At 52.2% G+C, this 137,396-nt stretch overlaps 7 protein-coding genes and 4 long non-coding RNA genes across 18 annotated transcripts; 7 read left to right on the forward strand and 4 right to left on the reverse strand.

Moving 5' to 3' along the window:
* The first annotated feature begins 14,478 nt into the window (after positions 1-14,478).
* Positions 14,479-16,644, forward strand: HOXC11 (homeobox C11). The gene is made up of 2 exons (XM_059404877.1): positions 14,479-15,160; positions 16,404-16,644. Exons 1-2 carry the CDS (start codon positions 14,479-14,481, stop codon positions 16,634-16,636), a joined length of 915 nt encoding a protein of 304 aa, XP_059260860.1. The 3' UTR covers positions 16,637-16,644.
* A 9,818-nt stretch (positions 16,645-26,462) lies between these two features.
* On the forward strand, positions 26,463-31,662 carry HOXC10 (homeobox C10). The gene is made up of 2 exons (XM_059404878.1): positions 26,463-27,304; positions 30,539-31,662. Exons 1-2 carry the CDS (start codon positions 26,554-26,556, stop codon positions 30,814-30,816), a joined length of 1,029 nt encoding a protein of 342 aa, XP_059260861.1. The 5' UTR covers positions 26,463-26,553; the 3' UTR covers positions 30,817-31,662.
* Positions 31,663-36,356: 4,694 nt separating this feature from the next.
* Positions 36,357-41,215, reverse strand: LOC132019748 (uncharacterized). Its single transcript, XR_009404841.1, has 3 exons — positions 41,125-41,215; positions 37,262-40,684; positions 36,357-36,442 (listed from the first exon to the last, which is right to left on the reverse strand). It is a non-coding gene; the product is annotated as an uncharacterized LOC132019748 (long non-coding RNA).
* Positions 36,371-96,972, forward strand: HOXC4 (homeobox C4). 3 transcript variants are annotated; one of them, XM_059403293.1, is made up of 5 exons: positions 36,371-36,458; positions 93,799-93,925; positions 94,095-94,211; positions 94,360-95,300; positions 95,794-96,972. In XM_059403293.1, the coding sequence occupies exons 4-5, from the start codon at positions 94,862-94,864 to the stop codon at positions 96,147-96,149; spliced, it is 795 nt and encodes a 264-aa protein (XP_059259276.1). In that variant the 5' UTR covers positions 36,371-36,458; positions 93,799-93,925; positions 94,095-94,211; positions 94,360-94,861; the 3' UTR covers positions 96,150-96,972. The 3 variants fall into 3 exon arrangements, with proteins under 3 accessions (XP_059259276.1, XP_059259275.1, XP_059259277.1); XM_059403292.1 differs by lacking the exon at positions 36,371-36,458 and adding an exon at positions 58,793-58,876; XM_059403294.1 differs by lacking the exon at positions 36,371-36,458 and adding an exon at positions 58,793-58,876 and having other exon boundaries at positions 94,856-95,300.
* On the forward strand, positions 36,375-72,119 carry HOXC6 (homeobox C6). 5 transcript variants are annotated; one of them, XM_059403299.1, is made up of 3 exons: positions 36,375-36,458; positions 69,986-70,211; positions 70,943-72,119. In XM_059403299.1, exons 2-3 carry the CDS (start codon positions 70,058-70,060, stop codon positions 71,248-71,250), a joined length of 462 nt encoding a protein of 153 aa, XP_059259282.1. In that variant the 5' UTR covers positions 36,375-36,458; positions 69,986-70,057; the 3' UTR covers positions 71,251-72,119. The 5 variants fall into 5 exon arrangements, with proteins under 5 accessions (XP_059259282.1, XP_059259285.1, XP_059259284.1 ...); XM_059403302.1 differs by lacking the exon at positions 36,375-36,458 and adding an exon at positions 58,789-58,876 and having other exon boundaries at positions 70,049-70,211; XM_059403301.1 differs by lacking the exon at positions 36,375-36,458 and adding an exon at positions 58,817-58,876.
* Positions 41,143-44,817, forward strand: HOXC9 (homeobox C9). Its single transcript, XM_059403295.1, has 2 exons — positions 41,143-42,169; positions 43,911-44,817. The coding sequence occupies exons 1-2, from the start codon at positions 41,632-41,634 to the stop codon at positions 44,153-44,155; spliced, it is 783 nt and encodes a 260-aa protein (XP_059259278.1). The 5' UTR covers positions 41,143-41,631; the 3' UTR covers positions 44,156-44,817.
* LOC132020725 (uncharacterized) lies at positions 46,761-50,623 on the reverse strand. The gene is made up of 3 exons (XR_009405073.1): positions 50,573-50,623; positions 47,625-48,129; positions 46,761-47,461 (listed from the first exon to the last, which is right to left on the reverse strand). It is a non-coding gene; the product is annotated as an uncharacterized LOC132020725 (long non-coding RNA).
* On the forward strand, positions 50,734-53,772 carry HOXC8 (homeobox C8). The gene is made up of 2 exons (XM_059403296.1): positions 50,734-51,255; positions 52,632-53,772. Exons 1-2 carry the CDS (start codon positions 50,820-50,822, stop codon positions 52,922-52,924), a joined length of 729 nt encoding a protein of 242 aa, XP_059259279.1. The 5' UTR covers positions 50,734-50,819; the 3' UTR covers positions 52,925-53,772.
* On the reverse strand, positions 65,401-79,156 carry LOC132019749 (uncharacterized). The gene is made up of 2 exons (XR_009404842.1): positions 78,857-79,156; positions 65,401-65,837 (listed from the first exon to the last, which is right to left on the reverse strand). It is a non-coding gene; the product is annotated as an uncharacterized LOC132019749 (long non-coding RNA).
* HOXC5 (homeobox C5) lies at positions 74,473-76,692 on the forward strand. Its single transcript, XM_059404879.1, has 2 exons — positions 74,473-74,926; positions 75,643-76,692. Exons 1-2 carry the CDS (start codon positions 74,473-74,475, stop codon positions 75,855-75,857), a joined length of 669 nt encoding a protein of 222 aa, XP_059260862.1. The 3' UTR covers positions 75,858-76,692.
* Positions 96,973-119,355: 22,383 nt separating the features above from the next.
* Positions 119,356-122,944, reverse strand: LOC132020727 (uncharacterized). Of its 2 annotated transcripts, XR_009405075.1 has the most exons (3): positions 120,622-121,690; positions 120,076-120,288; positions 119,356-119,810 (listed from the first exon to the last, which is right to left on the reverse strand). It is a non-coding gene; the product is annotated as an uncharacterized LOC132020727 (long non-coding RNA). The 2 variants fall into 2 exon arrangements; XR_009405074.1 differs by lacking the exon at positions 120,076-120,288 and having other exon boundaries at positions 120,622-122,944.
* Between the last annotated feature and the right edge of the window lie 14,452 nt (positions 122,945-137,396).

Here is a 137,396-nt window from a genome sequence, read left to right on the forward strand (position 1 = left end):
CAGCTCTCTGTTGTGTGCCCTCCTATTCAAACGTCTGTCTTTAGCACGTTTTCCCTTTATATAGTCCTTGTACAGAGTTGCTTCATCATATTAATATTAATAATAATAATTAAAACATGACCGAATGATGATGTGATTTTTTTGAGAAACAATTTTAAACTGAGTCCCCACACATGGTCTCCTCTGCCCAGAAAGAAAAGAATGGGATCCCCATTCCTAGCCGCTCTCCCCACTTGATTGTCTCCAGCTCAGGTGAATAATAAAAATAATAAATGTATAATGATAAAGGAAGAACGGTGCAGGGGCAACAAAAATATACGAGCAACAAAGATCTGTTGATGAGCTGCCATCTCTGGTCCCAAGCAATTACTAGCAGAGAGAAAATTGGGGGATAGAAGATTAGGGGGGAGGAGAGGGATATCTGAGGAGTCATGGGGCCATAAAAATAACGTAGACAGCCCAGAGGAGGCTGAAACCACCTTCAGGGCCTGAAAGAGGATGTCTGAGCTGCAGGATCTCCAGGAAGTGAAACCAGGGTAGGGGCTCAAGCAGGTTGGGGCAAGGATGGCAAGAATGCCCTGGGATATGGGGCAGGGGCTGGTGAAACCACACTTCAACCCCAGGGTCTAAGCCCATGGCTTAACCCCAAGAGCACATTCTGTGCACAGCAAAATGACTAGATAGGGGACTAAAGGCCCCTTGGAGCTGGTGAAATAGACGTCCTCTCCCTCGGCCAGCAACTGCCTCTGGGCCTACCTTGCCAGAGAGAGGCCCAGGTGGAAGCCAGAGTCTGGGTTCCAGCAAAGCCCATGGCCCCTCTGCACCTCCACTTCACCCTTTCCTTCTGGGTGTGACATCTTCCCTCTGCCTCTACCCTTGTGTCTCTGGCCCTTGAACTTCCCTTTCTCACAGCCTGGTTCCAACCAGGGAGTCTCCACCAGATTCCCTCTCCACCCTCCTGGGTCTGCTTTGGAAAAGCAGAGGCCCCCATCGAGCCCAGAGTCCAAGTCACAACTCCTGGCTGGAAATCTTTCTCTCTCTCCCTTTCTTTCCTTACTCCTGCAACTAGAAAAACTAACAAATTTAAATTGAATCCCACTCTCCTTTTGCTCCTAACACACAGCTTATCTGGTGAAGTTGAAGGATTTGGGCAAGAAGGAAGATCCCAAGCTTTGGGAGGTCACCATACAAAGGTCCTCACAGAGTACAGGCAAAGCTGGGAACAGAATAGCTTCTGGCAGCTGAGCTGCCAGAATAGCTTCTGAGCTGGGGAGGGACTGGGTGGCTGGCTGTGCCTAGGTCTGAATTAATTTGGTGGGGGGGCAGGAGTTGAATCCCAGTGAACCCAGGCATGGGTTCTCTTCTTAGGACACAACTATATAGGAAGAATTAACAGTGAAGGCATTTCTGGCTAAAAAGAAAGGAGGGAATTTTAGGAGGTCGGAAATAACTGGCCTTTAATTTGTTCCCTTGATTTGACACTGCGGATCTGAGAGAGGAGGTACTTTGCTGGGTGGTGTCTACACAGGTCCCCAAACTCAATAACTGGGGAGACTGTCAGAGAAGGAACGACACTATAACTTCCTCCTAAGGGTTGAAAAACTTATTGTTGGGTATCTGGGCCAAAGAAAATGTCATGTTTGAGCCTCGATCCAAATACTCAGGGCAAGGCTGTATTCAACATCTGGGCAAGGGTTGCATGTATTTTGCAACTATTTTTCTGGCTTAAACCCTCAAACTACAATTTGACTTTAAGACAAAGAATCTCGTGTCTCTAACTGGGTCTTGAGGAGCAAGAAACGGAGACAATTATCTGGATAATTCAGGTAGAAAATATTTCTGCTGTTGTGTATTTGTAAGCTTCTATCATCTCTGGCCCCTGTTGTCCACCAAGTTCTACTCCACTCTGACCTGCATAGACACAGCTACGGTATTTAAAGCCGCTATCGAGCGGGCGGGAGATGGGTCCGGCAGCCGGGGTTCTGTGGATGCTAATGCAGCCGGAAACCCGGCGCGCGATCGATGGCTCAGACCCAGAGCCGAGCAGGGACTGCCAGCCCCGTCTACGAACAAAGCAAACCCCTCGGGGCCTTGGGTTCCGGACTGGCCGGAGCTCCTGCCCATCATCCTCCCCGCCATTACCAGGAAAGTAGGAGCGGTTTTTAGGCCCCGGGCCGGCGCGGGAAACGCATCCCAGATCCCCCAACCCTCTCTGCATGGCTGGCACATGGAGGCGCCGGAAGGTCGCATGTAATTCAGCGCGCGGCGGGCTGCAGGCGCCGGATCCCGCAGCCACGCGCCTGCCTAGCCTTAGGCCGGCGCGGCCGCCTTCCTGCGTCTGCCTCGGTCGAGACAGAGCTGCGGGTTTTCCGTGAAGCGTGCGGCCGACGCCAGCCGCCCCGAACGTCCCGCACCGCTGTGGCCCGCCGCCGCGCTCGCGGTCGCCGCTCAGGAGGAGGCTCCGAGACAAAGGCGCGGCGGCCGCTGGTGAGGACGCGGGCGCCTGGAGCCCTCCGTGGCCTGGCCGGGTGGAAAGGGCTCTGGGAGGTCGATCAGCGTCCCCGGCCGGCCCCAGCCCTGGCTCCCGTCCGCTGCAGGGCCCCCGGGAGGGGAGACCCGACGCGCCTCTCAGTCCCCGGCTGCCCCGTGCGGCTCCCCGCCCAACAGCCTTCCCCCGCTCCGGTCGCCGCCCGAGGGCAGCCGGGCCCCCGCGAAGGACGGGATGACCCCTGCTGGCCGGAGCAGAGGAAGCTGGCGAGCGCCGCCCCGCCCAGCCGCTCAGCCCCGAGCACCCCGGGCCTGGGCGGGAGTACTCCCAGTTTGTGGGAGCCCTGGAAGAACAGCCCGAGTCTCAGGCGCTGCCGGGTGGCTAAGCGCCCTCCCTCTGCTGGGTACGCGGCGTCCCCACAGCGGCGGTCCGCCCTCCCGCTGGGCTTCTCACCGCCGGCGGCTGAGGCTCCTAAAGCCTGTGCCGCCTCAAGGAGCCTGGCACCAGAGACGAGGAACTGGTCTCAGATGAGACCAAACCTCTAGCCACTGTGACCCAGCCGCTGCCGGTGGGTGATCCCTCCTCTCAGAGCCAGAGGCACTTCCTGGAGACTAGGAGATCAGCCTTCAGTATGTCAGTTTCCACGTCCCCGAGTGCAGAACTTCCTTCGAGGGCAGATCTGCGCGGAAGGAACTCGCCGGCAGTTCTTGCTAAGAAAGCTCCTGTGAAAGACGCATAGTCCGTATGCGAGGCACGGAAAAGATGTTTCAGAAAACGCACACTTGGCGGGAATGCCAACATAACAGATATATTGAAACAGTCTAAAATGCACAGATAGCTCTATTACATGTACATACTGGGCATGGAAAATATATTTCTCTATAAAACATACATACAAAGGCACTCTCATTTGTACGGGAAAGCAACATTCTGAGAAAAGGTTACACACAGCATGGATAGACACCACACGTAATTTACATAAACAGTACACTTGTATGTATATCCTACACAGGAAATATACAGTCCTCATCTGTTTAGCTACATAAATGTATATATTCCATAGGGCATATAAAATCACGCATGGAAAATGCATCCAGATATTAACTGTCCACATAAAAAAGTGCATGGAAAATACATCACATTATTATACACACATAAATTGAGTATCTACGCAATGTATGAAAAATACGTTCTGTAAATTAGTTTGTTTACATGGTGTGTGCATACCAAATACATTGCAGTACATTCTTTGAGCTCACATAGTATTGCATTTATAATACACATTTATTTGGCTGTCTTACAGACAGAAGCAGGAGGAAGCTCAGGCATTGGCACTGACAGTCTCCAGCAGCTGAGCCTCTTTTCTGTCTTTCTGTTTTTCTATTATTTCCGTCTTTTAAAACCCCTTCTATGTCTAATGGGATTACTTATATAAGTGTTCTATCTTGATTTCCTTAGTCCATCTCTTGCCGAAATCAGCATCTATATTTAGAATCCCAAGTCCTGTTTGCAGCAGGGTCTGACTGCGTAAACACAGCCTATATGGAATGAGCATTATATAATTAAGTTGCCCTGTGTCTCAGGACTTGTTCTTCTAGACCTAAGATAAATATATTAGAGCATTATTCTGGGTTGTGAGTTAAGAAGTGAGGGGAGGAGAGGAAAGTGCAGGGACTTGGCAAAGTTGTGTAAGAGGCAGGTTGGGGTAAAGGCAAGTTCCAGATGTGTGCTGGGCACTCAGAGTTCCTGAAAGCCACAGTTTGTTTAAATTTTTTTTAAAATTTATTTTTAAAATCTCCAGTGGAGAAAGATGGCATGAAGTAAGGGCTGGATCTGGTCTTCTACATCCCTCTCAAACCCCAAAGCAGCTCCACTCCCTCTCAGCCAACCCAGGAGAGGATTCTGGCCCACCCAGTTCTTTAGCAGCCGGTTAGCATCCTTCATGCTGGCCGGGTCTATACAGGCAGCAGGGAAAGTTTATTCTGGAACCCAAGTTTTTCTCAACAAGATCCACTCCTAACGCTTTCAGAGATGGAATCATAGCTTAAAGCATTTTAGAACACAGAGCTAACTGTTTCAGCCCCGGAAAAAAATGAATCCCACTTAGGTCTTTCTTTAGTAGCTAAAAATCCGAAACTACCTGACACACCCTATGGAAAAATTCTTTGAAAGGCAATGCACTCATACCCCGCACAGATATTGTTTATGGGTTCCATGTAGACACTGACATATTTTACTGTCCAAAGGAATCAATTAATTAGTGCCTCGCCAGTCCCAGAGCCGGCCGCTGCTTCGCTAAGCGGGAGCGGCTGAGATAGACACGAGTGGCCAGATCGCTGGTCTTGTTAACAAGCCTCGTCATAAAGATGGAGAAGATAAGGAGAGCAAGGAAGCCCTGGCGGCCACGAGGGGGGGCTTCGAGGGCCAGCCCACAGCGTGTGGGGCAGCAGCGGTCCGGAGTCGGAGCCGGAATTCGGCTCTGGCATCGCTCCTCGCTCGCATTTATCCGGTCTTCTCCCCTTCTGGGGCGTTCATGCTGGAACTCCGATAATTCCCTCCCCTCTCCGCTCCTCTGTATTTTCCCTTTTCTTCATCGAGCCCCAAATTTTTTAAAAAAATTGTAAATAAAAATGTATAAACCTCTGTCTGTGAGTGCCTGTCTTGCTCTCTGCCACATTTGCTCATTCTGAGACCTGCTGCCTCCTCCTTTCTCTGCATTACTCCGCATCGTTCCTTTTTATCTCTGTCTGGAGCTCTCTTCCATCTCTGGCTTCATGGTTGCTTTTTCTACTGGGTTGGTGCTGGCTCAGGCCCCAGTGAGCTTGTAAAAAAAAATAAATAATAATACAAATAACCCTTGGTTATCTTGTGGCAGAGTGAACACCCCCTGATAAGCCAGACCCCATGGAGGGAAAAAAAAAAAAAAAAAAAAAACCAACCTTGAATGTAATTGCTGGTTTGGGTTGCAACACTTAATTCTGTTTATTCTCACCAATGTGCATACTTAACGAAGAGATATTGATATTAAAGGGCAGGGGGGAATTAATTTTACTTTTATAGTCATCTATTAAGAGCACAAGATGATCTGAGTCTCCTTTAAAGGGACCAAAAAAGGGGGAGGGAGAGAGAAAGAAAGGGAGGGGGAAGGGAGAAATATGACTGAAGGCGAACAAAGATCTTTGCCTGAAGAAACAATGTAACACTAGACAGAACTATAAAGTCTGGGAATGTAACAACGCAGGACCCTCTCAACCTCCCCCATTTGGAATCCTGTCCCCTGCACTTCCTGCTGAAATCCCAATCCCGACTACACAACAGTATTCAAGGAAAAATTCATGCAATTATCTGGATAATTGTAGGGAGAAGGAGAGAGAGAGAGAGAAAGCATTTCCTTTTTATTGTCTGATCCTCTCTGGTGTCAGTGCAAGGAGAAGGGTGGCTATATGGGATATGGAGGAAAAGGAGGTAGTAGGGTCTCCCAATGTCACTCTGTGACCTACAAAATGGCTACTCCTGAACCAAGAAGGTCCTAGGCAGGAGCTCAGATATTCTTAAGAGATTTTGAAAGCCTCAGTGATCCAGTTTCATTTTCCAAAATATTTGTTTGGTTTTACTTTTTCTGTATAGACCTGCCTCATCTAGTATTGTAATTAGCACAAGTAAGCGAATAATAGATAATTATAGGGGTGTCTATAATATCATTTATTTTACAGCTGCGCAAGATATGATTAGAGTTAATGTCGGAGGCTCTGTTGGAGCCTGGAAGGCAGCAAGAGACAAGGTAGAGAGAGAGTCCTGATTGTCTTTCTCTTTCCTATTTTATGTGTGTGAATCTCCAGAAATCCCCAATTCTCTAAATTCCCTGCCCAGATGTCTTGAGGGAGATCTCTACAATTTTAGGGGTTGGGAGCTCAGAGAAAGGCAAACAACAATTTGGTACTTAAATCTTAGTCTCAGGACCAGTAGTCTCTATTCTCCCCATGTCCCCCCACAGTGAAAGACTTCAACCTTAGTTCAAGACTCCTAAGGTCACAGAGACTTGGCAATTTAGGCCAGTGAGAGGAAGGCAGGGTCTTACCAAAACCAAGTTCATTGTCATCCCCAAGTGGGCACTAGGTTCTCAGTGAAGCCCCCTTTGATCCCAGTTTGGCCTTCCTTCTTGGACCTCTTCCCTAGGGACACCTGGATGGGGGTAGAAGTCAGGCTAGGACTGTGGAGGTTGGTTGGGGTGGGGATGGGTAAAAAAAACTGAAAATATGCTTTCTTGTTTCTGGAATTCAGAAGACTAGAAGCCAGGGCCTGGGGGGAGGGGAGAGGAAAGAGGGAGGGAGAGCCAGGCAAGAGAGATTCAAGGAAAACCATGAGACAGGAAGACAAGAATAAAAGGAACAAGTGAAAGAAAAGGGGCAAGAGGAGAAATCACAATAAATAAAGGAAGGAAATAAAAAAGAAAAGGCAGAAAGGAAATAAAAAGACGGAAGGAAAAAAAGGAGGGGGCATTTAAAAAGGAAAGAAAGATTTGAAAGCAAAAGAGAGGAAGGAGGGAGACAGAGGCCAGGGTCCGGCGGGCCGCACGATCTGCCCGGCAGCCTGCAGCAGTCTGGGTGGGCGGGGGCCGCCATGACAAAGTGAAGGTCAAGTTAGCATCGTACCTTATAAGGAAGGCTTCGGTCCTCCATTTCAGCCTTTCTTTCTGCCAGGACAAGGCCGTAGTATTTCTAGTCTTGTAAACACTGGATTCTTTGGGGCCTTTAAAAAAAAATAAAGACCCCCTTCCTTCCTTTATTGGGGGTGAGCTCCCCCGGCTGGGGGAAGCAGTGGACAGGGAAGTCAACTAATGAAGACTCCGGGAAACTTTTCTCTCCTTTTCTCTCTCTCTCTGGCTCCGCTCCCGCCAGCTGGGACTCCCTCCCTCCCTCCTTGTCTCCCTCCCTCCCTCCCTCCCTCTCACCCTCCTCTCCCCAACCCAACGCCTCTTTTGCTCTCTCTATCTCTTGGTCTTCCGTGTCTCTCATCACAGTCTGGGCTCCTTCTCTCCACACTCCCCTCTCCTACTGCAGACTTCTAAATCCGTTCCACTCCACCAGGAAAAGGAGCAGGACTTAAGAACTGGAAAGAAAACTAGCCGTCACAAAGAAAAGTTCATTTACAGCCTAAATGTCTAATAAGATTTCCTTCTGAAAACAAGGCGGTGCACTCGGTAAGGAGGAGGAGAAGTGAGGCAGCGCCAGTGGGGAGGGCTGAAGAGGTAGGAGGCTTGGATTTATTTATTTCGCAGATCCAGAGGTGGAGAGAAAGGAGGAGAAGCAGGAAAGCGAGAGAGAAGCGCTTTAATCCGGCAACTAGCAAAGGAAGCTGCAGCGGGCGGGACTGGGAGCCAAGCGCGCGGGCCTAGGACCCGGACCTGCAGCCGCTCTCCTCGAGCACAGAGCGGGCTCAGCCTAGGCCTGAGGTGCGGAGAAGCGAGCATACCCAAAATCTGTCGCCCTGTGAAGTGTGGGAGATTCAAGGACGGAGGGAGGCAGGGAGAGACAGAGAAAGGCTGCGCCCCAGCCGGCCAGCCAGAGGGAAAGTGAGTTCCGGACCCTGGGGGCAGTGGCGGCGACCGGGCTGGCTGCAGGCTGGGGGCAGCAGGCGGCTCAGCCGAAAGCCAAGGCGCCAGAGAAAGAAACCTGAAGTGGAGTCTTAGATCTTTTCCCTGCAGAATGGCACTGTGGGGAAAGAGGGAGGGAGAGAGAGAATATAGCATAGGGGTGTCTGTGAAGGGTTCACCTCCTTTTTCCTGGCCCTGTCAGCAGATTTCCTCTTGCTCGGTGCTCACAGAGCCCTTTTTAGGCCTATCTGTTGCTTTTAAAATGGGAATTCTAATGACGAGGGAAGGGAGAAATGCTCAGAAAGCAATTCTGGGGACTTCTGGTTCAATGTGATACTCCTCAAAGGCCTAATTTTGTCACATCCACCCTTCTCAACTAGAAACCAGCCTCTAGGATCCGCCCCCTCCCACTTTACCTACCTGGCTAAGGTGCCTAAGTGCTACTAGGGACCCAAAGTAGGACCTGACACCCAGGTGGAAGTAGCCGGGAGCACTGGGGGTGGTCAGTAGAGCTCCCAGGCCTCGGGGCCTAGAGCCCTCCCACCCTGTTTCCTGATAATGAAAAACAAAGAGGGAGGACTTGATTCTTTCTGATGGTGTTCAAGGATCCAGGCTTAGATAAACAGCACCTGACCCCGAGATCTAAGGTGATAGGCGTCTCTTCCACAGACATTTAATCTGGGCAAATGTCCTACTGCTTGAGCTCCAGGGGCTGAGGAGGTGAGCAGGGTGAGGACATTTGCTAACAGAAAGCCCCAGGGAGGGCACGACAGGCCCACTTCGTATTATGTCCAGTGGTATGGAGAGTGTTTTAAAAGGTTGGAATGAACTGCGGAGGCCCTTTCTGATGTACCCCTCAGCTCTGGGAAGGGGAGCCCCAGGAAGTGAGGGAGTTTATGAGCTGGGACATTTCCCCCTAATGTGGGAAAGACAGAGATAGCCAGACCTCATCCTGCAAAAATGTGTTTCATGCCTGTGACAGAAAATTGGTAGCTGCTTGGGAGATTTCCGGACTTTTAGGGAGTAGAGCAGGGCCAGACGTTTGGGGGAAGGCAGAGGCTGAGGTGTGATTTAGGGTAAGTAGAGGAATCTGAGGGAGCAAGACTAGAAAGGTATCACCCAAATCCATTTTCTCAGAGAAGACACACACACACACACACACACACACACAATGGGCTCAATATTGAAAAACACCAGATGATCTCCTTGGAAGGGACATAAACAGGCCAAGCGGATGCAGGTTCATAAAACCTGCAAAAACCCAGACAGGAACACTTAAAATGCCCCCAGAAACAAAGCGCACCGTGACAAATTCTCACCCAACGCACAAGTCCATGCACCAGAATATTCCCAGGCACAAAGAGACCCTCCTCACCCTGGGCCTCCCCACTGGGACACTCAGGTGTACCTGCCCAGCTCCAGAAACACACACAAATTTGTGCACTTTCCTAAACCTACCCACAGCAATCTCTGGGGGGCAAGGGGCAAGCGCTGGGTGGCACACACACTCCCCACACAGAGCCAGACCCGTATCCCCTGAGCCTCAATAATGCAGGATCCATACCCGGAGATAAAAGTCTAGACAATAGACGGCTGTTATTTGCAACGGGGCTCTCCAAGTTTGGAGCCAGGCGATAAATCTCTGGTGAATCTTCCTGTAACTCAACTTCTGGCTGTAGAGACAAGAGAACCACGGAGACCGCAGAGAAAAAGGAGCAAAAGCGGGGAGACTTTGAAATCCTGAGCAGAAGGCGACTTCCCCGCTGGGGCAGGAGAGTGCAGGCAGCCACGCTCGCTCGCTCGCCTTACATGGCAGGTCCACACTGTGGAAGCTTTCAGATCAAGCTCCAGCACACAGGCGAGTCAGGTTTCCCAGCCCCCCGGAAATCGGGGCGAAGTGTACAGGCAGATGGCGGGGCCTGGAGGCTGGAACAGACCCATAGACCATTTTTGCTGCAGGCAAAGGTTTTGTTTTTGTTTTTTGTCGGTGGTGGTGATCAGAATCTTCCTGCTATGTGTCACTTGAATGTTTTCGCCCCAGTACCCCTCTTCTCCCTAATGTTCTCTCTCTCTCTTTCTCTCTTCCCACCCCCCCTTTTCCTTTTTGGATTGATGGGCTGTTCCCTTTTTCATTTTCGACCCAGGCGTCTGATTACAAGTAAAGAGCCACTGAAGTTCATCTCATAAAAATGCCGCGAGCTCACTTTGATCTGCACGGACTGGGTCCGAGCCTAAGTAGGCGCTAAAGCCAGGGAATGGCGGCTCCGGCCAACCGGCCTCCGCTCGCTGGCGGCGGGGAGGCCAGAGATCCGGGTGGCCCAACAGGGCAATTCCACCCAGAAAAGACATTTCTGTGGGTCTGCAACTGGGTTTAGACACCAAGGTCCAGTAGTAGCGGCTCCAATTCAGACTGCTTTTAAGAGATTTCCTTCATTTTAGAGCATTTGGTGAGGGGCCCAGTGAAACTGGCTCATAAAATGGGACTTTTATAGGGAGAAATGGGGTCGCGTTGCTAGCCTCCTGGGACAATCCCTCAGCGGAGGAAGGTGGGTGGGGCTGCGGGGGCGGAGAAGCTGCCCTTCTCCCTCCCCCTGTCACTTCCAGGGACCCAGTAGCGGAGGAACCTCGGAGCAGCAGCATCTACCGGCTTGGGTGACCTGACTTGGGCCCTTGGGTTTGGGACGATGGCCAGGGCTGAGGAGAGGTGGGGGCCAAGAACTAGTGGCTGGGGGTGGGATGTGTCCTAAGTGCAGGGTAAACGGCTGACCTGAAAATCCCCAAGCACACTAGAGAGGTTATTAAACGCCTCGGATTGCTCTAAGGGGAGAGAAAGACGTACAAGAAGGTGCGAGCCGATTTCTAATGAGGGCTCATCCTTGCGGGCCAAGCCTCCAAGCACTGAGGTTGTTCACGGCCTATTGCTTATCTTTTACTGACCCCACACGGGACTGTACTTAGAGTCCAAGCCCACCTGAGCTCTAACGGTCCCTCTTTCTCAGCTCTGGTTTTGTCCTCCCCGTGCCTGGTCTGTGGGATGGGTCCCTTTCCCTGGTTACCCCAATCTACTTTCTAGAACCGGGAGGTTTACAAGCTGCAAAGCTAGCCAGCGCTGTGTGTGGGGTCTCCCGTGCATGAGGGGATTCAGAATTCAGGAGATACTGCCCCCTTCTGAAGCCACCTCTAGTGTCTGTGTGTGGAAGGGAGTGTCACTGGAGTCTGTTTGGGTCCTGGCCAGAGTACCATATCAGCTGCCGGACCGCAGCTGCCTGGAAGCAGCAGGCGGGCTGGAGGTGCTGACTGAGGCCACCAAGAACCGGTGAGCTAGGTAGGATGGCCCTTCCCTGGAGGAATTCAGGTGAAAGATGGGACTCCAGAATTGTGGAAGGGCCACAGGCACCCATGAGATAGGGGAGGGGAAGCCACCTCCTGACAGGGAGTGGGGCTTGCCAGGGCTCTTAGGAACTGATTTTGGACCACTGCTGAGTCTCTTATTGGGGGATGTACTGATGCCCCAGGATGCGCCCTGGGGCAAGTGACCCAGCCTATGCTTTGGAGTGGTCTTGGACCAAGGGGTGGGCAGTGAAGTGGCCAGCACACACTGTGGGCATTTTTGCCCATCAGTGCCTTGCTGACCTCAGCGTCCAGGGCTTTCTTTCCTTGACCCCAGCAGCAACCTCCAGTTGCTGGAATTTTTAAACAGTTGTTGAGAAATTAACAGACCAAAACTAGGCTAAATAAATAAATAAATAAAAAATAAAGAACTTCGTGTCTTTTAGGGGGAAGAATATTAATTCTCAGAAGCCTCTGTTGGGAGACCCTAGAGTTTCCGGACATCAACTTCTTTGACATTCTTTTTTTTGCCTTCTTTTTTGTTTCAAGGAAATAAAGCCGCCAGTGGCTCCTTGCAGCCACCTGGCTCACTTTTATGGTGGCCCTGGAATAAACTTTGGTGGTCAAATTCAAGTGCTCAGGCCCACAGCTGGCTCTTCACAGGAAGCGTACCCCTCCCCACTGTCAGCACTGGCTGTACAGAATTTGCCTTGGGGGCTCAGGCCCCACAGTGCCCTGGAGACCAGGATAGAGAAGGAAGCAGGGCCCTGGGGGAACTGGGAAAAGCCAAAACTGAGACTCTGAGCCTTTATCCCCACCTCTGCAAGGGATGGGGTGCCTCACACTTCCCACTTGCTGGTTCCTATCACTGTTTGGGGAACATTTTGCCTCCAATAAACCTGAGTTTAATGAGGTCAGCACGAACCCCATAAAAGCCATAGTCCTTAGTTCCCCATCATTATAATTAAAAACGCTAGCCCCAGGTCACCCTATAAAAAGAGGTAGAGGAAGGAGGAAAAGCAACAGATTTTTCTTCTTGCAGCTCCTGATAGAGAAGTTCCATACTTTAGCAAAGCCCCAATCTAGTTCCTATTTGCCATCATTTAAGATCTGGCCAGGACTAAAGAAGGGTTCAGGAAATATTGCCCAACAAATAATAATGGGTAGAGGGGTGCTGGAGGTCTATCGTTGGGTATCTAGATCCTGCCCAAGAATAGGACCCATGGTAAATGCGGCTCCACTCCAGGTGATGCTCTAAAGGCTGAGCAAACTTGGGGACGCAGGAGGATTGAGGAGTGGATTTAGGGAGTTGTATTTGGGGACACGATACAATTTTTTGTGCCTCCGTCTGGTTTTGGAGCCTCAGTACCTCTCCTAGCTCGGCAAGGAAAATCAAATCCAAATAATATTTTTAAAGTAGAAATCAGTTTTAACCAAGAGTTAGGGGTAAAAAGAAGGTCTGGGTCATTCTGGCTTTCCCTGAATCCTTTTGGGGCTTCAGTCTCCCCCTCCTACCTGAGCAAATCACAACCTGGCAGCTCCTCCTTGGATCCAAGGTTGCTTTTTTGCTTATGATGATTGCTCTGGCCCCCTGGATCCAGTCTGGAACCTTCCACTAAAGTGATTCTCTGCTGCCTAAATGTGTCCCATAGTGCCCAGAGGGATGGAAAGCAAAGGAGGGCAAAACCACTGAGTCCACCTCTTGGGCCATAGTTATCTAGGAGGCTGGTGGACATGGTAGAGGGCAGGAAATGACCGAGAAATGGGAAAGAGGTACCAAGGACTGCCTACAGCCCCCTGGGAGCAGGGCTTGGGGCCTCCATTAGGGAGTGGCACTTGGCCTTGCCCTGTACACCCAGGTTCCTCAGCTCCCTTCCATTCCCCTGCTAGTCTGTCCAACAGACCCACTACCCACCTCCCAGCCTCCAAATCATTCAAGGATAGGAGCCCCCAACCCAGCACCCCCCTCATATTCTTCCTGGACCCTGACTCTGGGCTTCTTTTCTGCTCCCAAGCTAAGGCTGAACCCCCGACCCAAAGGACCAGACAGAGAAAATACATAGCTCTCATTCCGATCTTTATCTTTGGGGTTTGAGATTTCAAAATCCACAGTGGATGTAGCTTTCTGCACATTGATTGACAATAAAGGCAGGCATGAAATATTCACCCAGGGCCACTCTCTCATACTAAATATTTAACACAACATTAAAGAAGGTTTTTCCCAGACTTCGCCAGGCACCGGCTGGGCGGCTGGCGCACTGCTTACCACTCATTTATGACTAATCTGAGTCCCTAGCCGCAGGCAGCACAGCAAGCCAGACAAAGTTGGGACACTGGCTTGCTGCTGGGCTGCCTCACCTTTGGGAAACTTCACACACTCTTCTGAGGAGTCTCTCCAAAGGGGAAAGGGAGTATTGACATACAGCCGGCCAAGAAAAGAATGGACTTCTTCAAACTCTTGTAAACAGGCACTGGCCCTCTGTGGGTTGGCAGGGTAAGAGATCTTGAGAGTTGGGGGGAAGGATTCACATCTCCGGAGGAACCAGGCGGTGGGAAACTCAGTCTTCCTCCCCACCTCAGTCTTAGGCTCATCACTGGGAAGAGGGAAGACCCCCCATATGTGGGACCCCTCCTCCTATACCCAATCCTGTGTGTGTGGGGGGGAAGAGCAGCAGCTAGAAAAAAAATACAGTTGCCCCCTCCCAGCCACCGCCCCTGCCCATCCCACCACCCACTCCACCCCAACCCTCTCTTTCCTTTGCTCGCTCTGTGGAATGGAGAGGAGGGGAGTGACGAGAGAAAAACGAATACAAATCTGCAATTGATTTTCATAATGTTTCTGCGGTGTTTGCAAACCAATCGCCTGAACGTCCCCATCTTACCTAAGAGAGAACCCCTCCTACGTCTGCGAAGTGCTCCGAACTGATATATGACAATATCTACTTTGGATCACGTGCTCGGGGAGAGAGACTAAGACGGATAACGCGTCATCTCGCCTTCCCAAATTTTCCCCCCTCGCTAGATCGGGTCCAAAACCTCCATCTGGAGCCGGCAGGAGAAGAGAACGATGTTTAACTCGGTCAACCTGGGCAACTTCTGCTCGCCGTCGCGCAAGGAGAGGGGCGCTGATTTCGGCGAGCGAGGGAGCTGCGCCTCCAACCTCTATCTACCCAGTTGCACTTACTACGTGCCTGAGTTCTCCACGGTCTCCTCCTTCCTGCCCCAGGCCCCCTCTCGTCAGATCTCCTATCCCTACTCAGCCCAAGTGCCCCCGGTCCGGGAAGTCTCATACGGCCTGGAGCCATCCGGCAAGTGGCACCACCGGAACAGCTACTCCTCCTGCTATGCAGCGGCCGACGAGCTTATGCACCGGGAGTGCCTGCCTCCTTCCACGGTCACCGAGATCCTCATGAAAAACGAAGGCTCCTACGGCAGCCACCACCACCCCAGCGCCCCGCACGCAGCCCCCGCCGGCTTCTACTCCTCAGTCAACAAGAACAGCGTCCTGCCTCAAGCCTTCGACCGTTTCTTCGACAACGCCTACTGCGGTGGCGGCGACGCGCCTACCGAGCCCCCCTGCCCAGGCAAGGGAGAGGCCAAGGGGGAGCCTGAGACGACCCCGGCCTCGGGACTGGCGTCCCGGGCTGAGGCGGGGGCCGAGGCGGAGGCCGAGGAGGAGAACACGAATCCCAGCTCGTCCGGTTCAGCCCACTCCGCGGCTAAGGAGCCGGCCAAGGGAGCCGCCCCCAGTAGGTAGCAGCGGCCGGGATACTGGCGGGCAGCGAGGGAGGGAGCGGGAGAGGGAGGGCGAGAGCAGGGGGGAGGCGAGGGGAGCGGGGACGGCCTCGTGTTTTGGGTCAGTCCGATTTTATGTGGAGTTTTATAAGCATTCAAAGGATTTTATTATAACCTACAAAGCCCTCTCTCCCAACGACTCGACTTTTTACGATGGAGAAGGGGTGGGGAGGGAGGGGAAAGGGCTCTTTGGAAAAGCCGGGTGAACCCCCCTCCCCGTTATCTCCCTCGGTCTGTGAAATTTTTAAAAGCGCCACCATCGCGAGCGATATTAACTTTGATCGTGAACTTAGAAGAGCATTTAAGGAAGGATGGGGAGCCGGGCTGCCGGGGGGGTGGGACGGGAGGAGGGGTGGAGGGGGAGTAAGGGGAGGGCGAGGGAAAGACAGGGAGAAACTCAGAGAGGGGGAGTGGTGGGGGAGAGGCAATGGAGCAGAACCTGAGACCGGAGAGGCCGGCCAGGACTGCTCTGTTTCTTTAAAAAACTATTTTTTGAAATGTTCAAACTTTGTGTTCACGGGTCCTTGAGCAGAACCCCAGCAAGCCGGGGGTCATGGCGACAAAGGGTGGGGAGAGCCAGCTCAGGGCTCCACGCGGCTCCAGGGCCGGGGTCTCACTGTCTCCCTGCGGTCCGCGGCCTCGGCGCCGGCCTAGCCCGGTAGCTTGGAAGGCACGGCCCGCCGGGCGTCCCGGGGCGCCAGGGCCCCCGGAAGCGGCTCTCGGGTGTCTTTGGTGCCTACTCGCTCGCTTCCTTCCCGTCTCCCCACTGCTCTCGCCCGCTCTCACTTCTTCGTGCCTGTTCTCCGCGGTCCCCCCAGATTTCTGGAGGAGGGGTGGGTGGGTGCTCAGAGCCACCGGGAGGGCAGTGCAGGAAGGGGCCGAGGACGGCGGCTGAGCCCGCGGGTCCCCGGGACGCACTTGGCCCACCCGACTACCTTCTCCCCTAGACTCCAGTAGCTGAGGGGAGGGGCGGCGACCCCGCGGTGGCCCGGGAGCTGCCGAGCCAGACCTGGCAGGGGGTCCCGGGCTTGCCCCAGCACTGTGGCCCGAGCGAGGAAAGCAGGCCGGCCTGGCGGGAGGGCTGCCTGACGGTGGGGCTGGTAGAAGGGCCGCTGAGAGCTCGGCGGGCTGGGGTCGCCCGGGTCTCACGTGTCTCTCTCCCCTCTCCTCGCACTTGCCCCCTCCCCTCCCCTCCAGACGCCCCCCGCACCCGCAAGAAGCGCTGCCCTTATTCGAAATTCCAGATCCGGGAACTGGAGAGAGAGTTTTTCTTCAACGTGTATATCAACAAAGAGAAGCGGCTGCAGCTGTCCCGCATGCTGAACCTGACGGACCGACAAGTGAAAATTTGGTTTCAGAACAGAAGGATGAAAGAAAAAAAACTAAGCAGAGACCGGCTGCAGTATTTCTCCGGAAATCCTCTGCTGTAACTGCAGACCGGGCCCTTCACGGGGACGGGGGTGGGCGGGGAAAGGGGAAAATTATTTTATTTTTATTTTTATTTTTTATTTTCTAACTCGCCTTCTTTCCGCGGGTGGAAAACTGGACTCTGGCCAGGGCTGGCCCCCACTGCCGATGCCCGCACTTCTTTCTGGAACCTCCTTCACCTTACGTCTGACTCGCTGTGGGACAGGGACCGGGCCTGGAAAGAGGGTGAAGGGAAGTGTCTAACCCACAGCGAGTGGACTTCGTTGGCGCCAAGGCCAAGACTCTATTTAAAAGAAAACACACCTCGCGACACTGTCTTGCTGCTCCGATTGGGTGGGGGAGGGGCGAGAGTAGTGGGCGCCTAAGTGAACAATCCTTGAACTAAAAGCCTTCCCTTGCCCCAGTGATAAGATCTGCTAAGACACCGTGTCTGCGAGGGGAGACTTCTTGCGCTCCCCACCCCTACCCCACCTCGCCCCACTGCTAGGGGGCAGCTAAATGTGATCCTGCCTTGCTGTGAAATTTCTGTACCTTCGACCTGGTGTTAGGTGTGCAAAGTCTGTGTCCTACCTCCATCGGCGTCCAGGCCCCGCCTGAGCCTAGTTGTTCTCCCCGTGACCGTGTAGAGCCCTTCTTTTGAAATTTCTTAACTGGTGCATTGAGGTTTCCTAACCTATTTCCCAGCCGTGCCCCACTCCATGGATTTATAGCTATAGTCTATGCAGTTGTTATCTCCCTTTAAAAAAAAAAAGAAAAAAAAAGATTAGGGTGGAGGAGGCAGGAGGGAGGTGGGATTGGACGCCTCCCCCATGCTGGGGCCTGAATTTTTGTAAATAAATTTCACAAGCGTTTCTTTTTACCCAGAGGGGATGGGGTGGAGGGGGGGGAGGACTCTCCTGGAATGAGATTCAAATCACCCATCTCTCTCCATGAGCGTGAGTGCGCGTGTACGTGTGCAATCCCCACCCGGCTCCCATCCCAGAGGGATTGCTGTGAATTTTTTTTGTGTGTGGCAAATAAAGATATTTCATTCTGTTCAATATTATGATTTTATTTGACCCTTTTATTAGCCCCTCTCCTCTTAAAATCCTCAGTGCTCCCAAGGCGGAGGAGGAGGCTGGAGTGTAGCCCAGCTGGTGAGGACAAGCAAGGGAAGGTGAGGTAGGCCGGGGCTGGTGGGCCTGCCGGCTCTCCCCGCAGGCAGGGGAAAGAGCGTGGCGGTAGCTTCCTCCTGCTCTCGAGCTGAGGACATTCCACGGCGACTCTTAAAGCTCTCCTTTCTCACGTGCAGTTCGATCTGCGTCCAAACGCCCAGCCCCGCTTTCCGTTTAAGTACACGTTTGTTGTGGAGTTAATTGTAACCATCATCGAATTTAAATTTATAGGAATTTTCTTGGCTCCACCGCCCTCCCGCCAGATGTCTCCGTCTGTCGCAGTTAAATGTGCAGGGTTGAGGGTAGGGCTTTCGGGTTTTTTCCCCCCCACTATGAGAAGACTGTATTGGAATTTTTATATACAGTTTTGAAGGAGGGAGGGGAGAGGAGGGGAAGCCAGCCCCCTCCCTTTCCTCACCGAGGCTGGGCCCCTTCCCCTCAAGCACAAATGGCAAGGCTCCTCCAGACACAACAAGACCCTATATTGGGGCCACCCTGATGTTTGTACATTGGGTCTCCCAGAGTAGAAAGCCCCAGAGATTTGTTTTGTAAGGGGTGGGGAGGCGGTGGGGCACTGAGTAATGGGGTGATCCATGGGGACATTCTCCATACCCATCTATATTTCCTGCATGTTTTTTTTATCCCCCCCTCTGTAAAAAGATAACCATAGTCCTTTCAAGCAAAAAGCAAGGGCGCTCGGCAGTCTTGGTTCCAAATTCGTTATTTAGGGGCAAAGATTTGGAAACAGTCTCTCTTCTCTTTTCCCCCTCTTTGGAACTGTTCTTACAGAAATCAAAGAAAATGGTGTTGCCAATATGATTCTGTAGAATGACAGGCAAAACGCCCTGATAATGGACAGTCACAACCAGGCTCCGCCGTTGTTTTCGATGACAGGGACCTGTGCGGCTTAGCTATCTGTAATTTGTCAATGTGAGTCTTGAGATAAAATCCGAAAGCCAAAGTGTGCATACAGCCCCACAATTCCCTTGTGTGTCCCCACCCAGGTATTTTAAGTTGGTGTGCCTGTGTGTACAGAAGAAGGAAACTTATATGTACATTTCTGCCCGTGCTGTGGAGTAAGCCTCACCTCATGCACATCCAATGCTTGTGTTCTCTGTGGTGTATAAGCCTTGGCAGTGTTTATGAGTGTCAGCAAGAATGAAGCTGAGGGTGCTCTGTGGGTGTGTATGTGTGTGTGGACGCGCACATTTATGCCCTAGTCATATCAAGGAATATTGACATGCTGGCCATGTTTCCTATAAAATAAGGTGGGGCTAACTCTATTGAGCAAACCTGTTTATAGAGCAAAATGTTGATCTCCAAATGGATTCCAATTTTGGAGAAAAATATTTGAAACCTATAGCTATCCCTTGCCTGCAATATGCAGCCCAAAAAGCTCCCCATTTCGGAAGGCCGGGGGGGGATCATAGTGAAAGAAAAACAAAGGCTTTTGTGACCCAGACCCAGAAACCTGCCTGTCCTTGGCAACCCTCTAAAAAGAGAAAAAAGGGGTCTCTGTCCCCCAAACGAACCCATCTTCTGGCCCCTGGGATGTCCAACCCCCCTTGTGGGTCAGGAGCACTCTGGGCTCAGCCTTTCTGGGTAATCCCCTCCAGCCGAGGCGCTGCCAGGGAACAAAAGATCTTCGTCTAGACGCCGCCATAAAGCACCCCCCCGTGCCTCTAAAACCAGTTTCATTTCGCCCTTAACGACCCAGTCTGGCCTGTGTTAGAAAATGCTTCCGCTCTAAATAGTAAACAAACCCACAGCGGATGGTCTCGGCTCCCCCAACACACCCCAGACCCCCATGCCATTACCCTCTTGCTCCACATCTTCCCCCTCTTCTCCTCCAGCTTTTCTCAGCTCCCAGCTCCCCAACCCCCCCCCCCCAGTAAATAAACCCGAGGCCGAGTTCAAAGTTTCTTGGAGCTAAGGAGGAATGTTGGTTGTAAAAATCCAAGTTTATAGCGCACGTGGGAGTTTACAAGGGTATTAAGTGGTGTGGGCTGAGAGAGAGCACTCTGGGCCCCTCCCCCTCTCGCTATGGGCTTTAGGGGTACAGAGAGAACCTTGGGGACTTGAAAGGAGAAATGGCTTGGGGCCAGCCTTGTGTTTGGGGTTTCTTTGTCCCTCAGACCCCTGGGTTGCTGAGGAATGGGGATGCAAGGGCCTCTTAGAAGACAGCTCACACAGGCACCTCTGAAAGCAAGCCCACAGGTTTCAGATGTCCCAGATGGAGAGGATGGGCAGCTCTGCTTTGAGAAAGCAAAAAAGTGACAGATCAGGTGTCTGAAAGGTGCACAGACACGGGGATACCTAGAGTCCCTTCTCAACCAGAGGGAGAAAAACTAGCTGGGGCTAATTTCTTGAGTGGGCTGAAGGCAGAGGGGGATTTTCTCACCAGAGCAAAGAAGAACTTTGAACTTCAAGAAGTCAAGGGCGCCACCCCTTCCCTTTCCCCGCCCCCTCTCCGGAATCTGTAGGGCAATTCGTTTCTGGGCCACTATTCCTTCAAGGGGGCAGTCCCTGGGGTTTCCTGGTGCCCCAGGGCTGGATAACACTGTTTGCTGAAACTTCTCTGCTTGGAGCCCGCCAGAACCGTGTGCACGCGACTACACTCTTTATTATTCGTATAAACCTTTGGAAAAGGCAACGCCCGGGAAGTTTTTATAACTTTGTTTGGCATAAAAGTTTTACAAGATTCCTCCTCCCCTTTTTAAAAACTTTTAAGTTTTGGTCTTTCCACGGAATGAAAACTCAGGATCTTTAGGAGGTTGTGGGGAGAGAGGTTCTGGGGCCCCGGTGGGGGAAGGTGGGGGAAGTGGGGGCTTCTGAAGCGGACTCAGTCTGCCTATGGCAGAATAAGGCTGAAGACTGTCGCCAGTCTTTGCCTGAGGCCCAACTTAGACCGAGCTTTGGGGGCTAGCGGCTCACAGCCACTACAGGCCTGCAAGACAGTGCTGGCCGCTCCGCTCTCTAAGCACGCTCTTGCAGACTCCCAAAGCTGGGCCAGACCTTTCTCTTCATTCCCTCTGTTCTCCTGCAGGAACCATTCTCTCTGTCTCTCTGTCTCTATACACAACACAGACACACACACACACACACACACACACACACACACTAACCAAACACTCCTTCAACCCACTACACAAAGTGGAAACCCATAACCTTGACTCAGACTGCGGATTTGGGAGAGTTACACACACGGCCTTGCATCTCTGTTTCTTGCAAATTCTCCAGTGGGTCAGAAGAAAGACAGAATTCAAAACACCGAGGAATTCCTGTCCAGAGGTTCCAGAGATTGCAAGACTGACAGAGGAGGGCTGGCGGGCTGCAGTCCGGAAGCTCGGAGAACAAAGGTGCCCATGTGCGGACATGGCTTTGGGTTGCTAAGTCCGCGGGTGGCCCCTCGGATCTTGACCCCCATCTGGGACTGACAGAGCCCCACTCCTTCATTTCCCCTGACTCCAGCCTTGGGGACTCCAGTTCAGCTCAAACTGAAGCTATTTTAATGTTCAGCTCTGGAGGTCAGGACAAAGATTGAGCGACTTCTCCAAAGAAGCGTCTTGGAGGCAGTGGGACCAAAGGTACCTGAGCCCTGGGACCAGGCATGTCAGGGAACCATCAGAGCCAGTAAGAACGTGCCCCCGCGCCAGCTTTTCCTTCCCTCTAATGGCGACTGCTGAGGCCTGGCCGCTGGCCGCTGGCAGCTGTACACTTCGCCTTGTGAGGAGCCGAGTTATTAAGGCTGAAGGCCGGAGAAGGTCAACTCCAAGCCTGAGTAGTAAGGCTGGGAAGAGACGCACCCGAGCCTGGGGCTTTCTCCTCCCTGAGCTATGCATCAGAGAGAAAAACAAGAAAGGCTGGGGAGACCGAAAGTCAAGGGGGAACGAAAGCACTGAGGAGGAAAGAAAAGAGCAAAGAATAAATTGTGTCCTAAAGAAAAAAGGAAGAAGGAAATAAAGAAAACAATGAATTAAGAAAGAGAAAAGGTCAGGAAAAAATGAAGGGAAAAATGTACTGCAGGAAAAAAGAGAAGGAAAGAAAAAGAGAAAGAGAAAGAAACAAATAAAGAGAAAGGAGGAAGAAGAAAAAGGAAAAAAGGAAAGCAGGAAGAAAGGAAGAAACAGAGAAAGAGGAAAAAAAGATGCAAAATGGATCTTCGGAAAGGAATTTAGCCGGTAAGGGAGGGGGGGGTGGTTTCTTCTCCGGAGCCAGTCGGCCCAACTACAGCCCTGACTCCCCACTGGAAACCCAATCTACTGGGGCAACTTGGGAGCAAATCCCTGAAGTGGGGGGCCAGGCTTCCCCCAACCAAGACATCCTCCCATCTGTGTCCTTCTCTCAAAGCTTCTTTCCGAAGTGTTTGCTGTCTGGTTTCGATTCAGGAGGCAAAGTTAAATAACTGGCCGCCTTCGGCAGGGCAAAAGGGCCGTTGTGTTGGCTCAGGTTTATCGGACTTCAGGATGCGGGGATCCTGGGGAGCACGTCTCTTAGGTAGAGGTGAATATTTGTTGCCGTGTGTGCACAATGGAGCACGAGTTAGACAAGTTCGTAAACGGTAAATTCCGTAGCATCTGGGTGCAATCGTGTAGTGTGCAGTGTCCAGATGTGAGAGGGACTCTGATGGCCGGGCTGCCAGGGTGGCTTCGAGATCCCAAGTAGACCAGAGGCACCTCCAAGGGTCCTGGGTCTCCCATGTCTCTCTTGTACCTTTTTGAAAATCTCTATCTTGGGCTTCTGAGCATTCTGCAGTTTGCCTGGTAGTTCAATGTTCCCCCACTCAGCCTGGGCAGAGCCCCGTGTTTGTGAAGGAGAAAAGAAAAATTTTCCTTCAAGTTTTGGGATGAGAATGATTTATCTGGGTCTCCAAAACAAGAGGAAAAATGCCTGCAACTTTACTCCCTTGTGTGATTTTGTTTTTCATTTCACTTGGAGAGATTTCAATACACCAACTTTACTACTTTATTTTATTATTTTACCCCAAAGGGAGAGACGCTCTTCCTTTTTTCACTCCACCTTTGGAATTTTCCAGATGATTTCCTTAAACTGTTGGGGAAACTCTCCTCATTTTCCTTGGAAAAATCGGGGTGTTTCTGGGGCACGTTGAGGGCTGGCGCCAGGGAAACAGCCCGGTTCCTTTCTGTTCGTTGAGCACTACATTTTCCTTCTTCTGTTTTCACATGGGGACCCCTAGTGCCCCAGCCCTCGCCCTGCCCTCTGGAACCACAGATCTTCCTGGAATATGCTAGGATTGAGCAAGGGGCACCCTCCTCCTCTCCCTGGCTCACAATCCCACAGGCAGCAGGAGGCTCAGTCCCCTGTCCCTGCTGCCCTTCCAGGTTCAGGGTACCAGGAAGAAGCAACCAGAGTGAGAGGGCTCTCGGGGTGGGTGGGATTGGTCAAGATGTACGTGCAGCCTGAGCCCTGCTCTGGCCTGCCACCCCTGGATTTTCACAGCCCCAAGTTGAGGCAAGAAGGGGGAGCCCTGAAGTCTCTCAGCACTCCCAGAAAGTTGGGGAAATGGTTTAACTGGCTGAGCGAAGCCACACTGATTTCTCTTGACCCCAATCCAGTTCCCCAGGGGTGCAGGCCTGAGGGTCTTGGCTCTGTTGGGCAGGACCTGTGGGTGCCTGGCAGAGGCAGCAGGCGGGACGGCCGTGGCAGCCCGAGTGCCTTTGAACGCCAGGCCCGGACAATAGGACGGAAACAGCCTTTGCTCCTGGCCTCGGAAAGACTGAGCCCAAGGGGGCAGGGCTGGAACACACATCCAACCGTACTTTCCTGGACCCGCTCAAATGTTCCCCTTGCCTCGTCCTCACCCTCACGTCTTCCTCTCTTTCGCCTCCACTGGGGCAGAATCCCAAAGTCTGCAAAAAACCAACAAGTTATTCGAGTCTGCGTCAGCGCTTGCCGCGCTTGGGGTCTTGTTTAACAGCTCCGGGTTTGCGTTTATCCTGCGTAATTAGAGGCAAACATTTGTCCCACCGGGGGTCCCACTTAGGCTGATGAATTTGATTTCTTTTTTCATTAATGGGCCGTGTTTATCATACTTCTAATTATTTCAACTTTAAACACTATTCGTTCTAGTGAGGAGGTGAGAGCTAGGCGGGAGGCTCCTTCTCCCGGGGGGATTATTTCCATTAATAATGGCAAGAATTCTGAAGCAGCTCCAACCCCTCCAGGGGCTGAGGTAAGGAGTGAGTTTGGGATGGAGGTCGGGCTGGTAGGGAGAGACAGGTCCTGAGGCGGGAGTGACTCTTCCTCTCCCGTTGGTTCCCCAGCTTAAGTCTTAGGGCTTTCTGTGTTTTGAGAGGTAATCTGGAGTTCGTCTTCTTCACCCTCCGCTACCTCCCTCGCCCCTCCCAGCCTGGACTCAGATCCTTCCCCTGTGAGCCTCTTGGCAACCTTCCACCACCCCAGCCAGATCCCAGCCTGGCTGGGCAGAGGCTCAAGGAGCCCTATCCCAGCCCCTAGCTGCTAACACCGACAGAAAAGCCAGGAAAAGTTAGGGTTGACCAAGCGGTACCTGGGTGTGGAGGAGAGGGCCCAGTAGACCCCCAAACGGGGGGCAAGGGCAGGGGACTGTGACGCCAAACTCCATGGACAGGCACACCAGGCGGGAAAATAAAGGAGATGTGAAAGAGCGGGGGAGGGAACCCCCCCAAGGCCATATAATTCTCAATTGCTTTGGTCTTTAATTTCATCGCCCCATAAATGAGGAAATATCAGTTCCCATACTAAATTTTTATCCCCGGCTGATAAATATGACGGGGAATTTTCGTTGGGTCCTCGTAAAAGCGAACAGTTTCGATCAAACTGGTGGGGAAAGACTTATGCAGATCATACAAACAGAGTGGCCATAAAGTCTCCGCCGTTTCCCGCAGGGTGGGAGGTGGGACAAATGGTTCTCCGGATTGACGGCTGCCCAGGCTGTCCCAAGTCTCGTCTGGGGCCTAAACAGCCTAACCTTGCCCCAGCCAACCCCTGTGCCGAGCCCACTGCGACCCCTGCAAATGAAAACACAAAACCATTTCTAATCTCCCCTGGCTGGTCCTGCAAGCGAGTCACACATTACACATTTTCTACCAGTGTTCCCGGGGTCCATGGACCCCTGTGGTCTCCTCTCTTGCCCCCTGGCTGAGGGAGTTCCGTGGATTTCTTTCCGAAGTCCTTTTCTAGCAGCCGCGGGCTTGGGCCTCTCTAGAAGCGATCCAGCCTCCGCACTCTTCCACGCCAGGGCGCCCGGAGCACCGGTCCTTTCCCGGCCAGGCTTCAGCCCTTTGGAAAATCGAAACCTGAGGCTTCGTCCAGGGGAAAATGTGGGGCGACCGGAAAGACAAGTTATTTTCCAGATTCCGTTTCCTGAGGAAGGGGTGGAGAGTTTAGTTCGCTTTGGGAGAAAGGCGATGGAGAAACGGAAAGAACTATTTAAAACATACCTTGTCCCTTATTTCTCGTTTTCCTTTATTAAAAAAAATAAAAACCACACAAAGACGCTGGTTCCTCTTTTCTGTTAAAAAATGCCCCCCAGCTCATTCGTTCTATAAAGGACACTTCCCTGGGTTGAATTTTGTCGCATCTGGTGTCCTAGTTTCCCGTGTGATACGTGACTCCCACAAACCATCCGAGGCCCTGCAGGTTCCCTCTTCCTCTCTGGGAATATTCCTTGTTTTAGTGGGGGCAAGGTCAATTGGAAAGCGAGGAACGCCAAGGCCTGGAGCAAAGCACCCGAACGGACTCCAAGGCCAAAGCCTTCCAACCCCTGAGATGGTGATCCAGGGGCCGCCCACTCTGCCAGGCCCGGACTGCATTCCGTGGTCGGGGAGCTGGCGCCTCTGGTCTCTGGCTTCCTCCTCTCCGGACCCCTAGATCCACTGGAAACCTCCTTTACCCTCCTGGAGCAGCCCTGAAGTGATGATGACTCCCTCCCTGGTCCACTCCATACTCTGGGGATTCCCCCGTCAACCCGCACAGGGAACTTATAACTCAACCAGCTTCCATTGAGCGAGGTCCCCAAACTGAGCCCCCAGGCCAAGCCCCGAGAACCCGGACGCAGGAGAGCAGAAAGTTTAGTTCTGTTTGGGATTCCTTAACTTTTTCTCCCTTTCTCTGCCCACTGGAGCCCTCCCTCCAAACATCACCCCACACCCCTCCCAAGGGAAGAAACGGGGAAAGGGCACAAAGAGAGGAAAAGAAGAGGTAAAAGACAAGGGAAAAAGTACCTGGATCGTGTCTTGACCTTTTAATTTGAATTTGACTGTTTTGAGCCCCGAGTTGCCTTGCTCTCTCCCTCTCTCCTGCATGTCCCCCCTCTCCGCCCCACTCTCCCCAAGAGTTACAGGCTGGTTCCCGGGTAAACAAACCCCGTTCTCTCTAGAACCCCCCACCCACCCTCCTCCACCCCTCTCCTGCCCCTGCCGCCCCGGGGGCGCTTCCTTTGTTCGCGGGGAAGGGCTCCGGCGCCCCTACCCCGAGGCGGCTGCTAGGTGGCGCTGTTACTCCACGCTGCGCGCTCCGCCTGCCGACAACTTGACCCCGCTGACGTCACGGCCGTCTGAATCATCAAGGCCATTTTCAAATCCCATTGGTCTAGCGGTCACATGGTGAGGACCGAATGCGCGGATAATTATGGAGCTGATATTTCCCCCCTCCCCTTCTTTTTCCTCCCGCCCCTCCAACCGCCCCCCCTCCCGGATGGGGAAAAAAAAAGATGTCAGCTCCTCCGCTGTAGTATTGCTCCTTAAAAACCCCTCTCTCTGAAAATGACATGCCCTCGCAATGTAACTCCGAACTCATACGCTGAGCCCTTGGCTGCGCCGGGCGGAGGAGAGCGCTATAGCCGGAGCGCAGGCATGTATATGCAATCTGGGAGTGACTTCAACTGCGGGGTGATGAGGGGCTGTGGGCTCGCACCCTCGCTCTCCAAGAGGGACGAGGGCAGCAGTCCCAACCTCGCCCTCAACACCTACCCGTCCTACCTCTCGCAGCTGGACTCCTGGGGCGACCCCAAAGCCACCTACCGCCTGGAACAACCTGTTGGCAGGCCGCTGTCCTCCTGCTCCTACCCACCTAGTGTCAAGGAGGAGAATGTCTGCTGTATGTACAGCGCAGAGAAGCGGGCGAAAAGTGGCCCCGAGGCAGCTCTCTACTCCCACCCCCTGCAGGAGTCCTGTCTCGGGGAGCACGAGGTGCCGGTGCCCAGCTACTACCGCGCCAGCCCGAGCTACTCAGCGCTGGACAAGCCGCCCCACTGTGCCGGGGCCAACGACTTCGAAGCCCCCTTTGAGCAGCGGGCCAATCTCAACCCGCGCGCCGAACCTCTGGAGTCGCCCCAGCTCGGGGGCAAAGTGAGTTTCCCTGAGACCCCCAAGTCCGACAGCCAGACCCCTAGCCCCAATGAAATCAAGACCGAGCAGAGCCTGGCGGGCCCAAAAGGTAGCCCCTTGGAGAGCGAAAAGGAGCGGGCCAAAACCGCGGACTCCAGCCCAGACACCTCGGATAACGAAGCGAAAGGTAAGGCTGCCTGGGCAGCGGCGGCCGGGCTGGGACGCTCGGGTACTTAGTCTTCGTGGCCGGGGCTGGGGTAGGGGGAGGGTTGGGCCGAGGAATGCGATCCCGGCTTGCGACTCGTGTCCGCTGAGCGCCAGGCTGGTGGCGCTTCATTTGGCTAAGGAAGGTAAGCGGCAGAGTGGAAAGGCCGGGCCGCCAGCGGCCGTGGGCGCCGAGACCCGGGAGTGGTGCGCACCGCGGGCAGCCTGCGGGCGACTTGTGCTGCCCCGGGCTGATGACGGCTCCCGGGTGCTTGCTGGCTTTGGTTTGCTTGCTTTACGGCGGTTGCTTGGGGGGCTGAGGTCCCTCATTCAGGTCAGAAGCTTGCAAAAAGCTTAAAATGGCGATCTTGGGCCAGGGACTGGGGAAGGCTTAGGTGAAGGGGGATTTCGCTTTACTGCGCTTTCCCAGCTGAAAATTGTTTCCTTCGAAGCGCGATTTGTTATTGTTTGTGGATCTGATTTGTGTGTGTGGTATGGGCTCCTGCGGTTTGAGCTCGGCCGGGGGGCCTTGGGCAGCGGGGGTTGGGGCAGAAAGAGGTGGAGGTGTAGGGCTAATCTCCACGTTCCTCCCTCCCCCAGACGCCTGGCTAGGGGATGGCGTTGGAACAGGGCATTTGGAATGTTAGTTTCTTGTCTTCCCTGTAAAATTTCTTTTTCTTTTTCTAGTTAAATTTAAAAACATTTTTTTTCGTTCTTTTCCAAAAACAGTTTACAAATGAGTGGTTGGGGATTTTCTGTTCGCGTGGCAAGTGGTTTTCTCCTGAAAGGGAGTGTTGCTTTAGTTGGATTTCATTGTGATTTCGGCTGGAGAGAGAAAGCCTAGCCAGAGTTCAAGCTCAGGGTTCAAGATTCACTTCTGCTGCTGGAACTGGGGTCCTCCAGGACCTTTCTCTGACACCTGGAGAAAGAATGTGGAGGAAACGGGAGCAGTGGAGGGAACCTGAGGGGACCTACTTTCCTTGAAAAGTTGGAGCAAAAATCATCCAGAAAGGCCCAACTGGGAGGAGAGGAATAAACCTGTGTCTCCTGCCACTAACTACTGGAGTCTGTGTATAAGTGGGGCTCGTTGGATGCAGAGGCAGATGAGATCCTGAGAGCTGAGCAGCCTGGGGGCGGCCTGGATCTTGTGGTGCTTTGTATATGGATATGGTGCACACGCATGCCTGGCGGCGACCTGTGTCACACTCACACTCACACACACACGCGCCTCTCTCATGCTTCGCGCACACTCACGCATGCCCCTGTGCGCGCGCGCGCGCGCACATACACACACACACACACATGCGAGCGTGTGCGCGCATACTCGCACTGTTTTGGCGGGCAAGGGCAAAAGCCTTGCCCTCTTGGGTCTCCTCTGCAAAGGTAGCCTTGGCAAATCAGCCCATAGAGACCCCAGCAGAAGATGTGCACCGACGTGTTCATGAGGCTGAGGGAGAGAGTGAGGTACACACACCCAGATAGTCTTCCCTGTGACACATGTGCTGCAGGAAAGCTTAATTTTGTGCCCTCTCCCCAGATCCTGAGCTTTGTTGGGAAAGAATTTTAGGGTAGGAAAAGTTGCGTCCTAGCCCCACCAAAAGCAAAGTCAAGGTTAACAAGTCCACCTCCTAACTCAAACTGCCCCCATTCCGGTAGGCTCCCTTTCTCTCTTGCCCTCCCTACAACTTAAGCCCTTCCATCCCACCCAATTCCTCTCAGTCTGCACTTTGCCTGTGCCCTTCTTGCCTCCACTCCCCCCCATATGGTGTCTCCACCAGCCCAGAGGCAAGAGGGCTTTTAGCCAGACTTCCCCATTTTTAATTCCTCCCTTCCCCCAAAACCCAACAATCCCAATGAGAAAATAAATAGGGCAGAGTTAGATGTGGAGAACATTTAAACAATTTGGCAAGAGACTGCAGGTGCAGAGGTGGGAGCAGAAGTAAGGACATTCAGATGTCTTAAACTATAGCCTTAAGTTTGCCTTTTTTTTTTTTTTTCTGGTGCCTCTCAGTTCCCCAAGGACCCCTGCCTCACTCCCCATCAAAAGAGGATCTAGGAATCTGGCAGTTCCATTTGGCAAAGCAGGGGGCGGGGGGGTGAGAGTACAGAGCCATCAGCAGCCACCTTTGCTGGGTGCCCTTGTTGGGTCTCTGGACTCTGGGCTTTTTCCCTAGAAAGGATGACCAAGGGCTCTCATGCTGCTTGAGGAGCAAGGCTGGTCCATTTCAGCAAGAATGTGTACCAAGGAAAGAAGCTGTCAGTAAGATAATGGGAATTACACACTCTATCTATATCATCTCCTTCTATCAGTAGACACATGTATACTTATCTGTGTGTGGACATTGTGTAGGAGTGTGCACCTCTACAGGAATACACGTGCACACACAGGCATTCACATCTATATAGACTAGATGGAGACTTCCAGGAGGCTGCATTTCCTCAGGATATCTCTCTCCCTTGACCTTAGGTCCTATGGCTAGGGCAGTTGTCTGAGGACCCCTCAGCATGCCCCAGAGCGGTTGCCCCTGACCTCTGCTGCCTTCACAAGCAACCCTGCTTCAGCTATTCACACCAGGGGGAAATGGCCAGGAGAGGAAGAGCTGGCAACGGGAGATTGAAAGGGGCAGAGTTGCTCTGTGGCACTTCAGGTGGGAACAAGGGCTGGGGGTCTGGTACAGGGACAACTGCAAGGGCCTGTGGCCACAGGGACTCTAAGGCAAATGTCCCTCTGTCCCTCCACTGAGTTGAAGGGGGTCAAAGCTCTCTGGGAATTGCTCTGGGCAGCAGGGTGGACTCTGCAACTCTGTCTGGGGCCTGGGAAGCACTTTTCCTTCCACTTAGATTTTTCCAGAACTGGAATGGAACCTAGAGGAGGGAGGGCCTGGTGAGGTTGAGCACATGCCCGCCCAGGTCAGTCAGAAAGCTGAAGGAGAGTGGGAGTACTCAGAATCTGCCAGGTCAAGGTGGATTGGGGTCACATAATTAATAAATGCTCCAGAGGCAAGAGCTTTTTGTCTTTCCCCACGGAAGTCTAGACCCCAACGAAATTCTAAGAGCCCTGAGCCCAAGAACACCCCGCCAGCCAGGCCTGTGGGGTGAGAACAGCTCCCCTCTGCTCCCTCAGCCGCCCCCCACAGCCGACTGGCAAAGGCTGCAGTGGGCTGCGAGGGTTTGCCTCTTCGAGGGATACTTATGTAAATAATGTTATTTTTAACAGAGGAGATAAAGGCAGAAAACACCACAGGAAATTGGCTGACAGCAAAGAGCGGAAGGAAGAAGCGGTGCCCCTATACTAAACACCAGACGCTGGAATTGGAGAAAGAATTTCTGTTCAATATGTATTTGACGCGAGAGCGCCGCCTGGAGATTAGCAAGACCATTAACCTTACAGACAGACAAGTCAAAATCTGGTTTCAAAATCGCAGAATGAAACTCAAGAAAATGAACCGAGAGAATCGGATCCGGGAACTGACCTCCAATTTTAATTTCACCTGAGCGCGTGGCCTCCCCTCCCCCTCCCCTTTCTCCCTGCTCCTTCCTTTCCCCCGCCTCCTCCTCCCTTTGTGCCTGGTGCTATATATTTTTTTTTCCTCCCTGAGTATAAATGCAACGCGCCTGCCAAAAAGGCAAAGACCTCAGACTCTCCTTCTAAGGGACCTGTGGTTCGTGCTGCGAAGATGCCTCCACCTAAAGCATGAGAGAAACGGGGTGCCGGGGTGTGGGGTGTGGTGTGCCCGCATAGATGAGGGTGGGAGTGTGGCTGGTGTGTGTGTCAACCCCTCACTCACCCACGCACTCACACACACCATCCTGTCCTCCATGCAAAGTTAAGGTCGAACCCACCCGATCACAGGGGGAAAAAATCAACCAGAGAAGGTCTGTAATCTCGCATAGCACAGTCAGAATCGCTCCTTCCTTGCTGCATTTCCTCCTTAGGATAATAGACGTTTTGGAAAGTTCGGCTAGTGTTTGTGTGTTTGTCGTAGCGCCCAGCGCCTCCACGAAACCCTCTCCATGTCTTTACCTCCCAGTCGCTCTGAGAATCTGCTTGAAGTCTCGTATTTGTACTGCTTTCTGCTTTTCTTCCATTCTCCCAGCACCCCCCACATAGCCCCCGCCACTGACACCTCAGAAATTCCATCCAGAGGAATACAAAAAAATTTAAAAATTAAAAATAGAACATAGTGAAGCAAAGACAGACTGCCCCCCCCCTTAAATATTGCCCTGTCCCTGTCTGGGAGTTGTGTTATTTAAAGATATTCTGTATGTTGTATCTTTTGCATGTCGCTTCCTTAATGGAGAAGAAAATCCTAATAAATTTCCAGAATCGTAATCCTCAAATGGGTGGTTTTTTGTTTTTAAGTGTTTTTTTTAGCAACACCCCCCACCCCCAAAAGAGGCTGAGTGTGTGGATGTGTGTGTGTTTTGTGTTTGACTCATCTCCTAGAGCCTTTCTAGAATGTCTCTTGGCGGGTTTAATGTAAGTGAGAGACCATAACGTTGATTTAAATATTATCCAGGTGACCACAATAAGTCAAGGTCATAAAACAGTAATGTCAGGACGGTCTTGGTGCGCGCGAGAGGTGGATTTTATGATCTGCAAATATAATGTGGTGCTGCAGTAAAAGATGCATTTAAAGGTGACTGGAGGAGGGAAAGAGGCAGAGAGCAAACTGCAATCTTGAGGAGCAGACGGATCTGATTGCCTGGGGTGCTGGGCCAGGCGCACCCCACCGCTGCTGGGGGAACCCCAAGAGCCCCCCACCTATCCAAAGAGAGGAATAAACTTAACCGCCGGAGGGGGACGAGGAGATCAGCCAACCCCCCCCCCCCTCGACAGCAGCAGCAGAAGCACGGGCAGAGGCAGGAGGAGGAGGCGGCGACAAGGTAAGAGAAGCGGTTTCTTGTTCTTCTCTTGGCGGCGGAGTGGGGACCAGCGGTGTCCCCAGGTGCCTGGCGTGCAGCGGGCACAACAGGGAGGAAGGTGTTTCGGGCATCCGAGCTTGCTGAGAGCCCAGGCTTGTCTTGTGGCCGTACTCACAGCGGAGGGCAGTGGCCGGGAGCTCCCTCTCCACCCCTCCCAGACCCGTTGCCGTGGGGTTCGGTGGGTAAAGGGGTAAATTGGTGGTTTTTGGCTTCTTTCTCTGCGCGGGCACTTAGGGTCGCCTCGAGGTCGACACATGGATGTAGATGTCGCTCCGTCTGGTCGTCTGCTGGGGGAAGAAGAGGGAGGGTGGGCGAGAGAGGGCTGGAGCTTGAAGCTTAGGTTTCCTGCTTTCTGCTGGTTTGGATCCGAGCCTTATTCAAGCTCTCGGTCCCCACGCTCTCTGGCCATGGGGTTTTGCCAGGCAAGTGGCCTGATTGGAAGAGGCTCTGGAGCACAAGCGCCTTGGTTTGGCCACCCATAGAGGCAGGGAAGCAAAGCAGAGCTGAGACAGGGAGAAGACCAGAGGGAACCTAGGAGGAGAGCCAGATGAACAAGACAGGGGACCCAGCTCAAGAGTGGAAGGACACTCCAGCTTCCCTCAGGGCCAGGGCCAGAGGCAGGGGAATAGCTCCACGGCTGTGCTGGGGGCGGGGCGGGGGTTTGGTGGCTGGAGGTCCCATTTCACCAGAGTTTCCCTGAGCAATTTGCTTAGACCAGAGGCTGTTGAGGCAGTCAGACCCCCTACCCACCCAGCCACCCAAAGTCTACTCTCTAGTCCTTAGGGAGGTTGTGGGGGCGGAAAGGGGGACGGGGCTGAATTTCTTCCTTCCCCAACCCCCTTCCCTTCTCCTCCCGATAGATGCAAAGCTGATCCCGCCCTGCTCGCTCAGCTGATCTGTGGCTTAGGTAGTTTCATGTTGTTGGGATTGAGTTTTGAACTCGGCAACAAGAAACTGCCTGAGTTACATCAGTCGGTTTTCGTCGAGGGCCCCAATCCACCTACCCTGCTCCTTCCCTCCCCAGTGGGACTGCCCTACAGCCCCCTCCCAGGTAGGGCAAAATGGGTACAGACTGAGGAGGACAAGCTGTGACTGGGACTGCAGGACAAGTCTGGGGAGCCCCGCTTCATACTGTCCACTCCTCAGCCTGTCCCAATCCCTGTGACTGAGGGAGAGGAGTTTTCCCAGCAGCTATTGTTTCCTGGGCCCAGCTGATGGAGACAGACAAAGAAAGTCTAGCCAATTCCAAGGAAATTGAGGAATTTGAGTAAGAGGTGGCCTGGTGGGCCCTCTCAGTTGGACAGCAGGGTGGGCAGGATCAGAAGGAGAGAAAAGAGCACAGAAAGAGAAGGGAGTCTCTGGAAGGGCTAGCTTCTCTCACCTGCCAGCCTCCAAAGACAAAAATCTACCTCCAGTCGGCTGGGGCTGGAGCTTCTCCCTAGACAAGTGGGGTGTCTGGGGGGGCCCCAAGAGTTGGGGAACTCTGAGCTCCAGCTCAGCCACCTCCCCTTCCTTTTCTATAGCTCCATACCCATGAGAGGGGGATATTTAGGGTGTTAGTAGGTTAGAGAAAAGCCATCAAGTCCAAGTAGAAACACTCCCCCCACACACACACACCCTACTGGGAAACATCAGGGCAGGAACCTGGCTCTAGTTTCGGTCTAGCTGTCTGTGGCCCATAGGCCTTGGTCTGTTGTGTCTGTGGCTATCAGGCAGCTGCTTGTCTTTGCGCTTTGTGAAAATGTCTGGGTGAACGGAGGCTGCCAGCGCCCACCATTACCATATTGTTGGGAAGGTTGTTGGCTGATGCCAGGGGGAGGAGGGGAGGATAATGGAGTAGAGGAGAACCCGAGCAAAGTGAAACTTTGCAAAGCTTCTTCCCTTCCTTTCCCTACCTGGCTCCTCAATTCTGGCCCTGGTTGCTAGAGAGAAGGCTCTCAAAAGAGGCTTCTCTGCCTGTGGAGAAAAATGGGAGGGGGGTCAGGGAGAATGGGGAGATACACCCCTGTTCTCAGAAAGACTGGGAAAGAGGAAGCCAAGAGGAGAAGGATAGGCTCCTGGTTCTCTCACTTTGGAATTATTATGATTATTAAAGTATTATGAACTTTGAGACAGGGGAATAAAATTACATCCCTGTAACAGAGTATATACATGGAGTTCTATTTTCTCACAGCGGGCTGCTGGAGGGATATATCTAACCTTGTATATGAGTGTGGGTCCCTTTTTCTATATGTCTGTCTTCTCCAGACTCTCTCAAAGCCCTAGTATATTTTTACATGCATACTTCGTGTATTTCTCTCTGTCTCTACAAAGAGATTTCTTTTGACCCCAGGGAGGCTAGAGGAGAAAATGGGAATAGAGCCTTTCTTCTCCCTGAGTTTGTTAGTCTTTCTGTCTATCCCCCAGCCCTTTGTGGGGGAAAATAATCTCTTTCCTTGAAGGAAAGTGCTCAAATCTCTCTATGGCTCCCGGGGAAATAGGAGGTTTTCAGAGAGCAAGGCCAGCTGGTGCGAGGCAGGCAGGGGCTCCCCTGGTTTGGGAGCCCCTAGCAGTCTCTGAGTTTTCAAGCTGTCAGAAGCACAGGACCAGTTGGAGTGAAGGGAGTCCCAGGCAGGGGCGGGGTGCTCAGGAGTGCCTGGCTAGGAGAGAGTGTCCCTGATGGGCCGAAATTCACCAATGAACGACTTTTGCGCTTTGGGTCTCTCTCTGCCCCCATTTCCATTTCAGAGTCCGCGGGCTTATGGGGGGTTGGCCACAGAGTCATGAGTCTGGGGTGTCCCCCTTCCCAGATCCTGGGGAATGGGGCGAGTCCTCACCCCGCCAAGGTGAGGGCCAGCCTGGTGGCCAGAGTCCACCCCCACGGCCCTGGGACGTAGATTATGGCTAAGGCGATGGTGATTATTTATTCGCTTCGCTGGAAGGGAGTCTTCAGAAGAAACAGCGTGAAGAGGAGGGAAAAAATTATCTCTCTCGTCTGCGGATATTAAGATGGATTTTTATTTCTTAAAGGACCCTCCCCGCCGAGAGCGCATAAGCGTAAACTTAATATATGCTCCGCAGCCCAACTCCAGAAATCGCAATAAAAGTTAAAACCTCCCCTACTGGTTTTTTTTAATTATGATATGGGAAAGAGGAGCAGGATTTATAGAGCTGAACTCCCGGCGTGTGAGTGTTTAAGACTTGCGGGAGACGGAGGAAAAGGCAAGAGCTCGTCAAGGAGAGCCTTGGTCTCTGAGATATCTTGCTGGCTGCTGGGGTTCCGACTTAGCCCGGCCGATCCTCTGTGGCCTCCCTGGGACCTCGGCTCCCCGGCTCCCCGGCACCCTCCGCCCAGGCCCACGGCCTTGCCTCGGCTCGGATATGCAGCCTTTCTCGGGAACAGGTGAAGGGCAGCGGCGGCTGGGGACGGGGGGCGGGGGGGCTGCGGGTGGGCACTGGGCTTTGTGTGGGTCCCGTGCGGGGAAGAAGGTTTGCAGTCCGGGGGAGGGTCGCGGCCCGAGGGTGGCCCGGCGGACGCCTTGGCTAGGAGGGGTGTCCGGCCCGGCGCGAGAGCTCGGACAAGGTGGATTGTGTGTGGACTTTGGCCGCAGACGGAGCAGAGCGGGCTCCCGGGCGGAGGCCAGCCGCGAGGCTGGCAACCGGATGTTGAGTCTGTAGGAAGGACCTTGAGGTCTGTTTGGTGTTTGGGCTGCCGGAGGGCGGCGGCCCAGAGTGTGGAGCGCGCAGTGCGCGGGGCGCGGCGGTCAGCGTGGGCGAGGCAGCAGGCCCCGCACACCTCTGCAGCTGCCCGGCCGCGTCCAGGGCGTCTTCACAGAGGCCGGCCAGTGGTCAGAGCATGGAAAATAAACGCGGTTAAAGGTCTTTCTTTCTTTTTCACATAAGAGGTCCTTTTCTCTCTCTCTCTCTCTCTTTCGGAGATACCTGGATTTGGTCCAGAACAGGTTGCCCGCGGGAGGGCCCCGCGAGCGGCAGCGCGCGAGGGAGGGAGAGAGGGAGGGAGGGTAAGAAAGAGGGAGGGAGGGAAGGAGGGCGGGCAGCGGCGGCTGCGGTGGCCAGGGCTTCCCTCCCCCGGCGGGAGGCGGCTGCCCTGCATCTGTGGCCGTGGGGAGCCGAGGAGCAGGTAACGAAGGCGCTTCCCGAGGCGGGATTGGACCAAGCCAGAGGGACCGAGTCTTCCGGGTCTCTGCCCAACGCCCTGGAGGGGAGAGAAGGTAGGGAGATCGGCGCCCGCCCGGCCTGGCGGAGAGGCCTCGGGAATGTTGAACCTGTATTTGATTTTAGGCTCACACTCATGTTGTGAGTCTGTCTGCCTCCGGAGATGCGGTTTGTCTGTCTGTATGTCTGAGACGTTCCAAGCCCTAGGCTCTCCTTCCAAAGGCTGAAAAAAATCGGGAAATTTCGTCGGAATGTACACTTTCATTCATTGGATTCTCTGCAACTCAGCGGGGCTGGCTGCTGCGCCCCCAAGTTGGAAGGGAGCTTTCGTCCAGCTTTCTGGATGCCGGATCCTCTGGTTCCCTCCGCCATGGGCTGAGTTTCCGGCTCCAGGTTCGCGGGTTGCCCTGAGGTCTGAGGCCAGACAGCTCCTAGTCTGGCAGGGAGGGCGGGGGAGAGATTAGCGGCTCTGGCCCCTTAATTGTACTTCGGACCCGTATTGTCTCTCCTTTCGCCACCTCGGCTTCCTCAGTCTGGGCTCCAAAGTCACTGCAAATTTCCTTGCGACACACACATCACACAAAGATCAGGTAACAAGGCTCCCCGAGCCACGGGGGTTTCAGGCAAAGAGCACCCCCAGTTCTGGGGCCGCTCCTCCCTCAGCCACTCCCCAGGCTGGGAAACTAGACCCGGTTGGGGGAGCCGGAAATAGCCCCGTTTGCTGCGGGGCGGCAGGGCGGGGGGCCGGCGGGAATGCAGGCCGTGGCGTTGAGAGGGCCACGTTCACAGGCCCTGGGGGTTTCACTCCTGCTGGGCTTAGGGGCCTGACTCCTGGCGTGTAGGGATCCCGGATACCCACCTGGGGTGGGGGCAGGACGCGGTCTCTCCTCGCGGCGGGCCAGGAGAATTCAGTTTCTGCTTCCAGCGCAGGCCTTAGCTAGGAGGAGTTGTGTGTGGGTGTGTTTTTCCCAACAAAGAGGGATCAGGAGCGAGAAGGGGGGAAAGTAGAGGGGAACCGAGGAGGGGGCGGGGAGGGGGAGAGGGCAGCCGAGAGGTGAAATGAGCCCATTTCAGGGGGAGAAGGAAAATGAAAGCAAATGGAGCACGGCCTCCTCCGCGCGGGCGGGTGCTGACGAGCCGGGGAGCGGGCTCCCTGCCTGCGGTGGCTGGGGACCGGGAAAAGCCTGTTTTAAATTTAATCCGAACTTGACGGTGTGGATTGAACCAGAGGGAATTTAAATCACTAAGAGGGAGGCGCAGGGCGAGGGGAGGGGATGACTCTAACCTGTCTGTCTTTCTGTCTGTCTGTCCTTCCCATGGTGGTGCTATCTTGGTTGTGGCTGCAGCTGTGCAGGTCTGAGGTGATGGAGTCAGGGTGCCCCTCCCCCTTAGGGGGGTCTTCTCTGCCCAGTGAATTCTTTTGGGGTCCGAGGCAAGCTCTAAGAACCAGAGTGAATGCAGAGCTGCTGGCTAAAGCTGGGGTTCCCCCCACCAACAGGGACTCCCAGTGTCCTCAAGTCCCTCGGGTTTGCCCCATCCCTGCTGAGGAAAATTGAAGGGAGTGGTGGGGGTTGAGAGGGAGTGTGGGAATCTGGCAGGAGATTCAGCAGGAGTAGGTGAACCTGGAAAGACAAGCCCCTCTATCAGTGCCCCCACAGCCTTTGTGCCCCCACATCCACAGGCTGGGATTGGGGGGGGGGCTCAATTTCTGCTTCAGAGCCCTGACCTGCCATCCCACCTCCAAATGCAGAGACTATGGGTACAGCCCACAGATAATTGTGGAACCCGAGGGACCTCGGCCTGGTGAACTCAGGGACTCCCAGCCTCTTCCAGCCCCCCTCCTCGTGGCTGCTGCTGTCTGCAAGGCCTAGGCAAACCGGGGCATTGGTGGGGAGGGGGCTGTGGGCGAGGCCTGCTTCCTGATCCACAGCTGTGTCTGTGCCTGAGTGGGGAGGGTCTGAGTTCACGCTCTCAAACGAAGGCAACATCTCCCATCAGTTTCACGGGGAATTTGACGGCAGCAGGGAGCCCTGGCTGGGTGATCAGGTCTGCCCTGCTGTCGCTGCCTCTGCTGGCTGGGCAAGCAGGGTGGGCAGGCAGCTCCAGAGTTGAAAAGAAGGTAGTGGCCAAAGGGGGTAGGACAGAAAGGGGCATCTGTTTACAGCCACTGTGTCTGACGGGCTCTCCCAAATAGTAGAGGCCCATAGGAAGAGGTCTTTAGGGATGCCTTTCTTCTAGGAAAACTGAGGTGGGGGCACATGGGCCCTGTCGGCTGGCGAAGACGCACAGGGAGGAGTGGTGCATGAGACCTCCTTCCTCATGTCTTCTTTGCTCCTTGACTGGAGCGTGGCTCAGCCCCCAGATGCCTGGGGGGCTGCCTGGGCTGAGATGGGGTTCTACATCCTCCAGAGGCCTAGAGTACCCACCCCAGCAGGTCACCCGGGAGGGGCAGGAGAGGAGGCCTCTTCCTCCTTTGTGTCCGGACAGAAGTGGCCGCGGCGCCCGGAGCCGGTCCCGCGGCAAAGGCCCTGTGAGCAAGCGGACAGCACAATGCCACGGCTGCTCCCAGCTCGCGCCCTGCCTGTCCCGCCTGCCTATCGCCGCCCTTTCTCCCTCCAGCTCTCTGCACGCCTTCCTCTCCCTGCTCTCCCATCTCTTTTCATCTTGCCCCCCCCCTTTCCTTTAATTCTCCCCTCTCCTTTTCTTTTTATCTCAGTCCTCCGTTTTCTTCTCTCTCTTTCCTTCCTTCCTTCCTCTCCATGGGCCTGGCGCCGTGTTGCAGTTGTTATGTCTCGGGCTCAGTCTTTCTCAGGCTCTGTCCCCTGATGTCCTCTAGGTCTCTGTCTGGCCCCGGGCCCGCTGAAGGCTAGCTACACGTCTCTGCTCAGTGCTGCCAGCAGCCGCCCCAGAGCCGGGCAGGGTCCCCAGCCTCCAGGGCTGGGGGAGGTGCTGACGGTGCTGGGGATTTGGAGAAAGCCTCGGCAAGGGGACGGGAGGGAACCTCCTGTCTTTTCCTTGAACTAGTGAGGGAGAATTTTTGATTGACAGCTAACCGGACTCCATCAAGGCCAAAGAGATATTCTGTTTCTTGATGTAATTTGGATTTCCCACGCCAGTCCAGTCCGGGGGAGGGGAAGACAATCAGAGCTGAAGGCAAGGAGGCTGAGGCCCCGGGTTGTCTCTCCCTAGCCAGGCACTTCTCACACACCCCCGTGGGTCGAAATCCCAGCCCCGATAGACCGAAAAGGAAAGAACCGGAGAGGGGGAGGAGCAGGGACGGGGAGGGGACTTGGAAAACTGGGGTCAGTGCTGTGGGCTGCAGATCTACCCTTCCCCCCTCAACTTTCCTCCCCCCCTTCCACAACACACATGCTACACTCTCTGGGACACCTCTCTCCAGCCCTTCTCCACCCCAGAGGAGACAGGTCGACAGAGATACAGGAGAAAACCATCCTCCACCCCCACCCCCAGCGTTTGGTCCCCTCCTGGGGACAAGAGTGGGAAAGAAGGGCAGGCGTCTCCTGTCTGGGAATCCTTGTCCTTCCCTGCTGCCTCAGAACCTGTGTCTCAGCCTCAGCTCCTGCCTATTTCCCATAGCACAAACTGGGACTCCTCTCTTCTGACCCTGAAATTGCACTCCTCCTTCAAACTCACTCTGCTTTGCCTAGGGTGCATCGTGTCTCTGGGGGACATCACCTGCCCTTCTCTCTACACCCCCCCAGCCAAACTCCCTGCTCCCTCTCTTGCACCCACTGAGAATTTCCTGTTTGCTAAAAACCCACCTTTACCAAACCATCATGGGACAGTCTGATGGAAAGCCCAGGGCTGGGCGACAAACCCCAAATTCAAGGAGGAGGGTAGCAACCAACTTATTGGGGGGAGGAATCCAAGTTGTCTGATCTTCCTTACAATCTCACTGCCCCCTCCAGAATTCCTGCGTCCGACCCTGAAGAAATTGCTTTCTCCCATCCCTCCGTTGCTTTTTTCTCGTTCCAAAAACAGCCTACAATTTTATTTAATGAAAGACACATTTATGAACAATCAAATGATCCTCATAAAAATTTTATTGAAGGACGTAAAAACAAGCTACTTGCCCACGACCGAGGTCGCTCTCTCTCGCCTTGCCCGCTCTCACCCTGGCTCTCTGCAGACAGAGCCCTGGAGTGACTTCTTTTGGGGGGGGCAGGGTGTCGCAGAGATGGAGTTGGGGGCAAAGGAGGGTGAGCAGGAAGACGGGACGGGTATGCCCCACTTGTGCTGATCTCTCCTCCACTTCTTCAAGCTGGCAAAGAAAGATAAATAGATATAGACAATAAATTTAAAAAAAAGGAGCTTGCATATCTGTGCCAAAGCAAAGAGAGGACTTCTGATGATAAAGGTGTATGAGGTCCGTAGGTCCTACCCCTCCCACAAGCAGACCACTTTCCCCAAGCTGCCCTACCCCAGATTTGGGGGGCTGAGTTGGCCAGTGGCAGAAGGACGCTCCCCCTTTCCCTCCTTCCCTCCCTCCACCCCAGCTTCCCCAGTCCCCTCCCACCCTCCCTCCCTCCCTCGCTGCTGCTGCTCCTCCTGAAAGAAATACATACATACACACTATTTAAAAACGCATTTTTAAAAGCCACGTTCCGAACTGACAATCGCTGATCTCGGCTCGCGCAGAGACTGCGGGAGCGTCGGGGCCGACAGAGACGGATTACGTCAAGAAATAGTTCCTCCACCTACCTCGGCCGGCCTCTCCGCCCCTGCGGGGCTCCTGTGCCCAGCTCGGCCCTAGGGGTCCGGGAACCCTGGCTTCGGGGACTGGCATTTTCACCCCATTAAGAAATCCTCCAGGGTGTGGGGGGGGTGCGGGAGGCCATCAGCTTATGGGTGGACATGGGCAAGGGGGTGTGCTGATGAGATACGAGTTGTCCTGAGGAGGTGGCCGGTGACTTGGATCCAGAGTTCCGGATCCCCAGGAAAACGCAGGTCGCGGGGATCAGCCGAGAGAAGGGGGTGGGAGAAGGGGGAAAAAAAAAAAAAAAAGGCAAGAAAAAAAAAAAAAAAAAGCCCCTGCGCATTGATCCGCGCCGTATTTTTGGGTAAATACGATCACGTGGGGGCCGGGGAACCAATGAGCTGCGGGGAAAAGGCTGGAAAAATAATTACCTGCCTTGATTGTTCTGTGAGCAGATAAAAAGTACATATACAGTTCATACAATAATCTTATGTATGTAAAACCCTGTTACGATGTCGGCGACGGGGCCCATCAGTAACTATTACGTGGACTCGCTCATCTCTCACGACAATGAAGACCTCCTAGCGTCCAGGTTTCCGGCCACGGGGGCTCACCCCGCCGCCGCCAGACCCAGCGGTTTGGTGCCGGACTGTAGCGATTTTCCGTCCTGTAGCTTCGCGCCCAAGCCGGCAGTGTTCAGCACGTCGTGGGCGCCCGTGCCCTCGCAGTCGTCCGTGGTATACCACCCGTACGGCCCCCAGCCCCACCTCGGCGCCGACACGCGCTACATGCGGACTTGGCTCGAGCCGCTGTCCGGCGCCGTCTCCTTCCCCAGCTTCCCGGCCGGGGGCCGTCACTACGCCCTCAAGCCGGATGCCTACCCCGGGCGCCGCGCCGACTGCGGCCCGGGTGACGGCCGCAGCTACCCGGACTACATGTATGGCTCGCCCGGGGAGCTGCGCGACCGCGCCCCGCAGACACTGCCCTCGCCCGAGGCGGACGCACTCGCAGGCAGCAAGCACAAAGAGGAGAAGGCCGACTTGGACCCCAGTAAGTTGGGAGCAATTTTCCTTTACAACCGGCGCGGGAGGGGAGGGGAGGCAGGGCGGGGGGGGGAGCCGGATTACAGCCCCTCGGAGCAGCGCAGGGAGCGCGGGAGAGGGGCGAGGGTGAGGGGGCGAGGACTCAATAAAAGCGAATTACCTTGGGGAGCTTTCAGGGGCAGGAAGGTCTGAGAAGGGAGCCCAGGGAGCCAGGTTGGGAGAGGGCTGAGGGGGGCTCTACTCTCCCTGGAGCTGGCTTTGATGAGACACCCCCCACTCCCACCCCACCCCCAGCCCAGGCTTTTTTGGCTCAGTCGCTACTTTCCAAGAAATGCACACAGGGCCAAGGGATGGGGTGGGGGTGAGGTTCATTTTATGGTTTGAGGTGGGATAGGGGAAGAGACAAGGAGGACACTGCGGACAGAGAGGAAATACCCCAGGGAGAGATATCACCCCTACCTCCCAGCCAGCATGGGGGTCCTCACCCCATCAGGGATTCATTGAACAGAAGGTGGCTGGACTTCTCCCCTCCAGGAGCACTAGGTGAGGGGTCTGGGGGATTTCACAACCTGGGAACTTGGAGAAATCAGGACTTCCAGAGTTGGGGAAGAGAAGTGGGGTCCCAGTCTCCTTAAACTTGAGAGCTCTCTTCTGAAGGTCTGCAGGAAAGAGGGTTGAGAACAGGGCTCAGGAATGAGGAATGGAGGGGGAGGCATCTCCCCAGACTGAGAATTATACCCCCCCCAACACACACACACACACACACACACACACACACACACTCCCATCAAGGAGACTGGAGCCTTAGAGTATTGCAAAGAAGGGCAGGGGTAGGTGGGGGGGGGGGGGCAGGTGGGAGCTTCTGGGCCAGAGAAAGGGGAAAGAAGGGGAAACAGCAGGGGAGGGGGTGCAGCCCCTGGGTGTGAGGAAGTGTCTGGGGAGTCCCAGGAGGGGGCTGCAGGAAATCCTTTCCTCCAGCTCCATAAGGGGCCAGGGGCTAATTATACCCCTCTGAAGGCTTCCCTCCTTGCCCTCAGCTACTCCCATAAACCTGAAATTGGAGGCTTGGCTCCTGCAGAGCCTGTCCTGGGGCTGGCGGGAGGGGGGCACTGGAAGCCTAACAGGGAGGCTAAGATATGGGGAGCCTGTCCCAAGGCTAGCAGCTCTCTGGGGAGAGGAGAAAGTCTTTCCCCATTCTAGCATCACTCTGAGAATTCGCCTCAGCAGGGTTGAACTCCGAGAGAGAGCCGAGCCGGGCACTGAAGAGGGTAGTGAGGGGCTTAGGGACTCTCAGGGTCAGGAAACAGAACTGCTGAAATTTCAGGACTTGGTCGTGGGCTGGGAGGATGGGAGGGGGCAGAGGAGGAGGGAAGTGGGGAGGAGAGAGACCTCACTATAAAAATAAAAAACAAGAGAGAGAAGCGTTTATGGGCCTATGAAACGGTTGGGAATTTGGACTTTTTATGAGCATATTCTCGAATTACTACTCTTGAAGCTGAGGACCAGACTGTAGGGGCTTTGATAGCCTTGATTTCCTCTAGTTTCAGGTGCTAGAAATTGAAGAGGGGGACGATGGGGAGAGGGCAACATGCAAAAGGAGACAGGGCGAAAATTCCCAAAGCAAAACGTGTCCAAATTCAGGTTCAATTATTGCATTGGGGGAGCCTGGCTAAGCCTGGGGGTAGGGTGGCAGGGGTCCTGGGCTAGAAAGGGGCTCCACTGACCCCTGCCTGTGTTTGGCCCTCCAGGCAACCCCGTGGCTAACTGGATCCACGCCCGCTCCACGAGGAAAAAGCGGTGCCCCTACACCAAGTACCAGACGCTGGAACTGGAGAAGGAGTTTCTCTTCAATATGTATTTAACCAGGGACCGTCGGTACGAGGTGGCCCGGGTTCTCAACCTCACCGAGCGGCAGGTCAAAATCTGGTTTCAGAACCGCAGGATGAAGATGAAAAAGATGAATAAAGAGAAAACCGACAAGGAGCAATCCTAAACCTTGCCCCAGCCTGCTGCCTCGGCACAGCCAAGGGAAAAACAAAAAAACCCCGCAAAAATACCCCAACCCAGGCGGGAGAGAGCACGAAAAGAAAAGGAAAGAGCAAGATAGAGAAAAGCCAATCGGCTTAAAAAGAAAAAAAAGGAAGGGGAAAAGGAAAACTCTTGCGATTTGGGAGGGTTCAGTGTTGAGAAATTGGTGTTTTAGAGTTAGTTCTACCCAGCGAGGAGGAGGAGGCGGGGAGAGAAGCCGCGTTCTCTTCTCCTAGCGCAACTGAAATAAATGACACACACAAATGTGATTTTTCCCCTCCTTTCTCCAGAGAAGCCAGTACTTGAATCGCTATATTTCTATTTTTTTTCTGTATCGTATTTGGTCCGGGCCATTCCTCCCCGGCCTGGGGTGCTCTGCGTGCAGATTTTGTACAAAATAAGACGCACACACATACACAGTAACAATTCCCAGCCCAGGAGCTGAGGGGCGAGGGCCCAGACCGTGCTGTAGGCTGGGTCCAGCGGCGCAGGCCGACGCCTCGGGCGTGTGTACATAGCAGTGTTTCTCCTCATCCCCAGCGTCCGTCCTGTAACGTGCTTCTGTTTGTTATGGTAGAACAGCTCTGTGTTAATATATCGAAGTCACTTAAAAAACCAGAAACCCAACCGCATCCAGTTCTCGTTATTTCTCCTCCCTGTGGCTCCCAGGCTGCTGTCGTGGAGGAGGCAAGTGCTCGGTGCCTTTGGGGCCAGCCGGAGCCAGGGAAGGGGCTCCCTCTACTTCGGAAGGGCAAGTGCCTGCCGCTGCTCTCAGGGCAGGGTGGGGTGGGCGTGAGAGCTCCAGGAGTGGAGTGGAGGCTGCTGAGGCCCTGGCCCAGCTTGTGCCTGCCCTGCCGGTGGCCTGTGAGTTTCCTGGTAGCTCCTTGGAGTCCTGGGGTGGGGGGGGGTGGCATGGCATGAATGGTTTACCCTGGCTGTAATTAATTGTAATAATTTATGAGTACATGAGATCGGAGGGAAGAGATAGGTGAAGATGAAAGTTGGGTGCTGGGTGAGGGCCCGGGCTGGATTCTTGCCTGTCTGTCTTGGTGCTTCGAGGGATGGCTGGGAGGGAGGGAGGGTGTGCGGGGAGCAGTGAGGGAGAAGGCTGAGCAGGCCTCAGGGAGCAGAATAGGCACTGGGGATTGCGTTGAGAGTAAAAGAAGGGGGCGAGAAGAGGAAGGGAGAGAGGGAGAGAAGGAAGGAGAAAGAGGAAGTAGAGAGGGAAGAAAGAATGGGAAGGAAGGGAAAGAAAGATAGCAAAACAAATACAATCAGAATTAGATTTAGTTTCAAATTCCCAATTCATTCTCAGCTTCTGTCTCTCTCTCCCTTTCCCAGTCCTCTTTTCTTCTCAGTCTCTCTCTCTGTCTCTGGTGGTTTAGTTTGAATGTTGGTATGGGGGCGACAGGGTTATGCTGAGTGGCTGCAGTGTTTCTGGGGAATGACGTGGCCAAGGCCTGAGGAAGCTGGTCAGGGAGTAGCCAGGAGCGGAGTGTTCCCTGATGATGGGGGTACCCCAGGCACAAGGGTAGAGGCCCGCCTGTACAACAGCCTATTGGGGCTGGTCAGTTGCACTGCACCCCAGAGCGCCTTCCCCAGCACCGGTCGTTTTCATGTGCTAATCAGAAGCAGACACGAGCTGCTGGGTATGCCTCGGCCCGGCGCCCCCTTTCTCGGAAATCCCCCAATCTGGAAACTATTAAACTCAGACGTCTTGAAATATAGCGCTTTAATATCTCAGGCTGCCCATTCTGGCGAGGGTGCAGGGTGTTGTTCTGAGTACTTGGGGAATACCACCATAAAAGAAAATCATTGGGGATCCCAGTCCTTCTGCAGCTTTCTCCATCGCTTGGCCTTACAGGATTGGTGAGGCCCTTGGAGGGACCAGCCCCTTCCCCATCATTTGAATCTCCTACCCCCTCCTTCCATTCAACACTCCAATTTCGGGGGCTAGAGGAAGGTAGGATCCTGGCACAAACATTTTGTTTGGATGATATTTTGAGGGGGGCAATCAAAAGTCGCAAACACTGGTTTTCCCAGTGGCTGAAGCACCCTCTTTCCCACTGAAGAAACCTCCACCCTAATTCCAGAAGCAGTTGTTTTCTTGGTCCTTTTGAAGGGTGCTTTGCCTGTCGTTTATCCTCTTTTCTCAATCCAAACTTCCCCCTTTGGCCAAATATTTCACTGTTCTGGGACCCTGGCCTCAGTTTTGCACTGGGCGGAGGCCAGGGCACTCGTGTCCCTGGGTCCTGACTGCCGGTCCTGACTGCGGAGACTCGGGCTTTTCTCAGCCCAGGCTCCGCGGCCTTTCCGGGCCTCCACCCCGCCCCTGCTCCAAGGCCCTGTCGCCTCCCCTCGTCCGTCAGCGCGGCCTGCTTCCTGCAGCCCGCTGGATCCGGCCTTACTCCGGACAGGAAGGAGGGCCGCAGGGCTCAGGGCTCCGAGGGCCCTGGCGAGAGCGTGGGATCCAGAGCAGGCCCACCCGGCCCAGCCCACTGTTGAGTTCCAGCTCAACCTTCATCCTGCAGGTTAGGATTGGATTCAATTTTTTTTTAATTTATTACAATTTGTGAATTAAAACCACAACACAAGATACATCTAGGGAAAGAAACGAAAGCTTGGGGGGGGGGGTGCGGGAAGAGGGGCTAGCAAACGCTCTCCTGCCCTAATCTTCCCCTCCCACCTCTCCTCTGCTCCTTTGTCAGAATCACAAAACCCTAAAGGTTGTTCCACTTGGGAAGGCAGCGGATAGGTACATTTCCGCAGCCCCGAAATGCCACTTTTATGGCGCTGTTTGTCTCCCTGCGCTGGATTCTGAATGGGGCTGAACAAAACAGCAGCGCGGAGCTGGCTAGACGTCTGGGCTTAATTGTTTTATGGTTTAAATAAGGTGGACACTCTTTCCTTTGAAATCGGATTATAGGAATGTTTTGTCTATGGCCCACGGAGAACAGGACCTCACTGGCTGGGAGGGAGAGGTGGGGAGAGAGCGCGCGTAAGGGGGGGGGCGGGTTGGGCTACAAACCAGGGGGCAAACAGTCGGGAGAAGGGAGAAGTCAGCGTCCCACCCCAAAGTCCTGCGGGCGGCAGCGGAGTAGGCGGTGCGGAACCAGCGGCAGGGTAAGAGGATCGAGCAGTTTTGGGCGCGCGCCGCGGGCAGGAGGTCTCTGGAGCCTCGGAGCGTGCATCTGCGTGAGCTGAGGTGTTCCGAGCCCAGAAATGCGCCTGAATAGGGGGGAGATCCCGGCAGGTCCTTTGCGCAGGGTCTCTTAATGCGGCAAGGGAGGGTGAAAGAAGAAAATAGTGCGAAACCTTTGAGAAGGTTATTTGGAGAGTTTGGAAAACAAAAGAACAGCGGTCCCGGGGGAACTCCCTTCCAGGGACCCCTCGCTCTCGCACCCATTTGTAAACTCCTTCCTCTCACTTCCCACCTTTGGGCCAAGGCTGGGACCTGCTGGCTCTGTTGGCATTTTCCCGGCAGGACTGCATTGGAGCAAGTGGACGCGAGGTGGCGCTGTTGCTCAATGTTAGAGGCGGCGGCGGTGCCCCTGGCTGGCCTGGCCGCACTGACATTTGAGGCACGGCCCGGAGGAGCGGCGGGGAGAAGGCCCCGCGCCCCGGCCCAGACCGGCCCCGCTGGCTCTGAGCAAATCAATCCTCTCACCTGCGAGGTGTAAATAAATCGCGAGTGGCGGCGGGAGATGGGCCCTTGCTCTGGCGGCAGGCTCGGGAGGCTCAGGAGGGCGGGCGTCGAAAATAATCGCTTTGCGAAGGAGATAAGCACCAAGCAGGCAGCGCGTAATTAACACAAAAAGGCAGAATGACCCGGACAAACGAACATAAATCCGTGGTACCTAGGAGGGCGGTGTAGGCCTCGGGGCGAGGGGCAGAGACGCCCCAGCGAGGATGGCTGCTTGTGGTTCCTTTATTTCCAAGCTCCGGGGGCGAAATCAACCAGATACGTGTAAAAGAAAAAAAGACAATCCGGGGGGGGGGGGGGGAAAGAAAGAAAGAAAAGGTGAGGGACCCCCAAAAGGGGAAATCGAGTCCAGCCTGGGTTTTTGGGACTGGTGGGCTCTCAGAGCAGACGGTGGTGGCGGCACACTCGGGACAGTCGCATTCCAAGACACAAAGGCCTGGAAGAATAGCTCTGTGGCAGGGTTTTCGCTGGACCATAAAATGTCGAGATATCCCCCCACCCTCTAAAAGATAAGGCGCAGGCCCCAGAGCAGATCTGGCCTGCCGAGCCTCCTCTTTCCAGGCAGGAAAGGGAAAATATTTATGACAGTCCCCCGTGACCCAGATGCTGGGAACCCAGAGCCCATCTCCTTCAGCCTGGTACTCTGAGCAGAGGAGGCTCAGAGAAGGCAGGGCTGAAACCAAGGCTAGAGCTTGCTCTAGCAGTGGAGGAGACCCCTGTCATGTCCCCAACTGTCCTGGACCCTAAGGAGACCTGCGGTGCTGGCACAGCCCTCCTCTGATCCTCCCCTCCTGCTGCTCCAGGGCCAGAGTTCTGAAAGCTGCAGAGTCTGGGCAGTAATTAATTCAGGTGGAGGTGGGTCCCTCCATATTCAAGGGATCCTGAAAGTGTCTTTGGCTGGGGCACCAGTGACTCTTCTTTGGGAATTTGGCTGAAAGTGGCCATTTTTCCCCAGCAATTATTTAGATATTAGAGGGACTTGGGGGCTGGTGTTATTCTACTCCATCCTTTCCTGCACTGCTGTTCCTTCATCCATCTCCAGAGCTGGGCTCTGGCTGGGGAAGAAAAAGATCTGGTTTTCCAACAGCCTCCTTCCTCATCCAATCCTGAGACCCCAGGATGTGGAAAGAAAATAGGGAGCAAATTTTTTCCTGATGCAAACAGCTAGAGATGCACGTGTATTTGTCAGGCTTTGGTTCCCTGTGTGCCTGGGCGAACAGTGTCTGTGAGGTGACAGGGGTGCTTCCAGGCATGATAGTTGAGGGAGCGTGCATTCGATGCGTTTTGGGGTGGGAGGTGACATATCCAGTGTGTGTGTGTATCCTGAGTGTGCTCCACTGTTGCCCTGTGTGCACCAACCTCACACACTGTGGAAGGGGAGGGCTGGAAAAATCCTTCTAATTCCTCTTCCTAATTCGTATGCACACAGCACACGTATTCACAGCTCTCTCACTTTCTCTCTTTTCTCTCTGTCTGTGTTAAGCCCCACATAGCTGTACACGCTTATGGTGTGAGAAGGGTGCTGATGGACTAAGGTTCTTTTATCCATTGAATTACCTTGAATTTACCTAGTCTTGGGGATGGGGGAGGAACCCTCTAGAGAAACTATGGGTAAATATTTAAAGAGTGTCTGTTGACAGTTCCCATCCACATCCTGGCCTGGGCAGCCTGCCTGGGGAAGTAAGGGGTGTAGTGAGGCCAGGAGGCCCCTCCAGGTCGAGCTGGCATGTCCTATAGGGCTAGAGTGTGTGGGTACAAGTAAGAGGCCTGCTCCGGTCCCATCCGACCCAGATACAAATAGTCTCCTGAGAAGAAACATCTTGGATCAGCCCATCCAGAAGTCAGAGACCCACCAGCTGCCCTGCCCTCTGTCCCCATAAACTGCTTTGCTCTCAGAGCCCCCAGCCAAGCTTCAGGCAGGAGCTGGTGTCTGAAGGGGCCAGTGCAGCCCTGCCTGGGTCTATGCAGTGTGCCCTACCTCCATCCCTCTCCTCTACCCACAGTAGCCAGGCAAAAGGTTCTTAGGGATAGGGGAAGATGGGGCGGCTTCCCACCCTGAGGAGGGGCACATGGAGGGTTGGGGTTCCTGAAGTACTGGGGGATATGCTGTACTGATGTGCTTGCCCCTTCTGAGTCCCAGGCTTACAGACCCCCTGGGGAACCCATCTTTTGGGTTAGGAGACCTGCTCTCCCACGCTGGCATTCAACGCCCCTGAGGGGGAGGGTCTTATACCTGTTGAGGTAACCTGGATTGACCTGCTGGCTCAGGTATCTCTGTCTGAGAGGAAGGAAAGGGGAAGGGGGGGAGAGGCACCTTCAAATCGGAATGCGCACCTTGGAGAAGCTGGCCCCAGCCATTAGCTGGGGCTGGCTCACCCCCCACCACACACACATATACCACACCCCCCTCCCTCCCCCTTCCTCTCCTCCCCTTCCTCCAGGTCCCCCCAGCCCTGAACCCCTCAACCCCCCGCCATCCCTCCCTCTCTCTCTCTCTCTCTCTCCCTCCCTCTCTCTCTCTCTCTCTCTCTCTCTCTCTCTCTCTCTCTCTCGCCTGTCTTCATGTCGTGGATTGATGAACGCGAATCGCGTGTAAGCGCCGCCACCGCCGGGAGTCTGAGGAATTCGCCTGGGCTGTTAAAGGAAAGAGCTAAGTGCGTGAGCGCGAGCTCTACCTACCGACAGTGAAGAGAGCCGCCGCCGCCGCCGCCGCCCGCGCCCGCCGCCGCCGCCCGCCCGCGCCCAGCCCCGGGAGCCGCGCCGAGCCGGCCGGGCCCGGCACCCAGGCGCCCCCCCACCTGCCCAGCCCAGCCCCGGGGAGCCGGCCGGCCCGGGGTTCGCTCCCGGGGGAGGGGACTTTCGGGGGTACCGGGCGGGGGAGTCGCGAGCCAGAGGGGAGGGGGCGGCGGGTTTTCATGTGCCCAGCATGAGCTCCTACTTCGTCAACCCCCTGTTCTCCAAATACAAAGGCGGCGAGTCCCTGGAACCGGCCTATTATGACTGCCGGTTCCCCCAGAGCGTGGGCCGGAGCCATGCGCTGGTGTACGGGCCCGGCGGCTCGGCGCCCGGCTTCCAGCACGCCTCGCACCACGTCCAAGACTTCTTCCACCACGGCACCTCGGGCATCTCCAACTCGGGCTACCAGCAGAACCCGTGCTCGCTGAGCTGCCACGGAGACGCCTCCAAATTCTATGGCTACGAGGCGCTCCCCAGACAGTCCCTTTATGGGGCTCAGCAAGAGGCGAGCGTGGTGCAATATCCCGACTGTAAATCCTCCGCCAACACTAACAGTAGCGAAGGACAAGGCCACTTAAATCAAAACTCGTCTCCCAGCCTCATGTTTCCATGGATGAGACCCCACGGTGAGAAGCCTTTTCTCTTTCCCCCTTGGTCTCCCGCGCTCCGGGGTCTTCCCCCCCTCCCTTGCCTCCTTTTTGTCTGCCCTCGCTTTCCCTCCTGGCTTTGGGGTCTCTGCGGCCCCACCCCCCGTGCCTGAGTGGGTTTCTGGAGGTTGGGAGGTTCAGCTGGGGGTGGGGCACGGGGATCGCCTGGGATATTTGGGGAACTGGGGTGAAGGTGGTGTCTGGGAGCAAAGGGTTAAAAATCGTTTTCTCTACCACTGTCTGTCTGCCTCTCTCTCTCTGTGTGTCTCTCTCTTCTTGCCATCCCTAAAGTCAAAGTTGGGGAGATGGCTGGGCAGGGGCCCCAAGGACCCTGAGGTTATCAGCCTTTAGAGCAAACCAGTCTTTCCAAAAGGCAGAAAGCCTCAGTCCAGAACAGTGGCCAGGCTGTCTTGGGGTGAAGTGAGACCCCTGTTTCCCTCCCCTACCTGGACCAGAAGGGTGACAAGACCCCAAGGACAAGTGTCCTGACTCTCTGGGGTACCCACTGCCTCCTCTCAGAGAACTAGCCTTAAGGCTACTACCCCAACTTTGCTTTAGTTCCCTCAGCTGGAGAGAAGAGAGGGAGTCAGAGAGAAGAGAAAAGAGTGCAGGAAAGGAGAGGGGCCATGCAGATTAGAGGGCTCTGGGGTCCAGAGGACCCAAGCCCGAGCTACCCCCAGTCAAAGGTTTGTGGGCTTTCCCTGAGACCTTCAGAGTGGCTCAGGCCATGAGCCCCTCCAAGGGTGGCCCCTCATGGCCCAATTTCGAAGTAAAAGGGGAAGCGGGAAAGCGACAAGTTCCAGCGGGGATGGCCCGTGATTTATTTGCTGGTCTCCAGTTAGCAATCAGGCCAAGCAGTGATACATTCCAGGAGATCAATTATTTTTCTTCCTGGCAAGGCATTAGGCAGAGAGATTCAAGGAGGGGCCAGTGAGCAGAGCCCCCTTCTTTACCCCCAAATCTTTCTCCTTTCTTTTGGGAAACAGATTCTATCCCCAGCTCTGCTCACCAAATGCCACTCTGCACTTGTAAACAAAGCTGCAAGGGCCAGTTTCCTGAGACTGAAGGCCTGGGGGGGGGGGGACTCTGCAGTGCTCCCCCTGGCCCCTGCCATCCCCCAGTTTCTCGATAGACCCCAGTCCCTGCCCCCACCCCCATCCCACCTCCCAAGGTGAAGCCAAACCAAAGCAAGCCCCCAAACTTTCTTGCCCTTGTCAGCTCCCTGCTCCTGCCTGGTCTTCAGGAGGGAGGGGAACTGGGGAGATCACAGGGGGAACTTTAGGGGAGGAAGAATGGCGAGGGGAAAGCCGAGCCCCCACCCAAACATAACCAGACTGGGGTTCTATTCTGTCCAGCTCCGGGGCGGCGCAGCGGAAGGCAAACTTACAGCCGGTATCAGACCTTGGAACTAGAAAAGGAGTTTCTCTTTAATCCTTATTTGACACGAAAGCGCCGGATTGAAGTCTCTCACGCCCTGGGACTGACTGAGAGACAAGTGAAGATCTGGTTCCAGAACCGAAGGATGAAGTGGAAAAAGGAGAACAACAAGGATAAACTGCCCGGAGCCCGAGATGAAGAGAAGGTGGAGGAAGAAGGAAACGAGGAAGAGGAGAAAGAAGAGGAGGAAAAGGAAGAAAACAAGGACTAAGCAAAAAAGAAAGCCCCCCCTCCCTTAGCAACTCCCTTGAAGTTTCGTTTTATGGTAGCGGATAAATTGAGAAGTTTACGACTGTCATTTGCTTTTATAGAGAATAGAATGACACTCACAACTCTAACTACCTGTCAGATACTTGCAGCTCTGGTTTTATTACCTTTGGACTTCCCCCGATCTTTATTTGTTTGGGGGCTGGAGGGGGGGGAGACCGAGACACAGCGAAAAGTTCGGACTCTGTCTCAGTCCTTGCCCCAACACACACACTTGTCCCTACCCCTACCCTTTGGAGTCCTGCCTGGATTTTAAGGTCTGAGACCTGGCCTCTTCGCCCCTAGCTCACCCCTTCTTGTCACACTCCCACCTCCCTGCTTCTCTGGTATTTATTTTAGAGGGGAGCCCTCTCAAAATGCGGAAGAAGACTTCTGGCTTTGCTTTTATGCTAGGATTAGTGTATTAGATTTACTTCCTTTCAAAAGAAAGGAAAGAAAAGTGAAGGAAGGAAGGAAGGGAAGGAAGATGTTTAAAGAAATTTTTAAAATGATAGCAAGGACTATCCCTTCTCCCTCTCTGGGGCTCCCCTACTTAGAAAGACCCCCTTGACTTTCTGTAGAAACCTCATGGAAACCTGAAGGAGATGCGGGTCTCTCCCTCCCGCCCCCCATGGGGTAGATAAGGAGCCTGCAATCCTGGCTAAAATCCTACCTAGCCATCCCATGGTCACTCGGGCCCTTGCCTTCCTCCCCTTCGCTGTCTGATTTCTGTTGTTGGGCCCAGCTTCCTCTGAGCTGCACTAGTATTAGCGCTCAGAAATCACCATAATCATGAAAATAATAAGAATATAATAATAATAATAATAATACTGATAATAAATCTTTAACATACTACCTAAAGGGAACCTGCAATAATCTTGAAAAAATAAAAAGAAATTTTAAAAAATCCTAATATGCAAGAAAAAAAGAGAAAAAGATGAAAATTAAAAAAAAAAGAAAGAAACCTCCAACGTATTTTATCACTACCTATAGAAAGAAATCCTGCTTTGAGAGTATTCGTAATGCGGTTTTGTTGTCGTTTGTTGCTGCTTATTTCACTAAGAAAAACCCAACAACTGAGACTGCCTAGCCCGCCGGTCCTGTGCGCTTTTATTGTGCTTCTAACCCCAGTAGAGTAGAACTAAATTGCACTGAATGTATAGTTAACTCTGTCTTGAATTCTCTGTTTATGCAATGTGCTCGAAAGAAAAAAAAAAAAAACGTTAAAATATATCTATAATAATAATTTTGGGTCATTTGTCTTTATGTCCAGCTATGAATGTAGATTTTGTGTCCCAGCAGCCCTGTTCCTGGTCCAAGTACTTTGTATTGTATACGTGAGTCATAATAAAAAAAAAAAAAGGAGAAAAAATATTTGAAGCTGGAATGACTTGCTTTTTCTCCAACGCCCCCCTCCCCCTCTCCATTCTCTACTCTTCCTTCCCTCCTTATCCTTCTTTCCCAGCCCCGTGGAAAAGGTCTCCGTCACTGATCTGAGTTTGAGGTGGGGGAACTCACTAGGAATTGAGAGGGCAGTCTGGGCAGGGGAGGCAGGTGAAAGGTGGGGGAGGTGCAGAGGTGGGGCAAGAAGAGCAGTGTGCTCTAAGCATGCTCTCGGAAGAACCTTGGCTCCAAACTAAATGGGTTTCTAAATACCAGGATCCCAATGGGAAGGAAGAGTCTCCCCACTTATTCACCTTCCTCCTCTTCAGCCTCGGGCTGGGCCCAGAAAAGAATCTGCCCCCGTACCTCTCCCACAACCAGGCCTTTTTCCTCCAGGGACTGAGGATGAGACCATGGGGGGCTTTCTGGTCTCCACATGCCCCTCATGGTCAACCCTGGGCACCCAGCACCCAGCACAGAGTGGGGAGAATGTGATGCCCCCCCCCCCTGCAGCCTGGAGGACTTGGCTGGGGGGAAGATGGCTAGGAGTGGGGGTTAAGGAAGCTTCAGCCTGGGGGAAAGGAAAGGAGAAGGGGAAGGTGAGTGAGTTGCACACCAAGCAGCCTGGGTCCATGTTCTGAAATTCAGATGCCATCAGCATAGGGCCATCCCTGTCACCCAGGCCGTTAGCATCAAACCTAGCCTCTGTTCTGGTGGTTACAAGCGGGCCTGGCTTCACCTTGGCAATTGGGCAGCCCGCCTGCCCTCATGGTGTGGGCCATTGGCCTGGGGGTGAGGACATGGGCCTGCTGAGTGGACAGTCCTCCATCCCAGCCACAGCAGGGTAAAGAGAATCTTCACTGGACTCCTCATTCCCCAAAATAAGGGATTGAAGGCTCAGGGACTCAGGGGGCAAGGGGGTGTCTTACTCCTCCCTGGACATCCTAGGCAGAGCAATCTGTTCATGCCTGTAAAATTCTGGTCAAATAATACCAAATTCCAGAGATACAAGTCATCTGGCTCAGTCAGGAGAAGGGGAAAGGGAAGGAGATGGGATCTTCTGAAGGTCCTTAAAACCAGATCCCCCAAAGACTGAAATATTTTTGAGGCCAGTTCTCTTTCTCTCTCTCTCTCTCTCCCCCTGGTCAATGATTTTCACAATCTTAGGCCCAGGCTGACTCTTATTTTGTGTAATTTTACCCGCATCTGGGTCCCTGGCTCCCACGCAAAGTGGTGGTGAATACAGGATTGGGTCAGGCATCCTTGATAAGGGACTCCTGCGGCCTGAGAGAGAGGCTGGCTATTGGAAGCACAGGCTGCAGGCAATCGGGAACAGCTTTGAACAGCTCTGGGGGAAATCTTTAGATAACTGGGGTCCCTGTTGTGAGCCGCTGAGCCAGCCAGGTAACTCTGTTTGCTGCGGGAGGCACTTGCTACCCGCCGCTGGGGAGGCCCGAAAAGAGAGCATTTCGCTCAGACCTCAGGCCTTCCCACGGGCATCCCTTCCAGACTCCGAGGGCCGGCCGCGGGTCGTTTCATTTTTTAACGTGGAATTATGATTGCTATTAATAAACATCGCCGACCTCTAGCCAAGTTGCTTGAACCCTACACTACGTGGCTCCGAAAGACCTCGCTGAATTTCCCTCACACCCAATGCCCCATTCATCCCTGGTCCTGCTCAGCAATGCCCGTGGCCCCAAGCCGGGCGTCGGAGGGCGGGGTGCGTCTGGCGCCCGGCATCGCTTGAGATGCATAGCCTCGGGTGGGCCAGACCAAGACAGCTCCAGCCGCCCCTTCTTGCAGCACCCGCTCCCCCACCCCTCTGCCCACCGACTCTTTTTTCTCGTTTGGAGAGAAAAGGAGGTAAAACCCGTTTTATGGGGGAACTTAATTGCGAACGGGATGCGCTCTCTTTAGAAACGCGTCCTCCCAAATGCTCCCGCCGTCCCATTACCGGAATGGGGACCATTCGGCGGCAGCAGATAGGACTTTCTCCCATTCTTTACTTTTTTATTAGCCAATCAAAGTGGCTTCCGAAAGCTATTTGTGATTTGTGAAAAATAGTATCTTTCAAAATGCTGAGTTGAAGCATCTCGCTCATTTCGCCTTGAATTTATTATTCTAATCTCAACCGTAGAGATGGGATAATGTAGCTATTAAGTTGGGGGGCAAATTCGTTTCTTTGTGTTTTTTTTTTTTTTTAATTTCGGCATTTCTATCTCCCTCCCCACTTCATCGCAGAGGCCAAGGGAGGTGCGGGCCTGCAGAGGACCTGTGGGTGAGGGAGGTAGTGAGTCGTCTAAAGGGCTTTGGGGGGGACCCTAGGATGGGAGAGTAGATTGGCTTCCCCCCCCAGCCTCATCTTCCTCAAGTGAGATCTCCCACCGGCTGCCTGCCGGCTCCAGAAAGTTACCTCATCCCAATTACACCGAACTCAGGACAGGTTGTGCCACAGACGAGAAGTAAAATTTCCGGTGAGCAGCCCGCAGTGCCGTCCCATTCTCCCAGCAGCCCATTGTGAAAAGCTGGGCCAGAGCTTCCTTGTCGTAATTTTTAACTACCTGTTATAAAATTTATGGGTGGGTTTGTAAAAGAAACTAGGTCTCTGCATCCGGCTGAGGAAACTGCTTCGCTTACTGAAGGAGGAAGTTTGGGGAGGGAATGAGGGACCCCCTATGGCTTGGGGTGGGGCACCCAGCCAGGATGTCCCCACGCAGGCCAGCTCCGTGCGGGATCAAGGGGAGTGCTTTGGGCTTTCAAATCTTCAGCTAATGGGGAGTGTTGGGCTGTGACTAGGCTGGGCTGTGACTGGTTGGCAAATAGTCTCTATGGGGGAATTTATTCTGGTCTCCCCCACATTGGATTCATCGCCAAAGTTAGGGGTCTAGAGAAAGGTGGGGGACACCTCAGGTGCTCAGAGTTTGCTATAGAAGGTGGAATTTGGGGAAGGTATGGTAAGTTTCTTTTTGTGGGGAGGGCCTCCAAGGTGTTTCCCAGCTGCCCGGGAGGCCAGAATTTTTCTGAAAAAGACAGGTGGGTGTGGGTCACCTGACAAGATAGAAAAGGCTTCAAACTGCCTCGCATCCAAAGGGGTGGGGGGAGTAGGAACCAAGATCTTGGGCCTTCATTTTATTTTTAATTCGAAAAAAAAAATTGGGAGTTATCTGCCATCTAAACCTAGGAATTGAGGAGACTTGACACTAGGGATGGTCTTGGAGAAGGATAAATGTAATTTTCTCTGAGAAAGGAGCCTGAGGATGATGGGTACTTTGGGGGTTCTGGAGGCTGCCCCCAACTCCGCTCCTGCTGCCTCCGCAGGGTTACTCAGTAGGGGTCTAAGCGTTTTCAGTTCTTCAGACCGGGGCCAGGTCTGGCTTGGTTATGAGGTTTCCAGCAGCGTGTCCCTCCTGTTCCTGTCTAGGGCTGAGTGGGGGGCTGCCAGGGCTCCCCACTGGGAAAGATGTGGTTCTTTTCCTAGAAAAAAAGGTGGGAGTAGGGAGAGCATCCTTTTTCAGTCCCTTCACCCCTCCAGCCGTCACTGCACCAACCAGTGCCACAAACCTTTGCAAAGCCTCGCTTCCCCCAGATTCAATCTTAATACCCCATTTATTAAGAAAAATATTTAAAATTCGGTATGGCAGAGGGAGGGGGCCGACTCGGGGCCAAAATCCTTCCTTTCCTCCTCTTGCGTCCCCCGTTTGCCCTTTCTGAGCTAGCTTGGAGCAGCCTGGCCCGTTGGGAGTGGGCGGTGGGTGAGGGTGGGGTGGGGGTCGGGGGATGCTCCCTCTCCGAGAGAATTGGGTAAACATGGCGACCGCGGCGCCCATTTGCACACGCTACACAAATGCATCGCATTCCCGGTTGTTTGCAGAAAATTTACAGCTGAGTAATAAAAGTTTACGATCGACTCACAAGTTGGATTGGCCACAAGAAGTCATGTGGATTCCATCCATGAACGTGAACTTTTTATTGTGGTTTGTCCGTTCGGAGCGCTCCGCAGAACAGTCCTCCCTGTAAGAGCCTAACCATTGCCAGGGAAACCTGCGCTGGGCGCTCCCTTCATTACCAGTATTTTTTTTTTATTAATCTGATTAATAATTATTTTCTCCCCCCATTTAATTTTTTTCCTCCCAGGTGGAGTTGCCGGAAGCTGGGGGCACCTGGGGAGGGGGGATGTGGGGGAAGGGGCAGGAGTTGAGGGCACCCCTCTCTCCCTTCCCGATCCTCTAGCCCCCCAAGGGGCAGGAGGAATGCGGGAGCAGGAGTTGAGATAGGGAGCTGCAGATGCCTCCGCCCCTCCCCTCTCCCAGCCTCTCCCTCCTGCCCCTTTCTTGCAACTCTCCTTAATTTTATTTGGCTTTTTGATCATTGGGATTATTCTTTTTTATTTTTAAATTTATATAAAGTGTATATGTGTGTGTGAAGCTGAGACAGGCTCGGCAGCGGCACAGAATAAGGGAAGACGAGAAAGAGAGAGTGGGAGAGAGAGAGAGGCAGAGAGAGAGAGGGAGAGGGAGAGTGACAGCAGCGCCCGGTAAGTGTTTCCTTATTGGTTCAAATATGTAACTAATGGTCCGTAGCTGGGTGGCGGTTTCAAGATAAGGACAGCAGCGGCTTGTCTTGGTTAGAGAGGAGATGGGGGCTGGCGAGAGGGTGGGCGTGCGGGCAATTAGGGGGAGAAAAAGTGGGCGGGGGGGGGGGGATTGGGTTAAGCTGTAATACGGTAGTGTGGGAAGAGTGTTGTCCTGATGTCACTGTGCGCCGAAGTTGGGGGTAGGGGGGCAAAAGGACTGCGCCTGTGGGGCTCAAGGCCGGGGTCTAGTGCGCTGACGCGCTGCCTGATGCCCATCCTGTCCTTACCTATTAAGAGATCTGTGGCCTCTTGGCTAATGGGACTGGGACGGAGGGGGCCGGGAAGCTCAAACTCCAGGGCAGGAGACAAAACTGTAGACTGTTACTATTGCCCCCTGAGCAAAGTCAGCCCCCCAACCCCCAAACAAACTTTCCAGAGCCCCCTCCTTGCCCGCAGCCCCCTCCCTCCCAGAGAGCGCCTCCGCGAGAGCTCACACATGCGCAGTGCGGGCCCAGAGCCGGGCGGCGGAGCAGGAAGAGAGCGCAGCTACCAGGGCGGTGGGGCCTGTTAATTGGCAATTAGGGGGGAGGCTGTTGGCTGGTGCGCGTCAGCAGAGTAGAGTGCGTTTGCCCACCCCCAGCTCCCGCCCCCACTCGAGCGGACGGAAAGATGGGAGGTGCCCAGCACTGCGGGTGGATGAGTGGGGGTGGGGGACGAGGTACTCAAAAGCCATCTTGTGCTTGGAGAAAAGGGGCAAATCTGCCTTCTCTCACCGGCCCAGAGTCCTTCACCCCCAGCCGCGGCCACTGTACCCGGGATACCCATTGGGCTGCTTCACCCGCCTCGCCTGGCCGCTCTGAGCTAGGATCTGCCTTGTCTGAGGCGGGGGTGGGAATTGGGGAGGCCCCAGGCTGGCTGGAGAGAGGCCCAGGCCTCGCTGGCGGGGCCTCTTGGGTGAGTGGAGGCAGTGAGGACTCAAGGCGCGGCTGGCTCCTAGGGTAGGGACGTCAGAATCAGGCGGCCCGGAGGGTCCTGGGCGCTCGGGATCTTCCTAATAATTGGTGCTAATGGCGTGTTGTATGGTCTTAACCCGACACATATGGTTTCATAACACAGTGGCTTAATTTCTTCCAAATGTACGTGGCCCTGAATGTGTTGCAGTTTGATATATGACCCCGCCCTGCTCCCTGGCCTGGGTCCGAGGCGGCCCCTATATGTGTGAGCTTCTGTTTGTAAAGGGCGATGCACACACAAGCGCTTACACACCCAGGCAGACACACCCCAGAGCTGGGGGAGGGGAGAGCATATTCCTGGAGAGGTCTGAGAGTCTGGGGGCCAGACTCACCTTCAATCCGAGCAAAGAGCTGCCCCCCACCTCCAGTCTTCTCTGGAGGCGCGACTAGGCTTCTCCGCCAAGCCCGAGTGGGGGAGGGGAACGCTCCTCGATTTCCTGTTTAAACCCTGACCCGTCGCCTGGGGGTCGGGGTTGGAGGGTTGGGAGGGAGAACCTGTTTTTATCAAATTCTCAAAAACGTAATTCGACTGCGTTCAAATCAAACCCCATTGGGTCCGAGTTGATGGTGAATCTTCTCTCCCCTCCCCCACAATCCCCTTCCCTTCCTCTCCTGCCCCCCCAAAATTCCCGTTTCATATCCGACATAAAGGCCTCTGAGGTATTCTCCCGGGGGAAGAAATGGCATTTTCTCTCCCTCTTCCACTCCCCCCCCCCCCATAGGACTTGTGTGTCGGCAGAGGCGTCTGCCGAGGGGCTAATTTCGCGTTCCTTGTTTACGATCGAGAAAAGCGCTTGGCTCTCCCCAAATGGGCCCAGCCCGCCGCCTGCTCAGGCTGCCGCGCGCTCTCCCGCAGCTCCAGCGCGGCCCAGGGTCTGACGCCCCGGGTGGGTAGCCACGCGGCTGCCGCCAAGACCTCGAGTCTGTACGACCTGAGCAAGGCAAGGGGAGTGCAGTGGGCCAGTGGAGGGGCCCCCGGAGGCCTGAAAATGGGAGCCTTTCTCCTGGCGTTTTGTGGGAACCGCCGACCGGTGAGGTCTCTATTTCTCTTTCGCCTGTATTTTGTCTGCGCCCCCCCCCCTTTGTCTGCCACCGCCCCCCTCCCCCGCCGCCAGCCCTGCAGATGGCCGCACTGACTTGGTTGGGGGTGGGGGGACAAGTCTCCTTTGTTCGTCCTCCCCCAGAAGAGTTTCCAGAGAAGGCCACTCAGGACAGTGGGTATTCACCTGGAATATTAGAGGGTGCCCCCTCCCTTCGGAGGGGTGGGCCTGGGGAAAGCTCCAGTATTTATCTCGGCCTCAAGGGATCTAAACAGATACGCAGCAGGCGAGATTTCAGGGTGCTCTCTTCATGAGTGACCGGATAACGGCACCATCCTGAGGTGTTCTTATATAATATTTTTATCAATTGATTTTCTGTCCCTTCCTGGCGAGGGTTCTGCAGGCCCCCACGTCCTTCACCCCTTAGATCCTCCTCATGAGACAGAGGGATGCAGAGAAAGTACAGCAGGAGTGACTGATCCTGGTTTTCCAGTTTTCTAGCCTGGCCAGGGGATACACCCAGCCCCAAACGCCAGCCCTTTCCTTCCTTCCTTACTTTCGATTTTCACTCCCTTCTTCCTCTCCCACTCTGGTGCTCAATTAGAAGCACAAGAGGGGCCACCAGGGGCAACCCTCAGCCTCCTTGTAGGCCAGTGTCTCCGTAAACGTGGTCCTCAGTGCAGGATAGCCCTGGCGTGTGTATCTAATAATAGCCAGGGCAGCTGAGAATAGAATCTGGCCTTGGGACTCTGCACGCCCAGGGCTAAATCTGGGCAGATGCACCAAATGTGTCCATGGGGTTCTGGCAACTCTCCCTGGAGCGCAGGGCCCCCAGGGTTCCCCTCTGAGTCCACTCTTTGAGCACCTCAGCCCTGCCCCTTACAGGCTTTGTCAGTCCTGCCACGGACTGTATTCCGCGCGCCAGTTCCTAGCTAAGGAGAAAATGGGCAGAGCAAGCCCTTTCTCTCCCTGGTCTGACAGTTGTGATCCCTACGAAGAATGCGCCCTTGTTTGGAGAAGGCGGCCTTATTGGGTTGGCTGTTGTGTTCCAAAACCAGGCTTGGTAGCTTTATACACTTATTATATATGGGCTCAAATGTACAGACTCCGACCTATGCATGAATATATACAGACTCGGATTTCCTCGGTGGTTAAGTGTATATTACCATGCTTGTACTCGCTCAAACACCGTTTTATGTGCATGCAAAATTTTGTTAGATGGAATTGGGCTCAAGGAGGCACTCGGTGCACCAAGAAGGCCCTCTGTGCATGCTCTCCTGCAAACGTGTGCGTGCTGAAATCGGACTACGCGGGTTCCAGGAACCGACTGATGCCACAGTCTTTCTCAAGATCTTATTGCCTTTACTGTTCAGCCAGCTGGGCTGGGGAAATATTGAATCCCTTCTGCTTTCTCTCCACACCTCCCCCCTAGACTTCCCCAGCTCCGAGGCTGTTTACCAGGAGAACACTGTGGTGTTGAAAGTGAGTTTTGTGGGAGACTCTTTTTGTGGGTAAGGTGGACCTTTGGGCAGTTCTGAGCAGTTGGCGAGGCCTGGTGCTTGCCGCCTTGCTGGGACAGTGAAGGAGATCTGAGTGGTTAATAAGGTGGCTTCTGGGCCGTGGTCTGAGGCAGCTGTTTGAAGAGGCTGGTGGAGAAGGCGAGACAAAATGGGTAGGGGTGTGCAGTGAATATCTATCCCCGACTCCGGGCCCTGCTTACCACGAAGCCCAGCTTTGCCTGCGTCGTCCTCTGTGGGGCCGATTAGGGCCTCTCTAGGCTCGCCAACCACCCAGATCTGGTTACTGGTATGACTTTGTTTTAATTCTCTCTGCTACCGAAGAAGCTGGGGAGAAAGCTGACAGGCAGGACTGGAGAAGAGTCTGGGTCTAGCTGCCTGTGGGCCTAGAACCCTGAATGTGAGCCGGGGCTGGGAATTCCCAGCCTCCCTTCCTAGTCTTTCTCCCATCCGGGGCCATGGAAAGCCAGAGCAGGGGAGAGTGTACATATCCTTGAACCGCTCCTGAAAGAAAGTAAGGACAGGAAAGGGGCTACTGGGGTTTTCTTCAACTCCTTAGGCAATCAGGTTCCTCCCAAGACTTTCCTGTCCAGACACGCTGCGGGTGCCGGGACGTGCAGCTTTCTTCCAGCTTTTCCCTCGGGCACTGGGGGCATCCTTGGGCTTTTGGACCTGGGCCATGCCCGGGTGCTGGGGTGACATTACCCCCAAATTGTGCTCCTCACCCAGCCCACGGCCTCTGCCACGGCGGCTGCGGCCGCCCCTGTTTATTGTGTCTGTGAGTTGTTTACTTGTTTTGTCTGCTGCCACCCTGCGTCAGAAACCCGCCAAACCAGCAAACTCACCCAGGAGAACAAAGTGCGGCGCTCTCCTGTGCTCCCTCCCCTTTCCGGCACCCTGCTCCCGCCATTACCTCCTCCTTCACTCTCCTTTTCCCAGGGGAGGAAGCAGAAATTGTCCTAAAATAGGGCAGCTGTTTATGGGGTTGGGGGAATTATGGGGACACCATAAACCTCCGGGTGTCCGGGTGGTAGAGAGACTTAGAGCTGCCCTCCCCTTGCCTTGGTCTTTTCTTCCTTCCCCCCTGGCAACTGCTTGCTTAAGGGGGCCACAGTCATTGAGAAAGCTGAGTCCCCCTCACCCTACTCCTCCATTTCTTTCTGCAGGAGTTTTCCCTGAGACACAGGTTGTTGGGTTTTAAATCAGAGTAATGTTGGCAGATTCATAAAACTAGATAAAGCATGTCGTTCTCCCCTCGCCCTCCCTTCTCCTCAGCCCCCCAAAATAGCAGTGAATTTAAGCAAATCCTACAAAATTAAATTGCCCCTTCGCTAAAGATCCTATAAATCTCCAATCCCGCCAGGTGTAGAATCGAAGAGGCCGCTGTTCGCCTCTAATTTTGCTCCTGGCTATCAAATCTAAAAGAGTATCATCGAAGTAAGTAATATTCTTGTTTCTGAAATTAATTCCCCCCTCCCCGTCTCTCTCTCTTTTCGCCAGTGCAGATTAAATGGTTCTCTCAGATCCGCAAACAATAAAGGACGAAATTATTTATAGGGAAATGAAGATGGTGTTTCATTGTTGGCTTATTATTCCAGAACATAATAACATTTTATTTTCAAGGGGGAGAACGTAGGCTAGGGGAAGAAATGGGGAAAGGAAAAAGTGTGAGGAGAGGCAGGGCACCCCCACCCCAAACTCCTACTGTATATGACTTAATATGACATTTACAATTCCCTCATGACAATTCTCTGTGACGTCATAAATGCCCTGCTCTTGAATTTTAAAATTCTCTTAAACCTCCAGAGTAGGGCCAAGCAGTGCTTAGTGTGGAGGGGTAAAAGAAAAGCCAGGAAGCTGGGGGTCCTTTGGCCCCATTTTGGGGGGCCAAAAATATTCTAAATATTTTAGATTTTCAGTTTTTTCCTCCTGGGCCAACCAGGGCCACTTGCTTTTCCTCCCTGAAATGTCACTCGGCATCTGAGTTTCCCTCCCCATTTCCAGTGGGGATGAGATACTCTGTCCAAAGGCTCTCTTGCATGGCCTCTCCTCAGCTGATATTCAGCTATTTGGGACAGAGGTGGGATGCTTAGGGACCCGGTCTCCAAAAGCCAGAAATGATTTCTTCCAGAGATGAGCCCAAAGGATCTCAGGGCTGAGTGGGATGGTGGGACAGAAATGCTTGGGATCTATTTTACTTTTTAACCTTCAGTTAGTGAAGTGAATTGAGAAGCTAATCAAATGCCATTGTGGGAGTTTGTGTCTGCTGGTGGTAATAGCATCAACTGTAGAAAGGTCAGGCAGAAGTCTGGAAAGAGAGAGGGAGGAGAGAAGATATGAGGGGAGTGAGCAGAGCCTCACCATGCACCTTTCTTCTCTGTTTAATTGCAAATAAAGCAAAAACAGCTTGGGTAGCCTCTCAACCTCTTAGCTAAAGAGAGAATTTGCCAGCCCAGGCCTCAGAGGTGTTTGGGTATTTGGGGGCAGTTCTCAGGCGCTTGACATGCCCCATCTGGCCTCGTCCTCCTTCCCCCCCTCCCTGCTGAGCCCCAACCCCATTCAGCTGGCCAGCCTGGGCCCTATCCCCAGAATATAAGCACCCCCAAATGGGATCCATTTCCGGGTTGAATGTGTCAAATTTCACCTTTCTCCAAGTGTCTCCATGCCTGAACTTTGAAAGGAGGAGGGACATTCTGTTTTGGAATGCAATGTGTATGGGGAGGTATGTGCTCAGACAACTTCCCCCACCGTATCTATAAGAAACTGGAGGCTCCTTGGGTGAGCCATGCTTTGGTGTTCCCAGGCAGACCCAGTTCCCCGCATTCAGGTTCTCTGGCGGACTTGGAGACTCTCTTTGCAATCCTTTGACTCTGGATTCTGTGGAGATCAAAGGAACTCCTACACAAAACACTGGGCATTTGGAGTAGGATTTATTTTTTAATTTTTAAGTTAAAAAATTCTAATCAGAAGCCAGTTGGGCCAACTGAGCAGTCGCCCTAGAACAGCAAAACCTTAACCAAACAGTGGGATTGTAAGGTGAGCTGAACAATTATTGAAACTGCAAGAGGGATTTCAGCCTTTGCCCAGTGGCACAAAAGGGGCTGGTGGGGCCACCGCTCTCCCCCTGCTCTTGAAATCAAGAATTGGCAGGGGTGAGTGGGGCAGCTGCAGTGGCTGCCGGGCAGCCAAGCGCCCAGGCCGAGCGCTGAGTCCTGAGGCTCTCGTGTCCAGGTCCTTGAGCAGCCTCCGGAGGCGCGGAGCTGTGGTTGGTGGCGCCGGCAGCCAGAAATGGAGTGTGTATCTGTGTGCAAGGCTGGGTGGGTCACAGATGTCTGCACAGAGTTGGGGGAATCTAGGAAAAGAAAGAAGATTGGCAGAACACAAACTAGCTAGGACTCCTAGAAAAGATTGTCCCCCAATAAATATTCCAGATCTCAGCCCTCTCACTTCAGATACCCTTCCCCAAGCAATTAATATATTTCCTAGAGCAAAGTGGAAAGCAAAGGCAAGAGGAGGCCTGCCCAGGAACCCCTTCCCAGCCAGAGTCCAGTCACACCCACCCTCTCCCCAAATGAGAGCTGCACAGGCTCCCAGCCCCTGGCCTGGAGCAGGTTAAGGCTGGGGCAAGCGCGCTTGACTCATTCTGAGAAACCTTCAAGTGCCCAGCCTCCTAAGCACCCCTTAGCCTTGGGGACTCCTGGCCAGGGACTGCCCCCCATGCAGGCCCATGGCGTCTGCAGTTAAGTTCCTTTCCTATAATTAGCGCTCATGAGAAGCATGTGTTTTGGACTGGGGACATAGGGGGACTGGAGCAGCAAGAAACAACTTTCCCCCTTTATTCCTTTTCTGTGTTTTTTTGAATTCTCTTTTCGAATCCCCTAATTACAGCTCCGAAAGCGAAAATCTGCTCTTGCCGCCAAACCCCCTCGGAATGCCTGATTCCGGAGGCCCAAGGGGCAGAGCAACTCGGAGACCTGAGGGCCTGCTGGGGGTGTTCTCTGACTGCTCTAGGCTTGTTTTATAGAAACAAAGAACAAGTCCCCCCCTTCCCAGGACTTGTGCATATTTACAGAGCTCAACTGCAGTTTTAATAAAACATCTGTTCTTGCTTCTGCTGATGAGTTTCCATAATTGTTTTCAGACAAATTTAACAGGAAAATATAAATATATTTAGAAAAACCCAAGTCCCATCTATCCCCCCATTGACATTCGTTGTTTCACCCAAAAAATAAAATTAACATAAAATGAGAAGAGAAAAATATAATCCAGTGGAGGGAAGATCGGGCTCATCTGACCTGCTCTCCCCCCTTGGAGCGAATCCTTCCAGCAATTTCAGCTGCATAATTAAAGATCTGACTGAAAGAAGGTGGCTTCTTTTTTCAGGAATAGAAGGTGATGGGGGAGAGTATGTTGGAAATTAATTTTGCCAAAAATCTTTAAGCAGTGGGGGAATTTATTTGTATTTCTGCTTCCCCTTTTCTCCCCCTTCCAGCATTTCTGCCTTTTTCCCCCAGCAGCTGGTTTCTGTTCATTATAAATCGGCGAGACCTTTCAGTCTCTGCCCTCTGTTTAGGGACGTAATAAAACACTTAACTTTCCGGGGCTGAGACTTACATTCTGCTCCTCAGGTCGCCCACCCCCGCGCCCACTACTTTCAGGCCCCAAAGGAGACTATCCCCAACTTTGGGGCCCCTTTCCCCTCCAGACTTTGTTTAGGAGGGGCTCAAGGAAACCCAGGCATCCTTGCTGGGGGGCTGCAGCACACGCTTCCCCAGAAGCCCCTTCTTTCTCCCAAGGTCCTTCCTTCCCCCACCTACCATAAAAGAGATTTAAAAATACATAGAAAATCAACACTCATTGAAAGTGAAACCTCATTAAGACGTCCTATCTTCCATCATTCAATTTGTTGTACATTGCAACAATTTAATATCTTGAAGGAAATATCACTGACATGATTTATCCCTCTAGCAATCTCTCTGAAATGGGGGGGCGGTGGAGGGAATTTACTCTCTCTTCCGGCCTGTTCTATGTGTTACACTGCTACCCTTAGGGCAGAAATGAGGCTGGGAACTCTGAGAGCGGCTGCTTGTGTCCAGGGGTGCGCTGACTTGTTTCTTAGCTCAGCCCCCTGGGTCTCCCCCCAACCCCCAGTTCTTTCCCGATCTACCTCTTGCCCTCCAGGGGGCCTGGAGCCCCAGCCAGCTGTTGAAAACCTCTGTCCAGGCATGCCATGAATTGGAGGACAGCTGGATTCTAGAGCAAAAAGCAAGTCACGCTGGTGTCTGTGTTTAGGTACCTGCCATGTTACCCCAAACCAGACAGCTCATCCCCAGATTTCTTTCTTAATTTGGAACCCTCCTCTACCCTTTCACTTTTATCTCCTTGAGCAGAAGAAAGTATGGTCCAAGAGGGGGAACCTTTATAGTGATAGGGGTCTTTCTCCCACCCTTTTAAATACCAACAAATTTCCCTCCTTTCTGAAGGAGTGGGGCTGTATTTTTAAAAACCAACACAAATTGCCCGGCAGGAAGACTCTTCAATCCCCCAAAGAAGCTCATGTATTAGCTAACATGTTGTCTCCACCAGCTCCTACACACTGTCTGCTTTTGGGTTCGAAACTTTATTTTTCCCCCCTAGCGACACTCCAGGGAAACCTTAACGTTACAGAAGATGAATAAACGAGTTTTTTCCCAGCGTAGTCCCGTTTATGGCTTTATTGCTACCCATTGATTACTCCGCTTTGTTACACAGAAGGAAAAGATCATAAAATCCGGCGACATCCGGGTTCTTGTTATAGCTAGCCCCCCCCAAAATTGGTGAAGAAAAAATATGAGCTTCCACTGCTCCCTTCGCTAGCCCCACTGCCCCCTCTTTGTCAGCTCAAAGCATTTTCAGCCTATATCACGATATCAAATTAAGTTTGGATTAATCAGGAGAAAAACCCCATCTGCACACCTTCCGCTGTTTCACTTCACCCACTGCAGCTCCCTCAGAAGCCTGGAACTCAGCTGCCTTTTCCTAATCTTCTCTTCCTTTTTCTCAGCCTCAAGGTGGAGAGAAAATAGGGGTAGGGGTTGCTGGGAGGCCCCGCTCAGCCAGGTGTGGCTTGTCCTTGAGTGAGAGCTCCCCAGAAGACCTTTGCTGGAATATCCCAAGCCTCAGAGCTCAGGTCCAGGGATGCCTCCTTTGGCAGGGCAGGGCTTCTGACTTGTGCAGGGGCTTGAGCCTGCTAGACGCTAACTGTCCTTCGGAGCTCCACCAGCCTTCTCTTTCTGCCTGGAACCTATGTGAATTACCCCACTGGCCCTCGCTGGCTCCAAATCATAAATTCTCACCAACATAAACAGGAGTTGATGTGTCTAGAAAGACTCTCAGAGTTCTTTCTTCTTCCTTTCTTTTTTCTTTTTTCTCTCTCTCTCCCACCTTTTACTTCCTTCTTTCTTTTTTCTGTTGTATTTTTATATTTTCCCTTTTAGGGAAAAATGCTGCAGGATTTCCCCCCCCCAAAAGGTTGTTCTGAGAGGCAGAAGGGGGCTGAGAGGAAGAGGAAGCCCATGCATGGCCCCGTTCACTTCAGCTCTGCCACCGTGTCCTGAAGTCTCATCCTTACCCCTTTAGACCTCCTTGCTCCCTATATCCCCCTTCCACCTAAGACTCTCAGCCACACTTTCCTTCCTCTGAGCACTATGTTTTATGCAGTTTCTTCCTACTTTTGATTTTTTTTAATTATCAGGGAAAAAAATATTGGTTTAGTGATGAGGACTCAGTCCATGGAGGGTCAAACTAGGATTTCCTGTAGGCTTTCTGGGGATTCCCCCCTGAGCTGGGCAGTGGGGGTGGGGAAGCTCATCCCATAAAGAAATCAGGAAGTAATTTTAGAAGGGGGGAGATATAAAAGATGAAATCAGATTGAAAATAGAGGGATTTCTCCAGACCTGTCTCTGCACAGCACAACAAAGTTAGCTGGGGCTGAGAGATTTCCTAGCAGGGCAGCTCTTCTTCCCTGGGCCTCAAGGCCCTGCTAATGCCAATTCACCCTTCTTCACCTCCAAATCAGTTCCCTAACATATATATTTTTAAAAGAAATCCAAGTCTTACTTTCAAAGCACACACTTAGTCTCAACTAGGGAATCAACAGAAGCAGAAGCGATTTTTTTCCCCCTTCTTGACATCTGGCTTGCGATTGGCTGGAAGAGGGTCAGCTGACTTTGTCATTTTGTCTGTCCTGGATTGGAGCCGTCCCTATAACCATCTAGTTCCGAGTACAAACTGGAGACAGAAATAAATATTAAAGAAATCATAGCCCGACCAGGTAAAGGCAAAGGGATGAATTCCTACTTCACTAACCCTTCCTTATCCTGCCACCTCGCCGGGGGCCAGGACGTCCTCCCCAACGTCGCCCTCAATTCCACCGCCTATGATCCAGTGAGGCATTTCTCGACCTATGGAGCAGCCGTTGCCCAGAACCGGATCTACTCGACTCCCTTTTATTCGCCACAGGAGAATGTCGTGTTCAGTTCCAGCCGGGGGCCGTATGACTATGGATCTAATTCCTTTTACCAGGAGAAAGACATGCTCTCAAACTGCAGACAAAACACCTTAGGACATAACACACAGACCTCAATCGCTCAGGATTTTAGTTCTGAGCAGGGCAGGACTGCGCCCCAGGACCAGAAAGCCAGTATCCAGATTTACCCCTGGATGCAGCGAATGAATTCGCACAGTGGTGAGTTTTACAGCTCCGAGATATAAATTAAATAAACTGAACTGGCTTTATGACCGGCTTCCCTAGAAGAACGGGCGGAGAGAGTTTTTTATGGCCCCATAAAAACAATCACGCTCGTCTCCTCGCCGACGCCGAGACAGGGCCCCCTCTTCTGCCCCCTCTGCTCGCCTCCCGCTTGCTCGCAGGGGCCTGGCCCCCTCGGCCCCTGACGGGTTGGAGGGCTCCAAGGCAAGCTGAGGGGGCAGGAACAGGGCAGGGTATGAGGGGAGGGGGTAGGAGGTGGGGGAGCCCCCCAAAGTCGAGTCAGGCTGAGGAAAAGGGAGGGGGGAGAGTAGCGGGCAGAGAAGTGGGGAGAAGTTTTCAAGGAGCTAGGGTGCTTGGGGGAGGTGGGGGAGCCCAGTTGTTGAGAAATAGGGCCCTCATCCCCAGTGTTTGGGATTTTTCAAAAACCAGTTTTTACACTTACAGCTTTCTGCTTGGTTCTTGCCCCCCCCCCCCACACCATTCTTTGGGACACTCACCTACCAGCACATGGTGGGGGACTGAATGAAGTTGGGATCCTGGCTGTACCCCCAGTGGGGGTGGGGCAGGGCAAAAGGGAGAAGACTGGAGTCCGAGGGGGCCCGTGAGCTGCTGGCCAAGTTGGGAGGGTCAGGACTTTGCTAGGCTAAATCGTCTGTGGAGGATGCCTCGCTGATTGTTTTTAGTGTGTTTTGTGCCCGGATCTCTAGGGGTCGGCTATGGAGCGGACCGGAGGCGCGGTCGCCAGATCTACTCGCGGTACCAGACCCTGGAACTGGAGAAGGAATTCCACTTCAACCGCTACCTAACGCGGCGCCGGCGCATCGAGATCGCCAACGCGCTCTGCCTGACCGAGCGACAGATCAAAATCTGGTTCCAGAACCGCCGGATGAAGTGGAAAAAAGAATCTAATCTCACGTCCACGCTCTCAGGGGGCGGCGGAGGGGCCGCGGCCGACAGCCTGGCCGGAAAAGAGGAAAAGCGGGAAGAGACAGAAGAGGAGAAGCAGAAAGAGTGACCAGGACTGTCCCTGCCACCCCTCTCTCTCTTTCTCCCTTGCTACTCCCCCAATTCCCTCCTAATCACACACTCTATATTTATCACTGGCACAATTGATATGTTTTGACTCCCTAAAACTAAATTAGGGAGTCAAATATGGACCTGAAAGTCAACTCTGGACCCCCTCCCTCACCGCACAAACTCTCTTTCACCACGCGCCTCCTCCTCCTTGCTCCCTCGCTAGTTCGTTCTCGGCTCGTCTGCAGGCCCTTTCCCTTGCCCAGGCCTTGGGGGCTCCGTCCCTGAACCTCGCTTCAGACTCCACAGATTTCCCTCCAAATGAGGACTTGGCCTCCCACCCCCTCGGCGCCTCCACCCCCGCCCCTGCGCAGAGAGCCGGCTCCCGGGCCGGGGCCTCCGCTCCGGGGCCTCAGGGCCCGGCCTGGCAGCCGCGGAGGGCGGGAGGCCCAAGGAGGGCGCGTTGTGGCCCCACAGCAACCCCCAGGGCCTCCCCGCAGCCCCACACCCGGCCCCTCTGCCCCAGCAAATGCCCAGCCCAGGCAAATTGTATTTAAAGAATCCTGGGGGTCATTATGGCATATTACAAACTGTGACCGTTTCTGTGTGAATATTTTTAGCTGTATTTGTGGTCTCTGTATTTATATTTATGTTTAGCACCGTCCGTGTTCCACTCCCATCTTAAAAGGGGAAAAAAAAAAAGAGGGAAAATTACAAAAAGAGAGAAAAAAAAGTGAATGACGTTTGTTTAGCCAGTAGGAGAAAAAAAATAAATTAAAAAACCCCCCCCTTGTGTTACCCTCCTGTATAAATCCGACCTCTGGATCCGTTCTCGAATATTTAATAAAACTGATATTATTTTTAAAAGTTTATATCGGGATTTCTGTTAATTCGCTCGTGCGCCGGACTGGGATAAAAGTTGGAGCCGGCTCCGAGCGCTCTTGCGTCTTCCCGCCGCCTGCAAGACCCCTGCGCTTGCCTTTCCCGGGAGCCGGGCGCAGAGCCGGGGCCTCCCTGTCCTCCTAGTGAACGCGCTAAGGGGCCTGGGAGGGCTCTCTGGGCTTCCCAGCGGAGCAACACACTCACCCCGCAAAAAAAGGCCGCATAGGATCTCGTTGGGGGTGTGGGAGGGGAAGCCTGAGGTCGCTCGAATTGGTCTCCAAACCCACAGAGGCCTTTCTTCTTGCCTGTGGTAGCCTGGGGTCCTCGGCTTCTGAACCCCGAGCCCCCAAGGGCCAGAAAAGAAGCCTTGGCCAGGCACCAGGGTCTCCCCCGTCCACTACCCGGAGTAAGGAGGGGGGCGCCGCGGGAGCAGCCCCCAGCCAGCGCCAGGCCCAGGCCGAATGTTGCGAAACGTGGCGGAGGCGGAGAGCCGAAGGGAAAGAGAAGACCGCGGGATTTGAGCCTTTCCGCAGGGACTGAGCGATTCAAGGACATCTCGAAAAAGAAAGTCTGGAAACTGAGCCTGCTCTGGGACTCCTGACAGGGCTGGGACAAAATTCCTTCTTCCTCACAGCCCCAGTCGCAGTCTGGTTCCTTACTCCTTGGCCTCTAAAACTCGGCGGGTGAGGAGCGCAGCCAGACCCTAACCCTGCCCCTGCTCAGGCCTTCTCTCCTGAAGCCCAGCCAGAGAAACCTGAGTGGACCTAGGGAGTGAGGTAGTGAGGGGGTCTCCCGGAGGGAAAAAAATCCGCCAGAGTTTTCCAGACCTTCCAGATCCCCGCCAGCGCCCCCGCCGGCGGGGGGGGGGGGGAGCACAGGAGGGGGGTTTCTCCTGGCAGGGGCGGGGATTTCCTGGGGAGAGGCAGGCAGGGAAGAATAAGACCTGGGGCTAGGGGAGGGGGTTCGGAAAGGGGCCGAATGGCTGCGGAGACCCTGGCCACAGGCTGTGAAGGTTGCCCAGGCGTCTGCCCTGCCCACCTCCTCCATCCCCCACCCCCAGCCAATCTTTTCCACGCCTCCAGATAGCTGAGGAATTGCTCTCCTATGGACCTTCTGTATCTAGGTCCCTGAAAACCTGTTCCAGAGGCCTTTTCCAAAAAGGGCACAAATTAGGCCTTTTCCTCTGTCTTGCTCATATAATATTTGTGGAGGCTTCAATCTTGCTTCTCCATGCCCTCAATTAACATCTATTTTCTATCCCAAATATCTGCCATCAGGGTCATACACAGGGATGCAGAGCAGTCCTCCAAGCCCATTGTGTCTGGTTCTACACACACACACACACACACACACACACTCTCTCTCTCTCTCTCTCTCACACACACACACACACACACACACACACAGAAAATTGCCTAGTTGCCACTCTGGGGTCCCAGTATGGTGAGGTTTACTCAACTCCCCCAGGATCCTCACCTCCAGGCTCATCCCAGAGTTCCCAGTACTTTCAGCTTCCTGACCCTCCCCCCTATCTAGTTCTGTCCACCCAGGACCCCCTTCCTCATAGCATCCTGTCCACCTCTCCAGGGTCTGGGTTCACTTCCCCATGCTAACAGTCACCTCCTCAGCAGTATCAGGGCCTTGGGGCCTCTAAGGAGAGCGACCTCGATGCTTGGTGTAGAGAACCTGAGGTAAATCCTTTGGGATCTCCAACTTGGCCAGGGGCCTCCCTACCCAAATCTCCTTTCCTCAGCCATTTTTGAAGATTGAAAGGTTCTGGGGGTGGAGAGACAGGGCTATCCGTTAGTTTTTGTATCCTAAGCAAGACCTCATCTTTCCTTAAAATTAAATACAGTTTAAAAGGCCGTTTCAAGGGTTTGTTGCAGCCGCAACCAGCGTCTCTACAGGGTAGAAAATCCAGCGGTCTGAAGGCGACAAGCTAGGCTGCAATTCCTCAAAGTAGGCACCAGGTGTCGCTGTGGGCTCGTTGTCCCGGCTACCCCCCAATTCCAAGAACCATTTTTTTTCTCCCCCTCTCTCTCTCTTTCTCTCTCACTCCCTCTTCCCCTTGGTTGGGCTTTGCCAACATATCAAGATGCGTTTCGCCGGCTTCCATCACTAACCTCCCGGAGGTCATCAAGCCAAATTTATGAGTGGCCGCTCCAGTCACGTGACTCTATTTAAGGCTCCCTTATTTGGGAAGAGCGCATAGGATAAAGAAAGAGATATCTCCACCTATAAATTGTGCACTTTGGAGAACAAAAAACCCCTCAACTTCAAAGAGTCACAAATCACCCTTAATCAAAAAGGGTGCAGAAATTTTTTTTGGGCCCTCCCCGCCATGAGCTCCTACGTAGCCAATTCATTCTATAAGCAGAGCCCCAATATCCCTGCCTATAACATGCAAACTTGTGGGAACTATGGATCGGCCTCAGAGGTGCAGGCATCCAGGTACTGCTACGGTGGATTGGACTTAAGCATCACTTTCCCACCGCCTGCGCCTTCCAACTCTCTCCACGGGGTAGACATGGCTGCCAACCCCCGGGCTCACCCCGACCGCCCCGCCTGCAGCGCCGCGGCCGCTCCGGGACACGCTCTGGGCAGAGATGAAGCGGCTCCTCTGAACCCCGGGATGTACAGTCAGAAGGCGGCTCGCCCAGCGCTGGAGGAGCGAGCTAAGAGCAGTGGGGAGATCAAAGAGGAGCAGGCGCAGACAGGGCAGCCCGCCGGACTGAGCCAGCCACCGGCCCCGCCACAGATTTACCCGTGGATGACCAAACTGCACATGAGCCACGGTAAACTTTAGGACTTCATTTTGCGCGCTCGGGTCCGCCTGGGTTTTATAGGCCATGCGGGGCAAATAAAGAAAAAAAACCTGCGGCCATAAATTTTACGATCCAGGCATCAATGGCTCGTAAAACTGTCCACTAAAAGGCTTAGAGGCTGTGTGCGCCCAAATTTACGACGACATAATTGGATCATAGGAACAAAACGTGTATAAAAGGCAATATTCAATTTTTGGGGGAGAGGGAGGGAGTTAAAAAAATAGAGGGATCTGAAGGGTGAGGAGCGCGGGGCTCCAGAGTGGGGATCCCCCCGCGGCTCCCTCCCTCCCTCCCCTGTGGAGCCGGCTCAGCCGGCGCTGGCCGCTCCGGAGGATTCCAGCGACTCGGGAGGGGCGGGAGGGGGGTCCCCGGTGCTCGGATCTCGAGGGTGCTTATTGTTCGGTCCGAGCCTGGGTCTCCCTCTCCCCCCAACCCCCTCAGTCCCTCCGGCTGCTGAGTGAAAGCTGCGGCGGAAAGTTTTCTGCCTGGGCAGAGGCGCCTCTCCGGGGGCTAGACTGGGCTTGGCTGGGCTGGGCCGGGCCCGCCTGCGGCCCGCTGGGCCTGCCCTGCCCTGCTCGCCTCCTCTCCCTCCGGCGGCGGGTGGGGGCCTGGGCCGCGGTCGGGGCGCTGGGGCGCTGCACGCTATTCACCCCTTCCTGGCTTGGGGGGGGCGCTTATATTTCCAGAGACGGACGGCAAGCGGTCCCGAACCAGTTACACGCGCTACCAGACTCTGGAACTGGAAAAAGAATTCCACTTTAACCGCTACCTCACTCGCCGCAGGCGCATAGAGATCGCCAACAACTTGTGTCTCAACGAGAGACAGATCAAGATCTGGTTCCAGAACCGCAGGATGAAGTGGAAGAAGGATTCCAAAATGAAAAGCAAAGAGGCTCTTTAGAGGCAGCGGGGAGGCCCGCAGATAGCACCCCGAGCCCGCTTTGGTCCCCGCGCCTTTCCTTTTCGGTTTTCCTCTCTATATTTTGGGAGCAAGGACGGGGGCGGCAGCACCAGCTCCGGGGCCTCACAGACAAAAGCTCTTTTCCTTGGCATTCCGCATCCCCACCGACCCCAGTTTCCCGAGGGGCTATCCGCGCTGCCCAGACTCCCTCCAGTTCTGCTCAGCACCAGGGAAGGGTGGCGGGCAGGGCAGGCTCCGCGGGGGATCCCCAAAGGGCTTCGGGAGCCGAGCTGGTGCTGAACGAACCCGGGCCTGGGCCTCCTCTTGGGCTTTCAGTCCCAACGCGGCCCTCCGGTTTAAGGTGGGCCCAGCAAGTGTTCCAGGACCCGCGGCCCGACCCTCCGGCCTCCCCTGTCCTTTGTTCCCGTATTAGGCTGGCCAGGCGGCTGAGGGCTGGCGAGAGTGGTTGTGCTTGCCGGAGTCTGGCCCCAGACTCGGGGTGCTTCGTTGTAGCGACTAAGCTCCATGTTTGGCTTTTAAATGATTTGCATATGAAAGGGGGAGATGACTGGAGGTCCGCCTAGGGCCCCCTCAGTGGCCCTATGCTCTCCAAACCTTCTCACCCATCCCTGAGCCCGGTAACCTCTCCAGCCTGCGCCCCCGCCCCCACCCGCATGCCCTCTCAGGTCCCTCTGCCTCAGACCACTAGCTAGCTCAACTATGGGGGTTCCCTGCCACTGGACCCCAGCAAGCAGTCCTAGGTTTCTTGGCTGCCCACGAGTCCCTGCCACAACTCTCTGTGCCCTCCTGCCCCATCGCTGTTGTCCAACTATTTATTGACTCCAGGTCTTTCCTGAAACTATATTTTGTCATATCAAATAAAGACAAAGAGAGAACAGGACTAAAGATGCAGCAATGCCTCTCTGTTTGGGGCATGTATTGGGTAAAAGTATCTAAATGGGCTATAGAGTACAGCGGAGGCCCACAGCTTCTCTGCCTCTTTTGAAAAAAGAATTTTTAGGAGCTTCGAGAGGGATTGAGAAGAGGGTGGTGAAACTGAGCTCCTTCCCAGATCCCTGGTTCCCAGAAGGGCCTTTGGGGAAAGGGGAGGGCACTTAGGTGGTGTGTACTGGCGTTTTCCATGCTGTGGCTTGTCCAAGGCTTTCAGGCCTCTGTACCCCACTCCCACTTTGGCTGGGTGAATATGAGGCCTTTAGACAAGCAAGCAGACCACTGCCTCCCAGAGCTAATCTGCAGGGCCCGGAGGCTCCATGGTGCTCAGACTCTTGGGTTCTTTTGGGCCTCTGAAGATCTCTCCCAGGCCTAGGTGACCCATTTGGTCCCAAGAAGGATTCTCAGAAAGAGTTGGTACTGCTTGGCGAAGGGGTCTGAGGCGAGTTAAAGGAACTGTGTGTTAGCTTTTTAAGGTACCGCGGGAGATGGGAGCCTACAGTGAACCTGCCTGGCTGGCAACGTTCAAACCAGTTTCTCCCACTTCTAGGGCCTAAGGCTATGCAGGACAATTAGCTGGAAAAGGAGCTGTGTAGACTGGTGCCTCAGTCCCGTCTGTTTGCCATTATTTGTCTCAGTCTCTGGGATTTTGTGTGGAGGGGGAGTGGACTAAAGGGAAGGGGAAAAGGCAGATAATTCAGGTGGTGCTGAGGCCGGCTGTGGCCCATACTCTGCTCTGCTCCGGGCCTCTGGAATGGGATGGGGGAGGAAGTACTTTATAGGAGAAACAAATGTGGGAAGGGTCCATAAAACTTTACTGCATTTCCTCTCCTGCCTCCCACAATGGGGGTGATTTCCTGGAGCCAAGCCTAGGCCCCCCACACTGGGGGAGGGTGCGGTTCAGGAGCTGGGCTAGAAGGCTGCTCTTACAGCCAAGAGGGAAAGGGAGCAGAGAGACTCTGGGGAGGGGCAAGGGGAATATTTATGATTATTAATGCTGATGCTCCTTGAATTTATTATAAGGACTGACTTCTCTGCATCCCACTGCCTAAGCTATCCATCTGTCATTTTTTTTTTTTTTTTAAACCGAGGAGTCTTTCCTCACCCCAGGCCTAACACGTAGGAGGTCTCAACAAATGTTTATTGATCTGTGCCCATTGCTGTGCCCTTCCTTTTGCACTCAGGCCAAGTTAGGGCACCCGTTCGGTCTCTCCCTGACTAGCACACAAGAGTCTGCCCAGCCTAGCACCACCTCGGCTCCGCTCTCAATCTCTCTCTCTCTCTCTCAAATAAAATGTGTAATTTTCTTCAGGGAGTTATTTTAATTTTTTCTCCATGCTGAGTAAAACTATTGGGTGAGCGGTGAAGCGTGGAGAAGCACTGACGTCTCCAATGGGTAACGGTTAACTAAAAAAGAGGCCACGGCGCCCGCCATCACACTCTCCAGCATCACGGGCTGCAGAGGCCCTGAGCTCCCTCCCCAGGGGATGCACCGCCCCAGGGGTAGAACCAAGGGCTGGGCCAGAGCCAGGGCCCAAGTTGTCAGACCCGCCCTGCAGGGCCCACCAGCCCCTCTTGGCCCAGAATGCCTCCTTCCTGCAGTGTTAAGGCCTCTTTCCCTGGAGGAGCTGGAGGGTTGACTCAAGTTTGCCAGACTTGGGTGGAGGCAGCCAAGCCGGCCTGCCCCCGCCCCTTCTGTCAGGGTGCAGGCCTGCCCCAGGCCCCGGCCTCTGCTTCTGTGGCGTCAGCTGCCACAACTTTAGCAGAGGGCTCTGACGTACTCCCCTACCCTGGGACTAGGTACGGCCCAGACCCTCGCTTTCTCCCTGAGCGGAGTCTTCTGCTTTGAAGCCTGGGGTGGTTCTCCCACCAGCCAGCCTCCTGGAATAATCTGCAAGCATCAGGATTTAGCCTTGCCCTGGGAAAGTTAGTGGAGGGGCTTCCAAGTCCCAAGCAGAGACCATGGAGCCTGACTCCCCACTTTGCCCAGAAGCCCACCCCCTCTGGCAGCCAGGAAAAAAAAGGGGGGGAAAGAAGCCGTGACTTACCTTCCCGGGGGAGTGGGAAGAGGGGGACATGACCCACTCTGAGCAATTAGAGGAGAGAGGAGGGGAAAAAAAAAAAAGGAGGAAAAAAATATCAACACAACCTCGAAGGCGACAGGTCCTTATGGAAATAAGTAAGTAAGTAAATAAGTAAATAAGGATCCACCCTCTCCCCCCTCCCCACCCTGCAAGGGGGGTGTGGGGGTGGGGCAAAGGAGGAGCCCAAGGGCTTTTTAGTGTAACTGAGCATTAGAGAAATACGCAAGGCTTCTATGTGAATTTAGGAGTTTGAAACTTTTGGAGGTTATTTATGTGAATGGCCCGAAGGCAAGCCCGTGAGTGGCTCTTGGGGGACCACGTGATGTCATTAAACCAAGTTTTATGGTGTAGGGAGAGCTGACAAACCCACAATATATTTACATCATATATAATCTTAACTGTCCAGCCACGCAGCTGCTGGTGAGGTTTAATGCTAGGACAGAGGGCCTGGCAGTTAGAGGGGATTACGGCGCTGGGGATGATGGTGAGAGGTTACATCTTCGCAAATGAATCCCAGGCGAACACTGTAAGTTAATTTTCTCTCTCTCTGACCCTTTCTCCCGTTTACCTAATCCCCCCTCCCCATGATAGAAGGCAGTTCCCACTCATTAAGGGGAGGGGACGAAGGCCTCCCCAGGCATTCCCAGGCTAGGGTGGAAGAGTAGAAGCCGCTGGGAGGTAGGAGGATGGGGGAGCTTGTCTCCTCTGACCAGTCTCCCCTCCCTGCCCTTTATTTACTCCAGCTGCGAGTCAACTGTGGTAAAGAGAGGCCTGGGTTCTTTAGAGCTCTGCCAGTTCTTCCTGACCCTCTCTCCCTCCTCAGTTGGGAAGAAAGACTGCGGCAGACACATGGGTATTTGGTGTTTGTAGGAGTGTGCCAACTCTAGGCGCAAGTGCAAAGGGCCTCTGGGCTCCCCCCCAGACCAGGGAGGGTGCCAGTTCAGCCCTTGGGCCAGTGGCTCACAGTCCAGGCAGGTCAGGCAGCTGGAGAGGGAGGCCAGGAAGGCAGGCTTTGGGACTTCTGAGTCTCCAGGGTGCGACCTGAAATTGCAGAAGCATCTTAAAGGAAGCTGGCTGAGCCCAGAGAGCCCCAAAGCATTTTCTCTTTCCTCACCACCAGGCCTGGTGGACAGCTGTCCCAGCATCTGTAGTCTGGGGTCTTGGTCAGCCTGGAGCCAGGGTAGTTTCATGCTTCCCTCTAGCTGTTGGGATCTTTCCTGGCATTCCCAAGCCCTTGCCTGAGGCAAAAGTAGGCCCAGGAGGGACTACTTTTAGGAGTATAAATGGGTTGGAGAGTGGAGGCAATGTTTTTCCTAGACTGACCAGGAAAAGCCCCCCAGCTCTGGGGAGAGAGTGACCTCCGGGTGGTGGAGGAGCCATCAGGGCCCGATATGGACATGGAGTTCTTCTGCCAGTCTCAGGCTCCCTAACGGTGTCTAGGAAGGAGGCTTCTAGCACGGGAGGCACGTGTCCTCCACACCTGGGAGCGCAGCCCCCTCCCCATGCAGCACCCGGAGCTAAGCCAGGACAGCAATGACATAGAAACTCAGTCTTCTTGAAGGGGCCGAGAGAATCCTACTGAATCTGGCGGGATTCGGAATCAGGAATCGGGGCGGAAGGTGGGCCCATGGAGGGTAACTGGTTCAGGCCAAAGAAAAAGGAGAAGAGTGGCGGGGAGAGCCAGGTCTGCACCTTCCCAAAAGGGAGGATTGCTGTGGGGATCCAGGGCACACGCTTTTGTGGAGAAGCGCGGTTGAGGACGGGAAGAGGATGTAGTTAGTGTGCCCCTGCCACCCAAGGGGACTGAGGAAGAAGCAGGACTCAAGCAGAGACAGAGAGACCAGGCCCGCTCTGAGAGAGTGAAGGGGAAAAGAGACCCAAAGACACCCCTGAGCCAGGCGATCTCCAAGCCCAGCTCTAGCGGGCTCTCGGGCTCTCGCTTGCATAAGCAGCGCTGAGGCGGGACTTGGGGGACTCCCTGAAGCCATCCCTCTGGGGACCCCTGTCCCAAACCATGATTGGGCCTCCCTCGGTACCATAGTCCTCCCTACTCCTTTATTTCCCAGGGAAGCATGAGGATCCCAGAGGATTTCCCCAGGAGCCCATTCAAAAAATTAACTCCCATATTCTTCCTTTCTCATAATTAGCCCTCTCCACTCTCCCCTCCTCACTAGTCTGTGATTTGCGGGGAGTGGTTCTGGAAATTTTCCATTCAAGCCTCAGGGAGATGGGAGTTTTCCTTGCTTTCTAACTTGACTCTTCCCCTCCAGCCAGCTCCCCAGGGCTTTAGGGAGCGAATCTAATGGTCTTCATCCAAGAATTTAGCCAGGGCCAAAGTTCCACACCCAGGCAAACTCAGCCTTCCCATACCCCTGGGTAAAGCGCAGTCCCATTCCGTTCCTCTCCGTGGAAAAGGGTGTGTGTTTCTGTTTTATAGATTTACACAGCGTCTCTTGGGGGTTCCTCATCTCTTTTTCTGTTTCTTAGGCTCAAAAGTTCCATTTAAATATCACTCCCTCTTCCTGCCCCAGCAATACTAGATCTTCCTTCCTCTCAATCTGTCTGGGCCAGTTTTTTGCTATTTTGTAGAACAAATACATAAAGACAAATATAGATAGAAGAAAGACAAATATAAATTGGGCCTGAGATTCTTGCTTTTTCCACCCTGCCCCCACCCCGTACTTGATTTTGGGGTCTTCCTGGAGCGGGAGGTGGGTGATCCATCAAGTGCCAAGGTGCCCCAGTCAACCCGGGAAGCTTTTAATTTTGTTCCTAGGTCTTTAACCCTTGAAAAGGTCAAACAACCAATCAGAAATGCGCTAAGCAGGGTCACATGGCCCCCACCAACCAATCAGCCAAAAAGTACTTGGGTCTCTGTCTCGCCCTTCCCCTCCATTCCTCTTCCTCCATCCCTCCCTAATCGTCCTCTTTAGCTCCTGGATCTGCCCTATCTCAGATAGGAATGGAAACAGCGGTGCTGAGAATATTCTAGCCCCTCCCTTTGTCCCTGAACTAGTTCTAGGGACTCTTTGGCTTGCATCCTGTAGTTCTAACCATGTGCCTTGGCCTCGAGGTCAGTCTCAGTTGTACAGGGATCTGAAGTTGTGGGAGTGTCCTCTGGATCATTCCCATTTTCTTCGGTGAGATCCTATCCAATTCACAGGGCTTTATAGACGTGGACTCTCGATCAGGGTGTACAGTAGGTGTGGATATGAAATCCAGTTCTGAATTCAAATTCTGATGGCGATTATCCCCTAAACACTTACCTTGTACCAGTTTCCATTCTCTTCTGATCCTCCTGGGGACAGGTGGGGGTGAGTAGAACTTTTTTTAAATTTATCTCTCTGGAAGTGCCCCAGAGCCATTTGCTTTGTCAAATGACCTCTGATGTGTGGGAAGGGAGCAGAAGTGGATTGAAAGTTGTGTTTGGTACCTCTATCTTGTTGAATAACTTTGAGACAGTTGAAAGAGTGTTTTGGAGGGATGCCTGGGTGGCTCTGTCAGTTAAGAGTCTGCCTTGGCTCAGGTAGTGATCCCAGGACCAGGTCATGATCCCAGGGTCCTGGGATGGAGTCCTGCATTGGGCCCCTTGCTCAGCAGGGATCCTGCTTCTCCTTCTGCCTGCCACTCCACCTGTTTGTGCTCTCTCTCTGACACATAAATAAATAAAATCTTTTCTTAAAAAGGGATTTGGAAAAAAGAGTGAGCACAGAAAATCAGGACCCTCCCTTGATATATTATAAAGAGTTGATGAATTTAAGTCCCTTTCCTTTGCATTCTAAATAATAATAATAAACAACTAAGTGATGATCCTGTGTTCTGGCCAGTAGCTATTAAAGGACACAACCACCAAAGGTGTGGCTTCCTGTGTTTGTGTTTACATGGGTCAAGTCAGAACAAGCAGTGGGTGGGAACTATTTCTGAGCAAGAGCACCTGATGGCACAGAAGCTGTGCAGGTAGGACAGAAGTGCTGTGTTTCCTGAACACCTAGGCTGGGCCCTGAGCCAATCCACTCGTGCATGGGTCCAGACCCAGACATTGCTCCCTCCAGTACCCTCTGGTCTCCAGGGCTTTGTTCCATGGTTGATTTTAAGGTTGAATTCCCCTTCCCTCCCCTTCTCCTCTTACTCTTCTACCTTCTTGAGCTGACTGAAGGGCAGGAGCTCTACCACCCAAACCTCTAAAGTCTCTTTAGGGGCATCAAGGGTGCAGGGGTGGAAAGAATAAGCCAATATGAACTGGGCTTTGACAGCATGCTCATTGGTCTTCTGGGTGGGCCTGATTTTGGGACAATGCATAGGACAGATGGAAGGTTTGGAATGAGAAGTCAGAGGAAGGGCAGCTCCTCTCAGAAACCAGAGATCCCCCACTTTCTAAGTCAACTTCAACCATACTGCACCACTCACCTCTTTCATCTGTTAGGATTAAAGCACACACATTTATTTTTCTCTGGTAGGTGGTGAGGTAGTCTTTGAGACCAACCTTCACCTCCAGTGTGAGTTTCTCACATTGGAGTTTCTAAATCTCATGAAGGGTAGAAAAAGAAAGATGGAGGCTTGTTTCTGTCCAAACAGGCACTGGGAAGAGAGATGGTATTGCCTCAATTCCCTCTAATATCCATGTGAATTTTATCTGTCTCTTTGACTCTCCCTTTCTGTGTACCAAGTCTTTGGGCTGAGTTCTTGAACTGAAACATCAGGATCCTAGACTTCAGTTCTCTGTTTTCTTTTGCTGGGGGGGGGGGGGGCATGAATTACTCTGAACCTCCTGCTCATGGGAATGGAGACCCTGGAGCTCTTTGAGATGGAGAAAAGAGACAATCCAGATTTAAGATCCCGAAGCTAAGGCTTTCTGGATTAGTTCAATTTAAGGAAGGAACTTCCTAAACTGCTGGAGGGCCAAGAAAATCACATTCCCTTTTATTGGACCCTTGTAACCCAGAAAAGTGTGTCTGCATAATCCCTTGGCTGCTTTGATGGGGCTCTAGAAGCTCAAGTTGTCTAGACTGAGGCATTGGGGTGATTGAGATCTCTTTGTCCTTGAGTCCTACAGAACCCTGGGATCCATCTTCTTCTGCCATTCCTAAGGGTCACGGAGGGGCAAAAGGAAAACAGGAATACCCAGGAGGATTCACTCTGTGTGTGTGTGTATGTGTGTGTGTAATGGGGGTGGGTGGGTGGGATGCAATTCGGGACTTGAGATAGTTGAGCAAGGCAATCCAGGACTTGTTCAGCCTCTGATGACCAGGCCTTAAGATCTACAATGAGAAGTTGAATAGGAGAATTATGCAGGAAGGCAGCTTTTTCTCTACACCTGACACACATACAGAGAAAGTTCCACCATGATCTGCAGCCCCACATGGCCTGGGTGGACTATGTGGGCTCAGCTACTTGGTATTCCTTCAGGACTGCAGGTGTCATACAGTTCTCAGAGAGGTAGGACAGGCCGGGTTCTGCCCTTGAAAGTTCCCTATATCTCCCAGCCCCCTGAACTAGAACACCACACTGGAACACAGAAGTATATATATGTGTTCAAGTATGGTATGAAAGAGAATCCCTGGCAGGATACGGTAAACCAGCTGACTTGAGCTAACTTCCCATTCATTGTCCTGCCCCATTTTTCCCATGGGTTCAAACTGAAGACCATTTCTCTTCCCCAGCCCACCCCTGCCCCCTCAACCCCCGGGGGAACTGTTAAATTTCCTCTCTTCTGCCTCCCTGGAAAACCAAGACCCTGGAGCAGCCCCACAGATGGTGGCACCCAGGCTCTTGATGACCTTTAGTGTCCTGTTGTTCTGTTGGGTTTGGGGGGGGGGGGTTGGGAGACCATGTGGGACTACAAGACCAGACCCCTTATCTGATCAAATCCTCCCTTTACTTGCTATTGTAGACTCAAACTCAAACTCAGGGCTGCTTCTTTGTTCAGTGGGGAAAATTTTCATCTAGTAAATATTTCTTTAAAAAGTCAACTTTTTGGAAAATCCAGTGTGTGTGTGTGTGTGTGTGTGGTTTGTGTGGTGTGAATGAAGGGAGTAAGGGTCAGGTCCCTCATTTTAGATTGTGTCTCTCCCTGTCCTCTGGGTGGAGGATGGGGGCGTGGGCTGAGGTTTTATTGAGGGTGCTTTTCCTGTTGGGAGTAGAGATGGGGTCATAAAAGCCTAGAGGAGGCTGTTTTGATCTGGTGACTTCTCAGGAAGTAGCATCTGAGGTTTTGCTTTGAAAATCACTCTCCCCCAAGCTGGCCAGCTAAATTGGATTGCACTTCCCCAAGCCCACCTGGGGCCCCTCCTTACCTCCCTTTCCCCAGTAAACCAAAGGAGAAAAATAAAGAAGTCCAGAGCTTTCTAAATCCGATGCCTCCAATAAGAAAAGGGCTCCTTGGTGATTTCTTCCCCCTCAAAGTTTAAAAACCATGCAACCTTTCGTTTTTCTTTTTGTGCACACAGACCTTGGTTCCCCCCAACCCCTCAATTTAAAAAGAACTAACATAGAAGGCGATCAGCTTCTGAGCCTGATGATAGTACTGTGACTCCTGGGGACTCTACCATAACTTCTGGGTCTGCTATTCTCCTGTGACCCCTTTCCTGAGCCCCAAACGCTTTCTTTGGAAGGTGGGACTTCAGGTATATAGAAAACTCTTGAGAAGAGATATTGGGAGTGAGGCATATAGAAGAACCTATCTAGAACTGAATGAATGGAGGAAGCTCTCTACAGTGACCGGGTTTTATGTAATTAAATTATGTGTGTGTGTGCCCGAAAGCCCACAGCCTTCTCACATCTCACGGTAATCACATTATCTCCAAACTAAACCGTATTTTACCTGAATAGCTCCATTTTGTAACGTTAATGAGTCTTCCCACCAAAGACACCCCAACCTCCCACCGGTCCCTCCACCCCCATCCGTGGGCTAAGGAGATGAAGGGAATGGAAGTAAAGAGCTCTCTACCTTCATCTCTATTAGGGACGCTTTCAGGCCTAGGGACCAGGGCTCTTATCTATCACTGGAGAAATGCCCCCATATGCTGGAAATGAGGCCACAGATTATATGTGTTCTTGGGCCTCTTAGACCTTATGCAGGCTCTAGTTTACCCTCATTTGTTCCCCAGAGAAGTCTGGACTGGAACACCCCAAGCCCACAAGCACTAGAAAATCTCCTTCATTCCTAGGACTCATATACCTATCGTTATAGAGAGCTGAGCAGTCCATGAGCAGTCCAATAGCTACCCTTGTGAAAATGTATTTATAGGTCTATCTATGTCTATATAACAGGATGTATGTTTTATTTCACTCTCTACTCCACATTTAAATGCAGGTGTATAGATCTTTAGATTTATAGATCCACAGTGAACATACCAGTCCTCTGTCGAATTCCTGTGTGTGCATTACCAATCTTTCGGTAGTGGTTGGATGTATACGCTGGGATGTATTGGTACAGCTCTTGCTAAACATCTGGATGAATATTTGGGTTTTTTTTCCCCCCTATTGGAAAGAACTATGTGTGTGTTGCTCAATCTCTATTTTGAAAATTTTATCTAGATTTATGCAAGGGCCTCAATGCGTAAAATAGCTACATATTGAAGCTACATATTTGGAGATCTTTATGGTCTTTGCAGTTTTGCTGCAAACTTAAACATTTAAGCATATGTTTAGAGATGGTTCCATGATACATATATCTATACGCAGGGGCATAGATCTCCCTCTGAAAGGATTTAAACCACTGCATCTCTCTATCTCTGTGATCAATAGAGACATCAGGCAAATGGGCATGGAGAACAAATACCTTTTGGATGTTTTGCTTATTAAAGTGAGTGATTCTGTTGCTATCTCTAATGCTATCTCCAAATCTAGTCCAACTGAGTCCTCTGCCCCCTGGAAAAGCCACTGTAAGGACCATAGCCTCTCTCTCCAGGCTGTCCCTGTGCCCTAAATTCCCCGTCAGTCTCCCCATCCTGCAGTACCTCTCAAGACAGCCACTAAGGAGAAGGGAAGAGAAGAAGGGGAAAACCCTTCAACCCGGCTCCTCTTGGCTACTCTTGGCTCTCAGGGTGAAGAGACTGACCGGGGCGTGAGAGTCCTCCCCAACCCCAACTGGACCTTTGGATTTGGGGGAAAGGGGTGATTAAGTCCTCAACCGTTTTTTGGAGGGTGCCCAAATGGTGCCAGGGTCACCGCCCGACCCCTAGATGTCCCCTCCCGGGTTGTTCTTGGTACCTAGGGCCCAATTAAGCGGCCGCAGCGCTCCCTGCAGCCACGCTCTTATCGGCCGGGATTGATGCCTCCGCCGCTCCTGTATATCATTTCCAAGATTTTTTCTGTCCAACTCCTCGGCTCCTTTGGCTTCCGCGGCTTTGACTAATGATTGCTACAGATGCCAACGTCTCCAGAATCCTAATAGCCAGGCAGGCGGACTCTTATTTACCCCGCAACATTGCTGCGTGGGGGTGGGGGGGAAGGGGGTTGGGGCAGCAGGAGTTAGGGTGCTGTAGGTCCGAGGACAGGGAGAAGGTTGTGACCAACTCAAGTTTCACTGAACTTCTTCCCCAATGAGGAAGACATCCCAAGTCCCTCCTCTCCCCGAGGGGGAAAATATCAGAAAATACTGCTAATAGTAACTTTTGCTTGCCTCGTTGGAAGGGATCAAAGAATAAACAGGACGTGGGAGAATAATCAGAGGAATGTTTATTAGTTGTAAATAGATGAGAGAGCGGAAAACCAGCGGTTTGGGGAGGAAAGAGAGTGTTTTCTTCCGCAGGGAGAGAGACGGGAAAGAGGTCAGCCACGGCGGGCTCAGAGGCTCCTTTTCTTTATTCCATGGCTCACCCATCCCCTCCCCTCCCCTCCCCAAATCCACACTTCTTCTAAATGAAAGTTCCTTCCCTCTTCCCCGTCCTTCACCTCACCTTCAGTACCTCCGGCGCAGGGGCCGCTGACCCGCGTGTTGTCGGACGCAGGTGCCCGCAGCCCAGAGCGCTGGGGCTGCCAGGCCGAAGGGCCTCTGTCTGGGGCCGGGAGGCAAAGGCAGAGTCCGCGGCCGGCTGCGGGCTGGGGGGCCGCCCGCCCTGCGGTCCCGCTGGCGCTCAGGGGCTGAAAGTTGTGGACGATTTTGCTGGTCCTGGCGCTTGTGGCCCTCCGGCGTGGGGCGGCTCTTTGGGGAAAGCGGCTGGAGCTCCTCGCCGAACCTGGAGCCCGGCGTGGTTCTGCCTCGGGTCCCCATCCAGACCTTCTAAAACACGCCATATTCGGGTGAAGAGAAAACACAAAAACGCGGAGCAGCGCAGCTCCGGGCCCAGGCGTGGAGTGATAACTCAAACACGGAACATTTTTCTATCAGAGGATAATGGAGCACAAAATAATTCAGGAAGGCGAATGGGCAGGGCCCGAGTGGCAGAGCCCGGCGGCGTGGGGCGGCTGCAGCCCGGGCTGCGCGCCGAGAACCGTGGGAGGACCATTTCGTTGGAGTGTAGGGCGAGGCAGCAGCCCGGACCGGACCCAGGCCACCCGAGGGGCAGTCTCTAAATCACGGCCCGTCAGGAGGACTCGGAAACACAAAAAGAGAGCCGAAAGATTTAAACAGTCGGAGGCAGAGGCGTCCCGACGCGACCAAAGCGAAAATCAATCACGTAATTAAACCGGGGCGAGGGCGAGGCCCGAGGCTGGGGGTCCAGGGTTCGGAGGAGGCGGCCAAGGTGCGCGCCGAGGCGGGCGAGCGGCCCGGGGATGGGGGCTCGCCCGCCGGGCCGGAGCGCGGAGGGGCTGCGGGCAAGTTTAGAGCGGATCGCAATGGATTCCCGCTTGGCTGGGAAGAACAGGCTGCGTGTCTTCTCCCAAGCCAGATCCAGAAGCTACCGATGGCCCCTTCTCCGGGCCCCCCATTTTTATGGAGCTGTGGTGCGGGGTTAAGGGTTGCTTCCCATTGTCCAGTGGTGTCAGGGATGTGTCTAGGGAAGTTTGTCTGGGAGCCCAGGGGGAACCAAGATGCTGCCTCTGGGTTTGAGGGGATGGAAGGGGTTGGCACCCCAGTTTCAGGCGCTTGCATAAGTGACCTGGGCCTTGATTGCCCCAACTCAGAAGTCAAGGCAACCTTTGGAATGACTCCCATCTGTGGGCCAAGACTGGGAAAGTAGGGGGCAAGTGGGCTTTATTAAAGGAGAAACTCGGGGCTAAACAAACTGGGCCCCTTTGGGCAGGGAAGGAGAAGGGACAGTTCCTGGGAGAGGAAAATGAAGCACATTGGGAGCTCTGTTTAGTGAGGGAATGATGCTCTTGTTATTATAGAGGTTAATAATGGTAATGATCTTGTATGGCTGGGTCAGTCCAGAGAGACCAAGCTCTCCACAGTCCTTTCTCACAGAGGTTTTTCTGGATAGTCAAGGGGGCCCCAACTTGGTTGTGGTTGGGGAGAATAAAATAAAGACCTTCCTTCTCTTCCCCTGCCCTTTCCTCTCTGACTCCTTGAGGACTCCAGAAAACAAGGGAATCTTATAAAAAAATCTCCATCACTCCCCCACCCCCATTATTTTCCTCTGTTCTTTCCAGCTCACTAAAATGCACTGTCTCCGGGTGGTGGGCTTTCCTGGAGTGCCCTTTTCATGAAGAAAGCAATTCTAAGTCCCCAGGAATTCTGTTCTCTGACCCTGGAGGAGAGACACCCAAGATTTTCTTGCCTACTCCATAGAATTCTCCCTCTTTCCTTAGTCTTTCCCAGTTTCTGCCTTTCTTGGTTCTTGGTGCCTGATCCCATGGTTCCGTGGCAGCTCAGAGGCCAAGAAGAGATTGGGCCATTTTGAGATGCCCTCGTCAAGCCCCCAGAGGGTTCCCAGCCTCCTATCATTTCATTAATTCTGGAAGCACAGGCCAGGGAGCCCACCATAAACTACTCCAGAGCCAGCCTAATTCCTAGAACTTTCAAAACTACATTTCACCTCCTTTAAAAGTAAAAGTCCTTTCCCCCCTTAACAGGAAAGTTAAGGTTACAAATCTCTAGCAGTGCAAGCTTCCTCCAGCCTTAAGTCAGAATTTTTAGCAGTAACAACAACAAGATTAATAATAAAAAGAATTAAAGCTTGCATCAAGAGCAGAAAGGGACACCCTAGCTCAAGTTTTAAAGGGGATATAATCCAGCAGCCTTGGATGAGAGTGGGGGTGAGTGAGGCCAGGATGACCAAGAAAGGGGGTGAGGAACCCAATCTCTAACTAACAATTTCTCCAGCATAAAAATGAAACATCAAATTCGTTAGCCCAGGGCCTTCATTTTTCCCCTTCCACATTATAACTAGTTATTGAACTCGCTGGAAGATCTAAAGGCCATTTGCGAAGAGACAAATTTCAATGGAGTTTCCCCATCAATAACCCCATGGCAGTGACCTATTGGAACAAGTCAAACACCCGAGGTGAAATGCAGGTCACTCTGTCTAACCAATATTAAAATGCGGCCACTTTTTAAAAAGCCACTTTAAACGAGATTTGAGGAAAATTGAATTCCAAGGAAGGCAAGGCAAGGAGGGGGAAATCCACGAAAGGACCTTGCCTATGGTCTCGGAACAAACAAGAGAAATTCATCTTTAATATTTTAAAGGGGGGCAAATTAACATTCCATGATTGCTTTTTTTTTTTTTTTTTGAGACTATAAGCGATTCCAGGAGGAAAAAAAAAAGGTTTAGTATTTTCTGGTGACACGTCCAGGTTATTAAAATCATTTTAGACCAATTCATTACTTTTACTGACAAGAGATTTAAGAAAAAATCAATTAAGCATTTGCATATTCTTTTGCATACATTACCTCTGCCTGCTGGCGTTAGAAAGGGACAAAAACACACATATAGACATACATACGCCGCAAAAAAATGAGATAAGAGTCTTGCTTTACTTTGGGGTTTTCAGGATGCTTGGAGAAAAAATAAAAATGGAGGGAATTACTTGATTGCATACCATCTAATAGTCCATTTATTTGAGGAAGAGGAAAGCGAGGTTTTGCGATTTTTTCATCTCTAGCACAATAACAAAACCACATCATACACCCACACAAAATCCTGCACTTCCGAGAGTGGGAAAAGGAATGACCCTCATTTTCCTTCTCTTCGCCCTCCAAATCCTGAGTTGGTTCTCCCATTTATTTTTCTCCCTAGGAAAATCCAGGGAGTCTGAGGGGTGAGATTTTAATACAGCACAGAATGTGTGGAGCCGCCGAGGTCCCCCAGCCGGCAGCTTGTTACTGGGGAGGGGAGGAATATGGGTTATCCAACGGTCAGTATGGTAATCTGGGCACAATAAGGCCTCGCACACAATGGACACATATTTTTCTTCAGCGGTGTCAGAAGGGAAGCGCTTTGTACTGAAACGTGTTTCCGAAAGAGAAACCAGATAGAGATTTAGAAAGGAGATGGGGAGGGTGGCATTCAGAGAGCGTTTGGAAGCTGGCAAAGGGTGGTCAGAAAAAATAAAAAATAAAATAAAATTGGGGTAGAGAGAGGTGGAGGGCAAGCGGGATGGAGATCCTTGGGCTGGCAAGACAAGAGCAGCAGGGCAAAGCACAAAAGGAGAGAGGACCAGAAACTAGGACTCATCACAGGCAAGAGCTGCTTGAGTGCCCCCCCCCCCATTAAGCCAATGCTAAGTGCACGAGCTCTCCAGAGGGATTTTATTTCTGTGCTTGTAATAATATCCAGGTGAAATTGTTTGCATGTATGTGTGTGGTAGAGCCCAGCTGGCTTGCTATTTTCCCCTTGTGATAGGCGACTTCCTTGCTATTGAGGTATAGGCACCCCAAAAGGGCTTTTGGACAAATGATGTAGATGAATGTGGGCCCATTTGGAGGAATCTCTCAGATTTCACTTCCTGGAGGTGCATGTCAAGTTAGATGTGCAAACCTGGGATGAGAACCCCACATATTTATGGCTGCACAAGGAGGCATTTAATGTATTAATAAGTATTAACAGTATGTATGCATATGTATTTGTTATGTGTAATAACCAAAGACAGACTTGACATTCAGCTGGAGGCCACTGAACTCTCTGTATCTACTTAATATGTATTGGCCCAAAGTGGGTTTCCTGCTCTGGCTCCCTTGACCCACCTGCAGGAACTTAGAATCCTGGGGAGTGGTGGCAGAGGAGGGGCGACGCCTTGGGAGGAATTCCCTAAAAAGCCCAAGAAGGTGAAGAGATGGAAGAAAAGAGGGTTGGGGGAAGGGCGGGGGGCAGGGCAGGTAGAAGATGAGTGTGAGGGCTGGGAGCAGAGGAGCCAGGCCAAGACCTCACCTTTCCTGAGAAAGAAAGAGTATTCTGGGGGAGGATTGGGTGGGGCAGCCTGATCCAGGTGCGGGCCTCAAGGGAGGTTGGGGGTGGGGCTGGAAGGCTATCTTCTTCAGAACCCTCCCCCCAACCCTACCTGCCTTCGGGAGCTTTGGCTTTCCCTGGGGCCAGTCTGGGGCTGCAGTTCAGACTCTGTGTAGAGCAGCATTCAGCATTGGTTTCCCTTTGCCCTCTTCCACTAACTTATAATTAACCCACCCCTACCCCCAACAATTACAACAAATAAGCCACCCTCCCAGGCTCCAAACCACTATCAACTGAACCCCAGCCTCTCCTCCCCACAGTTTCACATTCCTCTTTCAACCAAACTGGCCAGTCCTCACAGGCTGAGGGTCCCAGACGGGAATGGGCAGGGACCCACTGGGAAATTTGGGACACTTCTCTGAGAGACGGTGCACCCCCAGGGAATTCCTGTTCCCTCGACCGCCTGGTGGTAGGGGCACAGGGCATTATCCTCCTGGGGACAGAGTATCCAGGGGCCCCCAAGCACTGGCTCCTGGTGAGCCGGGGGTGAGCAGAGACTCAGCATTGGAGGACAGAGAGTGGCCAGGGGGCCCAGGCGGTTCTCATTCCTGCCCTCAGGGTGAGCCCTAAATTTTGACGTGGGGACCCCCTCTCCCGCATCCCTAAGGTGGTAAAAGACAGGTGGGGAATCTCCCGCCTTCAGTCTCCCTCTCACGAGGGCTTTTTTTTTTTTCCTTTTCCCCTCCTCATTCCCTTAATTGCAGATGTTCTAATTAAACCCTCAAATAGTTGTTATGCCGCTTTAAAAGGTACTTATTCAAGTGTCAACCAGGCTGGGCTGGGAGGAGGCAGCGTAGGGCGGCGAATTAAAGGTAGATTGACTAATCACGGCGGCGATCATAATAATAAAATCAGAGGGAAAAAAAATCACATTACGACTTTTCGTGGAAAGGAGGGAGCAGGCAGCCAGCGGCCGCCAGCCCTGCGCCGCCGCCGCCGACACAAAGAGTGCGGGCGATTCCGCGAGACTGATTTATGACGTTTTACAGCCCTATAAAAGCTGTAGCGACGAGGCAAGCGCTCCTACCACCGCTGGCAGATTTAGTCTAATAAATAAAACATAAACAGTTAACTTTATGTGTCACTTTTATTGTTATCAAGTAAAATATAGCCGAGCCCCGGCAAGCTATGATTTTAAACTATAATTGTTATCAAGTACAACAAGGGGACCCAGCTCCCTCCCTGGGTTCTCCCTTCTGCTACCTCCCCCCAACTCTGAGTTATGGGATCAGCTAATTGGAATTGGTGGCATGACGTGGCCACCCCTGGCTGGGGTGGGGGTTTCAGAAAAAGCAGCCCTGTCTTGCCCCCTCCCTTCTCCGTGCGCCCGACTCCCACCATCAGGGTATTCCCTGTGGGTGGGTGGCAGAGAGGGGGAGCTGGTAGGAATTGCCCGGAGACCCCCACGGCCTGCCCAGCCTCCCCCACCTTGGTGAGCTCACCCCTCAGGTTTTGGAAAGCAGCCTGGAGCTGGCCCCTGGGAATGTGTGTTTACATGTAAACATATGTGTTACATGGATACGATCCCTGGCCGGAAGCAGGCTCTCCCGCACAGGCCTCCCTCTTAACTAGGTCGGCCTTCTGTGGAGATGAAGAAAGAAGAGCTTCCAGGGCCTTGGCTGGGCACCATCTCCGGGCACTGACTTCTGGAAGATCTCTCTCCTCCTTGCCCCACGTCCTTAAGGAGCCAGCCTTAGAGGTAGTTGTCAGAAAGCCACAGGCCAGTTGGATTGAGAGCAGAAACAGCAGCCAGCAGTAGAAGAGTTCCTCTGCTCTGCGGCTGGGGCAGGGAGGGTCAGTGGGTACCAGGGGAGGAGGACAAGGCTTCTGAACTCTGCTTTTGCCAACCACTTCCTGTCTCTCTTCAGCGGGGGCTCAACCCCCAGACCTCCAGAAATGACGTCAGAATCATTTGCATCCCGCTGCCTCTACCTGCCCGGTCCAGCTGGGACCCTGCCTCGCCGACCCCGTGGCCATAGGGTTGGGTGAGTGTGTATGGGGAAGGGGGATGGACTCTGGTATCCTTGGATGGGGGGCATCCCAGGCTCTTCAGCCTCCTGGGCTCAGCCTGGGCCCCTCCCCATCCAACCTCCACTCCAGTCCTCCTCATTCAACTTCCTCTTCCTGCAAAAGAGGGGCGCTGCCCAGTGACCTACACAGACCGACACAGGATCGCCATGAATGGAGACCTCTGGAAAAACTCAGGAGACGAGGCCCATCGGGCCCACCGGAGGCCCACGGGGAGACTCTGGGAGGGGGCTGAACCACAGCCTCCCGAAAGCCCCCCAAAGCCCAGGCTTTGGAAGGGAGCTGGGGGCTTCCCATCTCCTTTTGCAGGGGAGGGCTGTCAGTCGGCGGGGTGCGCAGTGGGGGTACCTTGGTCCCCGCCTGCTAGCCCCCCATCACCACCCCCACCACCCCCAGCACCACCACCACCACCACCACACACAAAAAAAATTGGATACATTTTGAATAAAGCGATTCGGTTCCTTATCCGGGGACTGGGTTGCTCCGTGTGATTGGCCGGCGGAGTCACATGGTGAAAGTAACTTTACAGGGTCGCTAGCTAGTAGGAGGGCTTTATGGAGCAGAAAAACGACAAAGCGAGAAAAATTATTTTCCACTCCAGAAATTAATGATCATGAGCTCGTATTTGATGGACTCTAACTACATCGATCCGAAATTTCCTCCATGCGAAGAATATTCGCAAAATAGCTACATCCCTGAACACAGTCCGGAATATTACGGCCGGACCAGGGAATCGGGATTCCAGCATCACCACCAGGAGCTGTACCCACCACCGCCTCCGCGCCCTAGCTACCCCGAGCGCCAGTATAGCTGCACCAGTCTCCAGGGGCCGGGCAATTCGCGAGGCCACGGGCCGGCCCAGGCGGGCCACCACCACCCCGAGAAATCACAGCCGCTCTGCGAGCCGGCGCCTCTCTCAGGCGCCTCCGCCTCCCCGTCCCCAGCCCCGCCAGCCTGCAGCCAGCCAGCCCCTGACCATCCCTCCAGCGCCGCCAGCAAGCAACCCATAGTCTACCCATGGATGAAAAAAATCCACGTTAGCACGGGTAGGCAACTTTGCTTTTTGCTCTCCCCCTCCCTCCCCACTTCCCCAGCGCTCCCCACCCTCCGCGGCCCCCTCCGGCCCCCGTCCTCCTTTCTCTCCTTCCCCCTCTCTCTCCAGGAGCGACTCTGGGTTAGCACAATTGAACTGGATTTACGAGCGAGAATGGGTAATTACATCCCCCATAAATTTTATGGCTTAGCTACTCTGGGCAGTCCGAGCCATGTGCTACGATCTGTTATGTATGTGTGAAAACTATGCTCGCTTTCTAAGGGCGCATAAATAATTCAGTGTCGTTACAATGAGGATTCCCCTCTTATTACACTACAAAGTCTCCAGCTTCCTTCAACTTCTTTATAACCCATTTAGCTTGATGACTTTATTTCCACCACCCCTTCCTCCTGTTCCACAGAGCTGAGGATGGGGTGAGGGTGGGGGGCGGGAGCCTGCTGCCTCTGAACCCCACTATTTGCTTTTCCCCTCCTCGTCCCCCCCAGTGAACCCCAATTATAACGGAGGGGAACCCAAGCGCTCGAGGACAGCCTACACCCGGCAGCAAGTCCTGGAATTAGAGAAAGAGTTTCATTACAATCGCTACCTGACCCGAAGGAGAAGGATCGAGATCGCCCACTCGCTGTGCCTCTCTGAGAGGCAGATCAAAATCTGGTTCCAAAACCGTCGCATGAAATGGAAGAAGGACCACCGACTCCCCAACACCAAAGTCAGGTCAGCGCCCCCGGCCGGCGCTGCGCCCAGCACCCTCTCGGCAGCCACCCCGGGCACTTCTGAAGACCACTCCCAGAGCGCCACGCCGCCGGAGCAGCAACGGGCAGAGGACATTACCAGGTTATAAAACATAACTCACACCCTGCCCCCACCCCATGCCCCCATCCTCCCCTCACACACAAATTGACTCTTATTTATAGAATTTAATATATATATATTTTTTGGTTCTTTTCTCTCTTCTTTCCACCTTATACCTTGTCAATTCCAAACTGACTAAACAGATAAACAAGCCCTCTGCCCTTCTCTCCCTTCCACTGTTAAGGACCCTTTTAAGCATGTGATGTTGTCTTAGCATGGTACCTGCTGGGGTTTGTTTGTTTGTTTGTTTGTTTTTTTAAGGCCATTTGGGGGGGTTATTTATTTTTTAAGGAAAAAGCTGCAAAAATTATATATTGCAAGGTGCGATGGTCTGGTTTGGGTGAATTTCAGGGGAAATGAGGAAAAAAAAGGAAAGAGAGATTTTTAAGCCAATTCTCATCCTTCTCCTCCTCCTCCTTCCCCCCTCTTTCCTTAGGCCTTTTGCATTGAAAATGCACCAGGGGAGGTTAGTGAGGGGGAAGTCATTTTAAGGAGAACAAAGCTATGAAGTTCTTTTGTATTATTGTTGGGGGGGGGCCTGGGAGGAGAGGGGGGACGACAGCAGACAAAGCTAAATGCATTGAAGAGCCTCTCAGAGCTGTGCAGTTTGAGGAGCCAAAAGAAAATAAAAATGAACTTTCAGTTCAGAGAGGCAGTCTATAGGTAGAACCCCCATCCCACCCCACCATCGTGGTCATTGTGTTTTTGGACTGAATTTACTTGATTATTGTAAAACTTGCAATAAAGAATTTTAGTGTCGATGTGAAATGCCCCATGATCAATAATAAACCAGTGGATGTGAATTAGTTTTACGTCAATGTCTGATGGTTTCTTTTTATCCCCCTCCTCCTTCTGGCCTGGTAACATCCCACCTTCTCTATAGTTGCCTAAGTTTACTCTAAGCAAACACACAAATCTTAACTCTCAACTCCTTCTCCAACCTCCTTAGGTGCACCAGCAAGGGGATTGGGACAGGGGATCCTCAAAAAAGGGGATGTGGAAGATTAGTGCTGATTTCCCCCGTCCCTTCCCTGAGTCTGCCAAGAGGCCAGACTCTCCTGGGGGTCTTTAGAGTGGAGCTGGGAGGGTCTCACTTTTCTATAGTTAGGCACAGTGTCTTCTTTTTGTTGATTTCCCTCTCCCTTCTTCTCTTTTCTCTCTGCTGAGTAGGCCTGCCTTATTTGCAGACAAGAAGGCAAGTTTAGGGAGTGGGAGGAAGAGAAGAGTTTTTTTTCATCTTTTAGGACTCTTTTGGAATGAAGGATTAAGGAAGATGCCCCCTCAAGCTGCCTGTGCTTCTTGAAAGAAGGAAGATTTTGAGTTGGTGACTCTGGAGCAGCAAAGTGACCCGTCAGGGTGGCTTCTCTGTTTGTTTAGACTTGGAAAGAAGGGTGAAGTGGAGGCCAGAGGCGTGGGAGGCCCCCTTGCTTGGGTAGGCCTCAAAGCCTGATGCCTGGAGATAATGAAGAACTTTTATTTTTTCCCCTAACTTTTATCATGGACCTGCCAGGTGTTGAGAAAAGACACAGGGACTACCCCTCTTCCTATAAGCTCCCAGGTCTTGGCAGGGTTTGGAAATAGCTGGAAACAGGCTGTCTGACTGTTTAAAGAAAAAAAAATTAATTTGTTTCCTTGGGGATTAAAAAGAGAGAGAGAGAAACAATAGCAACAAAAACTGGCCGGGATTACCTGAATAATTAATTTAAGCCAAAGGCTCCCAAATCATCCTGATCCTCAAGACCAGGCCCTAAGCGGGGCCTGCTCAAATTTTTGCTTGCTTGTTGGAAGAAGTGGGAGTGGGGGCTCGGTGGGCTTCTCAGACAATTTATCTAAATTTCAGAATAGAAGGCACCAGAAGTTGAAGAGGGAGGGCAAAGAGATCCAGGATTTGTAGCTGGGGATACCCCTATCCCCTCTCCCCAAATTCTGGAGGGAAAGGTAACAATGGGACCAGTTGTGAAAATCTGTTGTTTGGTGTGCTTTGGATTTATTTCCTCTCAACAGGAAAGGTGCTGGCTGGTACTCGGAGTGGGGTGCATGTGTGTGTGTGTGTGTGTGTGTGTGTGTGTGTGTGTGTGAGAGAGAGAGAGAGAGAGAGAGAGAGATATCACTTGGTCCTGTAGGTCTACTTTCTTCTCCCTCAGTGGTGCCCTGGAGATAGCAAAACATGCTGCCTGCAGTGTAAACGAGCAGGGCCAACAATTATCTGGAGTTATTTCATGTAATCAAGTGAATTAGGGGCCAAGTCTGACTGTAACTCCTAGCATCTTGAGGCAATTGACTTTGGGGCAGGAAAAGGGGGTCTAACAGTGCTTGGGAGAAGGGAAGGAAGGACTGAGGGTTGGACTTAGGTGTCTTTGCAACCCAGTAAGGAAGTTTATATGGAGGAAGAGGGGAAAAAAAAAAAAAAAGGAACTTAGGATCTATAGTCTTTTCTAACTTTCCTCCTTTGGTTTTAGAGGAATTTATTCTCTTCTCTTCCCTAAAGTGGAAGAGATGAAAGTGAGGAGGAAAATGACTATCTTTTCTTTCTCAAGCTTCTCCCTGAACTTGCCGAAAGGACACTCTCGCCCAGGAAAGCAGCAGGCGAGGACTGGGATGGTTCTTTTATTTGCCTTCTTTAGGGAGTTCAGTTACTCCCTCCCGTCTAACGCATACACACTTAGCTGTTCTCAGTGCCTCTTGGTGTGACAAGGGGAAACATCAGAAATCCCTAATTCTTGACAAATGAAACAAAACTAAACCCTCATTCGTTTGAGTTTTTGAAGATTTTGGCCTCTGGCCTTCCCTCCAGTGGGCTCCATTCTCTCCTCTTTCCCGGGAGCGCTCCTTTCCTTGGGCCTGACCACCCCAGAATGGGATCAGGGTGCGGGAGAGGGACGGGGTGGGGTGGAGTGCGGGCGTGGAGGGCCGACCTGAGCCAGGCTCCTTGTTCCAACAGTCTGGGTCCCCCGCTGGGGCTGCTGCTCCATGCAAAGCTGCCACAGCCTCATTGGGAAGCGGAGGGTTAGAGCTTTTATCGAAGTTGAGTTGGGTTGAGCAGAGGGGAAAGGCTGGGGGGTGGGGGAGGACTCAGCCCAGGTTCACGGGGAGGACACAGCATTTTCTCTCCCATCGCCTTTATATTCGGCAGCGCCTCTGACCTCTCCCCCACCCCCATCTCCGACCCTCCCAAGCCAGGCTTTGCTCAGCCCCTGGTCTCCAGATACGATGCCACTGCTTTTGAAGGGCTGGGGATTTCTTGCCCAGAGTAATGGGAGAGGCAAGGCGCATGAATGCCTGCTAGCGCATTGTATCTCTCTCTCCAATGGCTAAGTTAAAAGAAGACCGGGTGAAAGCGGCAATCTTCCAAGGTCCTTCTCTCCAAGCACCAGGAGATCCCCACAGGTCACAAATCCCCTTGCCATGTAAGTAGTTAGCACTCGATCTGCTCAGGCCGAGGAGCATAGCAGTTACAACTCTGTCTCTGTTTGCCATTCCATTTTTAGCTCAACTCCCAATCTTGGGGAGGGAAGGCGGGAAATCCAATCACGAACAGAGGGCTTCTGCTTGGGGAAAATGGAGTTTCTGTGCTGAGTTATGTACCTGGGGAGTGAAGAAATTTGGCTCAGAAAGAAGGTGGGGAGCGAAAGTGAGCCTGGGGAGCGGGGGAAGGACTGGGGAACTTTATTTCTCTGAGGGCGTCTTGCTGCTGCTTGTATGAAGTTTCCTACAAAGTTTGCTCTGCAATCTGTGCATTATCTTTTTTTTTTTTTTCCATATGCGTGGACTTAGCAGATTGCAGTTCAGAGCTGCCTTCCCGCTGTTAGATGGATGTGTATGTGTGTGTTTGGGGGAGTGGAACGGAAGATAAAACAAGGGGTTCTCCAGAGCTTGGGACGAGGGTACCCTCTGCTAGGCACCATTTCTCTGCTTGTCCAAGATAAGAGAAGACAGACTCTGAAGGGGGCCCTCGAGATTGAGGGTGCCATGACCGGGAGGAGCAGCGTGCGGGGGGAAATTCCACCATCTTTCCCTCCAATTTTTGCCCAGTGCTGGGGGAGCGTGCCATTGCCCTCACAAAGCTACTTCTCATAGTTTTCCACAGTTTCTATCTGGTATCCCACTTTCGGAGAGCTAATTCTAAGAGACCCTTCACAGGCTTGGAAAAAGAGACGGAGGATTCCCCCAACTCCAGTGGCCACCAGAGCAGAGGGAATATTTATTACCTCTCTGGATATCATTATCTAAGAATACAATTTTATGCACTTCCTAATCTGTTAGCTTGATTTATCTGGGTGGGCAGGAGCCCAAAACAAATATTTGGGGGATTTGGTAGGGAAAAAATCTTTGCCTCTGACCAACCTTTCTGACTGAACTGATCGCCCCCCCTCACGCCACCAACTTGGCCTGCTTTTTCTACCCCCCCCCCCCATATAGCTAACTCCATTTAAATTTTTTCTCTGCAGCCTGTGGTATCAGAGTTTTAGTTGCCTCTTGAGAATGAAAAATGGCTGAGCACACTGTTCGAGCCAGAGACCCGAAAGTCTCCCCGCAGCCACCCTAAAATCCCTGTAGCTCCAGATGTGGGCTTCTTTTTTGGATTTGGTAGCAGCCAGGAGCCCCTTGGAAGACCTGGCTCTTGTCTCCAGTGCTCAGGGTTTATCTTCTCTTCTCTCTGGGGCCAGCCCCGTGGCTGGGTCCATCCTGAAGCGGAGCATACATCCATGCACACAGGGGCGAAGGCCTCTGCAGCATCACCTCCATGCTTCCCAGTCCCTGCAGATCCGCCTAGCTTATAGATTAGGAGGCAGGGAAGACAGGCAGAAGGGTAGGGAGGATGTCCCACATTTGAGGGTGAACAGGGTGATGCAGTCTAATACATGGAAAGGACTATTTTAAATTTCCAGTTCCCGTCAGCAATTGCCAGATTTCCTAAGACGTAGGGTCCTCTAGCGTCTCTTCCACCAGTGGGGATGGGGTAAGGGTCAAGCCCAAAGAGGTGTCACCTTTACCCACTCCTTCTTTCTGACCCTCTCTGCCCAGTCTCCGAGATTGGGAAAGCGAGATATATTTGAACTTCCGGGGGACCAGCCTTAAGACGGAGTGTGGAGGAGGCACTGCCAGCCTGTGCGACCCTAGGTTCCCGCCGCCGGTCCCTGGCTTCTCAAGCAGCCGTTGCCAGAGAATGGGGCACAGAGCGGCCGCCGCCTCCGGGGGTCCCGGCTCCCTTCTAGAGCGACCAGGGTCTTGAGGATGGCGAAATCGGGCCAGCCCGGGCAAAGGTGAGGTGCGAGAGGCCGGCGGCGGCCCGGCGCCCCCTCAGGGTTCCACGCCACGGCCGCTCCGGGCGCCGTGTTGCCTTCAGCTGGGTCACGACCCCGGGCTCCGCCCGCGGACAATAGGGCTCTGGGAGGGGGCCGCGGGCTGCGCGACCGGCCCAGCGGGTTCACTGCGCGGTGAACTCTGCTCCACCTCCAGGTCTCGCCCTTTAAGAGCCCAAGCTCCCCTTTCTTTGCCCTATTCCGCCTTCAATTTTTTTCCCCGTAGAATATTGAGCACACTCTCCATCGCTCCTCGACCGAGAAATACCCCACCGTTACCACCACCAAATCGGATTCCATTTTCTTTAGAAATGAAAGCATAGTTTCCTCCGGAGTTACAAGAGCGGGAAATGGGACCCTCTCAAGGTTTTTGTGGGCACGCAGAGAGAGAAGAATCCCAGGCTATCAAACCAACAAATGGTCCTCTCCATCACAGGAATTCCAGGCCCAGAATGGGGCCTCCCTGCACCTCCACCCCAAATCATAGGAAGCATTTCTTCCCTCTGCCCCTGGCCTTTGTCTCTGGGCAGCAGATTAGGATCAGGGCTCTTAACAAAAGGGGAGACCTTGCTCTCAAATCTGATGAGCAGAGACAGGACTCCGTTATCCACTGGGGGATAGGTTGGGGTGGCAAGTAACTTGGGAGGTGTACCCCAACCAGTTTGTTCTTGTTCCTTGATCTCTCCCCATCCCAGTGATTGCCCCACCCTTATTTTTGACTCTGTCCCTTTGGGCGGTAGCACAGTGTTTGTAACTTTGTGCATGTGGAGTCTTTCCACTCAGCTAGAATAGATCTTGGAAATAAGGTTGTAGGATATGGTTGGTTCTAGCTCTAGGCAAAAATGGCAGGCAGTTTGGGGAGAGAAGAAAATGGGGGAGGTATGGAATATTCCCCAACGACATTTGCTCCCTGCCTTTCCCCAGCTCCCCACCTCAGCTCTATCTTTGCCAAGCTCAAAGGTGAGATGGAGAGATGCTCCCCTGCCCCCAACATGCACACCAACTTGGGAAACTTTCTCCTTGGACTCTGTCTGACCATTTCGACCCATTTTGGATTGTGACTGCCTGTACCCCTGCCTGTCTTTGCTTGGCCATCTCCAGGTCTCTGCCTGGCATCTCTATCGCTCTCTGTGCTAGGTGGTGTTTCCTCACATCCTTGCTCCTCTGCCCTTCTCGTCCTGCAGTGATCCTCTGGGATGATCCCCAGCCCCAGTGTTCCTCCTGGGACTCCCCTCCAACTGAGAAAGCAGAGAAGAAGAACCAAAAGGTGGGGGCAGAATCTGGGAGGGACAGCTGAGGTTCAAAGGTTCCCATCTGAGCCTCCAGTCCAGGCTACTTCAGGCTGATAGGACCAACCGCTCCAGAGCCAGCAGCATACAGAACAAGGTTTTACAGCCTGGGCAGATGTCGGCTTAGCCAAGTCACCCGGATTCCCCTTTATCTCCTCCACCAAAGAGCCTCCAATCCCCACCATACCTTTGTTCTCTTTCCTTTCCTCCTGCCTCCCCCTCCTCTTCCTCCGTTTGATCCTGCCTTTCCCCCTCAAATTATTTCTTTAGATCTGGAAGCATCTGTTCCAGCCTGCCCCTCCCCCCACACCTTCCTTTCCTCCTTTTCCTCCTCCCTCCACTTCTGGGACTCAAAGAAGCCCCCAAATGGAGGGCCTCTGTCGTCTGCTTTGTTACCCCAGGGCCCAGACACCGGTAAGGCCAACCCTGGACAACCCTCCCCAGCCTCCAGTCACTTGCATTTCATTCTCCCAGCTGGAGAGGGCCCTGGAATTGCAGTTTGAGTCTTGGTCCCCAGGAACCAGTCTTTTCTCTGACTGGGACAGTTACCACTGAATTCAGGGGAAAGCGAGGAATCTGAGGTTGAAGGGTTTGGTGAAGAATTACTTAGGTAATTGCCCCAGTTCTTTGGGGGCTGTTTTGGGCTCCAGAGTTTGAACTTATCTACATATCCTGACCATAGAGGGGAGAGGGCCTTGGCAAGACAGCCTGCCCCTTCCCTTGATGGCAAAGTTGTTTTCTGAGCCATTAGAACACCCCCCAACCCCTCCCAGAATTCCATAACCCTAACTGAGGAGACCAAGACAGTGTCTGCACTGTGCATCTTAGAGGGCCTCTTTTCACTCTCCTCCAAAAAATAAAAAAGAAACATAAGCAGCAATATATGGTCTCCAAAGCTTAAGGAGAGGGTGGTAAACTCAGTCTGGGTAAATAATAGAATGTCTTTTCTTCTCGTAGTCAATCCAGTTCAGTCTGAGTCTAGATAATTCAGGCCAAGATAATTCAGACTCTTGAACACTGCCTGGTAGACCTGGCTTCATCAGGAGCCCACTTTCTACCCCAGAGTACCAGGCTGGAATGAATCCGAGGTCCTCGCTCTAGCGCTCACAGTTGAAAACTGGTAGAAATGAATGAAGTCCTCTCTTCCCTCCCTTTCCTCTAGCTCCATCCTGAGATTTCGCCCTGCCTGGCATCCTGCTCCCTCTTCTGTCCTTGAAGACTGGTGGTTGGCCAAGAGCCCCAGATTCATGCTCCCTGTGGCTCTGCCACTCAGTTTCCATGGCAATGAGAGGCAACTGAACTATTCCCCCTACCCTTCAACTGGTTGGATAGACCTGTATCAGCCAGGACGTTCTCTGGGGGAACCTGACGGAAGAAAGATACAGGAGACAGGAGTCTGTATTTTGTTAGGGCATCTTTGCTAATTAGTCAGGATGGAAGAGAGAAGTACTGGAGAGAGAGTCCCTCTCTGGCCTATAATTTCACACAGTCCTTTCTCTCTGCACATATGTTTACCCAAGAAAACACCCTCAAAACTCACATGACAGATTTATGCTAGGACCTCATCACATTCGTTTCTTCTGTTCATATCTGCATGGGTACGTGACTTTGTGTGTGCTTGCACACTCGCACTTGTGCATGCGGGCATGTGCATGTGAGTAGAGGTAATGTGTGACAGAAAAGAACATCCCAGCTAGAGCTCCTGTGAAGTAGGCTCTTTGACTTCTTCCTAATGTCCCTGGTAACAGAGGCTTCTGCTGCCCCCTCTTTCCCCCACTTTGCTCCCCAAGGCTTGCCCCTTTATTGAGGATCATGTGGCCTGAGGACTCACCCTTGATCCTGCAACTTGGCTTCTTAGGCCCAGGGTGGCTCTAAAAGAAGGAGGTGGGTGGGTGGGTGGGGGGGGGGTCAGAGGCCTCTGGCAGATCAGATTCCTCACTTAATACTTTCACTTCTTCAAAGTTCAATCAAACATTTCTCTAGCCCGCCAGTCTGCATGACTCTGCCAGTAGGCAGGGCCAAGGAAACCACTGCCACCACCACACCAGCAGCAGGGACAGCAGCATGACTCTCTCCTGGGGTTGGTAACTGCCTTACAGTGGTACTGGAGGAGTCAGTGCGCTAACTTGGGAAAAGCACGTCCATAGTGCTCAGCATACAGGAAGCTTTCAGTAAGTGCCATTCTTCCTTCCTTCTCCTCCTCCTCCTCCTTCTTCCTATTTCTATTAATAATAATGGGTATTTTCTTAAGCAGTTACTATGGACCAGGCACTGTGCTAAATTTGCTATCTCATTTGAGCCTTACAATATGGCTATAAGGAAGTTGTTGTGGATCCACTTTTTACACAAGGGGAAGCTGAGGGGGGCCCAGGAGGCTAGCTATAGACCACATTGGGAAAGCCAGGATTCCAGTCAGACTGGCCTGACTCCAAAGTGGGTGCTCTGAACTCCTTCAGTTCTTTGCTTGTGGCAGACGGGGCACTGGCTGTGAGGATGGGCTGAGTTTAGCAGGGAGCGCCGGTGAGATGCGGGACTGAGCGCAGGCAGGACCTACAGTCACCTGGGTTTTGCTACTTGGCTTAGCAGGTTCTTGTTCTCATCAACAGCAAGCTGTAACCCAGTGGTTCTCAAACATTCTGGTCTCAGGATCCCTTTATGCTCTTAACCATTATTATTAAAATCTCAAAGAACTTTTTAAAATATGGGTTATATCTATTGATATTTACCTTATTAGAAATTAAAACTGGCGTGCCTGGGTGGCTCCGTGGGTTGAAGCCTCTGCCTTCAGCTCGGGTCCTGATCCCAGGGTCCTGGGATGGAGCCCGGCATAGGGCTCTCTGCTCAGCAGGGAGCCTGCTTCCTCCTCTCTTTCTGCCTGCCTCTCTGCCTACTTGTGATCTCTGTCAAATAAATAAATTTTTAAAAATTAGGAAAAAAAAAGAAATTAAAACTGAAACCTTCTAGGAATCTTTTAAAGTCATAATAATGAATCCATTACATGTTAACGTAACTAACTTTTCAGGAAGAATAACTATATTTCCCAAAACAATTTAGTGAGAAGAATGTCACCATTTCACGTGGAGGCAAATCTCTTTAATGTCTAGCTTCATAGAGAACGAATGGATTGTCGTACCTGTTTCCACATTCAATTTGTTGCAATACATTGTTTTGGTTGAAGTATATGAAGTGCATAAACTCATGCAACTAAGTAGCTGGGAGAGGCAGGACCTCTCGCAGAGCTCCTGAAAGGGTTTCCAAGAATCCCCAGGGATCTTTGAACCACATTTTAAGACCCATTGATGTAACCGTGGAAGCTAACCAGCAGAAGCTACTCCCTAACACTTATACTGGATACTGTATTAGCTCATTAGTGGTGCTTCTAACTCCAAAACTTATCATCATTTCACTTGATTCCATGCTGTATTTGGAATGTGTCATCCTAGGCAACTTACTCAATTTTTCTATACCGTAGATTAACCGACAGAAAGATAGACATATACATACGTAAATGTGATGTATGCCGTATATATTCATTGTTTTTTAGTATGAAAGTGTGGAGTAAAATACAAATTTATAAATAAAATGGACTTCCTGTGTTTAGCATTGTTTGAGATGGCAGCTTAGCTTTTATTGTCAGTCTTGTGTTTCTGGAGGGGAAACTGAGCGAAAGAGGGTGATGTGATTTGCTGAAGATGACATGCTCAGCAAGTGGTGGACAGTAGAGTCGCACTCCTGTCCTCTAACTTCTAGACCTGTACTTACCCACTCAGAAGCATTCTCTCTAGAGACATGGCTATGTAACATGTGTATGGAAGGTGGATGTGGGTCAAGCACAAACTCTTCCTGGAAATATGAGGTGATTGTATTTATCCGAATATATTTATGTGTGAGAGGAGAAAACTCTCTTGTACCTGCGTGCAGAGATATAGTTTTGTTAAGAGGTACAAGGCACTAGCCTGACAGTGTTTTTCCTCCTCACCAAACTCTCCATGTGTCTGTGGTCCTAGGCTTGATCTGTCCATTGCCAGGAATATTTCTTCCTTCTAGATCTCCTGTTGGTGTGTAAGGTCTCACTGTGGGTGTGTTAAGTGCCCAGATCTTCACATGAGCACACAGAATGGGTGTCACAATCTGATATACCCTTCTTTATCTTCCCCCCGAACATCATGTCTCACACATCTTTTCAAAATAAGTGATCTACAAGTGTCCAACCAAGGGAAGCATAGCTGTGTGAACCGGGCTGTGTCTCTGTGTAGATGCAAATGTAGAGCCCTTGGGTATCCACATACTTGTCTGGGTAAGCCCCATGTAAATGTATGAGCAACTGGAGTCTCAGTTCTTTCATTAATCTGATAAGTATTTATGCACAAATTCTATGTTTTATGGCTGTGGAGGCTCATGTTTATGCAGGATCCAATGAGAAGAACCTTCGGTAGGAAGTCAGACTGCCTGAATTCTAGTCAGAGCTTTCTGCTTCCACTTGCCATAAGCAACTTCCTTATCCAGTGAGAGCCGCCACTTCCTCAGCCACATAATGGGGGGTAATAATTATCATCTCAGCTACGACTCTGGATGGGGAGTGTACTGAGGAAATAGAAGGAGATGACTGAGTGAACAAGATCCTTTTTTTTTTTTTAAGATTTTATTTATTTATTTGACAGAGATTACAAGTAGGCAGAGAGACAGGCAGAGAGAGAGAGAGAGAGAGGAAGGGAAGCAGGCTCCCTGCTGAGCAGAGAGCCTGATGCTGGGCTTGATCCCAGGACCCTGAGATCATGACCTGAGCTGAAGGCAGAGGCTTAACCCACTGAGCCACCCAGGCGCCCCAAGATCCTTTTTTTTACTACCAAAAAGTTTAGGGCATCTGGGAGTTGCAGAGGGTTAAGCCTCTGCCTTTGGCTCAGGTCCTGATCTCGGGGTCCTGGGATCGTGCCCCGCATCGGGCTCTCTGCTCAGTGGGGAGCCTGCTTTCGCCTGCTTCCCCCTGCCTCTGCCTACTTGTGATCTTTCTCCCTGTCAAATAAATAAATAAAAAATCATGGGGCGCCTTGGTGGTTCAGTGGGTTAAAGCCTCTGCCTTCAGCTCAGGTCATGATCCCAAGGTACTGGGATGGAGCCCTGCATCGAGCTCTCTGCTCAGCAGGGAGCCTGCTTCCTCCTCTCTCTCTGCCTGTCTCTTTGTCTACTTGTGATCTCTCTCTGTCAAATAAATAAATAAAATCCTAAAAAAAATTTTTTTAAATAAAAAATAATAAAAAATCTTTTTAAAAAAGTCCAAACACAATAGTAGAGAAAATAATTTAATCAAGCACTCATATACCCATCACCTCACTTTAACAATGATCAACACATGACCAATCTAATTTTATCTACATTGAACCCAACACTACCTCATATATTTTAAAACAAATCTTAGATGTTGTGTCATTTCTCCTATGAACAGTTCAATAAATACCTCTAAAAAATAAAGACATTTTTTTGTATAACATACCCACAATATCTCTATCATACCCACCTAAAAATTTTTTTAGTAAAATTTGTTAGCTTTTAAAGAGTGGAGAAATGTCTTTAACAATGCAGATCTGCTGACTCCCTTGTGCTTCATGCTCAGAGTTGATGAATGTCAATAAGGGAAAATGAGTAGAATAGGGAGGAAAAGATGCAGTTTCCTTTTTTTATTTCAATCTTGAAATCCCACTTCACCTCCAGACACTCCCCTCAACTCATTAGGTCCATTAGAAATGGGCTGACAGGGGACCCTGGAGGTCTAGAGCTGGTGGAAGCAGCCAAGGGTCTGCAGGCCCTTGGAAGATACTGGAGACCTCATTTTGGAAGAAAATAGCTGTTGAGCCAGAAGGAATCTGAGCAGAGGGCCTGCCCAACCATTCTCCAGCATCAGATTTCATCCTTGGCTTGCCAGGCAAACTTCACAATGTCTGAAGTCTCACTGGAGTTACTGATATCCAAAGACATGCAGATACGTACATGTGATAACATCCCCTTACAAAACCCAAAAGGAGATATGCACAGAGGCACAGGCAAATCCACTTGCCTGTACACAGACCATGTACAAATGCAAACATGTGAACACTCAGAGACAGATGCAAATATATAAGTACATATCAGCAAACTTAGCCACGTGGGAAAACACAGAGACACAAATCCAAACATTCAGACATATTTGAATATGCAGGGATACAAATGATGTTCTGAAACAAAAATACAAAAATCCAAATATATGGGACGCCTGGGTGGCTCAGTTGGTTAAGCAGCTGCCTTCGGCTCAGGTCATGATCCTGGCGTCCTGGGATCGAGTCCCACATCAGGCTCCTTGCTCGGCGGGGAGCCTGCTTCTCCCTCTGCCTCTGCCTGCCATTCTGTCTGCCTGTGCTCACTCTCTCCCCTCTCTCTGATAAATAAATAAAATCTTTAAAAAAAAAATCCAAATACAAGTCTGGATGCATGCAGATATCTATTGGGCCACTTTTACTCATCACCATTTAACAGGACCAAGTCCATTCTAGCTGGCTCTTTCCCTCTCATCCCATCAAACGGGTCAAATATCAGCCAAAGCTACAATCTGTGTCACATTCACTCAGATATGCACCAGAGACAAGTCATCCCAAGGTCCTTCCACTGCCCCTGGCAGCACAAATTCTTTCTCCACCCAGTCTTCTCTCCCCAAAAGACAAGGCTAGGGGTACTGTGGCATGGTATGTATGCGTGTGTGAGACCATAAGGACACTCATGTCTTTGTCCTAGGAAGTCTGCTCATTAAGAAGGGGAAGGGAAGGGGTACCTGGGTGGCTCAGTCATTAAGTGTCTGCCTTCAGCTCAGGTCATGATCCCAGGATCCTGGGGTAGATCCCTGCATTGGGCTCCCTGCTCAGCGGGAAGCCTGCTTCTCCCTCTCCCATTCCCCCTGCTTGTGTTCCCTTTCTTTCTATATCTCTCTATGTCAAATAAATAAATATAATCTTAAAAAAAAAAAAAAGGAGCGCCTGGGTGGCTCAATGGGTTAAGCCTCTGCCTTCGGCTCGGGTCATGATCTCAGGGTCCTGGGTCCTCTGCTCAGCAGGGAGCCTGCTTACCCCCCCTCTCTCTGCCTGTTGCTCTGCCTACTTGTGATCTCTCTCTCTCTGTCAAATAAATAAATAAAAATATTAAAAAAAAAAGAAGGGGAAGGATACTGGCCATGTACAGACTCTAAGTCAGCTCAGACTGTCAGGGGAACATTGCTTTGCCTACACTGTCTTATAGGTAGAGGTGGACTGATTCTTCACTAAATTGGTTAACCCAAGTGGGTATTTTGGCATCTTACAGACATGGCTTGAGACTTCTTTCTCTGGGCTTGAGTGAGGCTATGTCAGTCATCTGGGTTTGACTCTTTTTTTTAATAAGATTTTTATTTATTTATTTGACAGAGAGAGAGAGATCACAAGTAGGCAGAGAGGCAGGCAGAGAGAGGAAGGGAAGCAGGCTCCCTGCTGAGCAGAGAGCCCGATGCGGGGCTCAATCCCAGAACCCTGGGATCATAACCTGAGCTGAAGGCAGAGGCTTTAACCCCCTGAGCCACCCAGGCGCCCCATGGGTTTGACTCTTTTAATGAATTTACCAATCTGTTCAAAGAATAAAGGCGATGGTGCTAAGTGGATCAGACTGTGGTTGGCTAGGCCTTGCATGGCCACAGAGTGATTCTAAATCAAAAAGGGTGGCCAGAATCTGACAATTAAAAAAAAAAATCCATCAATTAAGTAGAGATAACCAGTGGGGCTATTTGGCACTATGTTCACCAGAACCAGTCAACTGACTAAAATGTCCTCATTTCATCCAATTTTCGAGAGATGTAGCCACAGCCACAGTATCTGAGTCAAGGAACCCAAATATGTTTGTGTTGAAAGCTGAATCAACACTGGCATTTAGGGTAGGGAATGGGCTATGTAAGTGACTGTACATTTTTGGAAGGACAAAGCTGTGGTGCAGGGCTGTGTGTATGATTGGATGAGGACAGGTATCTGGAATTGTGCCCATTAACAGCCAACATCACTGACAAGGAAATCAAAATTGTTTAGTATAACCAGTGCTTTCCCTTTACATGGAATCATGGGATGTTAGGTATAGAAGGGACTTCTGAGCTCATGTGGAAACGGAGGCATGGGCAGTTTTAAATGTCCAAGATCATCCAGCAAATTATCAGATATTTGAGATATACTTAGGTACTAAGTGTCTCTAGGAAAGCAATAACAAAGTACCAGAGACCAAGTGGCTTGAACAATAGAAATGTATTTTTTTCAGAGTTCAGGAGGTTTACGAGTCCAAAATCAAGGTGTTGGCAGGGTTGGTTTCTTTCTTTTTCTTTCTCTAAGATTTTATTTATCTGAGAGAGAGACAGGGAGAGACAGAGAGAGAATGCACAAGCCAGGGGAGGGGCAGAGGGAAAGGGAGGAGCAGACTCCCAGCTGAGCAGGCAGCCTGATGTGGGACTCAATCCCAGGATACTGGGATCATGACCTGAGTTGAAGGCAGACGGTTAACCACTTAACTGGCTGAGCCACCCAGGTAGGCAGAGTTGGTTTCTTTGAGGATCTCTCTCCTCATCTTATAGATGGTCTGCTTCATATGGTCTTGCCTTCACGTAGTCTTTCCTCTATGTCTGTGGCCTAACCTCCTCTTCTTATAAGCAGACCAGTGAGACTGGGTCAAGGCCCACATGTATGACTGCGCTTTGCTTAGTTACTTTTTCAAAACCCCTATCTCTAAATACAGTCACCTTTGTGGTATTGGGGGATTAGGATGTCAACATATGAATTTGGGGAGGAACATAATTCAGCCTATAACAGACACCAAGACTCTAGACTCCCAGTCCAGTGCTGTTGTGCCCATATCAGACTAGTAAGAGAGCTAGTGGATTTTGTTCCTGAATTGGTTCCATTTTGTTTTGTTTCTTAGGGATGAGGGAGCAGTTTAGGGCCAACAGGAGATTTAAAATTGCTTCCCAGGGCCAAGGCCCAATGGGAAACTGAGTGAGCCCTGCCTGATGAATCTAGGATTCTATACTATATTATAAATATAGTATATATTTATATTAAAAGTATACAGTCTATATATATATTAATATAAATATATATAGTAATATAAACTACATATATAGTTTATACAACTGACTGTTAGATATATCCATAAGTAAGCAATCAGCTATTTGGTATATAGGAGAGACCAAGGTCTAAGTCTTGTTTCCTAGAGGTAGAAGACAGACGACCACCACCAAATACTGGGAAAAGTAACAAGAATCTTTGGCTTGGAAGGAACTCTGTGAGGTTAACTTGACCATATCAGGGGGATGAGAATTTACCTGGTTCATTCAGACTTGACAGATGTCTGAAGACTCTCAGGGCTGGCAAGTTCTTCCTTATGGATAATCAGCATTCCTCAGAAGCTGCAATCCCTTCCTTGACCTTCAGTCCTCAGAATTAGACAATAAGACAGGTTTCTTTCTTTTTTTTTTTTTTCCTTTGAAACTTGAGGAAGTTTTGACAGCATGTTAAGGAAACATGTCTATTCAACACAGCCTCTTTCCTCATATGAGACTGGAGGGTGGGGAAACCAGAGGTAAAAAAAACAAAACAAAACAAAAAAAAGAACAACAATTGTGCTTACCCCTTTGCTCGCTGCCTGAGACCTTCAGCCCCTCTCCAGGCCCCGGCCAGCTCTATGGAGTGGTGCAGAAATAAGGGGAACAGAGAGGTCGTCTAACTTCACAGAAATCACAGGTGGGCTCTAGTGGGATTAGGGAGCATGGTAAGGGTATGCGACCAGGCAGGAGAGCCTACATCATCGTGATGGCTATTGGCGCCTGTGCTGTATGCCAGGCAAAGCCAGCTTGGATCCTGGGATTTAGAGGGAGCAAGTTAAAAAATATCTAGCTGAAGAGCAAAGAGAGGCAGATGCTGCATGGCCTTAGGGATCGAAATACCTGGATTCTGGTCTCTGTCTGAGCCTCAGTTTCCCTTCCTTCACAGTGAAGTGGTTAGATTAGGTCATCACTAAGATCCTTCCAGCTCTGAGCAAACACTAGAGGATGCTGGGGGGCAGGGAAGGAATACTCTTTGTAGAAAATCAAATGATGGACTATGTGTCTCCGTGAACCAAACCAGGCACAGAAAACTCTCCATCTTCATTCCAGAGTTGGTGGGGGGTGGGGGAGAGGGGGTGTTAGCTGTGGTGTCTCCTCATTTGACAACTCAACCTTTTCCACAGGGTCCCTGCAGGCGCACCGTGGGGAGCTGTTTCCCTGAGGGACCCTGCCCCTGAGGGGAGGAAGGCAAAGACAAGATGGGGCAGGACGATGGGAGGGTATATGCCTGATGCTAGCAGTCAGGTAAAGGCAGAGAAATGAGCCCCCTATCTGCTTAGTTTCAAATATCAGAATAAAGGGATCCAATTTTATAGCTTTCATCTGAAGTTAACAGATAATGAGATGCAGGATTAGCCTTATGCAGTGAAGCAGTTTAAAGGCCCTGGGAAAACTCCGTTTCCCCCTCCCCAATTATCTTGCCACTGAAATGCCTTGAGTCCCACCATTAGAGCACATGGTGTTAAGTGTAGTCCTCTGCTGATCACATCCTTTCACATACAAAAGCACCACTGGGTGCTTTATCAAGCAGGTATAGAACCAGAAAGGCAGTGCTTGGTGGAGGATGCTCCAGGAGTGAGGGGTTCTGAAGATTAATCTCTAGATACTTCTCAGTTGAATGTCACGAGAAAGCTAGACTCTGCCTGGGGAAGTGTGAACTCAAGGACTCCTCTAGAAGGTCCCAGAGGCCTGAACTATGGGGATATTTCTAGTCTTGGGAAAGGGGTAGGCTCCACGTGGTGAGGGTAATCCTTATGTGAGAGATCACAGGGGCTTCCAGGAAAACTGAATTCAGAGAGACGAAAATGCCAAGAGCATACATGCGCTTGGATTGGCCACTGTAGAAGCCCAGTGTAGAAGTGAGCCCCCTTCTGCCTGTCCACAGGATGTAAAACTATTTCAGGAAAACACACACACACAAACACACACACACACACACACACACCAGTTTCATTTCCATGATTATCTGCTTTTTAGCTAATCCAGGGGCATGACTTGGAAGAGTTAAAACACAGCAGATGGGGAAATCTGGTTCGAACCTGGCTTTGCAACCTTGGGCAGGTGACTTAACTTTTCTGAGATTACATTTCCTCCTCAAATTTAGGATAAAGCACCTGGCATATAGTCATCTTTAGAAACAGAAGTGATTGAAGTTATGAATTATTGAGGGGGCTTCAAGACACTCTCCATAAATTGGAACTAAGTCATGGAATGAATTACTGCCATGTTTAGAACAAATCAGAAGCCCACATCTTGACAACTCATGCATAATGTTCTTTTTACCTGAATGAGTCTAGTTTCTTTCCAACTTTATTTTATCTCTCAAGATCTGCTAATAAATGGTACACAAAATGTTCTGGGCTCCTCTAAGCAGCCTGGAAACCTTAGGGTTGGGGTGAGGATAGCTTTATCCACAGAGAGATTGGATGGCTGCCTCCATGAAAAGGGTTAAGAAAGATTATAAACTACCCTCACACAAATTTATGTCATGCTGCCTGCCACGGGTCTGAAATTCACCGTTATGGCTATTTCCCTCGATCTGAGCAGTGGCTCCTGAAGACCTACACCAAAAAGCGTGGTTTCCCAGGAGAATATTTATGCAGACACCCTGGTGGCTTCTTAATCTGGCTATCTGGTTTTTGCCCAGTAGAGGTTAGAGTGGGACTCCAGACAAGTAAGTTTTGATAGGACTGGGGACATGAAAGGGCCAGAGGCAGACAGTGGAGAATATGGGCAACAGAAAAGCATGAGGATTATAGAAAGAGGAAAAGACACCAAATGGGTTATGGGACCCACCAAAAATGTCAGCTATGCCAACTGTGGTTTGGAGAGCTAAGAAGCAGATTCAATGCTAACATTTTATATTGACTCTTTATAGCCAGCTTATCTTTATATTGACTCTACCTGGCTCTCGTGTTCTCCAGCCTTGACTTGCTTCTTCCCAGGAGTGATGTGTACTTGGGCAGAGAGATGGAAAGCTGAGCTCAGTGCCAGGGTAGTCTGAGCAGCAACACCCCGGATCTCAATGACAGGCCAAGAGGCTCCGTCTGTGATTAAGCCTGTCATGTCATTGGCTGTAGTTCTCTGCCCTGGGTTGGGGAAAAGGAAATGAGCAACAACGAGTGTGCTCTGCAGATCCCTGGGGCTCCAGGGGGCTTTTTAGGTGGTCGGAGAGACCAGTTAGAATCTGTCATCCAAAAACGTGTCTGGCTTGTGTTTTCATTATAATCTCTGAGAAGATATGGATTCTTCTTTAAAAGTGAAAAGAAATGAATATTTTAAAAAGTATAGCCATTATCATGATTATTCACTCAGGAAAAAATATGTTTGTGAATATGTATGCATCTGTAAATTTATATATATATAGATATATACACACAAGCACCTGTCTTCCTACCTTCCTTCCTTCTTTTCCATTCTTTTCTCATTGCTGAAAGAGGCCAGTGGGATATCTGAGGCCCAGCCTCTCTAAGGTCTGGCCTGAACCACATGAAAGCCCCCAGTATGGATGTTTCCTTTGCAGGACCCACATACTCCTACACGTGACTTCGATGTTCTGGCATCATGGCGGCAACCACCCCCTCTCTAACCCATCTGCCTCTAAACCCTATGCTGGTAATTTCTGCCCCCAAAAGAACAGTCAGAGAGGCAAGAGTTTGGTTCCTCCCACATCATCCTCATCATTGCTATAATGTCAGGGAAACAGCACTAATACCCAGAACTCTCTGGGGCTCAGCTACTGTCCTCCCCAACCTTTCCTCCCCCAAATGATGGGGAAGCTTTCTTAACAGGGATGGAAAAAAACTGCAGACAGGAGAGGAGAAGTGGGAAAGCGGAGATTGTGCTAAACAGGTGTAAACACAGGGAGGGGCTCTGTAAATGTTTCCTCTCTGAGAGGGGGACTTTGTGGATGGGAGGAGGAGGAGCTGAAGGGTGGTAATTAGCTTATTACTGTTTCCCCCCGGGTGTTGTGAGAATTCCTTAGGAGACACTTGTAAAAAAGCAGAGGGAAGACAGTAAATACACATCTAATGATATGCTAAATAAATTATTATTGTTATTATTATGACTATTATCATAACAATTGCAACTTGCTCCTTGCATCCACGTTTCCACTAGAGATGGGAATTGGTCCCCCTACAGCCAGGCCTGCATGCTGCCAATATGCCCCCATTCTCCACCACTCCCCCAGAGACTGGTGGAGTAGCAGGGCAGTGTAGACCAGGCTTCCATGAACAGCCACTCTCCTAGATTCTGCAGGAGAGCAGTTTGGCCCAAGCAAGGCCTGGTCCTGGTGCCTGCTCTAGTAAAGGTACGAAGAAGGGCAGAGAACTGCCTGACTCCTAAGAAAAGGCACTCAGGGAGGGCCAAAGCAAAGGGAGACAACTGGAAATGGGTCACAGAAAGAAGGGGGAAGTATCCAAATTAGAGGATCCTCAACCCAGAGGTCTCAGGCTTCCTGGGCTCTGCATCATCCCAGTCCCTGTGAACAACACTGTGCGTATGTATATTTTGCTGGGGAGAAGGCAGGTTGTTTTTATCTGCTTCTCAAAGGTGGTTTGGGACCCAGAAACAGCTAAGAGCCATTACAGCCCAGACAAAGGGACCCAGGACCCTTTAGGATCAACGAGGTAGGGTGAGGGTTTCTCCATTTCCTGTCTTTTGGCCAAGGATAATCATCATCTGAACCCGTAGGTTCTGAGGTCTATAGCAGCTGCCCCCAACCTACGCCAATGTGGCCAGAGCCCAGACATCTGCCAGGAGTCCTGCTTCAGGCAAACATATGTAAATGCTGCCTGCTTCCCCACCCCCCTCTCCCTCTAAGCATTTCTTTAGGGAAAGTACCCACCATCTCCGTGGGCATTAGGTATTCTGGGGAGGGAAGAGGGCGTGTCTCAGGAGGAAACGGTCAGAGTTTGGGGGACTAGAAATGAGGCTCCAGACACAGGCAGAATGTCCCTAAAGACTCTTATGGAAAAAAGGAACCAAATCTGGGAGAGTCTTCCTGCTCCAAGCCTGGTGGGAGAGGGAAGGCCAAGACCCTCACTGGATAGAGAAAGTGCCCATCCCACCCAGCTCATTGCCCGTGACCCACCCATCCCCAAACTCTGGGACCTCTTTCACAGGGACCAAAGCTTCAGGGAATGTTGACAATTTTAAAAAGAACTATACGAAATAACCCAATTAGGAGATATTAATGAATCAGAAAATTTGGTAAGTTTTTCCAGTTAAAAAAATTTCTTAAAACCCTCAGTCATTCTGATGCCTTCGGTAATATCCCTGGAGCCTGGCTGGGGCACAAGGCCTTTCCTTCTGCCAGGGTTCTTGTCTAATGCTGATTTATTTTTGTTTTATTTATGTATTTCTTAATGGACCAAGTGGTGGTTCCTCTTTGGGCCTCTCAGGCTGATGGGCAACACTTTCCCAGCTCAGGGCCCAGCTCCGGTTTAGTTTTCAAACACTTGGGGGTCTGGGGAGCCAGGAGGCTGGGGTGGGGGTCTGAGGTGTTCCAGGGAGGTAGAGCCTGGCTCTGGTGCTTATTCCACCTCTCACTCCCCCATTTCAGCTCTGGCTGCTCTCCGCTGGGCACTAACCCCTGTCCATGGGCTCCTGCCGGGGCACCCAGGTGCCAGTTAGCCCGCAGCAGTGGCCCACAGAAGGGAGATGGCCTCTGCCAAAGGCAGCTGCTCTGATCGCCATTCAATTGACCTCAGGTACCAGGCCACCCCTCTGGGCCAGGCAGCAGAGTCCCTGTTCTGGAGAAGCCCTGATCTGAAGGGCAGAGCTGTGTGGAAGGTGACACTTGGCATTTAACCCCAGGCCAGGGCTCTTCATTCCCTTCCCAGCATCCTAGATATCTAGTGGCCGGCCACTGATGTGGAGTGTAGGGAAACCTCCGCAAACCAAACCATTGAGCAGAGAGGTTTGTGACTCCCTGTTTTTTTTTTTTTTTTTTTAAAAAAAAAAAAAAGAACTGGGACCAGGAGAAAAATGTCTTTTCTCCTGGGATGGCTGGTGGCAAGGGAGGAATTGCAGAGCCTGGAGCCTGTGGTGTCTGGAAGGAGACTGGTGAGAAAGCCGGGTAGCTGTGAGCTGGGGGGGACGGGGAATGAGCTCTAGAAGTGTCAATCCACGTTCCCCACTTATTGAAGTCAAATTCTCCCATAAAGGCCCAGGGCAGTGCTGTTAGAGAGTTGGAGGGTATAGCCTTCTGTACCCAGAGCAGAGGGAGCCCCAAGTTGGGGAGCAACAGAGAAGGAGCTGTCCAGTGGAACAGAACTAGGCTCCAGGGGCCTGGGCCTCAGAGAAGGGGGGTGAGGAAGGCTTCCTGAAGCTCCCATCAGAAGAAGCCCAACCCTTGAAAATTTATCCCTCAATCCACCAGGTTCCTGCCACACAGGCTCCACACAGGCCCCCCCAGGAGTACAGGAGGCCCAGGTGAAAGCAAGCTTTATTTTGCCATACTACACTACCTGGCTTTCCTGGCCCTATTCCCAGAGGCAGCGGCAGTGAAAGTACACCCCCCTCCTCGCCTCTGAAACCTACTCTTTGAGACCCCGAAACTAGGATTCAAGAGCAATGTGCCCAGAATGCTGGAGGGGCTAGGTGGCAGCTGCCCTTTAGTGCCCCAAAGCCCACCTGAGGGTCTGCTCCCTCAGCGGAGAGCTGGAATGGATCTCTAGGTCATAGTACTGTTCACTGCCTACCCGTCCATAAGACCCAGTGACCATCTGCACCTGCTCCTCACAAAACCAGTCCCCCATCTTCAGGTGGCTGCCCTGTGTGTGTCTACCCCTTTCCCGCCTGTCTGTTCCAGCCATGCCCCAATCACTTTCCCTGCACCTCTTCTCCTTGAGGCTGCCTATGTTCTGTTTACCCTTCAGTCAACTCCATCCCTCTGCAAGTAAAGAACTCTGCTAGCTGATTTCCTAGATGGCCAGATCCTGCTTTTCCATTGCTTCTCCGGCAATATTTCCATGAACAAGTCTCTCTCAGCCCCTACGTATAAATATGTCTGTACAGAGATAGACTGGTCTGAGCCCCAATACACACACATCACGAGGTAATTACACCCTTATATACATACAGATATCTCCTCGGAGTTATATTCGCCAAGTGTCTATAACTCTACAGAGAGATAGCAGCATGTACATATAGGACTGTAATTACTTATGTCTATTTTTATAACTATGTAGTTATAAATAGATATGCCTATATATAGTGATAATAATATAGAACTATCTCCATATCCATATATGGCTCTGAGTGAATGTTCTAACTACTCTATATCACAATCAATAAGTATATATCTCCTGATCCATAATTCCAACCATATACATTTATCTATATAGCTGCTCAGAGATATAAATCTGTCAGGATATCAAATGTCCATAAAACTGGATGGCTATAAGAGAGTCGTATATCTCCTCATATATAAATCTGCTTCTGTAACTATTGTATATGCACAAATACAATGGAAATAATTATATTTTCCTCCAGCATAAATCTGTAAATACAAGCACAGCACATTTAGGGATGGTTAGAGATAGAGCAATATTTTCTAGACATCAGTCTGTCAATAGAACCACCAGTGCCTCCAAACAGAGAGAGTTATAGTGGGGGTTATAAATAAAGTCTCCAGATGAGAACGGATCAGTAGAACTAGAAGTAAACACAGCTCTAAGCTGGCCTGCCTTCTCCTCCTCCTTCTTCTCCTTCTTCTTCAAGATATTCTTCAAGTGAGCACGCTTTACATATGACAGGGTGCAGAGGTGTCTGGGTACAGCTATTCCCTACCCCAACACACAAGGAGGGTTGGAGGTAGCTAGGCTTTGGGAAACCATCCAGGAGTGGCTGGGGGGCAGTCCAGGAGCCCCCATTGTGTTAGTCTCCCGGTGGTTGAGAGATCCGGCAAATGGAGAGGCCTAAGGGAGAAAAATGGAGAGTCTGGCTTGAGTCACTTTGTCCCTTCTTAGGCCCCCAATCCTTGCACCAGGGAAGCCCGACCAGGCATCTGAGTGTGGCAAGGGCAAGAGGGGCACGGAGGCCGGCCCGGGAGAAGGGGACTGCGGGTGGGCGGGCTGGGGAGGCCGAGATTTAGCCCCGGCCTCTCTGGCACCTCATCGCCCAGGGCAGCCGCCTCGCACCGGCGGCCGCCTGGAACCCAGGATCTGGGCTATGTCCGCTCACCCTGCGCTCGCTCAAGTGCTGCGACCCGGGTGTGTTTCATTTTATTAGTATTTTGTCCAACTGGTTATCACAGTGTTCCCCCTCCTCGTGTGGTGTTCAAATGCAAGGCCGCCCCGGGTTCCCTTTTGAATCTTTGTGTGTGCTCCGGTCTTAAAGAAGTGACTCAGTGGAAAGTGTAGGTCTCCGTCCCTTTCAGACCAGATGGGTCACCGGCTGTTGAAAAAGAATCAAAACCTCTGAAAAGGTTCGTGACTTAAATCTTTTAAAAGTTCTCACGCTTGTTGGTTATGGTCATTCCCCCCCTCTTTTCTTTTCCTGTTAAAAAGTTGGCTAATTTGTGTTTTTATATTTATTCTTGGATTTCTTTCTTTCTTTCCTTTCTTTTTTCTTTTTCTTTCAGTACAATTGTTTTTAAAGGGGGGTATTTCGTTAGACCCGAAACTGTGGGGAGGCTTTCTCTTTGGCGAGTGTCCTATCCCTACGCATCTGCCTCTCCCTCACCCCAGCCACAATAAATACATTAATACGATTATCAGAAAATTGTACCTGGAGAAAATGAGGTGGACGTGGAAGAATCCGGGATCGTGGTCTTCGCTTCCTTTATGGCAATCCGCTCGCTCCAAGCCCGCGAAGGAAAATTCAGCGCGCCTCAAATCCTTCCTCCTCCTCCTCCTCCTTCTTCTTCTTCTTCTTTTTTTTTTTTTTTTTTTTTTTGTTGTTGTTGTTGTTTTTGTTTGTGTGGTTTGAAAAGCCCCTAGAAAGGGAACTTTCCCTGGGCCTACCGGAAACCCCGGCCCTGCTCTCCCCTCTCTCGGGCGGCCATAAGTGTTTTTCTGCTTCCGTCCATACCCGGCGGCACGTCCTCCCCGGGCACTTCTGTTGCCCGAGTGTTTAGGACCCTGGTTCTGGCCATCGGCTCATCTGCCCCCCCCCCATCCTCCCCCTCACCGTGACCCTCTTTGCTTGCCCTCCTCTTTAAAACAAGGGCTCCAGAGGCTCCCCAAAGCCACAATTCACCCCCATAATGTGGGATCCCTCCCCCGATCGCACAAAGCAAAAGCCGGAGAAAACGAAGCAGGAAAGAGCGGCCTCCGGGGGCTCTCCCTCTCCTCCTCGGCCGGAGGACCTTGTCTGGAGAGGGGGTTCCTAAATCCAGCCCTCCAAGGGCTTAGGAAGAAGCTAACTTCCTTCCTTCCTCCCTTGTCTTCCCCTCGGATGCTGTGATCCCGACTCCTTCCCCGGCCCCTCCTCAAAATATCTCCTCTTGCATTTTATTGTTATCCTGCTAGGGAGGGACTGTTAACTACCGTTTTATTGTTATTTATTATTTATTGTTATTATGATTGTTGTTAGAGATTTGTTCGCAGGGTTCAGGGGACAGCCACCAGGCCCAGAGGGAGGCCTGCTTGTCACACAGGCACACAGGCGCGCGCGTGCACACACGCACACACACACACGCACACCTAGCACAGTGTGCACACCCGCAGATACTTGCCCACGGGTGCCTGCTAGATGCGGCCCCCGCACAGCAGTTCATAGGAAGCTTTTCCCCCAATCCAGCTCGCAAACGGCACACTGCCCACGCACACCAGCGTCCAGGCGCAACCCCCACCCCAGCCCCAGCCCAATGCCCCAAACCACACACCCCGAGCTTGTAAGGAAAGCAAAAGACTTAGGAACCCACTTGCAAAGATCCCTTCTCTCCCACAATCTGGAGGGGTGAGTCAGGCCTCTGTCTCTTTCCCCCAGTCTCTCTCTCCTTTCTCTTTTTTTTCTCCTTGTTTACAGCTTCAGAGAGCTCAAGGCCCATAAATCTTGAGGGGCCTACAGAGCGCAGAACACATTTGTATGCATCGTTAGGGCTCGCTAATACCTAAGCCCATTAACGAGCGTGTATGCGCGTGGTTTCCGGTGTGTATTAACTTATAGTTAAATTCTGGAGGAAAGGGCATTGTGAATTAACATATACCAAATCCATCACCGGCTTTTGTCATATCATATTAGTCAGCCATGGGTTTGGGGGAGCGGGTTGCCTGAGTCAGGGTGTACCCACCCTCCAAACTTTCTGGAGCAAGTCTGAGGATGGGTTTGGGGGAAGAGGAGACACCTCTACCTCCGCCGGGGTCCTTCAGATCCCCCCCAACCCCCGCCAGAGGCCGCACACCTGCGGGATGGTGCCGGGAGACGGGTCCCGGAGGCCGGCGGCGGAGGGAGGCGGGCGAGGGGGAAGGCCTCGCTGGCGGCAGGACGGGACTGTGCTGGGGTCGCTTGGGCCGTCTGGTTTCCGCTTTCGAATAAAAAGGAGAGAAAAGGCAAGCGGAGTCGCTAAACTTTAATTAAGCCAAAGAGGAGACGACGGGGGGAGGAAAAAAAATACAAACGATCCGAGGAGGAGGATCCCGAAGGCCAAGGAAAGGAAGCGAGGCCGATGGGCGCGGAAAGCCTGGAGACTTCTGCAGAGGGCTAAAAGCTGGGCCTTTTTTCCACCCTCCCTATCCCGCCGGTCGAGGAGGTTCATTCTAGCCCTCTGATAAATACACAAATACATAACATTTAAGACAAAAGATTTTTGTTTTTAAGAGAAAGGGGGAGAAAAGGAAAAGAAAGAAAAGGTTAAAAGGAAAAGGAAAAGAAAATCCTAATTATATGGCATGTTCCAGCCAGGTGTTCCGGGTTCCAGCGACTCAGATCCTACTGGAACCCTAAGGATCTGTATAATTGGGCCCGTACAGACAGAGATGAAAGATGCCAGTTCTAAAGAGAAAAGGGAGAGTGGAAGGTCCATCTCTTGGGGTCCTGTAGAAAATGCCGGAGACAAGCTAAATTATTGTGTCCATGTGCATCCCGTTGCCTATTTAAATACAGCAAGCCGGGCGGGGAGGGGGTGCGGGGCTGGAGCTGCAGAGCCGAGTGCGGGCGGCGGGAGAGAGCACGCCCCCCCCCCCAACCCCGCCTGCGCGAGAGCAGCTCGGGGCCTCCGGGCGAGGGTAGCGCGGGCCAGGGCCGGGCGGGCCGGGGGCGGGGGCCAGGGGGCCGGGGGAGGGGAAGCGGGGGCGGGCCCTCCCCGGGCACTGTGAACTTTAGCTGGGCCGCCGCCTGTCAGCCCCAGAAAGCGTTAAAGGTGCAGCAGCCCGCGCCAGCCTCCGCAGCCGCCTTTGTACGCGTGATTTATGACTTCAATCTTGGTTCACCGAGAGTTCACACGGCTTTCGCTGCTGTTGAAGGTTAAAAGATGGTCTTCGCTTGACAAGTGGGACTATTGAAAATTCCTTCTTCTTCGGATTTTTTTTTTTTTTTTTTTTTTTTTTTTAAGAAGCTAAGAGCGGAGACTCAGAAGAGAGAAAATTTGGGGGGGGAGGGGACAGAAGTTGCAGGTGGAGGCAAATGGTAGATCAGGAAAGTTTGTCCCCCCTACATTTAGGATTTTTTCGTAGCTAGGATTTGGGAGTATGTTGGGGAGCCAAGTAGAGAATAGGAGAGGCTAGGGAAGGGATTTCATGAGCTCTGGAGGTCAAAGGAGTGGCATTCTGAAAAACGCAAGCCGTGCTTCCACAGTTAGTTATCTGGATAATTTGGATCACAGCTAACTGGTCCTCCTCTTGAGAGCAAAAGTGGGGCCAGGGAAGGAGCTTGGAGGAAAGGGTGGATATGTGTTCATGGGAGTAGATGCCCACCAGCAATGCTGCCCTGACCCCCTCCCTAGCCTGGTAGCAGGCTTTCAAGTGCGCCCCCGGGTACCTACAGGTTTGGAAGAGAGTGCGGTTAAGTCCCAACTGTCAACGCCCTTCATCCTGAGTTGTCGCCTGACATGCAGATTTGATGCAATTGCTAAGGCTGATGGGAAAGCCATAGAATTGGGACTGGAAGCTCTTTCTAATGCTAGATCCCCTGGGCCACTGGCCGCTTGCTCCTTCTTCCTTCTAGTATTTCGAAGAAAGTGGTTCCACAGCAGAGATGGTGGTCAAAGATCTCCCGGTGGCCAGAAGATAAGGCCCCTTTGTGGTCTACAACATTAAGTATTTGGAAGAAAAAGAATCTCTCCCTGAGCGAAAGAAAGGAGATCTCCTGGAGCTGTGAAGCTCTGAGTGGCTCTTTGAGGTTCCTTTAAGATATTTAAAAATCCCACTGAGGTGGAAATTTGGGCTTGTGGGCATTGGGGAGGAGAGCAACAAAGAGCTGGGTCTGGTGATGGGCATGCCTGCTCAGCCCTGTTTAGACCCCACCACCAAGACTGATGCCATGTACAGGTCTTCTCAGGAAGTTAGAGTCAGCCCCTCAAATCCAGATTCTTGAGCCAATGGCATCCCCACTAGAAGCGGTGCTCCCTGTTTCCCTTCCCCCCTAGAGTTGGAAGGCCTTCCACCACTATGAGGGCTCCTAGACAATCCCTGTAAGAATGGAGGAAGGAGAAGGAGAAGAACCAGAAAGATGGGACACCCATCTCTCCCTGACACCCAGTGCCAGCTCCTCCCACGGGGCCCCCTGCTGAGCAGGCAGAAGGGAACAAAGACCCCAGAAACCCAGAGTCCAGGTCCTGAGGTCTCTTTGGCAGGGATGACCCTCTGGCCTCAGGAAGAACAGAGGAGAAGTGTGGGCCTGTGTGTAGAACCCTGTGTGCGGGTTAGCTGTTCGAAGGAATCAGCCAAGTACACTAATGAATCTCTTCCATGTTCTGGTTGGGAAGCAGAAGAATGAACTTAAGGGCCTCTAGAAGTAATAGCTGCAATGAAGTCCCCTTCCCACCCCTTCTAGCTGAATTCCTCCCTGGGAAATAATTTCAGCGGGCTTGTGCTTATCTGCAAGTCTGGGGTAATTATGAATTATTAATTCATAATTAAGACTGTTGATTGTGACCATTGCTCTCTAGTGGGCTCATTTATTTCCTTCTCCTCTGTGAAGCACGGGGTAGCCTCTGTTAGCCCCTGCCCTCAGAAAAAGCAAACTGAGGCCTGGAAAGCAGCCCTTGAACTCGGCCCCTATGTGGAAGGGTGGCCTCACTACTGGTCAGGTCATGCTGTACCCCCACAGAGTATCTTCACTCAATAAACCTCCTCCCACTAATGCCAGAGTTCAAAGTGCTTTGCAGGCTTGGCTCCTAGAAAGGTAGAGTGAGGACTGCTGATGAGACTCCAGCCAGGGAAGCAGCTTGGCCAAGTCTGGGAGGAGACAGCAGTTCAGGCCTCTTGGCAGGACTCCCAGGGGCAAGAACCCAAGTGATGTGGCATCAGGGGTGGGCCCTCTGCCTTCCCCTGCCGTAGGAGATGCTGGTCTCCCTCAGCCCTCTGGAGACCCCCCACCCCAGTACATGACCTCCCTTTCGCCCCACCCCACTCCCCTTCGAGATATACCACACTCTGGGATATTTGGGGGCGGGGAAATGGGATCTGCCAGTTGTTTCACATCTGTAAGGGCGTAGAGAGGGAGAAAATTGTATCCTGTGAGATAATTTCCATCTGAATCCCTGCCTGCAGCTCACCTCCCTCTGCACTGAGACATTCTCTTCATCCCCTCTTCCCTCCTTCCCTGCCCTCTGAAAATGCTGATGGGGACCTGACCAGGGTCAGCTCCCACAGCTGCATCTAGAGAGACAGAAGTAGAAAACCGAGGGACAGGGTTCAAACCTCTTACTTCCCCTACTATTCCTCAAACCCAGATCAACACCCCAGTCCAGGGCCCTCTCCCCACTTCCCGCAACTCTGCCTCATGGAAATAAAGCCCTTCCCCCCTCCCTGAGGCCAGGACCACTCTAAGAATTTTTTTTTTTTCCACTCTAAGAATTTTGCTCTAGGAACACCGCCACCTTTCATAGGACATTTGGGGACCCAACTCCCATGCTTCTCTCAGTGCCTGTCTGGTCCAGAGGGAACCATTGGCCCCGCCAGCACATGGCCACTTCCTGTCCCAGTGGCGCAGTCCATGGAGACTTCTCAGCTGCCATCCCAAACCTCTGCACCCTCCTCCAGTCACTCCAGCACCCTTGTGCTCCCACAAGCCAGAAGGCAGGTAGGAAGCCCATCTAGAGAGTCCCCTGGAGTTGGCGAGCATATTTTAATTTACTGTTTGATGGCAAATAAAGAGACCTTGGGAAAAAGGGAAGGAGCAACTGTGCCTAGTGACCTCCCCACCCGCCCCTCCTCTGGACATTGGCTTTCTCCATGAAACAGTAAGCTGTTGTTCTTGGACAACCATTCCCCACCATCTCCGTTCGAAGGGTTTGAGTTTCACCCTCCGTTCACCCCCATTAATCACCCCAGCAGCTAAACATCACCCAGCCCCCTCTGGCCCTTTCTCTTCTTCTTGCCCTTAGTATTCATGGCGGGCTTTCCTCACTGTGGAGTGCCTCACAAAGACCCCTCCTCCGACGCAAGGTCCCTCCCCCTCTCCAGCTACCCAGTCCTTGGTGGGCACTGCTCACCTTCCCCAACCTTCTGACTGCCAGCTCCCACTCTTGAACCCCATTCCCCAGCTTTTGCCCCTGCCACTGCCCATTCCCTCCCCACACCCTCCTCCCGGTAGCTCATGGCATCCCCACATCCCTCCCCCGTCTCTCCCACCCACCATTCTCTTTCCTCCCTGTTCCATCCACATGTGTCCTTCTCCTTATTTCTCTTGTCCTTCCCCTGCCCAAGAACTTCCTTAGGCCCTTCCCATCTGAGCACTTCCCTTCCAGCCTGGAGAAGCTGAGAGGCCGAGTAGCCCAGTGGTTAAAACCACAGGCTTGGGATTCAAATCCCAGGATCTGTCACCTGCTAGTCCGTACAACCTTAAGCAGATTACTTAACCTCTCTGAGCCATCCATAAAATGGACATACCGACTGACCTTATAGAGTTGTTGTGTAGATCAGATTAAATTTTATTTGCATAGATCCGAGCATTCAGCAGGGGCTTGATAAATGGTAGCTATTAATATTAGAGGCTTCTTGTAAAGGAGAATAAAGGATGCTCTTCAGTTTCCAATAAAAGTGAAGGAATTGGCCCCTCCACCACCTGAAAGGGAGGGATAAAAGTTACATAGCCTTGCAGATAAGCAGGGCCCCTTCCCCAGGCAGCCATCTTCTGTTAGCCCTTGAGGGGGGTGTCTCATCTTTTGCTGCACATTGGAACCCTCTGAAGAGCTTGAAAAAAAAAAAACACTGATGCCTGGATTCTACCTCCAGAAGTCCTAATTTGGTTGGTCTGGAGTGGTGCTCAGGCATCTGACTTGTAAAAACTCAGGGGAGCCTGAAGTTGAAATACGGGCCGGAGGAGGTGATATGGAGGTGAGAGGCCACTACTTCGCCCTTGCTTTGTGCATCAGCAGAGAGCAGGAAGGGAAGGATGCAAGGCCTGGAACTGCTTTGTGTTGTGGGCACTTCCTCAGCCCTTGCCTACCTGGCTTCACTGGGGGAGAGTGTCATTTAGGATGGGCTTCTCTGGACCCCTCAGAATTTTAGAGACTCATCTTTTCCACTTCTTACCATTGCTAGGATTTGGAAAGGGGCCACCCCAAGAGGAAATAGGGAATTGGACAGGACCTCTCAGGGGCCCCTTTCTCTTCAGAACAGCGTATGGTCCCAGACCACCAGTGACAGCGGCCAAGGCAGCTGGTAGGGAAATTTGTAGTTACATAGTAAATGGAATTTCTACCTGGTTGCTACAATAATAGGCCAAGCAATTAGGATACAAGTTTCCTGGATCTTTTCCTATATTTCCAAAAAGATAAATCACCCCCAGAAACAGAATCTGCATATTGTAATTAACTGATAAATATTTCATGCCTGGTTCAAACTTTCTCCTCTTCTATTTAATGGCCACAAACTTGAGCACAGAAGAAACAGGGGAGTGAGGAGAGGGAGGGAAGGGAGGCCCACATAGGCTTTGGGGAGGGAGAGACTGTCTCAGCTGCTGCTTTATTTACTTTCCTCCTGTTCCTTTAAGGAAACATTGCTCACCTGGAGAAAATTGGGTCCCAGGTGGTTGAGGGTGTGATGTGGGCCTGTTGGCCTCAGTCCTGACCTCCCCCAGGAGAGGCCAGGCTCTGGTGACCCCAGGGCCACTGGGAGCAACAGACTTTGGACTCCAAGGGCCCACTGTTTGAATATAAGTGCTGTTCTGCCATTTATTAACTGGTTGGCTTAAGACAAATTTATTTAATTTTCTGAAACTCAGTTTCCTCATCTGTGAAATAGGCATGGCCATCTTTTCCTTGTAGGGTTGCCTGTGCCAGCACATTCTCCCGTGCACGCTAACTATTATTATCAGTGGGAACAATTTGTAATAAATAGTCTCCCCATTGCCTTGTAACCCTTCCCTTGCCCTGTTCCACCCGTGTTTAGGGCACCTAAGCAATGGGACGCTACTGTGAATATGACAAACGCCTATCTCATTCAGAAGAGCCCTCTGAAAGGAGTATATTATTATCACCATTTATTGTTGTGTTATGCACATGTGGGGCTGGGACCTGTGAAACCTCTCAGTATCTTCCCAGGGGCTAAGTGCTGAAGAGCACACGCCGTGTAGTCTTCTGGTTGGGCTCTGCCATTTCCCATCTAGCTGTAGATGCAGCATAAGCTACTTCAATTAACTGAAGTCTCAGTTTCTACATCTGTAAATTGGAAATATTCAGGGTACTTACCTGGAAGGTCACAGTGAGAAATGCACGTACAGGGCCTGGCTCAGTACTGGCACACGGTAGGCGCCCAGTAAACATTAGTCAGCATCCCCGTCATCCTGCCATCGTCATCACCATCACCATTACACCACCAGTGACTCCCAGGGCCATGGTGGTGGCTCCCAGCCTTTGGTGGTGTTGGGAGGCTAAGTGTGTGTGAGGGTTCTCCACAGGCCACAGAGCAACTCTCTCATTAACTCCCCCTTCCCCCACCCCCACATTTTGGTACCCAGGACTTGGGAAAAAGGACACTAAACAGATTATGACTCCATTTGGGGAATTAAATCAAAACTCAGGACTAACTCAATTTGGCCTCTGACGAGAGAGAAAGGTTAAAAGGGAGTGAGGAGGCGTCTGGGTGTGCTCTCAGAATGGTAATTGCTTCTGGATCCTAGCAAGGCCAGCGCCCAAAGGGGTTCCCTTGGGGCAGAAGAGGACTAGAGGAGCCTTAGAACTATGTGTCCCCTGGAAGGAGACACATAGTGTGAGGGGGTTGGGAAATTGTTCAAGAACATTTCCCCAAGAAGGATCCTCTCCTCACAACCCTGAATCAGGCTAGCCCGGGATTGAAGGGGGTTGGGAAATTGTTCAAGAACATTTCCCCAAGAAGGATCCTCTCCTCACAACCCTGAGTCAGGCTAGCCCGGGATTGAAGGGGATCCCAAGACCAGATGGGGAATGAGGCTTAGGCGGCTGGGCGGGCCTCAGTAGGACGGAGGAGGAGTCCTGCTGGAGGAAGTCACCTCCCTGGTGACTCTCTTTAAAGAGGACTAAGCAAGGCTAACATTGCCATCTCTCACATTCAGATATATTTCTTAGACACCCCAAAACATTATGACACGCATCCATGCGGAAACATATATTATGTATCTGGATAGACACCCAGCTGTCATTCAGCTTGGTACCTTGGCCCGGATTATTCCGAGCACTGTGAACTATAAATAAAATCAATCTCAAGGTGAGCGCGAGGATAATTAACCCTCAGTTATTTCCGCCTTCCCTGCTAACACTCTCCATCCGCGGATAGAACATTATTTACCATTATGCAGAAGGGGAAACTGAGGTTCAAGGATATGAGCGAGTAGCTTGTTCGGAATCACAGTTGCAGTGTAGGATCCAAGGATGATTCTAGAACAGAAGCCGAGGTCTCCGAGGGAGATAGGGCAGGGAAAGCCCCCACCTCAGTCTTGACCCCGAGGCCTCAGGCTTCCCCAGAGCCGGCTGTGCTGGGGGCAGCGCTACGGAGGGAGGGACTCCCGGGCTCGCCAAACAGGGGGCCTCAGGCGAGAGCGTCGCCAGCGCGTCCTCATTCCGCGATTACTGTCAGGGGACCATCCATCAGCGCCGCCCAGAACGCTCGGCCCAGACTGCCCGCCGCCCGCCGGGGTCTCTCCAGATCGCATTAGCGAGGGGCGAGGGCGCGCTGCGGCACCACCGTGGGGCGGGGGACCTGGGCAGGCCTGGGGCTGCTCTGGAACGCTCCCCTCCTCCCAGATCCCGCCCTGGCATCCAAGGACGTGGAGGCGCGCGCTAGGTCCGGTGAGTGGCGGGGTGGGAAACCCAAACCCACAGGCTCCAGCGAGGGGGCCCGGGTGAGACTGGGGGTGGGGGGCATGCGGGGAGGAACGGCCAGAAGCAGAAAGAGAAACACCTGCGAAGGGGGAAACAGGAGCAAACTGGCTGGCACAGGGTGGGGTTAGGGGGTGCTGAACAGGGAGTACAGAGAACGGGGCTGCTGGGGAGAGAGGGGCTTAGGGGAGGACTGGGGAGAAAAGAAGCGGTGCAGGAGGAGAGAATTTGGAAGGAACAAAGGAGAACAACCAAACGGGTTGGAGGGAAGCTTAGAGATAAGCTATTACAGCCCCTTCACTTAACACTGGGAGAAACTGAGGCCCAGGCAGGGGAAGCCCTTATCTAAGACCCACTCCAGCTGCTGCAGGCTGGCTGGGCTGAATGGCTCACTCATTCAGTCAAGGCTTGGGCATTGAATATCTGCTCTGTGCTAGGATTGGGGCTGCCTACATAGATGGGAGACCTGTTCCTGCCCTCTAGAAGCTGCAATCTTTCCTGGGCTGAGAGCAGGGTCTGAGCACCCAGAGGAGTTCAGGAGGGGTTCTGGGAGCCCCACTTCTTCTGGCCACTCAGCCCCCCTTGCTCTTTGCTGTTCTGCTTCCTTCCTGCCATGTGGCCGCTCCATAGAAGAACCCCATCCTTTACTTTCCACAGTACTCCCCCGGAGCTGAGACAGGTGCTTGGAAGTTTGGCCACCTTGTTCTGCCTCCCATGGGCCACAAGCTAGACCTGAAAGCCAGGCCTTTATCGCCAGCTCATTAGTCTTCCGGGGATGGGCAACCCCATGCACCACCGCACCACCACAGTGAGATCGAAGCAAGCTGGTAGGCGGGAGGGAGGTCTGTACACGAAGCGCTTCCATGTTCCACAGCCTGGAGTCATCCTTTTGTTGCCACTCTAAAGCAGCTGTCCTTCCTGAGGACACCAGGAGAATACAGCTGACACCATCTTCTAGGGAAGGACTTGTCCTCTTCTGTCAGATTCTCTAGTGCCCTATGAGAGGCTTTGTGCCACTCATGCGAGCAGTTTCAGAGAACTTTGTCATCACCCAGAGGGTTTGTGGTCTAGACACAGATGAATTGACACCTCCCTGGCTTCCCCCAGTCCCTGCCAGCATCATGGAGTCCCCACATCCTTTGCCACCCTGGACCATCTCCTTTCTCCTTCCTCCTACCTCTGGGAGAACTGAGTGGTTCCCTCTAATCTCCCACAAGCTCTCTCCTTAAGCCTGTTCCCTGACACAGAAAGTGCCTCCTTATATCCAAACTTGTTCCCTCCTTCCCCAAGGAAGGACCTATTCATCATCCCTTTGTCCATCATCATCCCTTTGACTTGACTTGGGATTTTGTCATGACCAAAGCAGAAACGATGCATCTTTTCCACAAAAATCCCTCTCTCCCAGTGATTCTCGCCCAGTTCTCAGTAGCCAGGCAGGGAGTAGGGACAACCTTCCTCCAAGGGCTCTGGAAACTTCTCTTTCCTCTATCTGAAACAAACTCCTATATACTCTGAGGTTGTGATGGTTGTTTTGACAAAGGGAGCAGGGGTGCCTGGAAGACACAGTTGGGTAAGTGTCCAGCTCTTGGTTTCGGCTCAGGGTGTGCTGTCGGGGTCACGAGAGTCCCACCTTGGGCTCCACGCTCAGCATGGAGTCTGCTTTTGATTCTTTCTCCCTCTCTCTCTGTCCCTCCCACCCACTCTCTCTCAAATAAATAAATATATTAAAAAAAAAAAAAAGGGACCAGCTTTCATACACAGCCCAGGTTGTATTTATAAGAAAGAAAATGGGAGTTTCCAATCCCAGAATCTTAGCCTCTGTGCCAGTCCCCAGAGTGGTGTGGGGCTGGAGAAGGGAGAGACGTGAGCAGAGCAGGACATGAGCAGATTCTCAGGGATAGGGCCCCTAGAGGGCAAGACACTCCTGAACTTCCAGATCAAAGACCCACAGACAAATTTCAGCATTACTCCTTCATGCAGGCCAAGCCATGCCCTCAGGATCTAGTCTAGTGGAAAAGCCTGGCTCTCTCCGCAGCCACTGACACTTTATCCAGAGGAAGATGTCAGGAGCAGGGCTGGGAGCTGAGAGGTTGGGAGTAGACAAGAAATTCTTCCAAGGGCATGTAGATGAGGGGGTGGAGTGCCCAGCCCAGCAAAGCATCCAAGGAAGGAGGCCTTGGCAATAACTCTCTGTGTCTCCGTACTAATTCCACGTACATTTTCTCATGTGATCCTTTGTGCGGGGTTCGGCGTTGGCACAGAATACATGCTTGTTGTACAAATGGATGAATGAAGAGCCGTGGGAGGAAGGTCACGATCCTCGATTATAGATGAAGAAACAGAGGCACTGAAAGGTTCAATGACTTGCTCAAGGTCACATGTCTTGTCAGGGACAGGACCAAATTGCAGGGGAGAGCCTCTTTGGTGGTCGATGGAGGTGGCAAGGCAGGAAGGGAGGGAATAAACTATTAGATATACATGGGGGCAGGTGGGGTGGACAGAGGAGAACTCCATAAAGACGAGACGCTCTGAGAAAGATGACATTTAAGACCGTGCACATTTTACGATGCCTCTTTGAAGGGTGATTTGTAGCATATACACAGGTCTGCAAATAACATGGACAGGTCAAGGGGGAGAACAGATTGCTGAAAGACCAGGAGAGACAGCCAACTCCGAGAGTCTGGACACCTCACCCCAGATATTTACTAGCCCCTAAATGCTGTGTGACATCAGACCAGCCACACCCTTCTCTGAACCTCTAGAGAATGAAGATACAGATAAGGAGGCTGCACATGGGCCAGAAGGGCTGAGTCATTGTCCTCAGGGTAGCAAATGCAGGCTTTGGGGTCCCACTTCCCTGGACCTATTCTTTGTTGTTGTTATTGTTGTCGGTTTTGTCTGATTTCATTTATTTTATGTTTTTTGAATAGGAAATACATGTACATGGTTGAAAACTCAAAAGGCACCAAAAGTTGTACGGTGACAAGTAAGTCTCCCTCCTGTCCTCAGGACTCCCAGGCCACCTGGGTCCTCTCTTCATTAGAGTTGCACTAACCGGGGCACCTGGGTGGCTCAGTGGGTTAAAGCCTCTACCTTCGGCTCAGGTCATGATCCCAGGATCCTAGGATCGAGGCCCGCAATGGGCTCTCTGGTCAGCAGGGAGCCTGCTTCCCCCTCTCTCTCTGCCTGCCTCTCTGCCTACTTGTGATCTCCCTCTCTCTGTCAAATAAATAAATAAAATCTTTAAAAAAAAAAAAAAAAAAGGACCGCACTAGCCACAGTCTCATATCTGACTCAAATGTATTTTCTCCTTCTCCCAGCTTGTCCCCTGAAGGCACCTTGTCCCCTGAAGGCACCACGAAGCTGAGTTGAGCACTGAGGTTTTGGGGAGAAGTGGTAAAGGCACACACCTGGACCGGTGGGGCTCTGGAGTGCCAAATATTGTCAGTGTCTACCACTGCCACCACCCTTCACCCCGCTGGAGGATCTCCAGCTCCCAAGGCTCCACACCTTCCCTCTACTACCTGTTGCACCATTGGGAAGTCTTTCTTGATGCCTGTCTCCAATCCCTTCTACTTTGGGTGCAGCCCAGGATTTTTTGTTCTGCCCTCTGAGGTAGTGGACTTGGTTCCCTCCCTTCCCCACCTCCCTCCCCACCTTGAAAGCTCTGAATTCCTGGTGCAGCCCTCATTTCCAACCCCCTCATGCTTGTCTGACTCATTCCCTTGGTGTTATTAGCCTCAAGTACACTTTGGCCATGTTATTAGCCTCGTGACCTTTGGCCATGGAGATGAAAGCCAAGTCTTCTACCAGCTTCAGAGGGGTAAATCCAGGCCTGTCCCTAGGGCAACAGAATCTCCCAACTTTTGCTGATGCTCTAACCCAATCTTGCACTTGGGCCCGTCACTTTGACTCCCAGGTCCTCACCCGTGACCTATATGACCTATAGTGAAATCAGGCACAAGTTAACTCCATGCCTGGGATGGCCTCCCCCTGTCCTCCTCTCCAGACTCCAAAGGTTAACCTCATTCCTTGCATTTACTCATTAAGCAATTATTATTGAGCACTATTCCAAGTTCTTGGGATGCATCTGTGAACAAAACAGAGAAAGACCCCTGTCTATGAGAAGTTTGCATTTTAGCAGAGAGAGACAGATAATAAACAATATATTTATTGAATAAGTAAACTATACTGCATATTAGAAGGTGATAAGGCTTATAGAAAAAAACAGATCAGGGAAAGAGGGCTCGGAATGGTGGAGAAGTCTGCAATTTTATTTATTTCCTTATTTATTTATTAAAAGTTTATTTATTTTAGGGAGAAATTGTGTGTGTGCGAGCTAAGGGAAGGGGCAGAGGGAGAAGGAGAAGGCAAGCAGACCCCCCGCTGAGCGTGGAGCCCAACTTGTTGCGGTGGGTGGGTGAGGTCAATTTCCAGACCCAGAGATTATGACCTGAGCTGAAACCAAGAGCCAGTCACTTAACCGATTGAGCCGCCCAGGCGCCCTGAGATGCCTGCAATTTTAAGTATGTCAGTCCACAAGGTCCCATTGAGAGTATAGAATTTGAAGGAAGACTTAGAGGTGAAGGGGTAAACAAGCCCCACGGATATTTTGGGGAAGATTATTCCAAGTGCAAGGAATGGCTGGTGCAAAAGCCTTGGGACAGGTGCATGTCTGGCAAGTGTGTGGAGCCTGGAGGCCGGTATGACTGGAGTGGAGTGAGCAAAGAGAGTGGGAGAGGATGACACAGGCAATACGGGGCTGGATGGTGCAGGGCCTTATACAATATCCTAAGGACTCTGATCTCCATTCACTCTGAGTGAAGCAGGGAGGAAAGACATGCCAGGACTTAAGCTTCAAATGGTCCTTCTGCCTTTTGTATTGGGAATGGTTTGTACGGGGCAAGGGAAAACACAGGGACACTTGTGGAAAAGTTATTGCACAAGTGCCCCTGAGAGGCAAGTGGCTCAGACCAGGTAGCCGCAGACATGGGGACAAGGACCTGGATTCTGGATTCGGTGACCCTTCTCTAGAGCTTCCTTGGCTTCTGTCCCTTTGCTCTCTTCACATTCTCTCTTTTTTTCTAGGTTGTGTGTTTTCTTTTTTTTTAAGGACTGAGGGCTTCCTGAGGGTGGGGCTCCAGTCCTGTCCCAGGACCTGCCCCAGCACTCAGGGTAGGGCCCCCCCTCGAGAGGCAGACAGCCCAGGGCTGCCTAGGGGCAGGCTGAGTGCAGGGCAGCCTAGCAGCAGTCCCCGGTCGCCTCACTGGCTTCCAGAGCTAACGGGAGGAGGCTGCTGTCTTTAAAGAGGGTGTGATGGACAGTTATTGAAGGCACTCAGCTGGGGGGCTCTGCTCTAGTCTTCATCTGAGCTGCCCTCAAGGAAATCATAACCAGCTCTTAAAAACATGTTAAGACCAAAGCTGGTGTGTGTGTTTGAACAATGCTTCAGACAGCTACTTAACACTGGGGGCCTCCAGGCCTTTGATTCCTCTACCCCTCGCCTTGCCCTCTCCCCCCATCCGGCTGGTGTTTATCCGCCAAGACGCTGTTTAAATCACACTGGTTTCCTATAAACATTTCACTTGAAATGCCCTCCGCTGCTCCAGAAATTCATCTATCACCAGCTCGGGGGCGGGGGTACTTGAGGAGCCTCAGGGTGATGGCTCCCCATCTCTCTCCCCTGCCCCCCATCAGCCCTCCTCCCCTGACCCATATTCTCAGGTTTCACACCATAAGAACCACTTCCCCTCAGTGTAACAGGGCACTTAGTGCCAGGATTATTTACAACAGCTTCGACGGCAACAGGCTGCGAGAGCGGCCCAGCCGGTGGACGCGTCCTCTTGCAAAGCTCAATAAACGGAACTGGAACACTGCTTACCACCTGATGCCTGGCCTCTGGTGTGTGTCATTTTGGCTTTGGGGGAGGATGTGGAGTTTGGGGAACAGGGGTCTGGCAATTGGGTCAAAGCTGTCCTCAGACTTGAAAGGGTTTAGAAGTCAGGGCCCTGTGTTCCCTGTCTCTCCTCTCTGGCCAGGAGCTTCCTCTCGGAAGGGAGCCACTCGTGGGGCTTGTTCTCAGGCAGGTTGCTCTCCCCTGCAAAGCATAGTGCCTGGAGTCAAGCTGAGGAAGGAGTCTGGCCTGGAGCGGAGATGTAGGCGGCTCTAGGGCTTCTGCTGAGGAAAGATTTTAATTGGCTCAACTTGGGTTAGCATGGAGACAGAGGGATGGATGCATTCACTTCCGGAGGACTGAAAGCTCCCTGACCATCTGATCGTCCTCGCCCCCAGCTGTAGCAACTCACTAGTTGTCCTAAGTGGAAGGCTCTGCCCGACTGGGCCTGGAGGATGGTAACCCACATAACGGCTCCTCACCCCATCTCTTACTGGCCAGGGTCACATCCACGAGGGGCGCTATCCAACCTCTTAAGTCCTTCCCAAAAGCCCAATCCAACCTTCCCCAGACACTGGGGCCCCTCCACCTCCTTCCTGTGCCTGCTCGCTGCCTGCCACGTGCCTCCTGGGTGAGTTCAGGGAGACCCCTTGTGAGAGACTTCTAGAAGGGAGAGAGGGACCAGGGTGAAGCCTAAGGTGGGACAGGCAGGGGAGCAACCCTCATCTTTGGGGTCAAGCCATGCTCCCTTTACAAGCCAAATGAAGAAAAAAAGTTCTAAGGGGAACATATGACTCCATAAAATAAAGGGACATAATTGGGAGCGATATCTAATTTATCTATTGAATGCCTCCTACGTACTCTTTTATCACTTAGATGGACAGAATATAATTGGTGTGCTGAACGCCATCAATCTCAGGGCCTGGGCTTCCTGAGCTGGCTACACCTATTACTGTCAGATTATGACACTGTAATACCAAGATCAATGACATTTTAAATGTGCTCCAGTTATGGGCAATTGCTGACAATAAAAACAGTGACAAATTGATGAAACTTGGGCAGCGATGATCTGGTGTCAAAAATAAACCATAAATAATCTGCTTTCCAAACTGGGAGAGGTGCCTGGGATGCCGGCTGAGGGGGGAAAGGCCCAGGGGAAGACAGCTTATCCCCTCACAGCGTTTTGGTCACCAGGGAAGCCCTGGTTGC

This window comes from Mustela nigripes, chromosome 6 (assembly GCF_022355385.1).
Source record: "Mustela nigripes isolate SB6536 chromosome 6, MUSNIG.SB6536, whole genome shotgun sequence".
Lineage (NCBI taxonomy): Eukaryota > Metazoa > Chordata > Mammalia > Carnivora > Mustelidae > Mustela > Mustela nigripes.

Bases quoted from the DNA above. Each gene is read 5' to 3' on its own strand.
- HOXC6 (XM_059403297.1), top strand. From the start codon at position 69,812: ATGAATTCCTACTTCACTAACCCTTCCTTATCCTGCCACCTCGCCGGG. The intron at 70,212-70,942 runs GTGAGTTTTACA...CCGGATCTCTAG, and splicing joins GCGAATGAATTCGCACAGTG to GGGTCGGCTATGGAGCGGAC.
- HOXC9 (XM_059403295.1), top strand. From the start codon at position 41,632: ATGTCGGCGACGGGGCCCATCAGTAACTATTACGTGGACTCGCTCATC. The intron at 42,170-43,910 runs GTAAGTTGGGAG...TTGGCCCTCCAG, and splicing joins GAAGGCCGACTTGGACCCCA to GCAACCCCGTGGCTAACTGG.
- HOXC11 (XM_059404877.1), top strand. From the start codon at position 14,479: ATGTTTAACTCGGTCAACCTGGGCAACTTCTGCTCGCCGTCGCGCAAG. The intron at 15,161-16,403 runs GTAGGTAGCAGC...CCTCCCCTCCAG, and splicing joins GGCCAAGGGAGCCGCCCCCA to ACGCCCCCCGCACCCGCAAG.
- HOXC10 (XM_059404878.1), top strand. From the start codon at position 26,554: ATGACATGCCCTCGCAATGTAACTCCGAACTCATACGCTGAGCCCTTG. The intron at 27,305-30,538 runs GTAAGGCTGCCT...TATTTTTAACAG, and splicing joins CTCGGATAACGAAGCGAAAG to AGGAGATAAAGGCAGAAAAC.
- HOXC8 (XM_059403296.1), top strand. From the start codon at position 50,820: ATGAGCTCCTACTTCGTCAACCCCCTGTTCTCCAAATACAAAGGCGGC. The intron at 51,256-52,631 runs GTGAGAAGCCTT...TATTCTGTCCAG, and splicing joins TCCATGGATGAGACCCCACG to CTCCGGGGCGGCGCAGCGGA.
- HOXC4 (XM_059403293.1), top strand. From the start codon at position 94,862: ATGATCATGAGCTCGTATTTGATGGACTCTAACTACATCGATCCGAAA. The intron at 95,301-95,793 runs GTAGGCAACTTT...CGTCCCCCCCAG, and splicing joins AAAAATCCACGTTAGCACGG to TGAACCCCAATTATAACGGA.
- HOXC5 (XM_059404879.1), top strand. From the start codon at position 74,473: ATGAGCTCCTACGTAGCCAATTCATTCTATAAGCAGAGCCCCAATATC. The intron at 74,927-75,642 runs GTAAACTTTAGG...TTATATTTCCAG, and splicing joins CAAACTGCACATGAGCCACG to AGACGGACGGCAAGCGGTCC.